This window comes from Balaenoptera musculus, chromosome 6 (genome assembly GCF_009873245.2).
Source record: "Balaenoptera musculus isolate JJ_BM4_2016_0621 chromosome 6, mBalMus1.pri.v3, whole genome shotgun sequence".
Classification (NCBI taxonomy): Eukaryota; Metazoa; Chordata; class Mammalia; order Artiodactyla; family Balaenopteridae; genus Balaenoptera; species Balaenoptera musculus.
Window position 1 is genome coordinate 33,208,751 of NC_045790.1, and position 144,179 is coordinate 33,352,929.

The 144,179-nt window shown below is 41.9% G+C and overlaps 1 protein-coding gene across 2 annotated transcripts; it reads left to right on the forward strand.

The window, feature by feature from the left end:
* The first annotated feature begins 49,402 nt into the window (after positions 1-49,402).
* Positions 49,403-107,405, forward strand: SLC28A3 (solute carrier family 28 member 3). 2 transcript variants are annotated; one of them, XM_036854100.1, is made up of 19 exons: positions 49,403-49,461; positions 49,624-49,757; positions 76,806-76,904; positions 80,456-80,538; positions 83,527-83,618; positions 85,036-85,225; positions 86,287-86,431; positions 87,686-87,799; positions 88,411-88,488; positions 91,358-91,438; positions 92,822-92,902; positions 95,064-95,189; positions 96,795-96,925; positions 98,498-98,666; positions 99,076-99,273; positions 105,168-105,249; positions 105,903-106,001; positions 106,212-106,329; positions 107,178-107,405. In XM_036854100.1, exons 2-19 carry the CDS (start codon positions 49,680-49,682, stop codon positions 107,296-107,298), a joined length of 2,085 nt encoding a protein of 694 aa, XP_036709995.1. In that variant the 5' UTR covers positions 49,403-49,461; positions 49,624-49,679; the 3' UTR covers positions 107,299-107,405. The 2 variants fall into 2 exon arrangements, with proteins under 2 accessions (XP_036709995.1, XP_036709993.1); XM_036854098.1 differs by lacking the exon at positions 49,403-49,461 and having other exon boundaries at positions 49,560-49,757.
* Positions 107,406-144,179: the final 36,774 nt, after the last annotated feature.

The window sequence follows — 144,179 nt, forward strand, 5'->3', positions numbered from 1 at the left end:
AACAATAGCAAAGATCAATAAAACTAAAAGCTGGTCCTTTGAGAAGATAAACAAAATTGATAAACCCTTAGCCAGACTCATCAAGAAAAAAAGGGAGAGGACGCAAATCAATAAAATTAGAAATGAAAAGGAGAAATCACAACTGACACCACAGAAATACAAAGGAATATAAGAGACTGCTACAAACAACTATATGCCAATAAATGCACAACCATGAAGAAATGGACAAATTCTTGGAAAAGTACTATTTTCCAGGACTGAATCAGAAAGAATTATAAAATAGAAGCAGACCTATCATAAGTAATAAAATTGAAACTAATTAAAAATCTTCCAACAAACAAAAGTCCAGGACCAGATGGCTTCACAGGTGAATTCTATCAAACATTTAGAGAAGAGCTAACACCAATCCTTCTCAAACTCTTCCAAAAAATTGCAGAGGGAGGAACACTCCCAAATTCATTCTATGAAGCCACAATCGCCCTGATACCAAAACCAGAAAAAGATGTTACAAAAAAAGAAAATTATAGACCAATATCACTGATGAACATATATGCAAAAATCCTGAACAAAATACTAGCAAACAGAATCCAACAACACATTAAAAAGATTATACACCATGATCAAGTGGGATTTATCCAAGTGATGCAAGGATTCTTCAATATACACAAATCAATCAATGTGATACACCATATTAACAAATTGAAGAATAAAAACCATATGATCATCTCAATAGATGCAGAGAAAGCTTTTGACAAAATTCAACACCCATTTATCATAAAAACTCTCCAGAAAATGGGCACAGGAGGAACCTACCTCAACATAATAAAGGCCGTATATGACAAACCCACAGCAAGCATCATACTCAATGGTGAAAAAATTCCTGCACTGTTGGTGGGAATGTAAATTGATACAACCACTACGGAGAACACTATGGAGGTTCCTTAAAAAACTAAAACTAGAGCTACCATATGACCCAGCAATCCCACTACTGGGCATATACCCTGAGAAAACCATAATTCAAAAAAAGTCATGTACCACAATGTTCATTGCAGCACTATTTACAATAGCCAGGACATGGAAGCAACCTAAGTGTCCATCAACAGATGAATGGATAAAGAAGATGTGGCACATATACACAATGGAATCTTACTCAGCCATAAAAAGAAATGAAATTGAGTTATTTGTAGTGAGGTGGATGGACCTAGAGTCTGTCATACAGAGTGAAGTAAGTCAGAAAGAGAAAAACAAATACCGCATGCTAACACATATATACAGAATCTAAAAAGGAAAAAAAAAAAAAGGTCATGAAGAACCTAGGGGTAAGGCGGGAATAAAGACACAGACCTACTAGAGAATGGACTTGAGGATATGGGGAGGGGGAAGGGTAAGCTGTGACAAAGTGAGATAGTGGCATGGACATATATACATTACCAAACGTAAAATAGATAGCTAGTGGGAAGCAGCTGCATAGCACAGGGAGATCAGCTTGGTGGTTTGTGACCACCTAGAGGGGTGGGATAGGGAGGGTGGGAGGGAGGGAGACGTAAGAGGGAAGGGATATGGGAACATATGTATATGTATAACTGATTCACTTTGTTATAAAGCAGAAACTAGCACACCATTGTAAAGCAATTATACTCCAATAAAGATGTTAAAAAAAAAAAAGATGTGGCACATTGATACAATGGAATATTACTCAGCCATAGAAAGAAACGAAACTGAGTTATTTAGAGTGAGGTGGATGGACCTAGAGTCTTCATACAGAGTGAAGTAAGTCAGAAAGAGAAAAACAAATACCGTACGCTAACGCATATATATGGAATCTAAAAAAAAAAAAAGTACTGATGAACTTAGCGGCAGGGCAGGAATAAAGATGTAGACATAGAGAATGGACTTGAGGATGGGGGGTGGGGGGGCAGTGGAAACTGGGGCGAAGTGAGAGTAGCATCAACACATATACACTACAGAATGTAAAATAGCTAGTGGGAAGCAGCAGCATAGCACAGGGAGATCGACTCGGGACTATGCGATGACCTGGAGGGGTGAGATGGGGCGGTGGGATAGGGGCGGTGGGATAGGGGCGGTGGGATAGGGAGGGTGGGAGGGAGGCGATATGGGGACATGTGTATGCATATGGCTGATTCACTTTGATGTACAACAGGAACTAACACAGTATTGTGAAGTAATTATACTCCAATAAAGATCTACTAATAAAAAAGGGAAAAAATACCAAGGATTTGTTGAGCTGCAATATTAACAAATGCAACACAAATTTTAAAAAAGAAACCTGCAGCTGTCTCCCAACTAGTCCATACGTGCACGTGGGTCTCCTCCAGTTCCTTCCACACACAGCAGCCAGAACCAGATTTTCTAAGGCACAAATCTGATTATGTCCAACCTTGATGTTCAAAAGAAGTGGATTCACTACAGTACAAACGCCACCCGCCTCCCACCTACCCCTGCTGCCTGAACCAGCTAAGGGTCCAGTAGCCCCTTCTCTTTAGGAATGGTATCTGAGGCTTGTTCCATAAATGGTCCTATATCCACCCATTGAGAGGATTCTATTTGCATGATGCATGTAAAGTTAGCCGAATCCAACCTCCTCACTATTATTGCATCTGTGCCCCTAAACCTAAGCTCAGAGAGCCGGGGCTTCATTGAGCTCATGATTATGTTGTATGAACAGATTTGACCCTGCTTGCCAATCAGTGTGTGTTTAATACATGTCTATGTGGGGCAAAATTTGATCTGAGTCCATCTAATATTATCCACCTCTACCTACTGGTGGCTACCGTGATCTACCAAAAAAGAATCTAATCCCTGTGCATGACCACACAAAAGGTCATGTTTCAATATAAGAAGAAAGATATGGGTGGGAAGAGGGGGAGGGGGAGGGTCCCCAAGAAAACCCTGCTGTTCACAAACCTACAGTTCCTGGAGAGAAGTTCTACCTGGCAAGAAGTATCCAATATTTGAAGTTTCCAAGACTCCAGGAAAAATCAATAGAATCTTACCTATGCTTTTCAAACTCTTAAAAACTCTCCTAGGAGTGTAGCATGTGAAAATGATGCTGCCTCCTGCTCTGCCCGTCTCTCTCATTCATTCGTCCAACATACACATTTGGAGTCCCTACAATGTGCCAGGCACGTGTCTAAGAACTGAGGATTCAACAGTGAACAAAACAGACCAACTTCTGCCCTCAGGGAGCTTACAGTCTGATGAGTTCTGCAGGGTTGGTCCCAGTTATACTCTCCTAATCGCACAGCTGGACAATTCTGATTAGAGCACAGGGTGGACAGAGCAACAGTGGACAATGTTGGTGCCCCACCTGGACCCCTTAGGGCTCTGTGTGAATAAACCCGGCACAATGACACGGTGCAGAACCTACCCTCCTCCCACCCTCAACCCCTCATGCCTTCTACTCTCTCCCAATGAAATACTCTAACCTCCTTATCTGTGTCCTTTCCAGCCCATCCATCCTCCTTGACCCTTCTCCCCTCTGTCTATCCTTGATAAAATTCATCCCAGAGGACCAAATCCCTGTTTCTGAACTATACTCAGCATCCTGACCCATTTCCAGGAAGGATATACTTGTTCCAAAGACGGGGGAAGCAAGAAGCCTTCGTGTAGGAAGACACATCTGTGTTGGACCTTGAGGATGGGTGGGATTTCCATATAGGCCCACAGGGAAAAGGCCATCCCAGTGAGGAGAAGCCGGAAGCAGGAAAGGAAAGGGGAGCAAAGGCAGTGGCTTCAGCTCAGAGGACACAGGGGGTGAAAGGAGGAGTGAGGAAGACTGAGAGCAGGAGGTGGGGCCACAGTGTGCAAGGCCTGGAGCACCAGGCTCAGAAAAGTGGTTCCAGCCAGTGGGTAGAACTCAGGTGGTGATGAGGGGATGGAAAGAATGATGGGTGTTTGGTGAGAGGCATTTTGCAAGAAAGGCTATTAGCTTTGGAGGCTGATTCAACCTGAGAAGGGGGAGCGTCTCAAAGCCCTCAAAACTGGGAGGATTTGAGCACATAGGAGAATTGTAGTGTCACTTTAGAGACTGACACGGGAGTGGTTAAGAGCACCGCCCTGCTGGCTGTGTGACCTTGGGCTTGTTGCTTCCCTACTCTGAGCCTCCATTTACTCCACAGAAAAATTGAAATTACAGTCATCCATACTGTGATGGCGAATTTTATATGTCAACTTGACTGGGCCACAGGGTGCCCAAACATTTGGTCAAACATTATTCGGGGTGTTTCTGCTACAGTGTTTGTGGTTGAGACTTACATTTTAACAGGAAGAGTAAAGCAGATTGCTCTCCCTAATGTGGGTGGGCCTCAGCCAATCAGTTGAAGGCCTGAATAGAACAAAAAGACCAACCCTCACCTGAGTAAAAAAGAATTCTCCAGCAGACTGCCTTTGGACCTCATCTACACCATAAGCTCTCTTGGGTGTCAAGCCCACTGGCCCACACTGCAGATTTGGACTTGCCAGCCTCCATAATCACATGAACCGATCCCTTATAATAAATCTCTTTATATATATATATATATATATATATATAAACACACATTCTATTGGTTCTGTTTCTCTGCAAAACCCTAACATACATTATACCTGCAAAGCACTTAGAACAATGCCTAGCACATACTAAGTCTGAAGGGGTATAGATATGTGTGTAAAGATTATTCTTCATCTAGGAAGGTTGGTCATCATATAAAGACCCATAATCAGAAATCCACCCTCCAGAAGTGTTCAATTAGCAATAATCAGAAGAACAGTGATCATAAATCCATACTCCTATTAAAGAAAACCGTGCACCAAGCTTATGAAAAGTTGAGGCGTAATTGCTTCATGTCCTATGTCATGCTGGAGCATCTCCCAATAAGTCTGCCTGACCCTCACCTGACACCCCCAGGGACTATAAGGTTAGAAGTTAGCCTGCATAAATTGATAAGTCATTTTGACTATATGACCTGGTAGAAATGTGAACCCCAAAGCTGTCGTAGTTTCTCTGCACTGTAGAAAGTTACAGTCATGCATCCAACCTGGCCTCTGATTGGGCGCCCATTTCCCTAAGGACTCCCCGAACCCCTTTCCTTCAAATGCCCTGAAGCAGCACTTTGGTCTACCTGCTGATTCCCTCATTAAAGAATTAAATCAAACCTTGCTTCCTGGTTACTACCTATTTGTAAGGGAATTATGTTTATAACACCACAGAGGGTGCCACATCTGCACCCAAGTGTTCATGATTTCTTATGAGATGTTTGAAATAATGTTTTCATGAAAGAAAAACTGCTGCCCATGAAATGTGATTGACACAGTGCTTCTCAACCTTTTTTTGTATTAATGTCCCCCTTAAGGAACCTTTTGAGACATTTTTCCCCTGATCACCCCCCACCTGTGAAACTTTAGTGTAACAGATCTACTGTATATTTGTTGATATAATGTGGTCCTTTGCAGGACCACAAGCCATTGTAATAGCTAATATTTTTTCACACCCCCTCCAAGAGCTCATGTGTTCTCAATATGGTAATATGGCTCCGAAAGGGGAACTTTAAGCTCTGGCCTACTACCCATTTGATCTTGGGGAGGCGACTTCCTTTCTCACAGAACAATTGTGGGATGCAGGGGTTGGGGAGGGGGCAGGATCACTCTTCCTAAATCTATCTGTTTGGGCAGAGTAGTTTGACTGTAATCCCCTTCCCCACATCATCACCCCACCCCTCTACGCATAGACACACCCATCCTGCTTTAGGGCTTGGGGGTTTTTTGGTTTGCGGTTTTTGTTTGTTTGTTTGGCTGGTTGGTTGGTTGGTTGGTTGGTTGGTTGGTTGGTTGGTTGGTTGGTTGGTTTTTTGAGCCTTCAGGTCACACTGCCTTGAAGCTCTCGGGGCAATTTTTTTTCTATTAAACATATTGCTATTTTTTTCTATTAAAAGTATTGCTAAGTATACATTGTCTGTTGTTCATTTCAACTTACTTCTATGCTGCTCGCAAACGTGCAGCACGGACAGCTGACCCGAGCAGGCCTCTCTGGTCACCAGGCTTCTGTGTGCTCCTCCCTTTAACTGGCTGTGAGCGATAACTTCTGTGAGGGACACCATTTCTATCCCACAAAGGAGCACACTAGAAAGACTAGAAGACCTACTAAAACAATACTTTTACTAAATCCTTCAACTAAAATGATAACGGTAGTGATGTGGTCATAGCTTCAAAGATAATCCTCATAGAACTTAGTCAAATTTATTTAAAAGCTCTGTGATTTTGTCCTTGAAATTTAAAATGTTTTGTCACTTCAGATTCAGAGAGGGTCAGGCTTCACATGGCAGCAAAGAACAGGATGCCCTGCTAGACTCAGGCCCACCGCTAGGTGGAGACCCTCTTAGGGATGAGACTTGACTTGAAGGCAATACCATCTCAGGGAAGGCCCTTTGCTAGGAAATGGGTGGGGCAAGACTGGGAAACTCCTTTCTTATCCCCACATCATGAAAGAATTGCCCTTTCCCTTACTAGAGACCAAACCTCAGAAGTTTGGTCAAGAACAGAGGGCACAAGTTTCAAACAGACCATGAATCAATCAATTATTCAACCAGAAAGGAGCAAGAGCGTGACTAGTGCAGCCAGCAGGGCGGATTGAATGACACTGAGGCACTTGGGAAAGGGTTTTTGCTTGAAGTTACAAGCTAACTCAAGGAATAAAATACCAAGAAGGCAATCCCAGTTTCCTCAGACCAGCCCATTTGCTTTCTTACTACTTCTTTAGTCCTTCACACCCAGGCGTCTTCCAAATGCTTTGTGTGTCCTCTACGAGATTCAATTTGAATCAGATCACTTGAATACACGGCATATGCTTGAGCATCTACTAAGCCCACCAGTTATGCATTTCCAGCACAAAATGGGAATTGAAACTGGATTTCCTACAATCAGTAGAAATGTTCTACAAGCAAAAGAAAATAGACAAGGGAAAAATTACAACTACTGCCTGGGGTCAAATGAAATAAAACCTTCCTGACGTCCTAGAAAGGAACATTTTCTAAGCTATCTAATGTAAAAAAGTAAAGTTATTCCTGCATATTTATTATACTCACAACGATGCACCAAATTTGTCAGCACATTTTGTAAGCCTCCACCTACTGCCACTGAAAATGTATATTTTTCAGTTTAAGGCTCAGTACAGTCAATTCTTTTTATTTGGGATAGCTGTGTTCTATAAATTCATGGCAAAAACTGAATTAGCAAATACTGAACCACTGTTCCTAGGGGAGACCCGCAGGTCAGCTCCTGAGAAACTCTGATCACATTTTCATCAACCAACAATACACAACTTTGTTTTATATGTGTTTCTGCTTAAAGACCCCTTATTTAATATATACTGTTGATTCGTTAATGCTGAATTTACAGCCAAAAGCACTATAACTCATTCCTGAAAGCAGCTTATCTAAGGCAGCACATCTTTTCTCTGTAAGACATGTCACAGCCTTCTTTGCCCTTGGGAACGCTAGACAGCATTTCAGCACTATGCTTGAGGCCTATATTAAATAGCAAAGTCACCAACAAAGGTGGGGGAAAAAATGATTTTTGCATAAGTATGCAAAAAAAGTGGCACTAAAAAGATTGGGAAAAGAACCCTTGCTCACGGTATGAGAGCTGTGTCATCTTATCTGACACAAGAAGTGTCCTCTTGTCTGATCTCAGCTGGGAACATGCAGTTGAAATTCTTCTCCAATTCACACACATCCACAAATGACTGCAAAAGCACAAAGAGTACTGATTTGGGGATTACAAGTAATTTTTTGTGAGTAGGTGAACTCGCAAATACAGAATCTGAGTAATGAGAATCAACTGTATTTCTGTCTTTAGCCCCTATTGCATAGATTATCAGAGCTGAGTTTGGGGAGTCCTCCAAATATATACAAACAGAACTTACACCAAATATGAGAACCCCTTCAATTCCATTCTGACTTTCTGCTTGCAGGAATCCAGTCCTCCTCTTGGCAATCAGTCTTACCTACAATAAAAATCTTCCTCCCGGGACTTCCTTGGTGATGCAGTGGTTAAGAATCCACCTGCCGATGCAGGGGACACAGATTCGATCCCTGACCTGGGATGATCCCAATGCCACGGAGCAACTAAGCCCGTGTGCCACAACTACTGAGCCTGCACTCTAGAGCCCACGGGCTGCAACTACTGAGCCCGCATGATGGAACTACTGAAGCCCACTCACCTGGAGCCCGTGCTCCGCAACAAGAGAAGCCACCGCAATGAGAAGCCCACGCACCGCAACGAAGAGTAGCCCTTGCTCGCCACAACTAGAGAAAGCCCACACAGCAACAAAGACCCAATGCAGCTAAAAATAAATTTAAAAAAAAAAAAAATCTCCCTCCCCTGGTAGGCCACTGAGCCTAGTGGTTAAAAAAAGTGGACTCTCAAGCCTGCCATCTGATTTTGTACCCCAGGCCCATCATTTATAAGGCATGGCCTTTGGCAACTCAACCTCACTAATCCCTAATTTCCTTATCTTTAAAATGGGGATGGTAGGAGTATCTACCTATTGGGTTGCTGCAACACTTAAATGATACACTAGGTTTAAAGCGCTTAGCTCCATGCCTGGCATGTTCGATAGTCCTCAATGATCAGTGACTATTATATTGAGTTGAACAGAACACATTTCCCATCATAGTCACACAGAAGGCCATGAATGAAACACTACTTTCTTATAGTTTTCAAAGCTGTGAGCTTCATTGCCAACACCATGAGCGATAAAATAAAAGTGTCCTTAAAAGAAGGATTCCCGGGCTTCCCTGGTGGCGCAGTGGTTGAGAATCTGCCTGCCAATGCAGGGGACACGGGTTCGAGCCCTGGTCTGGGAAGATCCCACATGCCACGGAGCAACTGGGCCCGTGAGCCACAACTACTGAGCCTGCGCGTCTGGAGCTTGTGCTCCGCAACAAGAGAGGCCGCGATGGTGAGAGGCCCACGCACCGCGATGAAGAGTGGTCCCCACTTGCCACAACTAGAGAAAGCCCTCGCACAGAAACGAAGACCCAATACAGCCATAAATAAATAAATAAATAAATAAAAAAAGAACGTGAATTTCTTTAAAAAAAAAAAAAAAAAAAGAAGGATTCCCTCTTTAACTCTTTAGTGGATTTAATCTCAGAAAAGGGAAAAAGCAAAAGTTCCATGGGGGATCTCCAGTGTTTTTCCAGATCACAAGCTTTGCCTTGACAAATGATCTGCCTCCCTGTAAAGTGATGTTTCCTCAGTTTCCTCATCTGTAAAGTGGAGGTTTAACCAGTGATCTCCAAGGACCAATCCAGAACAATAATGTTGCAGCCCAGCCTGACTTAGGACAACTTTTTTCCTTCTCTTACTCCAGTCTCTCTAAGATGCTCCAGCTAAAACAGTCTTCCCAATAACAAAATTAAAAACAAAATTTCATAAGATGATATTGTACCCTGAATTGCCCCTGATTTTCAGCCAGGAGAAATTCTGCCTCTGAGGAGACATACAGTAATGTCTGGAGACACTTCTGATTGTCACAAGGTGGGACAGGGGAGGTACAACTGGCATCTAGAAAGGAGAGGCCAGGGCTGCTGCCAACATTCTACAAGGCTCAGGACAGCCCTCACACCACAGAATTACCCAGCCCGAAACTCACTAGTGCTAAGGTTGAGAAAGTCTGGTTTCTCTTAAAGCACAATTCCCACGGATGATTTAATTGCCCTTGGCATTGAGATCCAGGGATGTGGGTGTAAAGGGATTACCTGCTTTGCATGGTGTTCTGGTCATGGCCTGTGATTTCCTGCCAACACTGAGACCATATGATCTGCAGCATTACTGGCTACTTGAAACCCCACACACTGTTTAATCCTGCCCTAAATCTATGTCTCAATGGCCTGACTTTTTCCTAATGTATTGATAAGATATGATTAAGCTATTTTTAAAACTTAACACTAGAAACACTTTGTGGATTTGGTTAAATTACAGACCTTCGACCTCAGTGGAACTTTTCACATGGGATGACTTTTTCCTGATAAAGAATTAGCAGCTGCTGGGGGGGTGGGAATGTTGATGACTGGAGAGGCTTTAAACTATGATTAACAGATTCTCACTCCATCGCACTTACTCTTTCTGACTTTGGAGAAAGCAGAACATACACACCTAATGATGCTTTCAGAATTCTTTTCAGCTGATTGCCTTTTTTCTACTCCCTAGGCCTGCTATTCTTCAGGACCTTACCAGAATCACGATGTGCTCTAAAACTATTTCCTGGACTGTTTTTGACCAACTTCCAGGGAACACAGTCCCTTAACGCACCACACGGAGCAACAACAAAAGACAGAGTTTGCTCTCAGACATCACTCACGGCTTCAGCAAAGCACTTAAACCCATCAGGAAATCCCTCAAGGGGAAGAGACTTGACACCAAGGGATGTGTGAAATAGTCTTGCCGTCAGGTGAGCTCTTTCCAGTCCAGGCAGAGAGAATCTCGTGCAATTAGAAAAAAGGAGAGGTGATTCCAGTGTCCCTCCAGGTGGAATAACTCCATCAATTTCCCAGGAGGGTGTGACAACAGAGCACCTTAACTCCCTTCCTTAGACCTCGGCTCACAGCCCTGGTATCACAATTTTGGATCACGCTTTCCATTTTTTCATTTTGTACTGATCATCTCATCAGTAGCAGCTGCAGAGATTATTGCCCTTATCGCACAGAAAAGGAAAATTGAAGTAAAAAGTTCAGTACCTTGTCCCAAGAGGTCACGTGATTAGTGGGGCACTAGAGCAAGGTCCCCTTCTCCTGGTTTGGAGATGTAAACTGAGAGGATCTCACAAACTTCCAAGAAAGAATTGTACCTCCTTTTCACTAACAAAAACATTTCTGATGGTATCTAATGGTAATGTCCTGTCTTCAGTGATAATATGGGCAAAGAAGAACTAATTCTTTTACAAGTTATTGAATTCTTAATCTTAAGATTTGCTAAACCTTACATGTAACCATGAGGGTAGAAGCTATAATACCCATTTTACAAGTGAGAAAACTGAGGTCTGGAGACAGGGTAGTGACCTGTCCAAGTCACATACCTGGGGATTCAGACCCAGATCTACCTGAGCCCAGAGCCCGGTCTCTTAACCTGTACACTGTACTGCCCGCCTCCCATTATTTTTGTAATTGAGACATAACATCCATACAGTACACAAATTTTTACAGGTCACCACCACCCAGATCAAGGGACTGAACATTCCCATGACCCCAAAGCCCCCTTGGGCTTCCTCCCTGGATAGGTGCTCTCTTGACACTCTACTGTATTTCTTATCACACTTCAGGAGAGCTGGAAGGTGCCTGAGCAGACACAAAGTCTGCTTTAAGACCACATACTCCTTCAAGAAACCTCTACAGAAATGCCATGGCTGATCTTTTTGTCACAGCTATAGATGTGCCTGACTGTGGTCAAAACAACAAAAAATATACCCAGCATATGGTGCTTGAACACCTGAACATCCACATACAAAAAAAAAGGAATATAGTCTTCACAAAAATTAACTCAAAATAGATCACAGACCTAAATGTAAAACACAATATTATAAAACTCCTGCAAGATAACATAGGAGAAAATCTAGATGACCTTGGGTTTGGTAATGACTTTTTAGATACAACACCAAAGGCATGATCTATGAAAGAAAGAATTGATAAGTTGGACTTCATTAAAATTACATTTTTCTGCACTGTGACAGACTCTGTGAAAAGAATGAAAAGATAAGCCACAGACTGGAAGATAATATTTGCAAAAGACACATCTGATAAAGGATTATTATCTAAAATATTCAAAGAACTCAACAATAAGAAAACAACTGATTAAAAAATGGGCCAAAGACCTTAACAGACAACTCACCAAAGAGGACATATAGATGGCAAATAAGCATATGAAAAGATGCTCCACATCATAGGTCATCAGAGAAATGCATGTTAAAACAATGAGATACCACTAGACACCTATTAAAATGGTAAAAATTCAGAACACTGAAAACATCAAATATTGGTCAGACGTGGAGCAAGAGGAAATGCAAAATGATACAGCCACTTTGGCGATTTCTTACAAAACTAAACATATTCTTACCAAATGATCAAGTAATCACGCTCCTTGGTATTGATTCAATGGGGCTGCAAACTTATGTTGACATAAAAACCTGTACATGGATGTTTATAGCAGCTTTATTCTTTTTTTTTTTTCTTTTCTTTTGTTGGTTGCACCAGGTCTTGGTTGCGGCAGGCGGGCTCCTTAGTTGCAGCATGAGAACTCTTAGTTGCGGCATGCCTGTGGGATCTAGTTCCCTGACCAGGGATCGAACCAGGCCCCCTGCATTGGGAGGGCAGAGTCTTATCCACTGCACCACCAGGGAAGTCCCTATAGCAACTTTATTGTTAACTTCCAAAACTTGGATACAGCCAAGATGTACTTTACTAGGTGAATGAACAAATAAATTTTAGTACATTCAGAAAATGGAATATTATTCAGCACTGAGAAGAAATGAGATATCAAGCCATGAAAAGACATTAAGGAACCTTAAATGCATATTACTAAGTGACAGAAGCCAATCTGAGAAGACTACATACTGCATGAATACAATTATATGAACTCTAGAAGAGGCAAACTATGGAGCAGAAAAAGATCAGTGGTTGCCAGGGGCGAGTGGGGAGGAAGGAATGAACAGACAGAGCACAGAGGAATTTGAGGGCAGTGAAACTACTCTGTATGATACTATAATGATGGATGCATGTCAATATACATTTGTCCAAGCCCATAGAATGTACATCACCAAGAGTGAACCCTAATGTAAACTGTGGACTCTCGGTGATAATACTGTGTCAGTGTGGGTTCATCAACTGTAATAAATGCACCACTCTATTGGGGGATGTTGATAATGGGAGAGGCTGTGCATATGTCAAGGCAGGGGGTGTATGGGACATCTCTGTTATTTTCCACTCAATTTTGCTATGAATGTAAAACCGCTCTAAAAAATAAAATCTATTTTTTTAAAAAAAGTCACCTCCTCCCCAGGATATTCAGAAATTGTTGCCCTAGGGGTTCCCCCACCTCTCAACAAGGGCCCCTGTTACAGCCATGTTTGGAAACCACTGGCTTCTTGTGAACCAGCACCTGCCATTTAATGGCTCTGTGACCCTGTAATCTCAGGCAGATTCTTTCAACTCTGGTTTTAATGTATTACTCATAAATCACTACCTTATGGAATCCTGGGAGGGATTAAATGAGGATTCAATGTAAAAAAAGTACTTAACCTATAATTCCTTTCCCTTTCCCTAAGGAGTTTGGGCTTTGGTCTCAGGACAATTTTAAGAATTTTAAGAAGGGGAGTGATGTGATTAGCTTGGTTTAGAAGTATCACTGATTTAAAAAAATCATTTAGTAGGCAATGTGGATATGGATGGATGGAGGAGGAGAGGGCAGGCTTGAGGCCCCGGGAAGTGAGCTGACAGTGTCTGATAGCTGCTCAGGATGAGAGAAAGGATCTGAGAAAGCGGGGGACCGCTAGCCTTGACTCTTATCTTCCCTTCACAGCCAACATCTGCTCCAGCAGCAGGTCTTACCTTCTCCACCACAGAGTAACCAGACCCTCCAGCCTCTCTAACCTCTGCTGCTCCTACTGCCATCCTACACTGCTCAGTCCCTAGTCCTGGACTTGTTATAATAGGCTCCCAGCATTTTTCCTGCTTCCAACTCCAATCCATTCTCTATAAAGCAGTCATCAATGTAAATCAAATCTCATCCACTCGCCACCTTAAAATCCTCTAGTAGGTTCCCATCGCGCTGAATACAATAAAATTCTTTACCCTGGCTTTAGGATCTGGCCGACTTCCCCTCCTCGGCTGTGCTCCAGCCTTTCTGTCTTCCACCAAGAGGGTCCGCACCTAGCTGTTTCCTCTTCCTACAAGGCTCTCCCTGCCCTGGCTAACCTCCACCTCATTCCTTCCCCCACCAGCCCACCCCACCCCCTCCACATTTGCCTGAGGACTCAATTCTGATCTGAGCCGCAATGTCACCTACTCAGAGAAGACGTCCCTTCCTATTTTAATTTTATACCTAAAAAGATCACCACCTGCTATTTTTCTTACTCATTTATTAGTTGATCATCGCATTTGCTGTCTCTTCCTATTAAAATGTTGCCTCTCCAAGACCAGGAACTGCCTGTCTTATTCCTTACAGTACCTGGCCCGTAATAGGTGTGAATGAATAAAAGATCGTTGAATGAATAAAATAAAATTATGTGAGGGTGGAGGAGGTGTTTGCAAAAATGTCTCTGATGATCCCACTCCAACAACTATTACTTTCATTGCACTGTTAACCATTGTTGTAGCATATAGTGTACTCTATTGGGTATCTCTTTTGTGTATCAGTCTTTCCCATTCTTTTTCGGCAAAGGAACCATTTTCTTATTTATCTTTGCATGCCCAACATCTTGCTCAGTATCTGACAGCCAGTAAGTGTTCAACAAGCATTTGTATAATGAATGAATACGTCTCAGCTGAGGTTTTACTTCTTATTGAGCCAACTTTTCATTCTCACAAAGTCACTTCCTGAATGATGCCTCCTGGCATTGATTTACATCCTCTCCCTTCTCAAACTTGTAATCAAGACATGCTCACGTTCGACATTCAACTGTCCTCATATTGGACGGGAAAGGAGATGCCCTCTAACCTCAGCTCCCCAAACTTCTCTCTTTTTCACTGCCTAATTTCTCTGAAGTGGCTCACTTCCTCTCTCCTCCACTCTTGTCCAGTTTTACCTCCCCAGTTCTCCCCTATACGCCCTCTGAGACAATACTAGGAATAGCCAGACCCAAGCTGATCAATTGTTAGAAATACACATTGCTGTGTCCACCTCAGATCTAATAGATTAGACTCTCTGGAGTTGAGGTCTGGAAATATGCATTTTTAACGTTCCAGATAATTCTGAAGGAAACCAGAATATGTCACCCTAAAATATCCCTCTTTGACATAAAAATTATTTTGAGCTGATAGCAATTAAGAAATAGTAAATGCAGAAAGGCTTCCCCTTTTCTGCCTAAAGGCAAGAAATAAATTCTCCTTTGACTGGAGACAAACACTTATCAGCCCAGAGACCAACCAGAAGGATCTGCAAACAAATCCTGTTAAACTAACTTTTACCTTCCTAGTTAAGCAAGAGAAGGACTAACTTACCCTAGCTGGACTACTCTCTTGCCCAAACCCCATTGTCTTGTCAATTCTTCACAAATTTATTGTTTCCTGTCTAAAATGTATAAAAGCTTCCTGCTCTGATCACTTCTGTATGTCTTCATTCTTTTATGAACTTGTAAAAATTCAATAAAATTTGTATGCTTTTCTCCTGTTAATCTGTCTCTGTCGGTTTAATTTTCAGACCCAGCCAGGGACCCTAAGAGGCTTGAGGAAAACCTTTTCCTCCCCCACAATTCTCAAGCACACCAACATTTAAGACTGCTAGTAAGCTATTTTTGATTTTTTTTAATAGTTAATATTCTTGCAATGCACAAAATTCCAAAAATGCAATAGGATTTTGGCAGCTTGTTACAACTAACTGTAGAATTCCTACTAATTAATAAAATGACTAACAACCCAACAGAAAAAGGGGCAAGAGTCATGAACAGGCGTTTTTCAGAATTGCCAACAAGCATATGAAAAGATGCACTATCTTGACAAATTGAACACATATCAATCTCTTTCCTAAATATATATACCCTAACAGTTCATGAATCAGGCAGCACCTCATCTAGCAGATAGAACGGAGCTTCAAAAAGCTCACAAAATGAAAGAGTTTTATAGGCAGAAGGGGGCAGGACAAGGAAGCTACTAGCCAAGAGTAGATTGTCTCAGGCAAGGTCACCTTCGTAGAAGGTCATGTGTTTTTCCAGCACTGTGCACTAAATAAACAAAATTTTCCCCACTGATTTGATATGCCACCTTTTTGTGTAATAAATTCCTCTTTGTATCCGGGTCTGATGAATCCATTCATTCTCATCTGTGGTCAAAGGCAACCTGTAGCTTTGGAACACAAAGTAAAAAAAATCTGCCCACTTTATTCTTTGTTAGCTCCTTCATGGCTTTGCTAAGACAACTAGTTACAACTAGCTAAGACAGCTAGTTTAGAAGTGTTTGTAACATACATGTCCACCTAAAGATGGTCCATGAAGATCAGAAAGCCCTTTTCAGTTTGGGTTTCAATAATGTCCAGCACAGTGTTGGGGCTCAGGGTAGGCCACCCCAAAATATGTCTCAATGACATATTGATTATTTTGAATTAAAGTTACTTAAAAGATTGGTATAAATATACAATGGAATACTACTCAATCATAAAAAAGAATGGAATTTTGCCATTTGCAGCAACATGGGTGGACTTGGGGGGCATTATGCTAAGTGAAGTAAGTCAGACAAAGACAAATACTGTATGATATCACTTGTATGTGGAATCTAAAAATTACAACAAACTAGTGGATATAACAAAAAAGAAGCAGACTCACAGATACAGAGAACAAACTAGTGGTTACCAGTGGGGAGGGGGAGAGAGGCAATCCTGGGGTGGGTTGGGGGGTAGTGGGAGGTACAAACTATTGGGACAGGCTCAAGGATGTATTGTACAACACGGGGAATACAGCCAATATTTTGTAATAACTGTAAAAAAAATAAAATAACAAAAATAAAGTTACTTAAGAAACAGCTGATGCAAGAGAGACACTTTGACTCTCCTCTCTGCCCCCCTGAAAGCAGGAAATAAATCTCCATGTGAAAGGTGTCCTCCCTGCATCTGGAGGTAGAGGACACCCTTATCCCCAGAGATGGGAAATTCAGACTGGGAAGCTGTATAAACAAACCTGGCTACCTCTTTAATTTACTACCCCAAGCCCAAACTCTGTTTAGATTTTTCACTAATTAAGCACCCAAAGCCAAAGTGTCTTTGTCCTGTCACTTCCTCACAAATTTATTGCTTCTTTGTCTAAAAAGTACAAAAGCTGCCTGCTTTGGCCACTTCTTAGGTCCCATCTCCATGATACCTCCATGCAAATGAGTTAAAATTTGTTTTCCTCCTGTTAATCTGTCTTGTGCCAATTTTATGATTAGTCCAGCCAGGAGATGACCAGAAGGGGGTAGAAGGGGAAATTTCCCCCTCCCCAACAGCAGCCTGATGTTGGATTAACAAAGCACATCATCTTCAGGCAGCCAATTTGCTGCAGTTTGCCAGCACCAGCAACATTTTCATCTGTAAATGGGGATTTTGATCTCAACTCCACGAGAACAGGACTTCAGGCAGCAAAGAACTTGGCTTTGAAGCCAATGTAAGAGGACCCTTTCCTAAGGCACCTCCACCCACGGCAGCATTTCCTTCTTCCCTAGCCTCAGAGCCAATCTGAAAACAATTTTCAGATTTTCTTGGCAAATTTTGCTTTCAGTTCACTTCTCCCACAATTCTAATTAAAATGTTCTTCTTCTCTCTCAGAGGATGTGAATAGCCTTGAGAATTCTAAGTGCGAAGGTTAGGCATTCTGAGTATCACTCCATCACCCAGTTAGTGCACCCCTGCTGTGTAAAAGGAGTTGAGCCAGGAATTATAAAGAATATAAAGACAAATGTGACCCTGTCCCATTCCTAAAGGAGACTATAGCCCACTGGGTAAACAAATAGCAATAGTACAAGTCATAACATGATCAGAACAATTCTTGCAAGGGTGAGGAGCTTGGCTGGTGAGTCTTTCTATATCAACTTGAGCGTGTGACTTAGTCTTTCTGGGTCTCCCTTTTCTCATCAGAAAAACAGACTAAAACTCATATCGATCTCATATAAGTATGAGAGCATTTCTCTCAATGACAGAAATAAATGAAACATTCATGTAGAGAGTACGCTACAATGCCTGGTGCACGGTGGACACTCGATACATGAACTGTTCTTATTTCCAAGAGCTACAGGAGTCCACTGAAGGGACCATTCATTACATCTTTGGCCTTTGAGAACAAATAGGTTTCACAAAATTGGAGGCTTAGAATTCAGGTAAAGGCTACAATCTGGGGACAGTACTGAGGCCAGTTAGGGGAATTCCAAGGTATCTAAACGGTGTGCACTGCTTTCTGAGATCAGTCTGCAAAGGCAGCAGAGGACAAGAGAAGACCAAGCAGAATGAAGTTAGTATTGAAAAAAAATGTTACTTGCCATTCCAGTTCTACAAGGATCAAGCCATTAGCCACCGCAGTCACCCAGAACACTGCGTTCTGAGGGGAATTCAGAATGGAAAAAAAAAAAAAAAAAAAAAACAGGAAGAATTCTGTGCTTTAAATATACTGGTACCTAGATAGTTAAGATACACATCTAGGGCTTCCCCGGTGGCGCAGTGGTTGAGAATCTGCCTGCTAATGCAGGGGACACGGGTTCGAGCCCTGGTCTGGGAAGATCCCACATGCCGCGGAGCAACTGGGCCCGTGAGCCACAACTACTGAGCCTGCGCGTCTGGAGCCTGTGCTCCGCAACAAGAGAGGCCGCGATAATGAGAGGCCCGCTCACCGCGATGAAGAGTGGCCCCCGCTTGCCACAACTAGAGAAAGCCCTCGCACAGAAACTAAGACCCAACACAGCCAAAAATTAATTAATTAATTAATTTATTAATTAATTAATTAATTTAAAAAAAAAAAGAATTGAGGCACTATCCACACTGACTAAATCAGATTCTGCATTTAAAAAAAAAAAAAGATACACATCTAAGGGAAAATTTCAAATGACTCCAGTTTCTTGCATCTTCCCATACATAGAAAAGCACTAAAATGACTAACTTGAGATGTCTGGTTTTTGTAATAAGCAGTAATCGTTTGGTGCTTGACCACATGCTTTTCCTACACAGTAGCCTCTAGCCACCTGTGCCTTACTGACCCTTAAAATGTGGTTAACTTGCCCGAGGCAGTGAGTTTTTAATTGTATTTCACTTTCATTAATTTAAGTGTTTTTTAAAATGTTTATCTATTATTTATTTATTTATTTGTCTATGCCGGGTCTTAGCTGTGGCACGCGGGATCTTTAGCTGTGACATGTGGGATCTAGTTCCCTAACCAGGGATCGAACCCAGGCCCCCAGCATTGGTAGCGTGGAGTCTTAACCACTGGACCACCAGGGAAGTCCCATCATTAATTTAAGTTTAAATCTAAATTGCCACATGTGACTAAAGGCTACCACATTGGACAGCACAGCTCTGGATTATTATCATACCTGCCTTGAGCACACCCTTCATGGAAGATGGTGGTCAGATCACCTAAAAGGAGAGAGCTGGGACTTCATCAAGATGCCAAAACAGTTTGTACGAACTGTGCTTATGGCAGCTTGCTAACAACTGCTCATTTTATAGACTGAGAGGAAGGGAGAAAAAACAAAAACAAAAAAACTTCAAATGGATCTGTTCAGAGCAGTTTTCTTTCACCTTTTTTAGAAATGGGCTTACTATTTTTTTTTCTTTTTTTTAATGGTTGTCTTTTTTTTTTTTAATTTATTCGGCTGCTCCAGCTCTTAGTTGCAGCACGTGGGATTTTCGTTGCCGGGTGCAGGATCTTTAGTTGCGGCATGGGAACTCTTAGCTGTGGAATGTGGGATGTGGGATCTAGTTCCCCGACCAGGAGTCGAACCTGGGCCCCCGGCATTGGGAGCACAGAGTCTTAGCCACTGAACCATCAGGGAAGTCCAGAAATGGGCTTACTATTTTAGCACTTGTTCGTGCAGTCACTCCCCACACCATAATCAGAATCCTGCAGATTGTTTCTTACACACACACGCACACAAAATGGAACAAAAGATGAACATAGATTTTTTTGAGATTTGTCAGACCTTTTACTTAGAGATGGACCTAAATCTTGTTTTATCTAGTCTTGCAAAAAGTCTGTGCTCCAAAGCAATGAAACTATGATCTAGCCTCTCACCTTTTATCAAAATAATCTTTCAGTAATATATTCAAATAATTGTGCCAGACAAACATAGGTATCAAAACAGTGTCCTCGATAAAGATTCTGACTCCTCCAGAGATAGGAACTGATGAATGGGTACATTTCCAGCAGTTGTCCTAGAACTTTGAAACAACAAATGGTTCTCAGGCAGAGAGGGAAGCAGGCCAATAGAACAATGAATCATGTCTAGACAGGGATTATGACAATCCTCATAATGTAGATGAGACAAAATAAGGTCTAAAAAGGTTACACGACTTGTCCAGAACTGGAAAATCACATCTGTAAAATGGACTTGAACTGGGTCTTCTGACCCCAGACCCAGGGTTGTGGCTGCTTCTATTTTCAGGCATAGGATGGAAATAAGGGAATTTGTCTTTATGATTGGTTTTTTGGAATGTGTACTTTCCTGCATCCATGATAACTCAACTGAAATCACAGAAATCTAAGATGAGACATAACATCCAATTATGACATTTTATAAATGGGATTATGGTGACATACAAAGTATGAAAGGAGTACTGTGTTGATTCTACTATAATTAAACCATGAAAAAGTAATTTTTTAAAATCCTGGATGGTGCTAGTTTTCAAACTTTGATCTGTGCCAATCACTTGTGCCATTTACTTATTTATTTATTTATTTTTGCCCAAGCCACGCAGCTTGCGGGATCTTAGTTCCCTGACCCATGCCCTCAGCAGTGAAAACGTGGAGTCCTAACTACTGGACCACCAGGGAATTCCCACTTGTGCCATTTATTTAAAACACGGTGGGGCATGGGTACCCTGACCACCCATTCTGACTCAGAATGTCTGGGGCGGGGCCCAGTCATCTTTTTTTTTTCTTCTTAACAAAACACACAATTCTAATGTAGCCCACAGTTTGAGAATTATTATTCACACACGGCATAGGGGACTGAGAAAGACTAGGAAGGTAGGAGGGAATCCAGGAGACTGATGAGTCATCGAAGCCAGAAGAAAGTGCTTCAGAAAGTGGATTGGAGGTTGGGAGGTGAAGAAGAGATACAGAGAAGTAGCCGCTGGCAACGTTCAGGCTGTGGGCATGCTGACAAGAGCAGCTTCAGATAAGTGAGGGCGTCAGAATGTGTTTGGCATGGGATGAGGAAGGAGAATGAGGGGAGATGGAGGAAGCGGAGTGACAACAGACAAATTTGGGGGGAAAGTTGAGCTGTGAAAGGGGCAGAGAAATAGGACTGAAATAGAGATATCTGTACACAACCCCCATCCATGTTCATTTCAGCATTATGCACAATAGCCAAGGCATGGAAACAACCTAAGTGTCATCTCTTCCTTTTGATAAGTTATTTAACCTCTCCTGCCTTGATGTCATCTACTGAGTAATAACTTTTAAAAAGTTGTTGTGAGAATTAAATCCGTGATACTGAAAGCCTGTCATAGAGTAAGTGGTCATTATTTCTGTATTCCCATACTTAGAAACCTTGCTTAGTATCTTGTTGGCGATGAAAAAAATGAATGAATGAATGAACAAATGAACAGCGGGAATGGTCCAGTACAGTAGAGAGGAATCTAAACGTTGTACATAGCAAGTCCCTGGAGAGATGATAAGTAATGCAGATCCATGGGTCCTCCCCCAAAGACTTTTTCTTCTCTTGGTTTCTTGACTCCGCCCTCTCCGGGCTCCTCTCCTACCTCACTGCCTGCTCCTTCTCAGTCTCTTGAGCAATGGAGGCTTTGCTCAACCTCTTAAGCTCAGAATATCTCAGCAATTTGTCCTAGGAACATTTTCTTCTTCGTCTTTATACTAGCTGATTTCACTGTGTTCTGTGGCTTTAAATACCATTCAAAGGATCCATGAACTTGGATGGGGGAAAATATCTTATTTTCACTAATCGCTAACTGAAATTGAGTATTTCATTCATGAATAAAGGGGTCTGAGTACAATAGTACTGCAGTACCTGTGGCTTTGTCACCAACAGAAATCAGAAACATTTTCATATTACATTACAATTTTTCCACATATCTAAAGATATCAATTCCTTTTTTATTACTTTGAGATGATGGTTGTTAATTTCTCAGATCTCAGATAATTAATTTCACAGATTTACCTTCTAGATCGGTTATTTAATGTATTAATACAGGAGCATATTATATTATGCTAGTGGTTTTACCAGACTGTCAAAGGGATGCACGGCATAAAAAGTTAATCACACCCGATTTAAATGAAGATAAGTCCTAAATTTCTACCTTCAACTTTGACTTTGTTCTAGCTCCAGCCTCATAAATTCAGTTCCACATGGGCGTCAAGTAGGCCTCTCAATATGAACAATACAGAAACAGCTCTGTGGCTTCACACTTGCTCCTCTCCCAGTCTCCTCAGATCTCCTCCCACTTGTTAAAGCCCCAGTTTTCTTTCTTTCTTTTTTTTCAGCCTTGCGGGATCTCTGTTCCCCGACCAGGGATGGAACCCAGGCCCCCGGCAATGAAAGCACCGAGTCCTAACCACTAGACAGCCAGGGAATTCCCCTAAAGCCCAAATTCTAACACCAAGTTACTGTACTCTACTTTCACTCGCCTTCAGAACAGCATCTGAAATTCTCTAGTCAATAAGCTTTAGTAACACAAAAAACAGTAATAATCTGGATCTCCCCCAGAAAAAGGCAAATGGACTCTTTTTTTTTTTTTCAAATGGACTCTTATAATTGAAGAAAGGGGCATAATAGGATTGGAATGGCTAGCAAGAGCCTCTTCAGCAAATTTCCAAACCAGAAATTTCCCTTAGTAATTACAAGAGAGATTAATTTTTATTTTTCCCCGGAGCTGAAAATTTAGATGCTCCTATTGTCTATCCTTTTGAGGTCTACCCTAGGACCTAGGGTGGGACAGATCAGGGTGGGGCAGAGTGGAAGACAGAAACAGATCCTTTAAAATGGGTTTATCCACGCCCAGCCAGCAGGACTCACAAGGCATTCTCCTTGGCGAGCTGGGGAGTGAAGCTGGCGTCTGGCCCTCCATCCGACACACCAGGGAAGAGGCACCGGAGATCATTTGTGGTTCCCATGGTGGGTACAGAGAACAGAATTTCCTTTCCTGAAATGCTTTTATTTGTGTAACTCCAAAAGTGTGCAATGGCTAGTAATCTGAATTAGCCCTGTGACCCTACTTGCAGGTTTATTCTTTTTTGTTTGTTTGTTTTTTTGGCCCATGCCTCGCGGCATGCGGGATCTTATTTCCTCAATCGGGGATCGAACACGAGTCCCCTGCAGTGGAAGCGCAGAGTCCTAACCACTGGACTGCCAGGGAATTCCCTGCAGGTTTATTCTTTTTGTTTTTTTTTTTAAATAAATTTACTTATTTATTTATTTATTTTTGGCTGTGTTGGGTCCTCGTTTCTGTGCGAGGGCTTTCTCCAGTTGCGGCTAGCGGGGGCCACTCTTCATCGCGGTGCGCGTGCCTCTCACTGTCGCGGCCTCTCCTGTTGCGGAGCACAGGCTCCGGACGCGCAGGCTCAGCAGTTGTGGCTCACGGGCCTAGTTGCTCCGTGGCATGTGGGATCTTCCCAGACCAGGGCTCGAACCCGTGTCCCCTGCATTAGCAGGCAGATTCTCAACCACTGCGCCACCAGGGAAGCCCCGAGAAGCCCCCCTGCAGGTTTATTCTTAAAGGTCAGTCTTGTTTGGGATTAGTTGTTGACAATCAGCTCATTTAACAAGTGTTTCTTGAGGGGAAGGAAACTAACATTTACTGAGTGTCTACTCTGTTCCAGGCACTGTGTCGGGGGTTTTAAGTGTGTCTTCCATTTAATCCTCATAATGATATGTCAGAGCTCTTGAGATTAACCTTGGACCATTTTCATCCTGTTCACTCTACATGTCTATACGTAGTCAACTCACATTTCTATCTCCAGCTTGACTTCTGAGGGCCACGATCTGAACTCACTCAAACTTCCTTCACCACTTCTCCACATCCACATGCTTAGATGCCCCATGAAAAATCTCAAATATTTCCAAGACTCTCCTGCCCATCCCAGCCCCCCCAAACCATTAAACTCTATGATTGTCTATCCCAGTAAATGACAGTGAAATCATCTTTAAGGCTCTATATTTTTTTCGAATTGCCACTACCCATACCTTCTCCTTTACTGAAAATCTCCCAGTGGCTTCCATAGCTCTTAGAATAGAATGCAGAGGCCTAAAGAGGACACCTCCAAGACTTTTGCTTTGTTTTCTGCCACTCTAGCCTCAAAGACCTTGCAGTTCTAGATTCCTTCCCAATCTAGGAACTTTATCTCCTCCTCCCCTAGAGATTTAACATGAGATTAGTCTAAGTTTTTTGCAATTTAATACATTAAAATTGGGCCTTTTTATTTATTCCTAGGCTCTATTATATGTTGTAGCTTTCAGCTTAGTCCCAAAGACATTTTAATTCAGGTACCCTGGTTTAAACCTTGAATACATGGTTTAAAACATGTATTCATATACATGCTTCCTCCCAAACACACCCCCAAATGGGATAATAGTACAAATATTGTTCTGCAACTCACTTTTTTTTTTTTTTTTTTACATACTTTGCAGAATCTTTTATGTCAGTTCTTACAGACGTGGCTTATTCTAACTTCTATTTATTCTCTCACGGTATGAACGTACCATAATTCACTGTTTAAGCTGTTCTAATGTTTTTCTTTTATTAAGCCACCATGAATATCTTTGACCATATGTCCCTGAGGATTTGTGTATTTCTGTTAGATTCTTACAAGTGGAATGTTGGATCATATGAAATGTGCCTTTTTAAATGTTTATCTGTTCTATCTGCCTGCCCCAAACCAAAGTCTAGAGCTGGAAGAAGTATTAGAGGGCATGTGGTCCATCATGCTTTGTAACAGGGAAGGAATCTTGAAACCAAAAGGTGACAAATGGAGATCAGAACAGGGTTAGGATGAGAGCACAGGGCTAGGGATACTGATCTGGAAAGTGGCTCAAAAGGTGACGCGGGAGGTGGGGAGAGGTGGGGAGTGGGCTGGGAATCCGGAGAGAAAGGTGACATCTAGAGAAGCAGCCACCTCCACCCCGGGCGTGGGAGTGGGACAGGAGCACTTGGAATGAAGACAATCAGGCTAGAGAGAGGGTCAAGGAAAGAGCGGCGTCATTAGCAGAGCCAGGGCCCAGAGAAATTAAGGAGAATGAGACCTAAGGATTTGGCCAGGAGGGTTTTTGGTAGAGGAGTCTGATCTGAATACTTATCAATGATGTGTTTGAGATTTTCAACATAGAAACAAGTACCGTTTATTGCCTGTGTACTCATAAAGCCCCCTAAACCACCTGAGACAGAGGATGAGCCCCGCGGGTCACACAGCCGGAGAGGGCTTGAAGCCTGTTTCTACCCCGCAGGGCTCCCCTTGCCTCCTGCAACGCAGGAAACTGCATGTCTCTTCTGAACCAGTCCCGATGATCTTAAGTCCAAACGGGCTGAGTCGGCAAGTCTTCCGCCCCCCCCCCCCCCCCCCGCTTTGAGCCCCCAAAGCACTATGGGGTGGCCTCACTTAACACCCAAGCCCCACCCACCCGGCCAGACCACGCCCAGCGGGACACGCCCACTCTGAACCACACCCGCTCTGGACCACACCCACAGCCTCCAACAGACCTGCAAGTCAGGCTCACCTAGAGCCCCTAACTGCTTCACTCGCTTGTGTCTAGTGCCTGGTAGGCACTCTGCTTACTCAAAGGCGTGATGAATGACCTCTATAAGAATTATTAGAAAATGTCTTCTTTCTGGTTCATTATTTTACACATTCATTCAAAAAACTCACTGAATTCTTAACAGCAAGAGACAGTACCACCTCCCACTGATGGAGAACTTACGGAGGTCTCTGCCTACTGCTAGGATCTGAGGAGAAACATTTGAAAAGACACAGCCTATGCGTCTAAGGATTTCAGAGACCGGCAGAAGAAATAAGGAAAGTAGATAATCACTACAAAGTGCATTTAGCTCTGGGTAAAATACCACTTTGCTAATCTTGTTTAATCCTCACAGCCACAAATAAATCTCAACATATAACAGAGGAATCCATGATACAAATGAAATTAAGTGGAGTGAACTCCACATGTGAGTTTTAAAATTCTCTATATAGCCCCTTCACTCCCTTTTAGCTTAGAATGATTTGGTTGCCCAGATCTCTGTGTCAAAACTTTCTTTTGCTCCTTCCATTGATCTTGCTTTGGTTCTTTATGCATGGAGCGAGTATGCTGCCTTGTGCAAATCATTTAAGGATGCAGAAACTCAATGCAGTATAAAATGAAAATGCAGTATAAAATGATAATGCAGTATAAGAGGGGTGTGAAAGTTGGAGGTGTGTACCTAGGTAGGTGTACCTGGGAGGTAGGTGCCAGGAGCCTGGTCCATGTCACCTGGGGAAGCCAGGAAGGCATCACCAAGGAGGAGGCCCTTGAGGCGAGAGGCTTAAAGGGTGGGGTGAGCTTTGCTTGGTGGATTGCAAGTGGACAATAAAGGGGGAGGTGAGGCTCTGGGGGTGATGTTCTATACAGAGAAATCACATGTGCAAAGCACTGTGGGAAAGTGTAGCCTGATCTCAAGGGATCTTTAGCGTGACCTCAAGGAGTTCAGCATGGCTGATCATATTGTTGTTGGGGGATGAAAGATAATGCCATCTGGTGAGTGAGGACCAAGACTTTACCTACCTGGCTTAGGTTTTTTTTTTTTTTCCATGAGCAATGGGGAACCACTGAAGAATAGTGAGCAGGGGAGTGACATGATGAAATGTCCACATGTGAAATACTTCTTGGGCAGTCACGTGAAGATAAACTAGAATAAGAACTATAGGTAAGAAGTTGGCAAGAAAACTATGGCTATGGTTTAAGTGAGAGGAGGTGAGTGTCTGAAGTGGGCAGGTATTGAAGGTGATTGAGTGTAAGACGTGAAAATAAATTAACAACCTAAACTCTCCCCCAAGTTTCCGACATGGGAAGCAGGGTGAATGGCAATGCCACATACAGATGAAAGAAAACAGGAATGGGAACCTGTTTGGGGGTTGATTTCAGGTTGGTCACACTGAGTTGGAAGTACCTGTGAGACAGCCAAGTGGAGATGTTTCCAAATATGGGTATGGAGCATCTGCCTTCTGCAAACTTGGACTTCATTGGCGTCTTTTCCTCATATCCTCCTACTCTCTCTCCACTGGTTCTTATGGGGTCATGGATCTTTAAGAATAATGATGAAAGCTCAAGACGCTTTCTCCAGAAAAGTACATGTGCATAAGAAAAATCCTTCTGTGTTTCTCCTTGATTTTCACACTAGTACCACACTCATAAGAGTTCTGACACCAGATGTCAGATACCAGCTGTGTGTCCTACAATTTAACTCAATTCTGACACTATCTACCTGGAGACAGCATCAAATCCCACAGGTTAAGGGCTCAGTCCCACAAGACCTCCCCCCCTCCCAGTTCAGATGCCAATCACAAGTCCAGGTTGTCACCTGTGCTTCTGACCAGCACAGGTTCCCACAGCACTTTCATCAGGTTGGATTAATTTGAAAATCCCAAGATTCTCCATGGCTTGGTCTTTCTTGTGACCAGCCTCCATCCAGAAGCCATCAAGGAGCCCACCCAAAGTTGCCTCAATAGAAGAAAAGACTCTCTTCTTAGGAATTTACAAGAGTTTCAGGAGCTCTGTGCCAGGAAAGGGGAAAGAAGACCAAATACATATGTCTTATTATAAATCATGATATCACAACATGCATGCAAAATGATTGGATGCCTTCGGGAGATTCCATTCATAGACCTTATCTGAGAAACTCTGTAAATCACATCCCTGTGTTAGAGTAGGAGGAAGCCCTAGGGACACTAACACCCCACGGATGGGTGGAGGAAGAGGAGTGACAAAGGCAACTAAGAGGGAGTGACCGAGGGAAGAGGGGCACCGGAAAGGGCAGCGGAAGTCCAGGGTAACTGCAACCAAGGAGGGCCGAGATTCAGCATCAGAATAAGGACTGCCCAGGGTTTAGGGATTTGCAGCAAGAAGGAGTCGCTGGTGACCTCAATGCATGAGGATCCTGTAGTGTGATCAGGCACAAGATGTGGAGAAGTGACCTGCAGAAGAAGTGGATTTAGTGAATGTAGCCCCTTCCCTCATTAAGGGTCTGTTCAGATCTGAGGTCATTATCCACAGATTGGCATTGAGTGCCCTGCACACCTGAAATGCTTTCACCCGTGACAAATAACCAATATTTATTTAGGCAGTTCGAGTCTCTTGAGAAATGAAAGTCAGGTTTAAGAATAGAACACTTTGGAGCCTCAACCACCAGAGGGCAGACAACAGAAGCAAGAAAAACTATAATCCTGCAGCCTGTGGACCAAAAACCACAGTTACAGAAAGATAGAGAAGATGAAAAGGCAGAGGGCTATGTACCAGATGAAGGAACAAGAAAAAACCCCAGAAAAACAACTAAATGAAGTGGAGATAGGCAACCTTCCAGAAAAAGAATTCAGAATAATGATAGTGAAGATGATCCAGGACCTCGGAATAAGAATGGAGGCAAAGATTGAGAAGATGCAAGAAATGATTAACAAAGACCTAGAAGAATTAAAGAACAAACAAACAGAGATGGCCAATACAATAACTGAAATGAAAACTACACTAGAAGGAATCAATAGCAGAATAACTGAGGCAGAAGAACGGATAAGTGACCTGGAAGACAGAATGGTGGAATTCACTGCTGCGGAACAGACTAAAGAAAAAAGAATGAAAAGAAATGAAGACAGCCTAAGAGACCTCTGGGACAACATTAAACGCAACAACATTCGCATTATAGGGGTCCCAGAAGGAGAAGAGAGAGAGAAAGGACCAGAGAAAATATTTGAAGAGATTATAGTCGAAAACTTCCCTAACATGGGAAAGGAAATAGCCACCCAAGTCCAGGAAGCGCAGAGAGTCCCATACAGAATAAACCCAAGGAGAAACACGCCGAGACACATAGTAATCAAAGTGGCAAAAATTAAAGACAAAGAAAAATTATTGAAAGCAGCAAGGGAAAAACGACAAATAACATACAAGGGAACTCCCATAAGGTTAACAGCTGATTTCTCAGCAGAAACTCTGCAAGCCAGAAGGGAGTGGCATGATATACTTAAAGTGATGAAAGGGAAGAACCTACAACCAAGATTACTCTACCCGGCAAGGATCTCATTTAGATTTGATGGAGAAATCAAAAGCTTTGCAGACAAGCAAAAGCTAAGAGAATTCAGCACCACCAAACCAGCTCTACAACAAATGCTAAAGGAACTTCTCTAAGTGGGAAACACAAGAGAAGAAAAGGACCTACAAAAACAAACCCAAAACAATTAAGAACATGGTCATAGGAACATACATATCGATAATTACCTTAAACGTGAATGGATTAAATGCCCCAACCAAAAGACATAGACTGGCTGAATGGATACAAAAACAAGACCCATATATATGCTGTCTACAAGAGACCCACTTTAGACCTAGGGACACATACAGACTGAAAGTGAGGGGATGGAAAAAGATATTCCATGCAAATGGAAATCAAAAGAAAGCTGGAGTAGCTATACTCATATCAGATAAAATAGACTTTAAAATAAAGAATGTTACAAGAGACAAGGAAGGACACTACATAATGATCCAGGGATCAATCCAAGAAGAAGATATAACAATTATAAATATATATGCACCCAACATAGGAGCACCTCAATACATAAGGCAACTGCTAACAGCTATAAAAGAGGAAATCGACAGTAACACAATAATAGTGGGGGACTTTAACACCTCACTTACACCAATGGACAGATCATCCAAAATGAAAATAAATAAGGAAACAGAAGCTTTAAATGACACAATAGACCAGATAGATTTAATTGATATATATAGGACATTCCATCCAAAAACAGCAGATTACACGTTCTTCTCAAGTGCGCACGGAACATTCTCCAGGATAGATCACATCTTGGGTCACAAATCAAGCCTCAGTAAATTTAAGAAAATTGAAATCATATCAAGCATCTTTTCTGACCACAACGCTATGAGATTAGAAATCAATTACAGGGAAAAAAACGTAAAAAGTACAAACACATGGAGGCTAAACAATACGTTACTAAATAACCAAGAGATCACTGAAGAAATCAAAGAGGAAATAGAAAAATACCTAGAGACAAATGACAATGAAATCACGACGACCCAAAACCTATGGGATGCAGCAAAAGCGGTTCTAAGAGGGAAGTTTATAGCTATACAAGCCTACCTCAAGAAACAAGAAAAATCTCAAGTAAACAATCTAACCTTACACCTAAAGAAACTAGAGAAAGAAGAAGAAACAAAACCCAAAGTTAGCAGAAGGAAAGAAATCATAAAGATCAGAGCAGAAATAAATGAAATAGAAACAAAGAAAACAATAGCAAAGATCAATAAAACTAAAAGTTGGTTCTTTGAGAAGATAAACAAAATTGATAAGCCATTAGCCAGACTCATCAAGAAAAAGAGGGAGAGGACTCAAATCAATAAAATCAGAAATGAAAAAGGAGAAGTTACAACAGACACCGCAGAAATACAAAGCATCCTAAGAGACTACTACAAGCAACTTTATGCCAATAAAATGGACAACCTGGAAGAAATGGACAAATTCTTAGAAAGGTATAACGTTCCCAGACTGAATCAGGAAGAAACAGAAAATATGAACAGACCAATCACAAGTAATGAAATTGAAACTGTGATTAAAAATCTTCCAACAAACAAAAGTCCAGGACCAGATGGCTTCACAGGTGAATTCTATCAAACATTTAGAGAAGAGCTAACACCCATCCTTCTCAAACTCTTCCAAAAAATTGCAGAGGAAGGAACACTCCCAAACTCATTCTATGAGGCCACCATCACCCTGATACCAAAACCAGACAAAGACACTACAAAAAAAGAAAATTACAGACCAATATCACTGATGAATATAGATGCAAAAATCCTCAACAAAATACTAGCAAACAGAATCCAGCAACACATTAAAAGGATCATACACCACGATCAAGTGGGATTTATCCCAGGGATGCAAGGATTCTTCAATATACGCAAATCAATCAATGTGATACACCATATTAACAAATTGAAGAATAAAAACCATATGATCATCTCAATAGATGCAGGAAAAGCTTTTGACAAAATTCAACACCCATTTCTGATAAAAACTCTCCAGAAAGTGGGCATAGAGGGAACCTACCTCAAAAAAAAAAAAAAAGAATAGAACACTTTGAAGAAAGAGTGAAGAGATCTGAGAAGGCAGTGAGTGGAGAAGAAAAATAAAATGTACGAAGAGACGTGAGTTACAAAGAGAATTGGTTGAGTTGGTCTATGTGGATTGTTGGAGGATGGAGGAATGAAAAGTGCCCACCCAACTGGGAAGGTATCTTGAGATCATTTAATCAACAGATCAGTTTATTACAGTTTAACTTATTCCCAGGGTGGGATCGGGCAGACAATGATCCAGAAGCATTCACAGATGCACTCCACACCCCCAAGGGGCCGCTGGGACAATTTTATAGTTAACCCCAGGTATGGGGGTACGTGCTTGGAAACAGGATATGCATTCCTGAGTCAAGATGACTGATTGGGTAACTAGTCTCGTGGGCACTGGGAATACGTCCGAGAAGGTCTTCATCATTGTTTGGGGACTAATAGAGCATAGAAGCCACCTGGTCCTGATAATTAGTAAACAATATCTATTATCTACCAAGCCACTGACGACAGAGAAGTGATTTACTGCACAGTACAGGCCTGGGTAGGGTCAGCAGAAGGACAGGAAGATCTGTATGGGCCCAAGATGGCGTCAGTTATGTTAACAGCCATACATGGGTTCACAAATTTTTTTCCTCTAAAGACTAAATTTTGAGTTATTTTTCTATTCTACATGCGAAGTCAGAAATTAATAAACTTGGGAAAAGTCATTTCACTTACAGGCAATATACAAATAAGATATAATTTTCTCTCAGCAAAGATAGCAGAAATGTGTTTGGTTTATAAACTAAAGGAGAAAAAACATCATTGCTCAACTTTAAAAATATACATGCATTTAAATACCCACATCTGCAGTGAGGCTAATCCACTGCACATGTAGGTTATACCTGGAAAATGAATGAAAAGAACAGCAGGAAACAATTTTTTTAAAAAAAGAAAAAACCTTATTGTATAGAAGGGTGTGAAAACAGCCTTGTGCCTTGCTTCTTGGAATTAATGCTTCCTGTAGATAAATTACTAATTCTTCTTGGAACAACATGGAAGGGTCCTTTTTTGCTGGATGTCACTGAGTGGACTCAAGCAAGTGCCCTAAGCATCCATACTTCAGAGCGTCTCTCCTCTTCTCGCTCATGATCTGGGTCCCCTGATGCACTCCACACATGAGCCCCACTTCGCGGAAGTCTTCGGGCCTTAGCAGAACTTCCTGGATCAAGATTGCAAAGTTCCTCTGCATTTAGAAAATCCTATCCATCTTTTTTGTTGATTAATTGACAATTATTTATAACTACATTCTCAGTTATAATAACAGTAACAGCTAATGCTTCGATCGTCCCATGTGCCAACCATTAGCGGAAATGCTTTCCATACCAACTTACTCAATCTTATGAACATATGAAAAAAGAGAGGGTGGCTGAGTCGTTGCCCAGGATCGCACAGTTAATAACTGACAGAGCTGGAAATGAGCCCAGGTAATCTGCTCTTAACCACTGCCACCTTGTGCTAATCAATATAGTCACCGCACAGGAAGCACAAGAGTAGAATAATAAACTACCATGTTCCCACCAGCCAGAATTGACAACTAACTTTCAATCCAATTTGCTCTACGACACTTCTTTGTTAAAGAATCCAACTAGTGCACACAGATAAACAATTCTGTCACCAAGGCCCCCGTTGGCCACTGAACCAGGCTTCCTTGTCTTGCTCTGAAGAGGGAATCACTGTCACAAATTTAATTCCTCTTCTTCCAATCTGATCTGTAGTGATGCCACAGGCACTTTCAGGCAAACCAGTTCCCTCTATTATTACCTGATTGCTACCCATCTCCCGTTTAAGGAACTCTAGGCTGCAAAACCTCCCACCAAAAACATCCTGCACTTGTTTACTTTTGCTTGAATTACCATTCTTGAACCAGGGATTGAGATAAAGACTACACAGAACTACAAGGACCGATAAGGCTCCATCTGGAGAAGTTTTAATGCTGAGGCTGGGCTGTGTGCAGAATATTCAGATAGGACAGGAGAGAAGCAAAGGGTGCCTTTACAGAAATTTAAAGAGCTGGCCTTCTGTCTCTGCCCCCAAGGCAAAATTCTTGGCTTGGTCTCCAGGTCTTTCTCTTGCCTTCCAAGTCCCATAGAGCAAGACATGGATCTTTGTTTTGTTCACTGATGACTCCCAAGTGCCTAGAATAGTGCCTGGTTCATGACAGGCTCTCAGTAAATATTCGTTTGGGAGCTGAAGATGCCAAAAGCAGAAGGAGAACGGTGGGGAAAGCTCAAGTCTTCAAGGCAGACAGCCTAGATTGGGTTGTCTGGCTCCAGCAGGTTCCAGCTGTGTGACCCAGGGCACGGTGTTTAACTTCTGAGGCTCATCTGCTTTCATGGGTCTGGACAGGGAGGGCGCTCCATCGTGGTTCACTGGGGGGACAAAGCCTTTTACCAGGCAATTCTGCCTGGGGCACCCCTTGCCCTGTCTCTGCTGTCTGCCAAGGCTGTGCTAAGTCTCCACTCCCTGATCTCCTCCTCACCCCACTCCGGAAGACCAAGACCTCAGCGTTGACAGGCTCCTTTGTGATCAGCTGCCCTCTTTTAGGAGGAACAAACAGAGGCAGGGCTTGGAATCTGAATTCTTACTCACTTCCCGTGACTACACAGCACAGGGAGAGTTATGGGGAAAACCCAGACTGCGACAGAGAGTGACACACACTGCATGTACTTACGAAGCTCTTACTCAGCCTTGACGTTTCCCTGACTCAAAACAGTCTTGGATGGAGACAAATGAATATAGCCATTTTACAGAACCTGAGCCCCATGTTTTACAAAAACAATCACTATACCAAGCTGATAACTTTGTAAGGATTCTTGAACAATTAAATCACTATTTGCCAAACATTGACAATGTGTGAGGCACTGTTGTAGGTGCTGGGAATGCATCAATGAACAAAACAAAGGTCTCTGCTGTCATGGAGCTTATGGTCTAACAGGCAAGCAGGCAATCAGTGTAGTCAATAAGTACATTGTACTGTTTTATTAGGGGACAGGGCTATGGAATTTTTATTCTGGACTAAGAATTATGATCATAGCAAATTTAAAGGACTTAGTGAACAAGTATTTGGAAGGAGTAGAATCAGGGCAGCCCTCAGTTTTACTTTGGAAGATGTTAAGAAAAATAGGCCAGTGTCCTGCCCACTGACTGGGGGAAACATCACATTTTATCTTACATGCATTGTGTCCCAGGTTTTAGAACAGAGTCATGCTGAATGACACCTTAATACCCTCTTTTGTATCATCTTTCTTCCCCATATGGCACACATTTAAGGTCCCCTCCACCATGCCCACCTCTCTTCCAGGCTCATGGTGTGGAAACTGGAGGTCAGAGCCCTTGAGTGACTGACTCACTCAGGTCCTGCAGGTGGCTTAACAATGGGAGAGTCTGGAACCTGGTTCCTGACACCTTCATGGGTTCTCATACTTAGCCTGCTGGAAGTCTAGAATCTCATGGGCCGGACTGGGATGAGGACAGGAGAGGGGAGATTATATACAGCAATTACAGCTATAGTATTTACTACTACAACAACAATAACAACAACAATAGCTAATTTATTGAGTCTTGAAAGTGCCAGGCCCTGGTCCAACAATTTCACAGATATTCTTATTTGGTCCTCACAAAACCCTAAGAGCTCTAGGAAACTGAGGCTCTGAGAGATTGCATACCCTGCTCAAGAGCCCAACCTTGAAGAGGGGAAATATGGGTTAGAACAGGCAGTCTAACTTCAGAGCTCTTGAGAGAAAAGTCACCAAGACTTCCATATGCAAAAACAGAAGTGATGTGTACTTCACATTGTCCCACGTCAGACGCTCATAATATCTGGTGGACCCACTGAAAACAAATTGCCCTTATGCATTGAAACTGGCCTGATCTCTTTATTCTGCTATTTCACTGTCCCCCATGCCAGTATGTCACCTGTGTGCCGTGACCTTGGTTCCATACGATATCCAGCACCCCACCAACTGTCCACTCAGTTATTTAAGACCAGCTGATCATCTTTGCTCAAGAGCTCTCCAAATCATGCTTTTCAAATCCCGTCATTCCTTTTATATTTGCTGTTGGCATTATATAAAGCATAGCTTCTTATCAGCTGGAGCTATTTGGTTACCTTGAAATGCAGTTCCTGCTGGATGATGTAAATGCTTACTTTTCTCCTTAACTTTCACAGTAAGGGATTAAACCTGCTTAAGTGGTGATAAATATGAGGGGGTTTTTCTAGAGTTTTCTATTTTAAGAATGGTTATGGACGTATGAATTTTCATAGACTCAGTGTATTTCCGCTCTAAACATTGTTCTTTTTGATGTTAAAATCATCTTGACTTTGACTACTTTTGAAGCCCTTTTCAGATTATTCTTTTAGATACAACCTCCGGTTTAAAAATTTCCTTTTTGGAAGCAGTCATAGGTGCACCTATCTGGTTCCTTTTAGGGGGACGGTATTTAGAAGCCGAGAACCAGGCTTTTAGAGCCCCTGTATAGCTGGGCTGTCTCTGTGCTGCCTCCAGGCCAGGCCCTGTGCTGGCACAGGGGATTCTGTGGCACACAAGTCAGTCAGTGTCCTCAACTAGAGGAGGTCTGGCAAGAAGATCGGGTGGTCTGGGGCAGCAACCCTGAGAAGCTGAGAGCTGAACCATGAGAATGAACCAGTCCGGGGGCTACTCCAAGTTCAAGTGAAAATGCTCCGAGGCCAGAACAGAGTCCCGAGGTCCTGGAAGATTTGTGAGCAAGAAAGAGAGTAGAACAAAATGAGGGGAAGCCCAGGAGCTCTGCCTGGGTCCTCCTGTAACAGGACAATGACGAACAATATCTCAGTACGTGCAATCCTCACAAGAGGACGCTGGGAATAGGATTTCTTTTTTTTTGCTTTTAGTAACTAAAATTTGTACTGAGTGAATGAATGGAAGTTACCCAGAATGATTGGCTTTGATGAGTGTGAAATAATGCTAATGAACGCTAACAAAGCCAATGATAAGTAACAAACCACATTGAACAGAAAAACTCAGAAACCAAGCTTTTCTTGCTTACTTTTACATAGTTTTGTGTGTTTGTGATTGTGATTGTTACATTGCATAAGTAGGACATAGTCCTTTCCTGCTCAGGTTGTTTCCAGCGCAGTAGATTGAGTAGAATTCAGTATCAATATTTCCCAGCATTCACAAATAATACTGCAACTTCCAGGTGTTCTACCAACTGATGTAAGAGCCCTGACACTATCTCAAGTTTCTGCCAATACGTGAAATAACTGGATAGTGATGGGTGAGGCTGAAAATGAGAGCTCAAGATGTGGTTTAAACATTTACTTTTAGACTTAGAGCAACTTTTAAGGACAACTTACAACTTTGGGGGTACATCCTTAAGTTTTGGGGTTTTTTTTATAAATATTCTATAGTTTTTTTTTTTAATTTTTATTTATGGCTGTGTTGGGTCTTCGTTTCTGTGCGAGGGCTTTCTCCAGCTGCGGCAAGCGGGGGCCACTCTTCATCGCGGTGTGCGGGCCTCTCACTATCGCGGCCTCTCTTGTTGCGGAGCACAGGCTCCAGACGCGCAGGCTCAGCAATTGCGGCTCACCGGCCCAGCCGCTCCGCGGCATGTGGGATCCTCCCAGACCAGGGCTCGAACCCGTGTCCCCTGCACCGGCAGGCAGACCCCCAACCACTGCGCCACCAGGGAAGCCCACATCCTTAAGTTTTTAAAATTCAGTGTCACTGACAATTACTTGGCATCTCTGTAATTCTGAGTCACATAGCTTGACCTAGTAATGACAAATCTTACTGTTTTAGGGATGTGTTATATAAGAGGAAACCCCTATACCAAAAACCTTAACCTTTTTAGGTAGTAGAATCTTTGTTGTTGTTATTAATAAATCCATCCCAACTCTGAACATAAATAATAAAATGTGTATGGAATCTGTATTTAACAACATGGGGGGAAATATGTGGGATAATATATAGTTTCAGAGATGTAAAAGATATACGTTAGGGTTTTTGGGGAATTCCCTGGCAGTCCAGTGGTTAGGACTCCGTGCTTTCACTGCCGAGGGTGCAGGTTCAATCCTGGTCAAGGAAGTAAGATCCTGCAAGCCACGTGGCACAGCCAAATAAAGAAATAAATTAGGGTTTCTGGGGCAGTGAGTGGGCAGGCTGGGGTTGGGGGGTGGGTGCTGAGTGTTCTGATGACACCTGGCTCTGTCTGCTGGCCGCAGCCCCACAGCTCTACTTCCTCAAAGGGGGATATGAGACCTTCTAATTGGAATATCCTGAGTGTTGCATGGACATAAAACCCATCTCACAAGAGAAGGTTGAAACTAAGAGTGCCCTCATTAGACCAAATGAGAAACCAGTGCTCACCTCAGCTATAGACCAGCTTCTGAGCAGGGCAGCCCTGTTGCAATCCTTCTATTCCTCAACCTTGGTGGCAGGAGATGCCAGGAGGAAAATGGTAACTACTGTGTATTCTGGGTCAGTGGCATTGAAAACGGTCATTTCCCCAGCTTGCTCTCCTTATATGTGCCTGTCTCATCTCTGTGACACTTGTTTTCCTTCCCTGCCCCTGGGAGTAGTCTTCAAGATATTGACTTCTGAGGTTTGCAGATTTCACAATTTGATACTATTTTTTCTGTCTATAAGCCATTTCTCCTGGAGAAAAGGCAATTTCTTAAAATCCATATGGATGTGAAGAAAAGCAGTATGTTATTGTTTTTTTTTACAGTGCAAAATAAAAAGAGAATATATATATATATATATATATATATATATATATATATATATTAACAATTTCCCTGCCCACACACATAACTGACAAGGAGGTTAAGTTTATAATTTGCATATATGAATAATTCACAAAACATCTTTTTGTATCTTTCTACTTCCATATAATTCAAACTTATAGAAAACTTTCAAGAATAACAAAAACTCTCATCATTTAATCAGATTCACCATTAACATAATGCCTCATTTGCTTTATTTATTCTCCTCATCTCATATACATTTACATGCTGCTTTGTTTCTGAGCCATTTGGAAATAAATACAGACATCATACTCCTTTATTCCTACATACTCCAATGTCTATTTCGTGAGGAAATTCTCTTGCATAACAACAGTATCATTATCAAGATGAGGAAATTTAAGATAGATACATTACTATGACCAAAATTCAAATTTGGTCAATTGTCCCTACATTGTCCTATAAATTATAACAAACCTTTCCCTTGGTCCAGGACTCACTCCAGGATGATGTGTTGCATTTATCTGTCAAATATCTTTGGTATTCTGTAATCTGGAATGGTCCTCTGGCTTCTTCGTCTTTTATGAGCGTAACAATTTTGAGGAATACAGGCCAGTTATTTTGTAAAACATCCCTCAGTTGGCCCTTATGTCTTTCTGATTAGACCCAGGTTATACATTTGGGACAATAATACCACAGAAATGATGTTGTGTCCTGCTCAGTGCATCTTATCAAGAGGCACAGAATGTCACTTTTCCCCATTTTTGCTGACCGTTTGGGTAAGGTGGTGTCTTCCAGTTTTCACCGTTATAAAGTTCTTGTATTCTTTTTCTTTGATTAATATGTAATTTGTGGGAAGACACTAAGAGACATGTAAATGTCCTTCTCATCAAATTCTGCCAGCCACTAGCTTTAGCATCCATTCATGATTCTTGCCATCATGGTAGCAAAATGGTGAAGAAAACATATTTGAGTTTTCTCTTTCTCATATTTCTCTCTTTTCCAGAGATTGCAATATTCTTTTTCCAGTAGCAGCCTTATTTAGCTGACCATCCAAAACCACCCACCATTCCCTCACAAACTGTGTCTTGTTTTCTCATCTGTGAAAAGGGACAAAGAATGTTTCCCCTAGGTTGCCTTTTGGGGCAGCTGCTGGCTGGTTTGCCCTGGAATCTTGAGTGTATGCGTTCTTCCTACACAGCACCAGGCACTTACCATGTGGTACTGCATCAAACCCACCCAGCAGGCCTGTTATAAGGTAGGCACAACTATGAACCTCGTTTTGCAGGTAACAACAGACGTTTAGAGAGGATACCTGTGAGTAACTTGCCTGAGGTTCCAGCTAGTTAGCTTTAGTAAGAGGCAGAGCCTGGGTTGGCAGCTAGACTGAGTCCAGAGCCTACATGCTTAACTGCTACCTTATACTCATCCAAAACAGACTCATGGCTTGCTCGTGGCAGGGCCAGGAGTAGGATGAGCTGGGCAAGGTGCCTGGGGTGCAAAATTTAAGAAGGCTCTCACTCTCAGGTCCTGACCCTGTGCCCGCATGACACTGAGAGTGAGTGTCCCCTTAAAATGTGCACCTTAGGTTCACTTTGCCCTCCTCCCAGCCCTGGTTCTTGGGGAGGGCCGGCCAGTGGGAATTGGCCTCCCTCACAGTTCATTGTACAGCTCACACATATTCCTGGGATACCTGGGAAGGTAGGGATTTTCCAGTTTCTCCCTTTGGTCAATGGACAAGCTATTCAGCCTTGAGCCTGATCTGTTCTAAGCAATGCTAAGCACAGAGTCTACAATGAGTACCATCCCTGCCCTCCTATAGTTGCAGGTCCAAGCATTCACTTCCAGTGGAATCAATATGACAGGTCAACACTTGGGCCTTCTTAAGAATCACCTCAATGTGCATTGGCACATTTTTTGAGGATTTTGAAGTACACAAATGGATTAAACTCTGCTGTCTTGACCACCTCATTGTTTTTCCATTTTATTAACCTTTTTGCATTTATCTTGGTTATGGTTTGCTTTCCCCACTGACAGAATGAATACTTTGGGGTATTAACTCAGTTGTGCTTCCCTTGGGCTTTATTTCCTTTCAGAACTTAGCTCTTGACAGGACCAGGTTTCAGAGGCATGGGCTCAAATTACAACGTTGCCACTTAGTAGCTATGTTCTTGGAAGAGTCACTTTGTCCCCTGAGACTCAAGTGTTTCATTGGTCCACCAATGTGCCAAGATCATCTTTCCCAGGATTCTAAGTAAAGTGATACAGACACCAAGTAATCATAAATCACAGGTGCCATTACCCAGGCAGCAGATGCTGTGCCTGGCCTTTCCTAGTACCAACTGTATAGTGGGGGTGTTGAAAAGCAAAATCTAACTACAAAGGTGATTTTGTTGGAAAAACATCCCAAAGTATTTTCTATTTCAAATACACATTATTACTTTTTTTCTTTCTTGGATGATCTGAAAAATTCAAGTTGGTTAATCAGATTAAGCTTTGCAGCCATCCCAGGATTACATTTTTGGTTTATTAAACTACTTCAAGATGTATTTAAAAAATGTTATTCTGTAGTACGTGAAATGTCCTTCCAGGGAGGACAGTGGGAGCAGAGAAAAAAATCATGAAACATATAATACATTGTTCTCAACATGGGACAATTTTTTAAAATTCATTTTACTCTTTTTGGAAACACTGTCACCAAAAGGAAAAGAATGACCTCACTATACAACTACATGTATGAAGCAAGACCTACTGTCATGTATTTATAATTTTTTTTTTTTTTAAGAAATTCACGTTCTTTTATTTATTTATTTATGACTGTGTTGAGTCTTCGTTTCTGCGCGAGGGCTTTCCCCAGTTGCGGCAAGTGGGGACCACTCTTCATCGCGGTGCGCGGGCCTCTCACCGTCGCGGCCTCTCTTGTTGCGGAGCACAGGCTCCAGACGCGCAGGCTCAGTAATTGTGGCTCACGGGCCCAGTTGCTCCGTGGCATGTGGGATCTTCCCAGACCAGGGCTCGAACCCGTGTCCCCTGCATTGGCAGGCAGATTCTCAACCACTGCGACACCAGGGAAGCCCCTTTATAATTTTTTTACTTTCACACTTTTAATAAATTTGAAGGGGGTGGGGAGGTTTTTGTTTTTCATTAATGGGTTTGTATATATACAGCCCATGGGTTTTTGGTCTAAAAGCCAACTCTTAGAGAATGGAATAGGACATAGAAATCATTTGATTAAAAAGTCTAGTGAGGACTTCCCTGGTGGCACAGTGGTTAAGAATCTGCCTGCCAATGCAGCGGACACGGGTTCGAGCCCTGGTCCGGGAAGATCCCACATGCCACGGAGCAACTAAGCCCGTGCGCCACAACTACTGAGCCTGCACTCTAGAGCCCGCAAGCCACAACTACTGAGTCCACGTGCCACAACTACTGAAGCCCGCGTGCCTAGAGCCCGTGCTCCACAGCAAGAGAAGCCACTGCAATGAGAAGCCCACGCACCGCAACAAAGAGTAGCCCCCGCTCACCGCAACTAGAGAAAACCCGTGTGTAGCAACAAAGACCCAATGCAGCCAAAAATAAATAAATAAATAAAATTTTTTAAAAAAAATAGTCTAGTGATTTGGTTGCTACGCAATGGTTGCAAAGTTTAAAACTGAGTTTGAGAGACCCTGCAATGAAAATAGCTCAGACACACAGGAGTTAAGAGACAGTTTCTCAGGCCTTGGCTCAGTTATTCCTTACTAATAACAATTCTGCATGACTAGGGAATGATTTAATATGCAGTCTCGGAAAGTTGAAAGGTGATTTTCTGGTCACAATTTCTATTTCCAAATTGGGCAAAATGAGCCATCGCTTCTGCCAAGGTACCATCATTTCTAGTGATAGTCTCATGAACCAAGTTAGTTCCTGTGCTGCCAGGAAAGTCGGAATTTTCATTAGTTCTAAAAGCTCTTAACCATAGGTTTCAGATAGGTAGCATTTTAAGTTAAAACTTCTCTGGAAATGACCATCTTTTTTTGCATTTTAGCATCCAAGTTGTATGTGCAATTTGCTCTAATTAGGTCTCAATTTTTCCTGTTAGCTGTTATTGCTGGAGAATGAAATGGGCAGGTCACTGTGTCTTTTAATCAATGCTGTAGTGTGATCTTGCTTGCACCATGACCTGCTCTCAAACATGCTTGTATCTTTTCAAACATACTGTCTGTAGCCTAGGGGCAGAGAAAACATAGGATTGTTGCATTTTAAAAGGTTCATATAACAATATCTGCAAGAACGTCAGACATTTGAGTTACGTTTCTGCAATTACAACCATAAATACGAGAATGAAGGTTTTTCTTTTTCTCTGGAGAATAAGGATCCTCCCTAACCTTAAACTAGATGAGTCTTGAGCAGCCATAGACAATACATAAATGAATGGGCGTGTTTGTGTTCCCACAAAATTTCATTTATGGACACTGAAATTTGAATTTCATAGGGTTTACTTGTGTCATGAAATATTCATCCTTTTGATTTTTTTCAACCATTTTAAAAGCTAGAAACCATTCTTAGCTCTGGGGCTGCATAAAAACAGGCAGCAGGCTGGGTTTAGCTCTTGAGCTGAGCTGTAGTTTGCTGTAGTAAGTGGCAGAGTCAGGATATGAACCCAGGCAGTATGGGTCCAGTGAGCTCTTAACATATATATTATATATTATATTATATGTAATACATATATGTTAACATATATATATATTCAATATGATGATAATGATAGTAAATCACGTTCTTTATAGAAAATCTAGCAAAGGATGAAAGAGAAAATAGCAACCACCCATAAAACCACAACCCAGAAATAACCACTAGTAATATTTTATGTTTTCTTTCCATTCTTTTGTCTACTATATGCAGTATTCAGTTTATAAATTTTAGTTTTTCACTTATAAACATTTTTCACATTTCCACACAAGCCACACAATTATAATAATTAATGGATACGTGAGAGTTCTTTTTAAATGTACTAGGGGAAATTGCTATTTTGAAAAAAATCCTACAGCTAATAATTTCATAAAGCAAAGAATCTTTTGATTAAGTTGGTCACTTTTCATTTACCTGCCACATCTCTGCATTTCTAGGAGTTGGATTTTTTAAAAGCAACCTTGATTGCAGACAGTGGTAAAAAGGCTTTGGAGTGAGTTCCTGCCCACTGCGTCGGTGCAGTTAATTTTAGCCAGGGTTTGTTCTATGAGTTGTAAACCTGTTTACCCAAGTAGAAGTTAGCAAGCTGAAATGTGACTTCTCCGCCCCATGTGAGAGGCGTCTATTTTAGACTCAGGTTGTTGGTGATCCCCAGAGAGCAGTCTTTGAACAATTGCAGCCCCGATTTCCTTTGAAAGTACTTCTGTGTGGATGAAAGGCTCTTGGTGCTCCAGCCAGGCATCAGGGCTGTGCCTCTGAGGTGGGAGAGCCAACTTCAGGACACTGGTCCACAAGAGACCTCCCAGCTCCACGTAATACCAAATGGCGAAAATCTCTCAGAGATCTCCATCTCAACATCAAGACCCAGCTTCACTCAATGACCAGCAAGCTACAGTGCTGGACACCCTATGCCAAACAACTAGCAAGACAGGAACACAGCCCCATCCATTAGCAGAGAGGCTGCCTAAAATCATAATAAGGCCACAGACACCCCAAAACACACCACCAGACGTGGACGTGCCCACCAGAAAGACAAGATCCAACCTCATCCACCAGAATACAGGCACTAGTCCCCTCCACCAGGAAGCCTACACAACCCACTGAACCAACCTTAGCCACTGGGGACAGATACCAAAAACAACGGGAACTATGAACCTGCAGCCTGTGAAAAGGAGACCCCAAACACAGTAAGATAAGCAAAATGAGAAGACAAAAAAACACACAGCAGGTGAAGGAGCAGGGTCAAAACACACCAGACCTAACAAATGAAGAGGAAATAGGCAGTCTACCTGAAAAAGAATTCAGAATAATGATAGTAAAGATGATCCAAAATCTTGGAAATAGAACAGACAAAATGCAAGAAACGTTTAACAAGGATGTAGAAGAACTAAAGAGGAACCAAGCAATGATGAAAAACACAATAAATGAAATTAAAAATACTCTAGACGGGATCAATAGCAGAATAACAGAGGCAGAAGAACGGACAAGTGACCTGGAAGATAAAATAGTGGAAATAACTACTGCAGAGCAGAATAAAGAAAAAAGAATGAAAAGAACTGAGGACAGTCTCAGAGACCTCTGGGACAACATTAAACGCACCAACATTCGAACTATAGGGGTCCCAGAAGAAGAAGAGAAAAAGAAAGGGACTGAGAAAATATTTGAAGAGATTATAGTTGAAAACTTCCCTAATATGGGAAAGGAAATAGTTAATCAAGTCCTGGAAGCACAGAGAGTCCCATACAGGATAAATCCAAGGAGAAACACGCCAAGACACATATTAATCAAACTATCAAAAATTAAATATAAAGAAAACATATTAAAAGCAGCAAGGGAAAAACAACAAATAACACACAAGGGAACCCGCATAAGGTTAACAGCTGATCTTTCAGCAGAAACTCTGCAAGCCAGAAGGGAGTGGCAGGATATACTTAAAGTCATGAAGGAGAAAAACCTACAACCAAGGTTACTCTACCCAGCAAGGATCTCATTCAGATTTGATGGAGAAATTAAAACCTTTACAGACAAGCAAAAGCTGAGAGAGTTCAGCACCACCAAACCAGCTTTACAACAAATGCTAAAGGAACTTCTCTAGGCAAGAAACACAAGAGAAGGAAAACACCTACAATAACAAACCCAAAACATTTAAGAAAATGGGAATAGGAACATACATATCAATAATTACCTTAAATGTAAATGGATTAAATGCTCCCACCAAAAGACACAGACTGGCTGAATGGATACAAAAACAAGACCCATATATATGCTGTCTACAAGAGACCCACTTCAGACCTAGAGACACATACAGACTGAAAGTGAGGGGATGGAAAAAGATATTCCATGCAAATGGAAATCAAAAGAAAGCTGGAGTAGCAATTCTCATATCAGACAAAATAGACTTTAAAATAAAGACTATTACAAGAGACAAAGAAGGACACTATATAATGATCAAGGGATCGATCCAAGAGGAAGGCATAACAATTGTAAATATTTATGCACCCAACATAGGAGCACCTCAATACATAAGGCAAATACTAACAGCCATAAAAGGGGAAATCGACAGTAACACAATCATAGTAGGGGACTTTAACAGCCCACTTTCACCAATGGACAGATCATCCAAAATGAAAATAAATAAGGAAACACAAGCTTTAAATGATACATTAAACAAGACGGACTTAATTGATATTTATAGGACATTCCACCCAAAAACAACAGAATACACATTTTTCTCAAGTGCTCATGGAACATTCTCCAGGATAGATCATATCTTGGGTCACAAATCAAGCCTTGGTAAATTTAAGAAAATTGAAATCGTATCAAGTATCTTTTCCGACCACAACGCTATGAGACTAGATATCAATTACAGGAAAAGATGTGTAAAAAATACAAACACATGGAGGCAACACAATACACTACTTAATAACGAAGTGAACACTGAAGAAATCAAAGGGGAAATCAAAAAATACCTAGAAACAAATGATAATGGAGACACGACAACCCAAAACCTATGGGATGCAGCAAAAGCAGTTCTAAGAGGGAAGTTTATAGCAATACAAGCCTACATCAAGAAACAGGAAACATCTCGAATAAACAACCTAACCTTGCACCTAAAGCAATTAGAGAAAGAAGAGCAAAAAAACCCCAAAGCTAGCAGAAGGAAAGAAATCATAAAGATCAGATCAGAAATAAATGAAAAAGAAATGAAGGAAACAATAGCAAAAATCAATGAAACTAAAAGCTGGTTCTTCGAGAAGATAAACAAAATTGATAAACCATTAGCCAGACTCATCAAGAGAAAAAGGGAGAAGACTCAGATCAATAGAATTAGAAATGAAAAAGGAGAAGTAACCACTGACACTGCAGAAATACAAACGATCATGAGAGATTACTACAAGCAACTCTATGCCAATAAAATGGACAACTTGGAAGAAATGGACAGATTCTTAGAAATGTACAACCTACCGAGACTGAACCAGGAAGAAATAGAAAATATGAACAGACCAATCACAAGCACTGAAATTGAAACTGTGATTAAAAATCTTCCAACAAACAAAAGCCCAGGACCAGATGGCTTCACAGGCGAATTCTATCAAACATTTAGAGAAGAGCTAACACCTATCCTTCTCAAACTCTTCCAAAATATTGCAGAGGGAGGAACACTCCCCAACTCATTCTACAAGGCCACCATCACCCTGATACCAAAACCAGACAAAAATGTCACAAAGAAAGAAAACTACAGGCCAATATCACTGATGAACATAGATGCAAAAATCCTCAACAAAATACTAGCAAACAGAATCCAACAGCACATTAAAAGGATTATACACCATGATCAAGTGGGGTTTATTCCAGGAATGCAAGGATTCTTCAATATACGCAAATCAATCAATGTGATACACCATACTAACAAATTGAAGGAGAAAAACCTTATGATCATCTCAATAGATGCAGAGAAAGCTTTTGACAAAATTCAACACCCATTTACGATAAAAGCCCTGCAGAAAGTAGGCATAGAGGGAACTTTCCTCAACATAATAAAGGCCATATATGACAAACCCACAGCCAACATTGTCCTCAATGGTGAAAAACTGAAACCATTTCCACTAAGATCAGGAACAAGACAAGGTTGCCCACTCTCACCACTATTATTCAACATAGTTTTGGAAGTGTTAGCCACAGCAATCAGAGAAGAAAAAGAAATAAAAGGAATCCAAATCGGAAAAGAAGAAGTAAAGCTGTCACTGTTTGCAGATGACATGATACTATACATAGAGAATCCTAAAACTGCCACCAGAAAACTACTAGAGCTAATCAATGAATTTGGTAAAGTAGCAGGATACAAAATTAATGCACAGAAATCTCTTGCATTCCTATATACTAATGATGAAAAATCTGAAAGTGAAATTAAGAAAACACTCCCGTTTACCATTGCAACAAAAAGAATAAAATATCTAGGAATAAACCTACCTAAGGAGACAAAAGACCTGTATGCAGAAAATTATAGGACACTGATGAAAGAAATTAAAGATGATACAAATAGATGGAGAGATATACCATGTTCTTGGATTGGAAGAATCAACATTGTGAAAATGACTCTGCTACCCAAAGCAATCTACAGATTCAATGCAATCCCTATCAAACTACCACAGGCACTTTTCACAGAACTAGAACAAAAAATTTCACAATTTGTATGGAGACACAAAAGACCCCGAATAGCCAAAGCAATCTTGAGAATGAAAAACGGAGCTGGAGGAATCAGGCTCCCTGACTTCAGACTATATTACAAAGCTACAGTAATCAAGACAGTTTGGTACTGGCACAAAAACAGAAATATAGATCCATGGAACAGGATAGAAAGCCCAGAGATAAACCCACACACATATGGTCACCTTATCTTTGATAAAGGAGGCAAGCATATACAGTGGAGAAAAGACAGTCTCTTCAATAAGTGGTGCTGGGAAAATTGGACAGGTACATGTAAAAGCATGAAATTAGAACACTCCCTGACACCATACACAAAATAAACTCAAAATGGATTAAAGACCTAAGTGTAAAGCCAGACACTATCAAACTCTTAGAGGAAAACATAGGCAGAACACTCTATGACATAAATTGCAGCAAGATCCTTTTTGACCCAGCTCCTAGAGAAATGGAAATAAAAACACAAATAAACAAATGGGACCTAATGAAACTTCAAAGCTTTTGCACAGCAAGGGAAACCATAAACAAGACCAAAAGACAACCCTCAGAATGGGAGAAAATATTTGCAAATGAAGCAACTGACAAAGGATTAATCTCCAAGATTTACAAGCAACTCATGCAGCTCAATAACAAAAAAACAAACAACCCAATCCAAAAATGGGCAGAAGACCTAAATAGACATTTCTCCAAAGAAGATATACAGATGGCCAACAGACAAATGAAAGAATGCTCAACATCCTTAATCATTAGAGAAATGCAAATCAAAACCACAATGAGGTATCATCTCACACCGGTCAGAATGGCCATCATCAAAAAATCTACAAACAATAAATGCTGGAGAGGGTGTGGAGAAAAGGGAACACTCTTGCACTGTTGGTGGGAATGTAAATTGATACAGCCACTATGGAGAACAGTATGGAGGTTCCTTAAAAAACTAAAAATAGAACTACCATACGACCCAGCAATCCCACTACTGGGCATATACCCTGAGAAAACCATAATTCAAAAAGAGTCATGTACCAAAATGTTCATTGCAGCTCTATTTACAATAGCCAGGACATGGAAGCAACCAAAGTGTCCATCATCGGATGAATGGATAAAGAAGATGTGGCACATATATACAATGGAATATTACTCAGTCATAAAAAGAAATGAAATTGAGTTATTTGTAGTGAGGTGGATGGACCTAGAGAGTGTCATACAGAGTGAAGTAAGTCAGAAAGGGAAAAACAAATACCGTATGCTAACACATATATACGGAATCTAAAAAGAAAAAAAAAAAGGTCATGAAGAACCTAGGGGTAAGGCGGGAATAAAGACACAGACCTACTAGAGAATGGACTTGAGGATATGGGGAGGGGGAGGGGTGAGATGTGACAGGGTGAGAGAGTGTCATGGACATATATACACTACCAAATGTAAAATAGATAGCTAGTGGGAAGCAGCCGCATAGCACAGGGAGATCAGCTCGGTGGTTTGTGACCACCTAGAGGGGTGGGATAGGGAGGGTGGGAGGGAGGGAGATGCAAGAGGGAAGAGATATGGGAACATATGTATATGTATAACTGATTCACTTTGTTTTAAAGCAGAAACTAACACACCATTGTAAAGCAATTATACTTCAATAAAGATGTTAAAAAAAAAAAAAAGAAAAGAAAAAAAATACAAATAAAGTTGACCCTTGGACAACAACAACAACAAAAAAAAAGGCTTTGGAATCCACCAGACCTGAATTTGACTTCTCACTGACCCTTTACTGGCCAAATGGCCCTGGGCAAACGGCCCTGGGCAAACCGTCAGTTTCTGTTACTCTGAGGTGTTAACCAAGGTGATGTTCAGGGACACCTCAGTTTTCCCGTGTTCCGAAGAGAAACCGAGACCACTATATGTAATGTCACAAGCAGGGACCTAGCACAGAATCCTGGTCACTTGGTAGCAGCCAGTCCTTATGTTCTCTGCCACCAACCACTCCCAGTGCCCAGCACCAGCACAGGAAACAGATTCTTTCCCTCAAGACTGTAGAGAAAATGTCCTTTTCTGTTTTGAGCAGCACAGGAGTCTTCTTCCCGGAGTGAAAATGGGTCCTCAGGAATGAGGATAATGAGAAGGATTAATGAAGTAGGTGGACCTGATCTGGAAGTGCCCACCCCGCCCCTTGCCACTCCTGCCTCACCCCAACCAGGAGACTTTGATCGAAGTTTCCAAACTGAAGCAGTGGCCAGGTTCCTACAATAGCAGGTGGCATCCTGACCTCAGCAGAGGCGGTGTTCTATTTCACAGGTACAGGGGACCTCCAGCCCAAACGTCTGAAAAGAATTCGGAGCCCAGCCAAATCCATGAGCAGCAAAAACTCTCTGGAGCTGCAGAGGACGGCAGTCCTCACAGCCGAGGGCTGCAGCAACACTGGCTTTCAGGTGAGCAGACCTTTCATCTTGTTTAAGACCAAGTAAATGGAAGTAATGCTCTTTCCTTGCCTTTCTGGCAAGTTCCTTAACTACAGCAGAGGGATTATTGGAACGCAATAAGATTTTTAATGGCACTCTTTAAGCCTTTTATTTTTCCTTCTTGGGTTCTTCTCAGGTTGACAAACCTGAAAAGTCTCTTAACCGAAACTGTTTTTGTCCCTGCCACATAAAGACAAGATTATCCTCTCCTACTTGTGTTTAGGGCTCATACGGCACAGATATAGTTTTGGTTTTTTTTTTTTTTAATGTATTTATTTATTTATTTTTGGCTGCGTTGGGTCTTCATTGCGGTGCGCAGGCTTCTCCTTACGTTGGCTTCTCTTGTTGCAGAGCACGGGCTCTAGAGTGCAGGTTCAGTAGTTGTGGCGCACGGGTTTAGTTGCTCCATGGCATGTGGGATCTTCCCGGACCAGGGCTCGAACTCGTGTCCCCTGCATTGGCAAGCGGATTCTTAACCACTGCGCCACCAGAGAAGTCCACAGATATAGTATTTACCTACAGACATTTTCCCAAAGAACTGGTGGGAGGGGAAGAATGGGGAAGAATCCAGATCCTGGATGTAGTTAGCACCTCAGGGTCCCTTTCTCTTAAACCAGGTCTCAGAGCCCCTGTCAGATGGTGGCCTGGGTACCTGCCCTGCTGCGGGGGGCAGGTACCCAAATCATCTCATGTCATCATCCAAAACTCACTGAGTGACTAACATTGCTTAGCCCAGGGCTAGGTGCCACAGAAGTCCTGTCACCATAAATCAGCAGGCTTTTTTCTGACTGGGTCTGGGATGGGGATTTTTCAGGGCTGTACCCAAGTATACTTCTTTTCCTAACCTGACACTTAACATGGGAAGCTCACATGAGCAGGTGTCAGCAATCCCTTGGGCTTCAGCTTCAATAAACAGGCAAAACAAATGTTTAGGCACTAACAAAGGAAGGAACAAGGCAGGTAAAAAGGCTTTGACTCAAGTCCTGAGTCTTCTACTCACAAGTTATTGTAACTTCCTTGATCTTCGGTTTAGTTGTCTGTGCATGTGTCACAGTCATGCTCATCTCATAGGTTATAAGTGTAGGGGAGGAAAAATCTTTCCCTCTACCCGCTAATGTTCAGTTCCTGAGGTCTGTGAATTAAACTGACAAATGGCAGATAAACAGGAGCAAAGGCATATAAATAAAAATATTAATTAATATTTTTAATTTTTTGTACACATAAAAGTCACAGAAAAGAAGGCTTCACAGAAAAGAAGGGAACATCCCAAAGAAGCAGTACGACTCAGAGGCTTATATACTATTTTAAAAAGGAGATAGATCGTGGAGAAGTGAGTAGACAAAGGAAAGAGTGGTTGGTCTCTTAGGGCCAATAAATTGTGGGAAAGTGATGAGGAAATATATGGAGGTAACTACTGGAAGATAAGGTTTGACCATGAGGTATCTCCTCGCCATCTCTGTCTCCAGTGACAATGGCTGTTCTCTGTCTGTTATGGGAGAGGGCAACACTCGCACGAGGGAAAGTTATGCCCTGTTTTTAAGCAGACAGAGGAAGAGCAGAGATATCTTCTAAGAATTATTTTGAACTGAAGGCAAATGAGAAAAGGCAGACACAGAAAGAGCTCTCGGCTCTTCCTCTATCCGCTTAAGTATGGCATATTTAAGCCAAAGTGGCATATTTGGGGTGGCATATCCTGATCGCCATCATAAGTGAGAAAAAAGCATAAAGCAGGGAGCCTTTTCTGATTCAAAAGAATGGAAGGGATGGAATGGGATAAAGGGTCAAAGTGAATATGGCAGCAAGAGAAAGGCATCTGCAATGGAGAAGGGTGCCTGTTGCCAGCAGCTGGCTGCCCGCGGTCAGTGAGCAAGACACAGAGCCCCCGAAAGCCACCCTGTTTTCTATCCCTCACACTCTCCTCCCACAGCAGAGCATCTCCAGGCCTCAGGGTGCAGAGCCGTGCCTCTCAAACCCAGCAGAGTACCACACACCAGCACCAACAACCGCTGACCAGGTTATTCGTCCAGTGCTCCTCCTTCAACAAGAATTTCCAGAGACACGTATCTACTCAGCAAGACTGTTAACTGCCCCCTGGATGTGGCCACTGCTAGAGAGGGAGACGAGTTCAAGAAGGAATAATATGCTAATCTTGCATCACAGATGTTCGGAGAACATCAGTTAGGGCTTAAGGGTGGGCAGGGATTTCCCAGTTGAACAGGGAGGGGCGTCAGCAGAGCATCACAAATAAAGAGAACTGTCTGTACCCAGGCCCAGGGGCCTGAAAGAGCCTGTGTGCTTGGGGTAGAGAAGATGCAGAGCTGGGGCTGGGGAGTAGGGAAAGGGGGCAGGCTGGCGTCAGATCACGTGGCCTAGGCATTTGAGAAGGAAGCAATCAAAATCTACACTCTCGGGAATTCCCTGGCGGTCCAGTGGTTAGGACTCCACACTTTCACTGCTGGGGGCCCAGCTTCAATCCCCGGTCAGGGAACTAAGATCCCGCAAGCCATGCAGTGCAGCCAAAAAAAAAATCTACACTATCAAATCATTAAAGTACTCTACTAGCCCTGTTAAAGATGGACAAAAAATAGAAAGAGATTTGTGTGTGGTTGGGACACCAGTTAGGAGGTTAGCGTGATGATCAGAAGTAGGTTAGAGGCGGTGGAAACTGACGCTGGGGGAAAATACTTGTGCTCATAAGAGGCCGCTGCAGTGGAACTGGGCAGAAGTCAGGGCGAGGAGTCAGAGCTGCTCTGCCTGCAAATACTTCCACGTCCTCCTCTGTAATATATGCGAAAAATATATGTAATATATGTTTTTTAAAATGCTGTCTTAGTTCACTCAGGCTGCTGTAACAAAATATCTCAGACTGGGTGGCTTATAAACAGAAACATATTTCTCACAGTTCTGGAGGCTGGGAGGTCCAAGATCACGGCATCAGCAAATTCTATGTCTGGTGAGGGCCCGTCCTCACATGGCCAAAAATGCAAGGGAGCTCTCTGGGCTTCTGTTTGTTTGGTCGCACTGCACAGCTCTGGATCTTAGTTCCCCGACCAGGAATTAAACCCGTGCCCTCAGCAGTGAAAGCATGGAGTCCTAACCACTGGACCACCAGGGAAGTCCCTCTGGGGTCTTTTTTATAAAGGCACTAAACCCATTCATGAAGGCCCTTCCCCCATGACCTAATCACCTCCCAAAGGCCCCACCTCCTAATACACCATGTGGGGCATGACATTTTCAAAACAGGAATTTGGCGGGGGGGGGTGGGGGGGGCGTGGGGTGGGGGGGGCGTGGTGTGGGGGGGGCGGGCGTGGTGTGTGGACACAAACATTCAGACCGTAGCAAGTGCCTAGCACAGTGTGAACATAGTAACAGTAGCTCTTGGTGCCAGGACAGGTTAAAGTCCACATTCCTAGCTTGAGATATCCACTTGGAAGTGATTCCCTTTACGTAGATAGGAAATCTAGGAATCGGGTTGGAGCAAGGAAAAGAATGACTTCATTTTGAGGCTGCTGGTTGAAATTAAGATGATGTCGAACATCCAGATACAGATGGAGATGGAGCAGGAAGCTTTAGGCGCACCTGCACCTGGAGCCTGGAAGGGGACATTATACGTTTGGGGGCTGTTAGCACACAGGTGGCCAGGGTGTGGACAAGACCACGGGGAGGGAAACCTGGGAAGCACCAGTGTTTCAGGAGCAGCAAAGTCAGAGAAGTCAGAGGATGAAACAGAGAAGCCAGAGGGAGAGAGAGGACAGAACCAGAGGAGGGAAGGTCTGGGGAAGCAGAGGGGAAAGAGAACCACAAGGTGAACAGCAAAGCCCCCCCCCCCCCACCGCCTCCACAGAATGGAGGAGACACATTCATCTGATTCGCTAATTAGGATATTACTGGTGACCGGGGCTGAGGGCCCGGACAGTCTGTGTGATAAGTGGGAGTTAAGAGACTGGAGAAAATGAGGACAGAAAGGACATTCCTGTGGCAGAGAGGAGAGGAGAGAAGAGGGACCGGCTCGGGAGAGGCAAGATGGAAATTGTAGGCAGGGTTTTTCTTATCATTGTAAATTATCACATGCAGAAAAACACATAAAACCAAATAGACAACATATTATAAAGTGCCACCCAGGTCAAGAAATAGGACATTGCCATCCCTCAGCTCGGACACCCCTGCCCTGCACATTCTGTTCAACTGCCCCCCTCCCTCAGGGATAACGAGGTTCCCATCTTTGTGGTAATTACTTCCCTGTTTTGCCTTATGCCTTAACTTCTAATTATGAATCCTTAAACACTGCCTTTGCCTGTTTTTGAACTTTATATAAAGAGAAAATTTCAAGAAAAATTATTTGCTTCTTTTAAAACATTTATATGGAATTAGGTAAGATGAATCATTTTGTATCTGGCTTCTTTTGCTCAGTTTTATATTTCTAAGATTCAGCCATAGTATTGTGTGTAACCAGAGTTCATCCAATTTCCTTGATACACAGTATTCTCCGCCAACACTACACAATTTATCTATTTTACTGTCAGTGGACTTTGCCTCGTTAAGTTTGGAGCTTCGGGGAACTTCAAAATAACAAAGGCAGCTATGAATATTCTTGTACGTGTCTCCTGGTGAATAACACTTTTATTTTGGGGTTATACTTAGGAGTGGAATCACTAGGTCATTGGGAATACATATACACTTTCAACTTTGATAATAATGCCAGACTGGTTTCCTAAGTGGTTTTACTAGTTTATACTCCCGTCCACAGAGTGTGAGTTCCTATTACTCCATAACCTCACCAACATTTATCGGGTTTGTTAATTTCAGTGATTCTGGTAGGTGTATAGTCATATATTAGGGAGGTTTGATTTTAATTATCCTGTGTTATTGGCCATTAGATGCCTACTTTATGAAATACTTGCTCAAGTCTCTTGTCTGTTTTCTTTACTGGATTTTGTCTTTTCCCTATTGATTTGAAAGAGTTCTCTTTCAAAATGAAAGTCTTCTATCACTCTGAAGCTGTCTTTCGCTCTTTAACATTTTGATAAACAAAAGTTAATTATATTGCGGCCCCATTTATCAGGTGTTTGTTTGTTTTATATATTCTGTTTAAGAAATCACTTTCTACCCTGCAAGGTCATGAAGATACTCTCTCATATTTTCTAAAAGTTTGTTCTTGCTTTCTACATTGAGGCCTCTAGTCCCTCTGAAACTGATTTTTATGTATAGTGTAAGATGAGAGTCAAGTTTTCTGTGTTTCTACATGGACATTCAATTATTTCACCATCACTTTAAAAAAAAAATCTTTTCTTCACTTGACAAATACCACAAATTCCAAGAGTCTATCTTTGGGGTAAGTTTTTTTAGAATAGGGCAACTGAAAGATTTTTTCTTCACACTCAAAGAAGGGGAAAGGATCCAGAGAAAAGGAAGAGATGAAAATTGACAGCAGGAGAGGTGGGATAAAACTCAGAACTTCTAAGGGTGAAAATCCAGGCAAGTTTTTGAACGAACCCCTTTCCTGAAGGGTGTCCCTTAGAATCCCAGCACAAGTGTCCTCCTGCCCACGAGTAAACATTGATCTTGCCATGAGTGGCCATTAGAGGTACACGGCCCATCCTTGCTCTGACATCAGTTGGGTAGGACCCACTTATGAACATCCTGAGACAGCCCTAGACTGGAATTGTGCCTCTACTCTACACATACACCGAGGAAGGCCGGCTCACTCCATGATTCACCTGGTGAGCCAGTCAGGTTTGGAGAGATTGTTAAATGGAGCTCAACATTTGGGAGGTCATATAAGTGTTGGAATGTTGGCATAGACTTTGAACCCAGATTCTTTGAATATATAAGTTCTGAGGTTGGAAGAGTACTGTTTCTTCAACACATTATCAGGGAGGTCAGCATGAATCACACTCAGATAACTGAGTATGTTTTCACATAGCTCAGGACAAGCTTGGCTAGAGCTATCTAGATGCTTTTTTTTCCCCACAAGTAAATTAAGACACAGAAAATACATGACAATAGAGTTGCCATATGATCCTGCAATCCCACTCCTGGGTGTATATCTGGACATAAGTATAATTCAAAAAGATACATGTACCTCTATGTTCATAGCAGCACTATTTACAATAGCAAGACAGGGAAGCAGTCTAAATGTCCATCACCAGATGAATAGTAAAAAAGATGTGGTACATGTATACAATGGAATATTACTCAGCCATAAAAAAGAAGGAAATAATGCCATTTGTAGCAACATAGATGGACCTAGAGATTATCATCCTAAGTGAAGTAAATCAGACAGAGAAAGACAAATATATGATATCACTTATATGTGGAATCTAAAACAAATGATACAAATGAACTTATTTACAAAACAGGAATAGATTCAGACATAAAAAACAAACTAATGGAGAAATGAAACTGAGTTATTTGTAGTGAGGTGGATGGACCTAGAGTCTGTCATACAGGGTGAAGTAAGTCAGAAAGAGAAAAACAAATACCGTATGCTAACACATATATATGGAATCTAAAAAAAAAAAACAAAGATTATGAAGAACCTAGGGGCAGGACAGGAATAAAAAGGCAGACGTAGAGAATGGACTTGAGGACATGGGGAGGGGGAAGGGTAAGCTGGGACAAAGTGAGAGAGTGTCATGGACATATATACACTACCAAATGTAAAACAGATAGCTATTGGGAAGCAGCTGCATAGCACAGGGAGATCAGCTCGGTGCTTTGTGACCACCTAGAGGGGTGGGATAGGGAGGGTGGGAGGGAGACGCAAGAGGGAGGAGATATGGGGATATATGTATATGCATAGCTGATTCACTTTGTTATAAAGCAGAAACTAACAAACACACCATTGTAAAGCAATTATACTCCAATAAAGATGTTAAAAAAAAAACAAAAAAACTTATGTTTACCAAAGGGGAAAAGGGCGGAGAGGGAGGGATAAATTACGAGTTTGGGATTAACAGATACAGACTACTATATATAAAATAGATAAACGATAAGGACCTACTGTATAGCATGGGGAATTATATTCAATATCTTTTAATTACGTATAACAAAATAATCTGAAAAAGAATATATATACAGAACTGAATCACTTTGCTGTACACCTGAAACTAACAAAACGTTGTAAATCAACTATACTTTAATAAAAAAAACGAAAAGTAATGTGGCAATTCTGGAAAACAGATACATCCCCGTTTCTCCAGGGTTTATTGTTGTTGCTGTTTGTTGCTGTTGTCATTATTGTTACTATTTGTTTCTTTAGTGAATTAACTGAAATGATTTTATGTAGTCTGCATTTATTGTCATGTGTGGCCACTAAAGCCTCTGCTCAGTTAGTTTAATGATTAGTTAAGGATCCGATATAAATTCCCAAGTGGCTGGAACCAATAAATCTCCCAGGCTTTGCTGAGGTCTCTGTGTGCCTGCTGGGGAGATTGCCTTCAGTGCTCAGGCAAGCTGGCTACAATTCTATGTTTACTTTACTCCCTGCTTCTGTTGAGTTTCAACACCAGCCAGAGATGAGACCTTTGATTTTTCTCAGGTCTTTCTCAAGCATGAACATGACTCCGGGCATGTCCCTGGGCTTCTAATTTCCCAGGAATATCAGAGCGTTTCAAAGTCCCTTATGGATATCTCATTCCCCAGCTTTTCCTTTACATTTTTGTTTATCTTGCTGTTTTCTCCAACTGTTATCACCACCTCAGGCAGCCACCTGCCTTAAACGATTGCCCTCAGGGAAATAGCATCAGGTGAGCTCTAACTCAGATTAAATAAAGACACCCCTTGTGAGTGGTATCTTCTGAGGAACTGCAAGACAGGTCAAATAATGACAGTTATCCTGGAATTGGACTTTGGGAGAGTGACAACCCCACTTTGCCTCATTATTTACCCATTAATATGAGACAAGGCTCTCTGCACCATGAAAAACTGTCACAGTCCAAAAGGGGCCAAGACAGGCATAACAGCTCCCCTTCTGGACCACCCAGTTACCTTATTTTGCTGACCTGCTCAGCTTTGGAAATGTACCAATCATTTTACCCTGTCAGTCATATCACTTTATAACTTTGTTAGCTTTTAAAGAGTTTTTGAAAGTATTTATTTATTTGGTTGCATCAGGTCTTAGTTGCGGCAGGCGGGCTCCTTAGTTGCGGCTCAAGGGCTCCTTAGTTGCAGTGCACCAGCTCCTTAGTAGCTGCTCGCCAGCTCCTTAGTTGTGGCATGTGAAATCTTAGTTGCGGCATGCATGCAGGATCTAGTTCCCGGACCAGGGATCAAACCCTGGCCCCCTGCATTGGGAGCGCAGAGTCTTAACAACTGCACAACCAGGGAAGCCCCAAGAATGTTTATTTTTCTAATTCTCATTACTGCATTCTGAGTTTCTCATCCACTCAAGTCCATTGGTTCCGGAACACTTACAAGGAGGAAGTTGGTTAGAGAGCACTGGTCTGACTTGTGCAGCCAGGGAGGTTTGAAACAAAGTAATTGCTTAATTACTTAATTGCTTAATTGAGGACTGGTCAGACCCAGACAGATGAAGCAGCTGGGGAGCAAAGGTCTAGGCACAGGGTATGTTGGAGCCAGCAAGGCAGGGCATAAAGTCAAGAAAAGATATTTCTAGGAGCCAGCAAATGTGAGGCTTTCTGTTGACCCACACAGCCGCTTCCTTTTTCCCCTGCAGAGCATGAGGTCTTGAGGTCAGGGAAGAGGGAAGAAAGAAGTGGGAAAGGAAGAATTCAGAAAAGCACAGGTGGGAGGAAGAAGTAGTCTGCTGTGCTCCAAGCACTGACCACAGCGTATGTGGTTCTGACCTTGGCTGCAGATGGCAAGGGGCCTCTTGTTAAGGAGGAAGTGGGAGAGGGAGGAAAGGGGTGAGCTCCTGAAAAAAGCCAGACGGTTGGTGGGCGGGTGGGAAAGTGAGGGTGACAGCAGGGCACAGACACTGAGACTGAAAGCTACATACTAAGTCATTACGAGGAGGGCAAAACCCCTTGGGTTGAGGCTTCAGAGCCAGGCTGCCAGGTCCATCGTTTAGGCAAGTGACCTAACTTCTATACCTATTTCTTCATCCCAAAATAGGTACTAATACCCTGCATCATAAGACTTTTGGGAGGTTAATGTAAAGCACTAGTACCTAGCAAGTGCTCAAGTATCAGCAACTATTATTTAAACCATTTACATGGGGAGGCTATTTTGGTGCCCGCCAAACCAAATTTTGAACTCCAGGTGTGAAGTCTGTCTCTTCTCATAGCAAATATTGGACTCCACTGATAGAAAAACTGTGAGAGATGCCAACATGCAGATCTGAATTGTTACCATGTCAATTGAACATAAAACCTCATGTCCCTGAGGTCTCCAGCACACTGGAGAGCTCGGCCCTCAACATCTGTGTCTCTTCAAAGCACTGTAGAAAGTAATTTACAGATATTCTGGTTCATTTTGATTCATGTTCTATTTAATCAAATGAATTTCTTTTAAAATTTTTATACACTGTTAAGTTTATTCGATGTGTTTCTAGCACTCAATTACTTAATCAGCACTCCCTGGAAAGAAGTGCTTGATGACCAAGGTGACTTTAGAAATCACCAAAAAGCAAATTTTTTCCAACTGTGAGCAAATTCAAATGCCTATGACATAATGATGTGCAACTGACTGGTATAAAATACTCCAGTTCTAAGTAAGGATAATACTTAGAAAGAAATGACCGTAACTCCCCACAATAACATAAGAATCAGGTAACTGACCCAGGCTTTATCCTGCAGGTGATTCAGGCTTTGGCATAAAACACACCTTTCTTCCCCACTCCCGCACCTCGTGGCTTGAGGGATCTTAGTTCCCAGACCAGGGATCGAACCTGGGCCCCCTGTAGTGGAAGCTCAGAGTCCTGGACCACCAGGGGATTCCCTAAAACACTCCTTTACATAAAGAGGGCTGGAGAGTGGCTGAAGCAGGAACCAAAAGTAGACTTGGAGTCGATTTCACTGAACTTGCAGGAAGGTCCCAAGTTGTAACACCCACTGTATAAACCAATGGTTGCAAACGCAAAGCAGGATTTTGAATAGCTTAGGGGCTATTCAAGATAATACAAGATGAAGTTACAAGATGAAGGTGTCATTAATGATATCTGATGTCTCTTGACACCACCTGTATCTCTCCTTCCCTATTTCCCTTTTCTTCCTTCTTATTCTGTCTTACTCCAATAATAGACTTTAATAAAAGCTGAAGCCATGTTTTCTGCTCTTAATTTTAGAAATAAAATTAAGAAATAAATTTAAATATTAGAAATAAGTCTTTCAGTGACTAACCTGACTAAATTGCTTCACAGACAAGTGTTATTACATCCTTCATAGCTTTTGTATATTATAAATATTAGAGTAAATTTCTTAATCTTTCGATCTTTGGCTGACAGTCAGGAGCCCTACAGAAAGAAGACCACCACCAGCCTTGTGGCCCATGGTGAAAGCATTTTTATAAACAAAACACAATCTACAGTCACCTCACCATCTGAATTTTGATCCCATCAGACAGACTGGAGATTTGCCTACTAAAACAAATCAGAGAAGGAAATGAGAGTAAGAAGAATCTTAATTTCAACTGAGAAATTCAAAGGGATTTTATCCTTGTTTATTAATTTTTTTCTCAACTGTAGGAAGATGTTTTGCTTATAAGAGCACCTCCGGTTCCCCTGTGACTAAATGGGTTGCATCTTTGGAATGTCAGACACAGCCAAGTTTACTCCAGTTAACCCGTAGAAGTGGTACCTTGAACTTTTTAATAGTCCTTATACTGACTACAATTAATGATCAATTAAATAATTTATGGTTGACAGCTTTTCCTCTAAACTCCCTGAGAACAGGGACTGTAATGCAATGCCCTGTAACTAATACAGTTTCTACGCCATAGTAGGTGCACAGTAAGTATTTATTAAAGGAATGAATGAGAATGCTTGGGATGGAGCCCCAAGGAACTATATGTAACATTAAGGGTTGAGTGAAAAGGCTTATACAGTACAGGAAAAGGAGAAGGAGACGTACAGATGGTAGGAAAGAACTAGCAAAATGTGATCACAGAAGTCAGGGACAAGAATATTTTAAGGAGTAAATGATCCACTATGTATGATGAAAACTGGACTTAGGGGAATGGAAACCATTGATTACTTTAGCAAGGGTGATTTCCATAGTGTGGTAAGAATGAAAGCCATTTTGGCATGGGTTCAAGAGTGAATATGAGGCAAAAATGGAAGCAGTGTCTTGTCTGATCAGGCTGCTATAACAAAACACCACAGACTCAGTAGCTTAAAGACAACAGAAATTTATTTCTGGAGGCCGGAAGTCTAAGATCAAGGTGTTAGCTCGGTCAGTGTTCTAGTGTGAGCCCTCTTCCTGGTTTAGAGCCAGCACCTTTGAAATCACCGTGTCCTCACATGGTAGAAGGGGCTAGGGATCTCTGTGGGCTCACTTTTATAAGGGCACTAATTATTCCCATTCATGAGTGCTTCACCCTCAAGACTTAAGCAACTCTCAAAGGCCCTACTTCCTAATACCATCATCTTTGGGGGTTAGAATTTCAACACAATGAATTTTGAGGGGACACAAACATTCAGACCATAGCAACCAGTAAGTGCAGATAGAAAACTGTTTTTTGGGTTTTTTGTTTTTTGTTTTTTGTTTTTTTTTTAAATAAATACATATACTCAAGGATGCTTGCTCATTGCTTTGTTTCCTTCTTGTTCTCAATTTTTGTTTATTTATTTATTTATTTTTGGCTGTGTTGGGTCTTCGTTTCTGTGCGAGGGCTTCCTCTAGCTGCGGCGAGCGGGGGCCACTCTTCATCGCGGTGCGCGGGCCTCTCACTATCGCGGCCTCTCTTGTTGCGGAGCACAGGCTCCAGACGCGCAGGCTCAGCAGTTGTGGCGCACGGGATTAGTTGCTCCGCGGCATGTGGGATCTTCCCAGACCAGGGCTCGAACCCGTGTCCCCTGCATTAGCAGGCAGATTCTCAACCACTGCGCCACCAGGGAAGCCCCTGTTTTGGGGGTTTTGTTTTAAATTTATTTTATTATTTTATTTTATTTATTTATTGTTTCTGGCTGTGTTGGGTCTTCGTTGCTGTGTGCGGGCTTTTCTCTGGTTGCGGTGAGTGGGGGCTACTCTTCATTGCGGTTCACCGGCTTCTTATTGCGGTGGCTTCTCTTGTTGCAGAGCATGGGCTCTAGGTGCACGGGCTTCAGTAGTTGTGGCTCGTGGGCTCAGTGGTTGTGGCTCGCGGGCTCTAGAGTGCAGGCTCTGTAGTTGTGGCACACGGGCTTAGCTGCTCCGCGGCATGCGAGATCTTCCCGGACCAGGGATCAAACCCGTATCCCCTGCACTGGCAGGCGGATTCTCAACCACTGTGCTACCAGGGAAGCCCAGAAAACTGGTTTTTAATGGGAGAAGAATTCTTGGCTTCACATATTAAAAAATTGATACAGATGCAACTATTAGAAAATCAAGGGAAAAGAGGGTTGAGTAAGGTAGTGCATGGGAAAGCACAGAGCACTGTGCCTGGCCCAGAGTAAGAAGTCCAGATGTTGTCATATTATTGCTCTTAGGATTAGCTCCTCCATGCGTGTCTTGAGACCTCTCCCTCTCAAATGTATGGTAGAAGTTCTTGTGGGAGGGTCTTCAACTATTCAAACAACAGCCTAAGTCAAAGAAAAGCAAAAGAAACAATAACAGGAAATTGGAACCAGGCTGAAATAATCACGCATTATCAAGTGCAAATATGAAAAACTAAGATAAGAGTGAAAGACAACCCAGCAGGAGAAGGGCAGTGATGTCTTGGAGTGTACAATTCTACATTTATACGACTTTCAGCTAGTTCCAGGATCTGGAAACCACATGTGAAAAAAGGAAAACATATACATATGTGTTTTTGGAGAAATTTAACTCCACTATTGGTGATGACTTGGTTAGGGTGGTGACAGGTCGACCATCCCATTATAAAGTTACATTTCTCTCTTCCTAATTAGTAAGTGATCTGAGCAGTGATTCTTCAGGCTGTGTGAATATCCGGTTCCCCAGCACATTTCACCGCATGGTTTTTGCATCCATTGATGACCCTTTCCTGGATCAATTATTACTTTGGGAGTTGCAAAATGGTAACCTTCATTTCTTCAGTATTCCTTACCCCACATTGTTTTGAACAGAATGAACTTCCCTTTTTTTGTCTTTCTCTCTTTTTGAGTATCGTTGTAGACTAACATTCCCTTTTATTCAATGTTTTATAATCAATTACCAACATTATTTGTTTCTTCCAAACTTTTTACGAAATTTTTCAAACATACAGAAAAGTTGAAAGAATTTCATAGTGAACACATCACCCACATTCTACAATTTACATTTTATATCCTTTATCACATATTTCTTCATTTATGCTGCCCTCTATCCATCCATCATTCCGTCATATTTTTTGACATAAGTTGCAGTCATTATTCACATTTTTTACTTTTTGGTACTCAGTTTGTCCCAGATTTGGCCAGTGATCAGAGTATATAAAAATGAGGTCATGTTAATGGTTTTTACCAGGTTCCTGCTTCCAGACTACCAGAATCAGAAGTGGGGCTGAGGGTTGGCCTTCATGGCACCTCTATCTTGCCGCATTAGTGGAATGGCCCAACCAAGTGGACATTGCATGCAGCAACCAATCTCCAGCCTACCTGAGCTTGTCTGGTCTGGCACCAGAATTACATTGGAAGCTAATCTGCATTTCATCTTTTAAATAAAACCCAGGACTCTGATCATTTCTGATAGAAAAAAACAACCTCTTTTAGAAAAATCGTATGACATCAGCCTCGGACAATTAAGCAGGAAGCTTAACCATCACTCATTTTCTCTTTATTTCAAGAATCTATATGAACCAGATGCTAAGTCCTTTATTCTTGGGCATTATTTGACTTATCTGACTAGTAGATTTACTGGATGATAATATGGACAGAACCAGAAGTAAAACCAGGACCTCCAACGACAAATAAGAAAAAAAAAAAAAAGGTCCATATTCTCCCAGATGTATCCATTTATGATGGCTTCATAAATAAGAGATACATCAGGTGGGGAGTGGGCAGGGAAACCTTTCCCATGGGCCTGAGGAGAAAGGGGCACATTCCACTCCACAGACCAAGAAGAGATTGAACTCCATGTTTGAAATGTATGTGACAGATGCAAAAGGACACTCACTACATTAAGCTACTAAATACAAGTAGAAAAAAGAATTCGTATCTATTGCATAATTTACATCCATGGCATTGAAATTAAAGTGGTTATTTGAACTTGCCACTGGACCTTGCTGGGGGTTTTTTTCCTTGTTTTTTAAAGTGTTAATAAAGATGCATATATGTTATTCTATCAAAAATTAATTTTAATATTTTTTTAAATAAATTTATTTATTTATTTATTTCTGGCTGTGTTGGGTCTTAGTTTCTGTGCGAGGGCTTTCTCCAGTTGCGGCAAGCGGGGGCCACTCTTCATTGCGGTGCGCAGGCCTCTCACTGTCGCGGCCTCTCTTGTTGTGGAGCACAGGCTCCAGACGCACAGGCTCAGTAGTTGTGGCTCAGGGGCCCAGTTGCTCCACGGCATGTGGGATCTTCCCCGACCAGGGCTCGAACCCGTGTCCCCTGCATTGGCAGGCAGATTCTCAACCACTGCGTCACCAGGGAAGCCCAATTTTAATATTTTAATAACTGTATTTCAATATAATTGGCTTCCTTTTAATCCTATATATTTAATTCTATGTATTTTAAAACACTCTGAAACAGGTGCATCAGCTCCACCAACTGCCCTGCTTCAGGACAGTTCCCAGAAGTTGCACATAGCTTCCATCACAGTGGCAGAACTCACTGGGAGTTTAGGAAATATGCCTTTTTCTGGGAAACCGAAGGCCCTGCTAAAATTGAGAGTTACATTTCTAAAGGAAATGGGGAAGAATAGATGTTGGGGACAACTAGCAGTCTTGGCCATAATATTATATTTTTTATTGGAGTCCAAGAGCTGTTAATTAGATTCCTATTTTTTGTTGTCATTTTGGTTTTCCTTTATCCTTACTTTCCCACTTGATTTGTCATAGACTGAAAGAGTTCTCTCAACCTCTTTCTAAATGTGTCCCTAGATTTTTCTCCCAGTTTCCCTTGTGAATCTATGCCACTTGTACATAGATAGCCATCCTTCAGAGAGTGAGATTGTACCCCGACCACTGGCTTATTTTTGGATATGGTAATGGAATTTTTTGTCCTCTCTTCAGCCTTGATTGATTAAGATGATGACCACTGCATGTTTTACCTTTCTGAGTCATTTTCAGTATATGGTTGTGTTCTTTTATTCCATCTGACTCAGTCAAATAGATTTGCTTGCCCTTAGCTTCTCTCATCATATTTGATGTGATTTTTTAAAAGAACTTTTCATTGGTTTGGTTTATTTTTGTTTGGTTTCTTCTGAAGACATATTTTGTTTGTTTGTTTGTTTGTTTTAATGGCTCCTTTTATAACCAACTTAAGATTGTGAGTAATCACAAAATTTCTATATTTTCTACTTTCCATTATTTTATTTCCTTCTGTTCCATCACTTAATTTTAACTGACCATATATCTTTTAGTGTTTACCTTTCTATCTTAAACACTGCTACTTATAATCTCTTCCAGCTCCCAGAAATTAAAAGTTGAGGAAACTGGCTTATTTATCCTACCATCAAAATTTTTTTTCCTTCTCCTTCAAGTGGTGCTCTGATAATCTTTTCTACATTATCAGGGGTTGTAATGTTTATAATTTGTTCTGGAAACTTACTCCCTGGAGTTGTTTTGGATTTCGATTCATTAAAAAGATTCAAAACATGCTATCACTTCTTTTGCCAAAATTTCTCCATTTATCATTTGTTTGGCTGGTTCTTCCTCAAGGTGTTTCTTCAAGAAAGCTCACAGAAGTCATATTCCATGAGTACTTGCATGTTTAAATGTATTTTTTTCTAAATCCAACAAATAGAAACCTTCGTCTAATTTTTCTCCTTCAGGTACAGAACTCTTGACTCTTTCCACTTCTCTTTATGTCTCTATCCTTAGAGGTTCCTTTTGCCTCTGGCTCACGAAGATCACGAAGGGAGAATGTCATCAGTGTTCTGTAGCCCTGACTCCTTGCAGCCAACTCAAAGCTCTGTTCAGAGCATTCAGAGGTGACAGAGAATTGTGCCAGGGCAGTGTGACCATGAGTCCCAGGCTGGTCAGGTGGTTTCCTTGGCACCCAGTCTGTGAACCCACACAGGCTGGCAAGAAAAACAGGCACATTTCACGGAGGAGCAGTCTAGCCAGTGCCCATCACCCCACATTACGGATTACGTAAACCCAAGACTTGAGCCAGAGGTTACCTGCACCAAGAGGGTCAGAAGCAATAGGTAAAGATCGGAGGTTTCTGGAATACTGCCTTTGAAAATGCAACCGTTCCAAGGTAATGCTCATGCAACTTGAAAGAAAATTTTAGAAAGAAACGGCCTTAAAATATTTGACATTTGTAGAGTTTTAAAATAGATAGATAGATAGATAGGTAGGTAGATAGATAGATAGATAGATAGATAGATAGATAGATAGATAGATAGATAGATGATAGTTAAGAGGGGGGAGGAATGATTGCAATTTGAAGAGATTAGATTCACAAAACAGATGTTGACTTTTACATGCCAACTTTCAACAAGAGGACGAAGTGGCAAAGAGGCGCCACCACCTTTGAGTGGCTGGGCCCCTGCCACGGTAGGTGGGCCGCGTCACGCCACCTCCGGCTCATAGCTTTGCCTCCCTCTCCTGTTCTGCCGCGGGCCCACGATGCCGCAGTACCAGACACAGGAGGAATTCAGTCACGCAGCGGAGAAACTCTACCTCGCAGACCCTATGAAGGCACGTGTGGTTCTCAAATATAGGCATTCTGATGGGAGTTTGTGTATTAAAGTAACAGATGATTTAGTTTGTTTGGTGTATAGAACAGACCAAGCTCAAGATGTAAGGAAGATTGAGAAATTTCACAGTCAACTAATGCAACTTATGGTGGCCAAGGAATCCCATCAGTGTTGCCATGGAAACGGACTGAATGGTTTGAAATGAAGACTGTTTGTCATGTTCTTAGGAAGTAAATATCTTTTGAGTTTGAGAAAGTGTTGCGACAGAAAATACTTTATGTAACTAAGTGGGCTATTCAGAAGCCAAGAGATCATTTTTTGTACTTTGTTCTTTAATGTTTACTTTAGAGGGCTAGGAATGTAAATGCTTTCAGTTAGAAAGCCTTTGTTTAGTTTTGGAAATGGAACAAGGAATGTCTCTATCTTGGAAACTTTTTGCAGATTGTTTGATGTTAGGCAAAATAAAAAATTACTCTCTGGTAAGTTTGTATCAGTAATTTGAAAATGAGATATCAAGAAAAGCCAATTCTTCCTTAAATTTAGTTAATCTGTCTTTAAAAGAAAATTAAATGTAACCGTTTTGCTGGATTGATATATTTCTTTTGGAGCATTAATTTTGTGCTGTTGATTACCAGCAAATACAAAATATGGTAACTGGAATTAACCGTGCACTGCACAGCAGTATAGCTGATTATATATGGTAGTGTAGTCTCAATTATATCTAAAAATAACTATGAAGACGAGTATGCTTAACTTAAACTTTACAAATTTAAACTATATGTTTTGTTTTGTTTTGTTTTGTTTTTATAAATTTATTTATTTATTTTTGGCTGTGTTGGGTCTTTGTTGCTGCATGCGGGCTTTCTCTAGTTGCAGCGAGCAGGGGCTATTCTTCGTTGCCGTGCGAGGGCTTCTCATTGCAGGGGCTTCTCATTGAGGTTGCTTCTCTTGTAGCGGAGCATGGTTTCTAGGCATGCGGGCTTCAGTAGCTGTGGCACGCAGGCTCAGTAGTTATGGTGCGCGGGCTTAGTTGGTCCACGGCATGTGGGATCTTCCAGGACCAGGGCTCAAACCTGTGTCCCCTGCATTGGCAGGAGGATTCTAAACCACTGCGCCACCAGGGAAGTCCCTGGTTTTTTTTTTAACATCTTTATTGGAGTATAATAGCTTTACAATGTTGTGTTAGTTTCTGCTGTATAAAAAAGTCAATTAGCTATACATAAACATATATCCTCATATCTCCTCCCTCTTGCATCTCCCTCCCATCCTCCCTATCCCACCCCTCTAGGTGGACACGAAGCACCCAGCTGATCTCCCTGTGCTATGCGGCTGCTTCCCACTAGCTATCTATTTTACATTTGGTAGTGTATATATATCCATGCCACTACATCTGCGTCTTTATTCCTGTCCTGCCCCTAGGTTCTTCAGAACCGTTCTTTTTTTTTTTTTTAGAGTCCATAAACTCTATTTTTAAATATAAGGGATTCATCGTATCATTAACTTGTTGAGCAAAGACTTACTTTGAATCTAATTTTCAGTGCTCAGAAACATCTGCCAATACTTTAAATGCATGAACAGAATGTTCACTAATGGATTGAAACAACCATATTACAGAAATATTTGCCACATATTTGCCATCTGTATTTTCTCAGAAGGGCTAAGGATTATTTGAACTGCTAAATTTTTGCATACCTCTACGACACCCCAACACATTTCTCTCATTACTTAATCAAGGTGTTAAGCATGACTGACACAACTGTTCTCCATTAAACCAGAAATATGATATTATTTGATATTTATCTTATATTTATAACTTGAATTTTACCACCTAAATATAATGTTCACATGTTGATTCCTACATTAAAATATTTTTTGTTAGGAATTTGTGTGTTAACCAACGTTTTAACGTGGAAAGTTCCGTTAGCCATATGAATTTTGGCATGTTTCAGAGAGATCAGTAAATAAAATATTACATGAATAAAAAAAAAAAAGAGGACAAATTGACTAAATGCCCCAGAGCAAGCAAGCAAGTAGCAAGCTAAACCATAAAATTAACATAAAAGTTAATGAGTACTTACTGTGTGTGGCACCAGACTGATCACACAGCCCCGCTAGGCAGGTAAAGAAAGCTGTGTTCCCATGTAATAGGGTATGAGGCCTCAAGAAAGTAAGGCTGGATTTGAACCCAGGTATGACCATGGAACCCAAGATTTTTATCATAATACAGCACCAATTCATACAGATAATTTACCAATATTCCAAGAAGCAGTCATCTAAGATTTATGTTAAGTCACTGCCTGTGATCTCTTTATATCGCATTTTGGAATTTTAAGTTATTATTTGAGGCTGTTGTTCTAGTCTAGTCCCAGTCCATGTTCAGAGAAATGGATACAGAAAGGTTAGATCACTTGAAGAAGCTCAGAAAAGCAACAGAAACTGGAGATGTATTACCAACACCTCCACTTAGACATTTAAGGCTTAGAATATTAAAACATAAGGTAAACTTCTTAAAGAAATAGAGAAAGTAGTTCCGTGCTAGTCCTGTACCACTTGTAGAGACACAGTTTTATCTGTTATTTTAAGTTTGAGAGCCCCTTTTCCATTCATTCAAAAACAGTCATTGAGCACTTGTATGCCTGACACTGTGCTGAGCACATAGTATTCAGCAGAGAACAGAGGACAAAGTATCTGCCCTCTCAGCTTAGAGTCCAGGGGGTAAAATACAGATTTACACAGTCCCAAGTCCAAATGACATCACATTCCCATTTTTGTTGCTGGTCTTGGGACTTTGACATCCATGGCAACATTTAAGGCATGCCTTGGTCTCAGAACGCACCACACTGATTGCTTCTGTTACTGAATTAAACACAAGGCCTCCGTCTTGGGGTAGCCAAACCAAAGCCCCCTTGGCTCAGTCAGGGAGTTCTTTCCCACCTGGGCTCATGCTGCCAATAATGAAACTGAGTTTGGTGCAAGCCAGACGGGCTTTTATTCTATAGCCAGAGAATGGAGAAGGGGAACTCATGCTCTAAAGGCACCTTCTCCATGGAGGGAGGGAGTAAGGGAATTCCAAGGGTTAGGAGGCAGACAGGTCATCAGGCTCTAGGAAAGGGTGGAGATGTCCAAGGGCAGCTGGGGCATGTGCAGTCTTCCACACTGCTTTGCACACGGCATGAATTGTGCCTTGCAGAGTACAAATCCCTGCTTCGGGCGGAGATCTTAGCACGGTAATGGAGCAAAGGTAACTCTTGATACCTCCAGGTTTCATCTGTGCAGGCGCCTTCCTGTGGTCAAGTCAGAGCCAGCTCTGGGGGGTTGACCACTGCATATCTCTCAAAGCATGTATCTCTCACAGGACAGCTGCAAAGCCTCTCTGCCAAACACCAGGTACTTTTGAAACAAACACAGAGATAGATCAGGCAAGTGTCCTTCAGCTCTCAGGAGATGGTATAGAAACACAGAGATAAATCAAGGCAAGAAAAGTGGTGACCTTTAGTCTACTTTGTCCACTATCTGGTTTTACTGTGGGCCTTTGTGGCAACCCTGTTGATAAAACACAACTAGCCTGCATGGCTAAAAACCAGTTTCTACGCCTGGGGCCTGGGCTGCATAGCACGGATGACACTTCCAGGATGTTTGCATTAAAAGTGTACAAAGATGTGAAAATAGATACACACACACATACACATGTAGAAAATTAAATAAACAACTTTTATCACCAATCTAATCTGTGCTGGCAGTATAAAGCCCTCCACCCAAGGTATATTATCCCCCTAGAACTCGCCATGTAATGCCAAGCCCTAGAACGAATTAAAGAACTTCACAGCGACTTCTCGGGATCCTTGTCAACATCACTTTGCCACTGGGAAATGCCCATCTTTCATAAACCTATATGCTCCACATCCAACCAAAGGTTAGGATCAAAGTCTACTTGGGTGAATGTTTCCGTTCTTGCCCCAGGTCTCAAAGCCCAGCTGTGCCCCCTCAGCAAAGTCAGTCACCCAGTCAGAACACACGGGGCCAGAGCAGCTTCTATAAGGAAGGTGGAAAGAAAGGCCCCCCTGGCACAGTGATGCTGAGTCTCAGCAGAGAAACCGTGGCCGAGAAATGGAAGCCACATTGTTCAATCAGGGCCACAATGAGAGGGAGAGACCAAGTGAGTGGAGCAGGCACAGTTAGAAGAAGAAAGAATGTCAAACTCATCACGGAGACGTGACCTGCCCACAAATGCAGGAGTGCCCATTCGTGTTATTTAAAGGGCACAGTTGACTTAGAACCAGTCTATGGGGTCAGAAGGCCACCGTGCTGGCATGAGAAATGACCACCAGAACCTAAATAGAGTTTAAAAGTGGTCATAAGCCTTTCTGGAATCTTCAACACCTCTGTCATTTCTACTCTTGTCTAGAGCCCAAATCAGACTTTCTTAATTGAAAGGGAATTCAGTCTGCAGGTACACTACTATGTCTTTAGACATTCCCAAGGCCAAAGGGTCTTGGCCCAAGGGCCAAACTCTATGAGTACAATATGGCCTGCAGTTGGAAAGTCTGAGTTCAGATTCCATCTCATCTACTTCTGGTTGTGCAACCTGAGTCAAGTAATCTTCTCTTTGCCTTAGTTTCCTCATCTATAAAAAGAGGGACCCTGGTACCCACCTCACAGGACTCTTAGGATCAGATTTCTTTTTTTCTTTTTTTTTTTTTTTGGCTGTGAGGGGTCTTCGTTGCTGCACGCGGGCTTTCTCTAGTTGCAGCGAGCAGGGGCTACTCTTCGTTGTGGTGCGCGGGCTTCTCATTGCGGTGGCTTCTCTTGTTGCGGAGCACGGGCTCTAGGCTCGCGGGCTTCAGTAGTTGCAGCACTCAGGCCCTAGAGCACGTGGGCTTCAGTAGTTGTGGCATGTGGACTCAGTAGCTGCAGTGCACGGACTCTAGGGTGGGTGGGCTCAGTAGTTGTGGCGCACAGGCTTAGTTGCTCCACGGCATGTGGGATCTTCCCAGACCAGGGATCGAACCTGTGTCCCCTGCATTGGCAGGTGGATTCTTAACCACTGCGCCACCAGGGAAGTCCGGGATCAAATACTGATACAAAACATTGTAAAGGGTTTCATGACATGTCTTGTACCTACTAAATATTATGTAAGTTTAGGTGCACATAAAAGCAAAAACCAAAAGTAATAAGGGAGAAGTTTGTTTCCTGCAGGTAAGTCAGGAGGTGGTAGTACAGAGCCAGAGTGGGAGCACAGCTCAAGGTTTTCAGGGGCCCAAACCCCCCGCCCCCTGGTTCACCATTTTGACATCACCAAGATGGGGCCCGTGTGTTCATGTCCCAGCTGGAACCATCCACACACCAGGCAGCAGGACAGAGGAGAAGATAGAAGGGACAAAGAGGACCTGCCAGCCATCTCTTAAGGAGCGACCCCAAGCTGCCCCACTCAGGGCTCCACTTCTATTTACATTTCATTGGCAGGAACCTAGTTAAAAGGGAACCCTGGAATCATAGCCTTCATTCTGGGTGGCAATGTGTTCAGCTAGAATTCTATAGAAGGGGACCCCCTCCACAAATAGATGGCAGGGGAGGGTGATTTCAGTTTTCAGAACTTCTATTTTCTAGAAGTTATATGGTTTAGAAACTGAATGAAAGGAAGAAATTAATTTAAAAGGCCTCTGTCCACCTGTACCCCCTGGAACAGCCACTGTAGATCTATAGTTGCTCGAACAGCATGGAAATGCAAGATCAGAAAGACAGGTAGGGGGCTTCCCTGGTGGCGCAGTGGTTAAGAATCCGCCTGCCAGTGCAGGGGCCACGGGTTCAAGCCCTGGTCCGGGAAGACCCCACATGTCGCTGAACAACTAAGCCCGTGCACCACAACTACTGAGCCTGCGCTCTAGAGCCCGCAGTCCACAACTACTGAAACCCACGCACTTAGAGCCCCTGCTCCACAACAAGGGAAGCCACCGCAATGAGAAGCCCGCACACCCCAACGAAGAGTAGCCCCCGCTCGCCGCAACCAGAGAAAGCCCGCACCCAGCAACGAAGACCCAACACAGCCAAAAATAAATACATAAATAAATAAATTTATTTAAAAAAAAAAAAGACAGGTAGGGAAAAAAACCCAGGCACCGTGTACTCCTGGCTCAAGGATCTGCCTCCAGAGGGATCCCAGTCCAAGATCATCCCCTTAGGACACTCAGCCACTAACACTAAGTAGAGAAATTAAAAGTGGTGTGCTGTAAATTGCTTAGAAATACTCATACACGACACCCACAATGTTGTTACCCATTCAGTGGACAGGTGTGCCCTCAGAATACAGTCATGGTTATAGGAGTCCAGTGTACTAAGGTATCTATTAATCTGAATTGCTTAATAGATGGAAAGAAACAATGGGCTAAGAAGTAATTATGGGCCACCTGTTATATAGCTCCCACGACTCTAGTTTAAAAAGAAGCAGAGATATAGGTGTTTTAAGGGTCATTTTTCAGGCACCAATTAACACCCACAAACACCCCAATTGTTTCTGTTGGAAATCCTCAGCCGGGAGATATAGTTCTTCTGAAAACACTAAAAAGCCCAAGCATGGGGGCTTCCCTGGTGGCGCAGTGGTTAAGAACCCGCCTGCCAATGCAGGGGACACGGGTTCAAGCCCTGGTCCGGGAAGATCCCACATGCCGCAGAGCAACTAAGCCCGTGCGCCACAACTACTGAGCCTGCGCTCTAGAGCCCCCGAGCCAGAACTACTGAGCCCACGAGCCACAACTACTGAAGCCCACGCGCCTAGAACCCGTGCTCCGCAACAAGAGAAGCCACCGCAGTGAGAAGCCCGCGCACAGCAACGAAGACCCAACGCAGCCAAAAATAAAAATAAATAAAATAAATAAATCAAAAAAAAAAAAAAAAGCCAAGGCATGTAATCTAGCAGGGGTAAAACAATCCCATTATTGTTACAAATACATCCAGAGGTGCTCTTGTTGCCGCTTATGCCCACTTTAACCCCAGCCCCACACCAACCCCCCCCTCCCCTCCCCCTTCCTCTTTCATTAACTTTAAAAAGGACAGCTCCACCCTCTTGTTCCACAAGGAAGTCTCAGATTCTGCCACCAGGTGGCAGGAATAATCAGCACCAAGAAGCTGAAGCTCTTGGAACCAGAAAATGTTAGGATTCTGGAAGGGACCATGAGAACACCAAGTCAAAACTATGTTGTCTCGATGGGTGGATGGAGGGGTAGGAAGATATGACCTGCCCAGGGTCACATGTGTAATTAGGGACCTAAATGACCAAGCCCCCTCCGTTACCTGTGTCCTGTTTTTCCACCAGCTCTTGCTGGGTTTTATTTTTAACTTTTTATTAAGCAAATTTTCAGCACCCATGAAAGTAGGAATAGTAAAAGGAGTCCCTAAGTGCCCATCAGTCAGCTTCAGCAATTAGCAACACTGTCATCTTTCCACACTATATATATTGTCCTCCACATACCGCTATATTTTGTTTTTTGTTTTTTTTTTAATTTATATATTTACTTATTTCTTTTTGGCTGCACTGGGTCTTTGTTGCTGTGCACGGGCTTCCTCTAGTTGTGGCGAGCGGGGGCTACTCTTCTTTTCCGTGCACGGCCTTCTCATTGCGGTGGCTTCTCTTGTTCCAGAGCACAGGCTCTAGGCGCACGGGCTTCAGTAGTTATGGCTCGTGGGCTTCAGTAGTTGTGGCTCACGGGCTTTAGAGCGCAGGCTCAGTAGTTGTGGTGCACGGGCTTAGCTGCTCCGTGGCATGTGGGATCTTCCCTGGACCAGGGCTCGAACCCATACCCCTTGCATTGGCTGGCAGATTCTTAACCACTGCACCACCAGGGAAACCCCATACCACTATATTTTTTTTTTTTTTTTTTTTTTTTTTATTGATTGATTGCTTGATTACTATGTTGGGTCTTCGTTTCTGTGCTAGGGCTTTCTCCAGTTGCGGCAAGCGACGGCCACTCTTCATCGCGGTGCGCGGGCCTCTCACTATCGTGGCCTCTCTTGTTGCGGAGCACAGGCTCCAGACGCACAGGCTCAGTAGTTGTGGCTCACGGGTCCAGCCGCTCCGCGGCATGTGGGATCCTCCCAGACCAGGGCGCGAACCCGTGTCCCCTGCATTAGCAGGCAGACTCCCAACCACTGCACCACCAGGGAAGCCCCCATACCACTATATTTTGATACCAAGTATCCAGAGGTACTACACTGCACTAGATAATGCAACATTAAAGTCACCTTGGTTCACTAATTCAACAAACAATCGTTAGTATCTGTTATATGCAAGGAACTGGGCTAAAGTAAGGTATGAGCACCTGTAACACAATAAAGCAGTTTGGCCACAAAACTTTTATGCATAAATCATATGTGTGCAGGAAGTTAGACTTTATTCATGTTTATACACTCTTGTGTTTCAGTAAATGGAACATGTAATACAATTTGGAATTACATTTTTTTCCCTAGATCTGTGGGGCCAGCCAGAGATCTAAATTTAAAATCAAACTCATACACTTGTTCTTTTTTCAAAGACATGGTCGCAGCCGACAGGGCTAGCAGGGAACATATCCTGAAAAGATATAGGCACCTACCTGACACTGTTTATCTATCTGTTGCCTTACTTGGAATGAAGTACCATATAAAATGTCTAGTTGGGCTGAGATGGGAGAAAGATTGGACCCACCCAAAATAGGTAAAAGATAAATGAACCAGGTATTTGTCACATTTGGAAAAAGCAGAAGGGTGTCAGGATACCCGTCCAAGAGCAAACCCTACTCAGTTTGTTAAAGTAAAATCAAAAAAAGTAAAAATAAAATTGGTCTCACAAAAGAAGCCATTTTTTTCTTATGCTCATTACTACCAGAGAATGCTTTCAACCGAACAAAACACATTTTAACATCTCATAGATCCAACATCTAAGAATAAAATTATCCGGCCCATGGTTTACTATATTTTGTTTTGTTTTATAATTTGAAAGTCTGTGTGATGTGTTGGAAAGGAGGTTGGAAACCAACATGCTTATCTCAGCTCTGCTTATTAGAAAGTTACATGGCCTAGACCCAGCAACTTTGTTCCCTTCTGTCTTCCTCAAGTTGGACCACACCAATCTTATCTATCATAACAACACAAACCAAAATCATCCATGTTTCAAATATAAACAATGACCTTCGGTACAACACATGCATTTTTCAGGTCATCACGGTACTGGCTGAACCATGCTTTATCTTTAAATCTTGTCATATAAGGAACTGCTACTATTTTGTAATTTTGCAGGACAGCAGGGAGAACATGGCAAGCTCAGGGCAGGAGAACTTAGCCTGGGCTTGGAGAAAGTCATGTAGTTCTGTTTGGCTGGGTGTTCCTTCATGGTGCCTGCAAGGGGAGCAGAGTGAGGTAAATAAGCAGGATCGTGCAGCCCTGAACCATGCCAAGGAGTGTGCAACTGACTCCACAGGCCAGGAGACTCATTTTATTATGGAGGAAGAGTAGCGAAGAAGGAATACAGACAGATCTGGACGAAAGAAAGATCAGAAGCAGAAAACTGATCAAGAACATGTTTAATCAAAGAAGTGAAATAACGCAGAACATTTAGGCATTTGTTAGTCTTGTACTTAAAGCATTCATATCTTTAAGGAAAAAAATATAAGTGAAATATGTGATCCAAATTTTCAACTAAAACTTATTTTTGGTATCAGCCACCATATGTACTATAAGATCATATTAGAAAACAGAAAGATTTAGGGATTTCCCTGGTGGTCTAGTGGTTAGGACTCCGTGTTTCTGTTACAAGGGGCACAGGTTAAATCCCTGGTCAGGGAACTAAGATCTCACAAGCCGCGCGGCCAAAAAAAAGAAAACAAAAGGATTTACATTTCTAGATTGAGATAATTTTCTTCTTCCTTATGTGGCTTCTACAGACAGTAAATTGTCAAAATTTTTAAAAATCATTTGTGTTTCTTTATGTGCCAAGCTTCCCTGCTTCTTTCTTTAATCAGCTGACTCATCTAAACACCTCACCTTTGCCATCCCGTCCCTCAAAAGTCTTTGGGTATCATTCATTGAAAGAACATTTGTTTTGTGGCTCTGAAATGTTATTTTTGCGATCTGTATTTTTTCCTAGTGTGATGACGACTGCTTTGAAAACCAGAACACATCAGGAAATGACAACTCACTAAGGAGTAGAGTTGTGCAAAAGAGAGAGCAAGAAAATGGCAAACAGGTACGGCTGGAAAGCAGTGAGTGAATCTATCACCGTGTTAACTACTGTGCAACAGCTATGGGGACAGAAAGCATGGCACTCAGCTGGCACTCAGAGGAATGAGTTAAATGGTAATTTGAGTGTGTAAGGCAGAGTCATGAGGAAAACACACATGCCCAAACAAAGATTTTGTGTTTATACAACTGTGCTCAGAGTTCTCTGATGGGGAGAGTACCCAGGCTTGCTCTGACACTTCACTATTACTATTACTATTAGATTCCAAACTCCATCCCAAGGCAGAAAGCACTGGCTTCAGCAGATAGCATCTCAGTTTTAAAGTAAAAGAGGCAGAAAAGAGTAAGGTTCTAAGACATGGTTCTAAAACTGTGTGCATCGCACCCTATGGTTCCTCAGCGACATCTAAGTGTACACAGCAAGCCGAGGTGTTCTGTGACAATGCCACCTCTTATTTCTTTTATATATTGAATTCTGGGTAGGATCTCATTTTTTTGTTTGTTTGCCTGAAAATATCTTTATTATGTGTTCCCTTTTGATGGATATTTTCACTGAGTATAGATTTATTTATTTTTTTTTTTAATTAATTAATTTATTTATTTTTGGCTGTGTTGGGTCTTCGTTTCTGTGCGAGGGCTTTCTCTAGTTGTGGCAAGCGGGGGCCACTCTTCATCGCGATGCGCGGGCCTCTCACTATCGCGGCCTCTCTTGTTGCGGAGCACAGGCTCCAGACGCGCAGGCTCAGTAGTTGTGGCTCACGGGCCTAGTTGCTCCGCGGCATGTGGGATCTTCCCAGACCAGGGCTCGAACCCGTGTCCCCTGCATTGGCAGGCAGATTCTCAACCACTGCGCCACCAGGGAAGCCCTAGATTTATTTTTAATTAGAAAAATTTTAATGAAGTAAAGTTGGTGTACAATATTACATAAGTTACAGGTGTAAGGATCTCATTTGAAGACAGCCTTCTGCTAAAAAGAGAGCAAATTGCCCATCTATATCACCCTTAAAAAAGTAATTTTGGGTGCATATTCTGGGGGGAGTTTGCTCATGATAAAAGAATAACTTATTTGAAGTAGAAAATTTGAAATATTATTGCAGCAAAATTTGGAAGACAAAAAATGACCTAATGACCTGTAGTTCCAGCAAAAAACAAAACAAAACAAAGAATCAGTGCCTAACATATTAGAATATAGCTCACTTTAATACAAGTACATATACATCAATAGGCATATGTCACATACATTAGGTTCATGCTTTCATATTATTGGGTCATTGTTTCTTTCATTTAATATATTATAAAAAGTGTTCATATCACTAAGTAGTCTTCAACCAAAAAAAGAGAAAACCATACTTCTTTTCACACAAAAACCTGCACATGGGTGCTTATAGCAGCTTGATTCATAATTGCCAAAACCTGGAAGCAACCAAGATGTCCTTCAGTAGGTGAATGGATAAATAAACTGTGGTCCATCCAGGCAATGAAATATTATTCAGTACTAAAAACAAATGAGCTATCAAGACATGAAGAGACATGGGGGAGCATTACATGTGTATTACTAAGTCACAGAAGCAACCTGAAAAGGCTGCATACTGTATGGTCCCAGCTATATGTCGTTCTGGAAAAGGCAAACTATGGAGACAGTAAAAAGATCCCTGGCTGCCAAGATGGGAGAGAGGGGTGAATAGGCACAGAGGAGTTTTAGGGTAGTGAAAACACTCTGTATGATACTATGACAGTTGATACATGTTATTAAATACTTATCCAAACCCACAGAATATAGGACACCAAGAGTGAGCCCTAATGTAAACTACAGACTTTGTCGGTTCATCATTTGTAACAAACGTACCACTCTGGTGGGGAAGTCTATAATGGGGAAGGCTGCATGGGGTTGGGGGTGGGCGGAAAAGTATGGGAGATCTCTGTACCTTCCTCTCAATTTTGCTATGAACCTAAATAAAACTGCTCTTAAAAGTCTTTTTTTTTAATTGTTTCACTAAAAAATGTCAGAAACAAAAAATTAGGTATTATTGTAAACAGAAATATGAAGACTGAGGAGTAGCTACTAGATTTGGCAACAATGGTCCTTAGGTTACCTTGGCAGGTGACCTTAGCAGAAGCCATCTCAGTAGACACCTGGTCACAGTGGCTTGAAAAGTGAGCAGGATGTGAAGGAATGTCACCAAAAGTAAGGGCAATTCTTTCAAGTGGTTTGGCTGCGAAGGGAAGGAGGGAGGGTAGATGTCCCATGGTTGTAGGGTCAAGAAGGTTTTGTTGTTGTTTTGTTTTGTTTTAAAGATGAGAAAGGGTTGGAAAAACCAAAAAAGAAAACAAAAGGAATGCTAGACATTCCATATAGTAGGTAACTTGGGACAATTTCACTCTAAGAAAATAATAATTATGATCATTTAAATCAAAAATGTACCAAACTTTGACTATTGGCCAAGCTTGGTGTTAGGTGGGAAAAAATGAGAAAGGCTTCTCTGGACTCCTGACCTTTGCAGCTACAGCTTGGACTCAGCTGGTCTCTATTACAATCATCCCATCACCTTCCTTGTACCTGAGGCCCAGCCCACAACAGGAAGGCAGCCTAAGTCAGGAGTACAATGGGAGTTTGGTATCAAAGGACTATACGATCTTTGAGGATCCTTTCAGCTCAGAGACATGCTAATAACTAATTTCTTTTTTTGGGGGGGTGGGGGGGGGGTTAAAGTAAAGAGAATTGAAGGTCTCATGGGATCTGACAAAAAGCTAGAGCTGAGATTTGGCATTATACCTCTTAGAGCATGTTCAAAACTGCTCCACATCTGCCAGCTTCCTCCCAACCTTCCCTTGCCTTTGCTTACAATAGCTGGACCAGTTTGAGACATTATTGCAAAATGATGAGACGCAGGAAATCCTCTCCACCATCACAAGAATAGGATGGGTCATGGATATTTCAAAGCTAAACAGTACGTGGAAAGATTGTCCATAAAAGATAGCCCAGGTATATACTTCACTCAGTCAGTTAGAGCAAGTGCTAGCTGAGTAAGGGAAATATTTCCCTTTAACCCAACTGATAGAAGAACCCTAGTTCCCAAGGGTAGTTTAACAGCTCTTGAAGATGCTGAGCTACTGTTCACATCTGCAGACCAAGCCTTGGGCTGCCAGGAAAATAAAACCAGCCTTGGTCTCAGTCCTTTGGAAAGTGGGGCTGGCAGAGTCTTACGGAAGATTTGTGCAGCCTCTGGTATTAACTTCATTTAGCACTTGCCTGAAAACAGAGCAGGAGTTGAATGTAGAGACAGGAACTAAACGCAGAGATATTAGCCCTCTCCCTGAAGAAATGGAGAAAATACCAATGGCTCCTTTTGAAGTAAAGGGAGAAATGTATGAACCTGGATTTTTTGTGACAAGGGGGAAAATGTCTGTGCATAGATAATTGGAGCCATCATCTTGCATAATAATTTAAAAGGACCTTTTGGGAAATTTTCCTTGCCAAAATTCTGAGCAAAAGAGATCAGAGTCCATTGTGCTCAGGATTCTCATCATTCCATCTCTGTTCCAATGTTTGATTTCGAGGGTGAAGAGCAAGTCACCATTGAGCAGGATTCTCCAAGAAATGATGAAGACGAGGAGGATGACCAAGAGACGCATCAAAAAGGGTACAGATTTAAACCATAGAAATAACCACACTTACCTCCTAAACACAGTGGTTTTGCCACTTTTTAAATTCTCATCTAATTTTTAACATTAATTATGATTTATCAGAGATGGTCACCACCAATCTCCCCTCCCTACTACCCACCCAACACCATTTTCAGAAAAATTAATGGAGCTCTAGAATAATCAACGTGGTAAATTCAAACTGCTAATGTCCTGGGAACCCAATATCCAGGACAATCTTCTAATTAAAGCTGTGAATTGCCAACTAATTGCTCCAGTCTATACAAAAGTAGTTAATTCATCTTTACAATGTTCAATCAATAAGCAATTGATTTCTCAAAAATCCAATTCACTTTAAATCCCAACAAACTTGCTCTTACCTTGTCATATCATAATGTTCCGAGTCCTTATCACCCATTAGCGGGTGAGACAAATTATTATTATTTTTTTTTTGGATCAGAAAAATGAAGCTCAGAGAAGTAACTTAGCCAAGGTTAGTGGAACAAAGCTAATTTAAATTTCAGCTTCTGATTCCCAGTCCAAAATTGTCTGGTACTCTATCATAACACGAAAGTATTTGTAAATTTTCTAAATTCCTATTTAAATTTGGTGTAAATTCCTAAGTCTCTGAGGGACTTTATTTTTACGTATCAGAAGACAGAGTCAGTCAGAATTAGGATCAAAAACTCTTGTCACATATACATCATCAAGAATATTTGCCACCTTGGAAACCTGAACTTAGTTTCATCCCTTGTTTTACTTTATGAATCTCTGATCCTGGGGGTTGAGAGCTTCTCTTGGGTGGTCAGAGGTACTCAAGTTTCATCCATGTTAATGGATGGAAAACAACCACCAGGAGATTGGGAGCTGTTCAGCCTAGATAACCAAATGGCCAAAGCGACTATTTCTAGCTACAGTACTTCCTTTTATGAAGTGTCAAATTGCACTATACACATTCCTTGCAATTAAAAAATCTGATAAATTCAACTTAAAGTAGATGGATGTGCCCTATTACATGCTGCCCTGCAACGCTGCTGCTTTATAACACTATATCCACAGCTGAGGATGATGCATCAGCAGTCTTTCCTAAATTAGACCATGAAAAATTTAGTCTTTACTATACTTATATTCCCTCAATATGTTCTAGAACAGTGTTTCTAATTCTCAGTACACATATTCACACACATATGTAAGACAAAATTTTCATGAAATAATGCCTGTCGTCACTATGTATGATACCCTCTGAGATGTCCTATTCTTTTGTTTAAGGATGATCATCATGCACTGTGTGACTGACTTCGCAACCCACTAATGGGTCCCAACCCACAGCTATAAACTATTGTTCCAGAAAAGCAATACGCACTACCACTTCATTTAGCTAAGAATTTGACAATGGCCTGTCAATCACAATGTCCAAGGTGCTGGTGTTGGGCTCACAGACACCTATTCTCCACGAAGTTACAGTCAGTTAAGGCTTCATAACAAAATACAATCAAAGGAGACAGTAGGAATAAGTCGCAGAGGAATGCCTCTGTTTGACGAAATGCAAGAAGGCTTTGTAGAAGCAAAGGGCTTGAGCTGTGCCCTGAAACGTGAAGGGGGTTGAGATTTGGACACAGGGGCATGACTGCTGGAGGGAAGGGAACTGGAGGTGTTCACCAAGGGGATGGGAGCTCCCAGCGGGGGGCTGAGTCCTTTGAGATCCTGGGGATTGAGAATCTTCTATATAGGAGAAGGGGTTGTTTTAGAAATCCTGCCCAGTAGCCTGGAAGTGGTCATGATTAAATGTGTGAGTAAATTCCTTCCATTTGGTCTCAAGTGGGAGAATGAAGACACATTGAGCAAAGAGACATGTGCAGGGAAGCCAGGTTTCAGAGCAAGTGGAGGGCCTGGGGGGGGGGCAACCGGGAGCACCCAGGAGAAGGAAGGACAGTTGCTATGGATACAGGCCTGGGGCCTCTCCAGACTCCCTCACTGGTGGACACCATCCTCCCCAGAAGAAGTGATCAGATGCACACATGGCTCACACACCACACACTGCCCTGTAACAAAGCTCTGGGCAGAAACAAAGACACCAACCATTCCAGAACGTTCTGAAAAAGCTATATGACAACCCATTGGTTAACAGCCCTCAAATCTCCGAAATTCTACTTTACATGTAAGCATCCTGTGAAGTCCGTCAGCCTCCCGCTAAACAGGGTGGTGACTGAGGACAGGGAATCTCCAGCTTGCTCACACTTTGGGAACCAGAAGGGAGAACCAGAAGGGATGAGAGTTCATTGGATTTTTTTGGGGGGGCTGCGTTGGGTCTTCAATGCTGTGCGTGGGCTTTCTCTAGTTGCAGCAAGCGGGGGCTACTCTTCGTTGAGGTGGCTTCTCTTGTTGCGGAGCATGGGCTCTACGCGCGAAGGCTTCAGTAGTTGTGGCATGCGGGCTCAGTAGTTGTGGCTCATGGGCTCTAGAGCGCAGGCTCAGTAGTTATGGCGCATGGACTTAGTTGCTCCAAAGCATGTGGGATCTTCCCAGACTAGGGCTCGAACTCATGTCCCCTGCATTGGCAGGTGGATTCTTAACCACTGCGCCACCAAGGAAGTCCCTATTGGATTTTTTTTTTTAAGTCAACATTTACATGACAGCTTACAAGCTAGTGGAGGCCCTCCTAGCACAGTGAGAAACACTCTCGTCCTATGGTTTATTCTTAGCTTCTGGTTAGTTATCCTGTCCCCTGCTTTATTTCCAGGAGCATGTTTTCTGCATCTCTGTAATTCCTCAGGGCTTTGGCACATCCATTCAGCAAAGGTTAGCAAGCCACGGCTGATTTTAGTCTAAAATGAAATGAGTTTCTTATTTCTATTTTGTAGGACACATACCTCATGAATGCGTTTGCCTGCTTGATTTACAAAGCCTTATCTAGCTTTAGCGTGCCAGGTTATGTAGTGTATGTGGTGTTTACCTCTGTCTGCCTTCTTGCTTTTGTGTTGTTACAGGTGCCTGGAAAGGAAGTGTGGTACAGTTTATGATTTTTGTAGGGAACACCAAAGAACCCTTAAGTCCGTGACCTGGGGCATTTTAATAGCAGGTAAATAACAAAAGGGGATGGAATACCAATGTCTCTTTTCGAGGATCCCTCAAATATTAGTTTTCTGTAGAAAACAAATAAATATTTCCCTTCCCCTTGACTTCCCTGAATCATCCAGAGAGGAGAGAATTTAACCAGGATGCCCTGAGTGGTGGGTCTCAGCTTGAGAAGCCTATGTAGATAGCTTCCCTGTCCTGTTTATGCAGCCAGCAGCTAATTTTTTAGGTCACCTACTCTCACTTTGTTATTGTGGTATGGATTTGAGGGTTGGGTATTGCAAATTCAGGTAACTGGAAAACATGGTGATAATCACAAGGCAGAAACCTAATTGAAGGGGTGATATAAGTAATCAATCAATGCTTTATATAAACACAACACGAGAAGGAGCCTAGGGTCCTGTAGCCCACTCTTCTTACCTGAAAGCAGGACCAGACTGTCTTCACAAATGAGCAGGTGTCCTGTTTTGACTCCCTCCAAACAAAGGGCTCCAGGGCCCATTTCAAAGAACACTCCTGTCTATAAAATGTGAACCCTCCACCCAAGTCCACAGACATTTATGCAAGACTGCTGCCCCCCCCCCGCCGGAGGTCCGTAGTTTCCCGGTGCTCACACAGCTAGAACAGGGAGTAAGCAGGATTGAAAGCTTTCTTTGTACTGGCTCAGAGAGTATTTTGCAGACCATACTCAAAACCACACAGCTATGCCATTGTAGTACAAAGTAAGCAGATGGTGTGGCTGTGTGCCAGGGCGACTTTATTTGTAGAATAAAAATACAAATATACAAATACAACTGTCCTTGCCACCTACAAAAACAAGTGGTAGGCCAAACTTAACTTGGAAACAAAGACTTGTTTGCTGACCTTTAATGGAAAACCGTGCTGTTCTTATCCTAGAATATCATCTTCAAAAGCCATCACCTTGGTCATCGCCCCACCTCTTTCCTTTAGAGATTCTGTGGCACTTAGGGATTGTTGTTGTGACACTCAGAGATTTTCCTACTCAAGCTTAGGCAAATCTGGGCTACAAACTAGAAGACTCAATACCTTTTTGCCAGTAGTTGCTTTAGTGTCTGGCCTTTCTCTGACGGAAGCTCACCTGCTGAGTCTGAATATCAGAAAAAGTAGTACTAAGCAAGAGCCCCAATGATCAAGCAACAAGATTCAAGAATTCAGAAGGTTGTTTGAGAAAAAAAGACCTAGTACCCTGTCCTCCTAGCATTCTTGGTGAGACTGTTTAAAATTTTTTTAAAAACCCAAAATATAGTCCTTATAATCAGAGGCACCTATAGCTATATCAAGAGCACCCCTGCGTTCAATGGTTTCCTGATTGAACCTGCCCTTTGCTGAGCCAGATAAATGCTGGAGGCTGGTCTCCCGCTGATTTGGTGATGTTCACTGTCTGTATTTGCTTCCGACAGGTTACCTGGCTCTAGTGATTGCGGCCTGTGTGCTGAACTTTAACAGAGCCCTTCCTCTTTTCGTGATCACGGTGGTTGCCATCTTCTTTGTGATCTGGGATCACTTCATGGCCAAATATGAATCTCAGATCACTCAGTTCCTCTCTCCTGGCCAAAGGCTTCTGGACAGCCACTGGTTCTGGCTGAAGTGGTAAATGCACTTAGTTCTCTTACTGAGGTTGAGAGTGACATTAGTCTTTTCCAGCACTGTTCCATAGATTTGTTCTGAAATTGCTTCCTCATTTATGGGATATTGAAGCTAGAAACAACCTAGGGAAAAATCTGTTAAAAAAAATGCCTTCATTTTACAAGCAGGACATCAAGGCCTAGATAAGGCAAGATGTGCTCAAATGTCCCTACAAACTGTCTTAATTTCAAGTGCCACTAAATGATAAAATGTTGTCCAAAAGTTGGGACGGTTCTGACTTGGAGAGGTGGCTTTCTGCTCTGGGCACGAATCTGGACTCTTTGGGAGGAAAGGTCTGTGAATTAGTAAAGCCAACTCTCTCTTATAGGACCCCCTGTCCTGCAAGTGACCATTCAGGGCTTTTCTTTCAGCCTCTCTCTGTGGGACCTCCTCTCTCTCCAGGTGGACCTACAGGGTAGGACCCAGAACCCATTCTCCTCAGTGTGGCCCACATGGAATCTACCAGGAAAGTTCACACATTCTTGGCCTAATAAACCAGGGTTGTACAATCCCAACAGAGCAACCCCCTCTGGCTCTGCCATCCACTGATTCAGTGCTATCGTATGCCCACTAGATTCCCCAAGGAGTCAGAACCCAGGCTAAAGCCTGACTTAGCTCTCTGAGGCTTGGGTGAGGTCTCCAATGCAGAGGACACATTTCAAGCTCTCCCTTGAAGGGAAGAAGGTAACGCTTCCCCCATCTCCCAAAATGAAGACGCCCAGCAGCTCTCGCAAAGAAATCACGGGACTTCCTCTCCAAGCATCGTTTCTCCTCTCTGACCCCTTTATATATCCTTGAACTGGCAAAGGGCCCAAGTGTGTGGAGTAAAGGGACACATTGCTTCATTTTTTGACTATGTGCCTTTTTAGCTACACCCAAAAAGAGTCTCTTGCAATTTCTAGAAGCATAATTTCCTGGTACCAGGGTGTGTTACTCAATATCTTTTGTTTGTTAGTTGAAGCCTGTTTAAGATTTTAAAGTTAGCACAGCAAATGATGCCAAAGCCTCTTTCTTTGTTCTCTTAGGGTGATTTGGGGCTGCCTGATCCTGGGAGTTATTTTCTGGCTGGTCTTTGACACCGCCAAATTGGGCCAACAGCAGCTGGTGTCCTTCGGTGGACTCATAATGTACATTATCCTGACATTTCTATTTTCCAAGCACCCAACCAAAGTAAGCATGAAATCGATCATTTCTTGGTATTTTTCCCTCTTTTTTTTCCTCATGTGTAAATTGCTCAAAATAATGAGTATGAGAGAGTTGAACTGTTATTCAATATTTTTCTTACCTTGCTATGATATTTAAGTGGCTAAGGTGCCCTTTTCCTGAACGTTAATAGTACTGTTACTCTCTCATTTTTCATTCTCAGTAATTTTCCAGTTGCTCAACCAGTGAGATACTCTCTCCTGTCAAGTCCGATTTCTACTCATGTACCCCCTTCCCCCCCATCAAACACACATACAAAGAAAACGCATCCATTTTGATTCAGATTTCCCCAGACCAACAAATAATCTAATATTCTACCATTGGATTCTGCAGTTTATCAAATTTGTATTTGCCATTGAGGCTATTTTACTCCAAAAATTTGTCCTTAAGTTTTGTTCACACAGAATTCAATTCTCACCCTTGTTCTGTCAGCCTGTAACCCAATAAATGGGCAAGAATTCTGAGATATCAAAACTTTCACATATGATTCATAATGGCAAACTCTGGAAGACTTTACTGGCTGAAAGGTTGATCCAAGAAAAGAGCATTAATCAAAACCAAAGCCACCTGATACAATCCAAATTCTTTGCCCTGTGCAGGTGACCATCTCTGCTATTTTCTGTGCCTCCAATCCCATAGTTCTTTGCAGGCCACTCATCTCTACTCCAAAAATGAAAGCACTTGATTGTCCATTACCACTGCACTCCCTGGGTCTGCATTAGAGTTAATTGGTTCCTTTTACTGTGAAATGAGAGCCCCTCAACAGGGTGGAATTTCACTTAATTCACTTACAAATTGTCAAATCAACAAACCTTGGACACACAGAGAAGTCATGTTCGACCTTTCCATTTTCCAGATGGGGAAATAATTATATGTATCTAACATTTACAGCATGACCGGGAAGACCAGATTCTTCCTCCTTTAATGGCCCTTCTAAGACTACTCTTTGTGTCTAAGTGATTTTATCGTGACAAAATGGTTACATACGCTCCTGGGACCGAAGGCTTAATCTCAGGTTTATGAAGAGGGAACACAACCCTGAGATTTTTAGGTATGATTCTATGGAGGGATTCTCTGCTCACAACTGCTTTGGCCTCCGAAAGAAGGTGGATCACGGGCCACATCTGAGAAGCTTCCAAGGAAATAGTGATCCTCTGGGCATTTATGCTGAGTTCAGCATTCATTTTCTAATAACCTATATCTCTTCCTATTTCTGTATAGGTTTACTGGAGGCCTGTCTTTTGGGGTATTGGGTTACAGTTTCTTCTTGGGCTTTTGATACTAAGGACAGAACCTGGATTTATGGCTTTTGATTGGCTGGGGAAACAAGTTCAGGTAAGTTTGGTTCAAAAGAATGCCTTGCTTTTATAGTGCTTTTAACATTTGAATATAACCCTCAAGACATGTCAGAAATAGCTTTATTTGTCTGCATTAGTTGACCCAAATTTTAATTCCATAGCATGAATTAGACAAATAACTTTGTTTATGTTAATCCGTGCAGTTTATTAATATTCTGGTTGTCTCTTACCCATACCATCCACTACATCACTCCTCAATCCCATTTGACCCCTTCATCCTGACTGAGGGGTGTCACTCTTCTAAGGTGTTTCCCCCAACAGAGAAACAGGCTTCTCTGCATCTAATGGTAACCAGTACCGCCCATGTACCATCTGTGGCTTCTGGAGCAAGTTACCACACCCAGCTTATTCTTTAGCACCCTAGAGTCAGAGTGAATGTCAGAAACGCCAGGAAACCTGTATGAAGTTATAGTTCTAAGATATACTTCCAGGCCATCCACTGGAGGGGGAAAGTTGACAAAATCAACTCTCCAAGTCTATCCCACAAGTTTTCTGAGTCCCCACCCTCTGCAGAGCCGTAGGTCCTGTGGATGGTAACTACGTCTTTAGTGCTTGTAATGATCTGCTCTTTTCCTTTCTTTAACTCAGACGTTCCTGGAGTACACTAATGCTGGCGCCTCATTTGTCTTTGGTGAGAAATATGAAGACCACTTTTTTGCATTTAAGGTAAAGCCAAACACTTTTTTTCTATGTAGACACTTCCTTTTCAGTAACTTCTCAGTCTTTGTAGATGTTCAGATAGAACCTAACTGATCAGAACCCAGGCATATACCTTCCAGGCATGTCATAGGGGCACAGCCCATCACTGGGCTTTCTCCTTTACCTGAAATCAGTGGACTGAAAACATTTTATTTTTTTTACAGTAACATTAAGGGAAACATCTAGAGGAAGTCAGGAATACTGAAACACAGGCATACCTCAGAGATATTGTCGGTTTGGTTCCAGACCACCGCAATAAAATTAATACCGCAGTAAAGCCAGTCAAAAATTTTTTGGTTTCCCAGGTCATATAAGTTATGTTTATACTCTACTGTAGTCTAGTAAGTGTGCAATAGCAGTATGTCTAAAAAAAGTACCTAGGTTAATTAAAAAATACTTTACTGCTAAAAAAAATGCCAAAACAATTACAATAGTAACATCAAAGATCACTGATCACCATAACAAATATAATAATAATGAAGAAGTTTGAAATATTGTGAGAATTACCAAAATGTGACCCAGAGACACAAAGTGAGCAAACGCTGTTGGAAAAATGGCGCCTACAGACTTGCTCAACGAAGGTTTACCAAAATCCTTCAGTTTGTAAAAAACACAACCTCCAAGAAGCGCAATAAAGCAAAGCACAATAAAACAAGGTATGCCTGTACTTTTGGATGTCTTGTAGCATTTGCTGAGATAGTTATGAAAGATCATATGGGGGGGGGGGCTTCCCTGGTGGCGCAGTGCTTAAGAATCCGCCTGCCAATGCAGGGGACACGGGTTCAAGCCCTGGTCCAGGAAGATCCCACATGCCATGGAGCAACTAAGCCTGTGCGCCACAACTACTGAGCCTGCGTGTCACAACTACTGAAGCCCGCACACCTGGAGACCGTGCTCTGCAACAAGAGAAGCCACCGCAATGAGAAGCCCACACACCGCAACGAAGAGTAGCCCCCTCTCCCTGCAACTAGAGAAAGCCCGCGCACAGCAACAAGGACCCAATGCAGCCAAAAATTAATTAATTAATTATTTTTAAAAAGATCATACAGGGTAATAGTATCTGAGATTTCAGGGTAAAGAACATTAGGTCCCTGGCAATGAATAGACATATGGCTGCTAATGCCTCCCCAGTCCAAGCTCAGTGACAGCCCTGCAGTCAGGAAACTCCTTAATCCCAGACAAACAGGGACAGCTGGTCACCCACATCAAGCTCTGTTCGTCCAGAGCCATCCCCTTGCTTAACCTTTCCCCTCTCTCCTTCAGCACAGCCTTCACCTCGGCAGGCTTGCAAGCTGGACCTCCTCCCAACCAAAGGAGGGATGTTATTTTACAGGCGAAAGGCAACTTGGCAACTTGGCCCCATGCTCAGGCCTAATCGATTCTCTCCCAGGCCTCCCCCAGCCCCAGGAAGCTCACCTTCCTCTGGGAAGTCCCTGCAAATCCTTGTCGATGAGTCAGAAAGATGCATTTGGCTTTTCCTTCAGATTTCTTTTTTGTGGTGTGCTATTGTTCCTACACTTCTCCATTGTTTTCTCACTCGGGGACTCCAAATTTACCTCCAAATTACCTCGGCATCGGTTAGGCCAACTGCTATGCTGAATCTTTTTTTAAAACTGCTGATTTGATACTTTGGTGCTGAGATAACTAAGCCATCTCTGAAAGGTCAAATGTTTACAAATTGAGATAGAAATATGCTCCTATCATGAACTGAATCCAGAATTACAAAAAATAATGTCACGGAGAAGGAGGAACTTGCTGCCCAGACTGCACCAGTGTCTTCAGACCTCCCCCCACCCTCTGCCCCCAGGGCAGTAGCCTCCATCCTTTCTACCAAAGCAGATTCCTGTGGGAACATTGGGGGGATGAGCCCCTCTAACTCCCTGAAGCTTTCAGGAAGGCTCTGCCTGCCCATTAAAGCCAATAAAATCACATAAGTGAGCGAGCTCTGAATAATGGCACAAAAAGTCTTTTAATATATATTATTAATAGATTTTTCTAAATTAGATCCTGTACAAATTGTCCTTGGCCATTCTGTGTCTCTAGTGGCAGCTTGTCCCTGGCCATTTAGCTGGGAACAGAGGGGAAGGGGAACAATGGAGTAGGGGTGCGGAGGGACCCAGACCACAGCCCTGTGTGGTCTATGCAGGGTAGAAACTCTTCCCTGTAGACACACAGGCTGCATTGAGGGCATCCAAAGAGCATCAGGAAAATCGGATCTAGAAAAAGACCTTTGCTAACACAGAAGTAAACTAGTTTCCAGAGTTTAATCTTTGTATAGTGATTCAAAGATCTATAGGTAAAATAGTTATTATTCTAAAAGCTAAATCCATGAATGCTTGCTTTATACAAGGCATTGTTTAAGCACCTACTGTGTCACTACTGTGAATAAGGATCTGAGGTAGCTCACACTTAATCGTGACCCAGGTTACTTTGCTAATAAGTAGTGAAGCCCATGTCTGTTTAATATCAGAACAACAAGAATATCTGCCAGTGGCTTTCAGTTTCTTGATCTAATTATTACAAATTCCCCCCAAAATGTCATTCCTTCTCTTAGAAACTAAAGTAAGAAAAGCTCATCATAGCAGGATTTTTTTTTTTTTAAGTCAAGTTTCCTATGAAATAGACTCAAGCTTATCCAGAACAAATTAGAGTAAGAGACTGTAGATGGGGAAGTTGCCTGTTAAAAACGTTGTTTAGTTCAAGAGGAGTTTCCAGTATTTTGATGACATTTCAGAGGGGGAAAAGGAGGCAGAAAGAAGGAGACTGATCTGAAAGCTACTAATACTGCTGGGGCCAATGTTAACCTGTGACCACTCTTACCCACCACCACCCCCAGGTCCTGCCCATCGTGGTTTTCTTCAGCACTGTGATGTCCATGTTGTACTACCTTGGATTGATGCAGTGGATCATTAAAAAGGTACCAGGACTAGAAGGCCGTGGGTGACCGGTGTAGAGCTGATTATCGCAGGGACAAAGTCTTGAATGCCTTTTATCTGTGTTTTTCCAAAGTACCTTTCCCTTCGTACCAAGATCCACGCCCACCCCAAGTTATTAGATTTAAACCCAAAAATCCTACATGGGTCCACAGAGCGAATTTTATCTCCAGGACTTCTAATAGGGCTGTGACTTGCAACACACTGAGCATCTTCATAAAGCGGTTATTCCGTTAGCCAAAGAATTGACTCCAAGAGATGGGGACCTGATTGTCCCTTCATCTTGGCTATCTACTCAAGGCTTACACAGAGTCACTGCTTATCCTCAGGTGATAACGAAAAGTGGACCCTCCTGGTCTAGGAGTTGCTAGAGAATCAAAGCAAGTAGGGGAAGCTGATCTTTTCTCCTGAGGGATTTTTGTAAGCACACAATTTTTTTTTTTTAGGTCTGCAAAGTTAACCTCAGTTCTGCTGCCCCAGCAGCTGTCAGTCCTACATCATGTTAGATCACAAAACTCAGAAATTTGTATGCTAGTTTGAATGCACATGAGAGCGAGGCAGTGTATACAGGGCTTGGGCACAGACACAGCCCTCTTTTGATCCCTGTAAATAAATAAAATGGAAAAAGAGAGAGAGAGCCAGAATACCAGCAGAATTAAAAGTTTCAGCAAGAGCACCAGGGCGCATAGTTTTCTGATTGTCAGTTTAAACATTCAGCATCCCTGTGTCCACATCGAAGCAGGAAGGAAGGAGAGAGGATGCAACAGGAAGTCCCCATTCTGAGGTGGGCACCACAGTCTCTGGTTGGAAGGACCACTACAGATTGGGACCATCAACCATGTTTGTTTGAGAGTTAAGTAGAAAAGGCCAAACCTCAACTACATCCCATTACTTATTAGCTGGGCAAACTTTGACAGAACAACTAAACTGTTCTGTGCCTTGGTTTCCTCTTCTGTAAAATGGGCCTAATTATAGCACCTCCCTCAAAGGCTTATTGTGAGGATTAAATGCATTACTCAGAACAATGGCTTAAAACAGTGCCTAGAATGCTGTGAAGACTGCCATGACTGTTAGCAATTATTACAACTTATTACCTGTATACAATAGATATTCAAAAAACTTTACTTGTATGAAATAGACATTTCAATAGACATTGTATAGTGTTCAAAGTATATACAATGACTCAGACTTACCACTCAAATAGGATTTGATCAGCCTGCACTATGGACTATATAAGGTATACTCAAGTTTAGTACAATTGTTGAAGGCCTCAGTATTTTCCTCCAGTTTAAAGACTTTTATCCCTACTTTGAAGTTCTGTGTATACAAATAGTTCTTTACTGACTTTATCCTTTTTTGCCTTTTAGGTTGGATGGGTAATGCTAGTGACTATGGGAACATCTCCTGTTGAATCTGTAGTTGCTTCTGGCAATATATTTGTTGGACAGGTAAGTTGTAATATCAAAAAACAAAACACTTGCTAAAATGGATACTCTTTCCAGAAAGAGAAATAAAAAAATATGACGGTGTTATTTCTTTTAGTGTAGGGGAAAGGGTGTCAAGATAATGAATGCTCAATATTGACAATGTCCAGATTCCAAGGAGAGAGAAAGAGAGAGAGAGCGAGAGAGCGCCCTTCTAAGAGTGTCAATGCACTAGTGCGGAATTTGGGTCCTTGAAAATTTATGGAGAGGAAGAAAGATTGAATCATTTTATCAAAGCATAGGGCTTCTCATGTATAGATGCTCAGTAAGTCCTTTCTGAATTAACTGAATTGTTGAGGTTTCTGGCCCACCCGTCAGAGGCTAGCAGCTCATCCACTCAAATGGAGTTCACCCTTTATCTTGAAGCTGCAAACATGTAACAGGCAGCCTCACACTCTGTAGTATAATGCTTGTGGCAACGAAAGAGACCAAAAAGTGTTTTCCACCAACACCATGCAGCCATATAAATACTTAAGCTCATTCTCAACTTATCTGAACAGTCTCTTTGCTGAGCCTGAAGAAAAATGCTGTTGAACAAAAGTATTTTCACCTTCCTTATCCATCACGTGGATAAATGCTCTTTTTTAAAAAAATATTTATTTATTTACTTATTTATTTGGTTGCACTGGGTCTTAGTTGCTGCAGGAGGGCTCCTTAGTTGTGACACGCGGGCTCCTTAGTTGTGGCATGCGAACTCTTAGTTGCGGCATGCATGTGGGATCTAGTTCCCTGACCAGGGATCGAACCTGGGCACCCTGCATTGAGAGTGTGGAGTCTTATCCACTGTGCCACCAGGGAAGTCCCAACAGATGCTCTTTTGCCCAAAGTCCATTTAAGCAAAGAAATATGTTGCCAAGTTCTGTCCCTCAAAATGGCAGCATTCCTAAGGGGTAGATCAGTAAGAAATGGTAATAATCATCCTCATCGTTCAGGATATATGGCTTCAGGCAGAATGGAATCACACACCAAGGAAACCAAGTGTGAATACTTGCTAGCACGGCTGTGCAAAGAAATTGAACTCGAAGCAAAAATCAAGTCACCCAGAAAAACACATGGCTCCAGATCAGTAGGCTTATACAACTGCTCCAGGCAGGCTGAGCCTTCTGATTGGTAAACCCAGCTTACTAGCCTGGAGCAAAGTCTTTAGAGTTGGGCCCATACTTCTTTCCCCAGGAGTTGAAATTGTTATAATTATAGCCATAAAATCTCTCAGGACTAATTAGGTCACCATCTTGAGTTGATTACTCCTACCTGCAGGGTAAGAGGGCTCATGTACTGAGTTTCTATTTGGTCCATAAATTGAAGCTCAACACACTCAATCTCATAGCACAATTAGAAATAATGAGGGGAAAATTGTAAAATTGCACACATGCTTCTGTGGTGCTCAATTTGATACTTAATATGCTAAAAGTGCAGCTATTATTTATGGAGAGCCCATGCTGCAGGCCACCTGCCCTCCTTAATGGGACTCAAGCCTTTACAACTACACTCTAATTGATTCCTTTCCGTGCAAGGGGAAGAGGGGGGGTCTCTGATTCTCAATTAGGAATGGGCCTGTGGGCACCGGTATATGTTATTGCTGGTATTTTTTCATACTTGTGTCTTGTTTCCCTATAGTATCAGCAAAGAGGTTTAGGGTCTGTTGAGATGAAGCTGGAAGATAGGAAGTCACAGAGATTTGGGAATCACAGTTCCTAAGGCCAGACCACTGGGCAGTTACTTGGCCCATGGTGCTCCAACCTTAGAAAACAGTACTAAGCCATCACAGTCCAATCCTAGGCTAGGTGAGAGCCTTATGTGAATTGGCTTTGCGAACTTCACACGTGACTCTGTATGCACACTGCCCTGGAGTCCAAAAGACCCAGACAATGATGGTGTGGGTTCTCAAACATGAGCACGCATCGGAACCACCAGGAAGCCTTGTTAAAGCACTACTGCTGGACCTAGCCCCAGAGTTTCTGATTCAATAAATTTGAGAATTTGCATGTCAAACGAGTTCCTGAGTCAAGCTGATAGAGTTGGTCTGAAGTCCACTCTTAGAAATACTGCTGTAGAGAATGGAATTTTGAGTAAATTAGCATGTCCTTGTGAGGGAACGTTTAATCTGATCACTTTCTGTTTCCAGACAGAGTCTCCACTGCTGATCCGACCGTATTTACCATACGTCACCAAGTCTGAACTCCACGCAGTCATGGCTGCCGGGTTCTCTACCATTGCTGGAAGTGTCTTAGGCGCATACATTTCTTTTGGGGTAAGAATGTTTGGGGATTAATTTACGGAAAAATTCAACCTCTTCTTCCTTTGCTATTGTTATTTCTGCTTTTTCCTTTACTATTGCTGCCAGATAAGAAGGGCAAAAGAGTGTTCTTTTTGCTGTCTAGTTGGTCACAGTTTCTTTGGCATTTGAATGGAGTGACCCCAAGGAGCCTTGGTGTTTCACTCTCATATCTCTGCCACCTAAATGTGAACTATATCCAACCATAGCAGAATGAAATCATATTATGATTTGGCTGAAAATTTGAATAAGTAAAAAAAAAAAAAAAAAAACAAACTATTACTGACACTAGTTAAAGGCCATCTAGGTCAGTGGTCAGCAAACTATGGCCCATGGGCCAAATTTAGATCACTTCCTTTTTTTTGTAACTAAAGTTTGATTGGAAACCAGCTATCCTGTTCATTATCTAAGCAGCTTTTATGATACAGACTTGAGTAGTTGTGGCCCTAAAAGCCAAAACTATTCACCCTCTACAGAAAACATTTTCTGACTCCTGGCTTACAGCACTGATTCTCAAAACTTACTTCACATTAGAATCACCTGGGAGCTTTTAAAAGCCCTAATACCCAGGCCCATACCCCAGAGTAATTCAACAGAATCTCTTGGGACGAGACCCAGGCATCAGTATTTCTTTTCAATCCTCAGGTTTCAATGTATAGCCCAGTTTGAGAGCAGGTGGTCTATGGGATGGCACTGAAGAACGTTATGGTAACTGGTGCACATGCCCTGAGCACAGGGCTTATTTACAACCCCCAGTGGAGAAATGGAATAACATAGCAGCTGTGTGGTCCAGGTGATGAGGAATTCTTACAAGATAGGCAAGTTTCATTCCAGGACTTCATCTGAGCCTCACAGAACGAATCAGTAGGAAGAGGGAAGAAAAAAAGGGTGAAGGAGGCCTCAGGAATACCAGTTTGACTGACTCCATAGATGGGTTGCTGTAGGAATTCTACCTACAAAACTGTGCTGTGTGGAATGGGAGTGAGGAGGGAGGTGCAGATTCTATAATTCTGAAAATACAGGGAAGAGAATCCAGAAACAAGATAAGGATGTGGGAAGGGAAAGGGGAAGAGTTTAAGTAGACCTGCAAAGAGGAAAACAGAAATCGCTTACAGATTAAAGGGACTCTGGATAAACACATATTATGTAGGGGCACAAAGGACATCAGGAAAGCAAAAGGAAAATGGAGAGGGGTGTACCCATGCCTGCACCCCAGATACCCACCATCTAAACTGATGATGTAATGAAATAGCTTTAGAGACTATATGAACATTCAGAGGAACAACAGAGAGGTAGAGTTATCTTCTTTGAAAGTTTCTACAACACAGGATTAATTCTCTTCTGAAATGCTCAGATTGTGGTTTTGTGCTTCTCCCCGAGGATGTGGTTAACTGGTATAACTTCCTCCCTCCTCTCAAGGTGATACCCAGTGTGTGGCTCTTTGAGCTCTTCCAAGCCTCCAAAGAAACATTGATTTCTGGCATGTAATCAATGCCTGCCTTGTAAGGCATTTGAGCCATTCATTCGGAACACAACAGAAAAGCTAAATCTAAGTTGGTCTTCTTTCTCCTGAAATCACAGGTTTCGTCCTCTCACTTGTTAACTGCTTCAGTTATGTCTGCACCTGCGGCATTGGCTATTTCTAAACTTTTTTGGCCTGAGACAGAAACACCTAAAATAACCCTCAAGAAAGCCATGAAAATGGAAAATGGGTAAGTGGGACACGTTCACCTAGTTATTAGTTATTGACTATACAAGCAGGAGGTTGGCGGGAGGGGAGGTTTTCTCCAGTCCAGATTCAAAGTACAGCAAGAATTTGATTATCAGAGAACACAGTGAATTAAAGTGAATTTAATTTCCCATGACTATGTAGACTTCACCCAAAATATCTTGTTTCAGTACTCGAGGAGATCTTTTCTAAATATCAATACCTAAATGTCAATACATTTCCTTGACTGTTCAGTGTAGATATTTCATTTAATTAATTTTTTTAGACTGAAGTAGAGTTGATTTTCAATATTATATTAGTTTTAGGTGAAGAGATATTTAATTTTAAATATAGCATAGGGTTCATTGGGCCACGATTTAAGACTGTTAGAAAGCCATAGGATCACCGTTTCTGGAAGTTTCTTATATAATAGGGAAGATAAGTGTGATATCAGTATTCCTTTTTATTAAAAATTATTTATTTATTTATTAAAATATTTCTTTCTTTATTTATTTGGCTGCATTAAGTCTTAGTTGCGGTGCGAGAGCTCTTCGTTACAGCAGGCGGGCTTCTCTCTAGTTGTGGTGTGTGGGGTCAGTAGTTGAGGCACACAGGCTCTCTAGTTGTGGCACACAGTCTCTCTAGTTGTGATGCGTGGGCTCTAGAGCCTGCACGCTTAGTTGTTCCACGGCATGTGGGATCTTAGTTCCCCGACCAGAGATTGAACCCACGTCCCCTACATTGGAAGGCGGATTCTTAACCATTGGACCACCAGGGAAGTCCCGATATAGGTATTTCTAACCCCTCTTAGGTTCATTTACTTTTTGCCCTGTTCAAAAGAAAGAGAAGAGGGTGGAAAAAACTAAGGGATATAGGGTATTCAAAAGTATGTCATTAAGTAACAGAATTCATCAACCAATATGTTTCTGAGATTCATCCCTTGTTTGTATGTAGAGAGAGTCATAACCATGAGTGAAAAAGCAAGTTGCCAAAGAACATATATGTAATATGTGGATTTCACTTATATAGTTAGCAAGTATGTAAACTGACACAATGTACTATGTAGGGATAAAGAAAATTGAAAAGAAAGGGAATCATAAGCAAATTCTAGTGGGCCAAGTACCTCTGAGATTAGAGAGAAGAAGACGAGATGAAGTAGGGGGTGCTCAAAGCTGATGTGACTCTCCATTTCTTAAATGAGGTGGTGGATACACAGGCCTTCCTTGAATTGCTAGTTCTTTTACTGTGAATATTTTATAAATATTCTCTGGAAGCTACTTTTAATTAAATATCATTGTTAAAACCTGTAATATTTTTATCCCAATTTTTTATTATAAACGCCTCCAAATTAAAAGAGTAGTATAACATTTAGACACTCATATGCCCATCACCTACACTCAACAATTATAAATCCCATCATGATTTCACAGAATTCAGGTGAGTATTTCAGCCAGGACATGGGTCTGAGAGTTTGTCTCTCCATTTGAATGCGCTCTGATTATGCCATTTCTACACCTGTGATGTCCATCCACTGATAATCCCTTCGTAATTCTGGAATTGCTATTTTTTGATAAAGTGATTCAAAGAATCTCCTAGAAGCCGCATCACAGGGAGCATCCTCATCCATTTCCCTGGTGGCAAACATCGCTGTGAATTTGATTGCCTTCCTGGCCCTGTTGTCTTTTGTGAATTCAGCCCTGTCCTGGTTTGGAAACATGTTTGACTACCCACAACTGAGTTTCGAGGTATGATTCTATCATGTTTTTCCTCCTTTTTGTTTCTGCCAATCTTTGTTTAAAAATAAAATAGGTTTGTGAACAGCCTTTCCTAACGTGTATAGTGCACTCTTATACAATGTACAAACTTATCATGAATCCCCCTATTGCCACCCCCCTTTTGCTGTCTCCTATCACCCTCCTTACCCCAACACAGAACCATTCTGTCCTGACCCCGTTCCCCAAAATCCAGGTTACTTCAAATGACCCAGTTTCAACCTTGACTCCTAATGGATATAGACAGGCTAGAGAATGCACAGGGATCTCTGTGCCTAAAGGACACACAGAGGGGGCGGGAACAATCTGGTCATGAGAGTGAGGCCGAAGAACCAGAAGCAAATCACTACTCTAATAAAGTATCCATTTTTGGTTTTTGTAGGTAATATGCTCCTACATCTTCATGCCCTTTGCCTTCATGATGGGAGTGGACTGGCAAGACAGCTTTATGGTTGCCAAACTCATAGGTTATAAGACATTCTTCAATGAATTTGTGGCTTATGAGAAACTCTCAAAATTGATCCATTTAAGGCAAGAGGGTGGACCCAAATTTGTGGATGGTGTGCAGCAATATATGTCGGTGAGTAAATTTTTTCCCCCAATATACTTCTTCATCACACACATACATTCATCAAATAGCTGCTGGTGCCTCTGTGTGTCAGGCACCATGCCAGGCATTTGGGGTACATCAGAAGGAAACAGGCCAAAAATCTCTGACATCATAATGTACATAGTGACTCATAATTGTCAGTTGTGTTGAGTTAATCACAGTGTCTGTGTGCACGCACGTGCGCGCGCACGTGTGTGTGTGTGTGTACAGAAAGAAACGCAGCTAATCCTTACCACTGTGATCATTTACCTTTGAGCACTATCAATACAAACCCAGAGTCATATGAGCTGGGATTGGAATCAATCAACAGATATTTATGGAATGTCTTCTGTGAGCACTGTGCTATGTACGGAGGCCACGGTGTTGAATGAGTGATAATGCCTCTGCCCTCATGGGGCTCATAGTCTAATGACCATGAAGGACTCTTCCTTCCTATTTAAGAAATTTTTTGAACTCTGAGAAACTGCCTAAGTGCCGCAAAGCGCCTGGACATCCGAAAGAAACAGTGAGACACAGTAACTACTCTCCAAGTGAATGAGGGAAGAGAAAAAGCTCAGGGCCTTTCAGACAACCACCCTATAATTATGTCAGGATTTCGGGTCCATAGCCTGCAAGGAGATGCGCATGTCTGCTTGGCCTTGAATGGGATGAGGGAACTTGGAAGAGGCCATTATTTAAGCCATATTTGCAGCTGAGTCTCTTACTTCTACTTTCCAGAAGAACAGAATTGTCACACGTCGAAACTCTTAGGGAAATGGTGAACATTTCCGACCACCACCATGACTCATTAAAACAATGCATTTGGAATTAATGTCCTGGGCAGATATTTGGCTTTAAAAGGAACGGGGAGGGAAAGCATGCTGCCCAAGGTTCTAACTGAGACTGCCCGCCTCTGACCACCACCACCATCTCACCCAGCCTCCCAAACACCAAACATGCAAATTTTCCTCCCACATGTCACACAAATATCACAGCAAACTCCAGGAGAGTACTGATTTGTATTTTATGGTCAGCGGCATTTTGACCCACACATCTGATATGAACAAGAGCTCTAGGACAGTAGGTCTCCTGCGTCTCAAATGTTCATTCTTCAACTGACCACGCAATGGAGCTTGGCCAAATGTCCTTATTGTTTGGATGCCACCACAAACTAGCTTGCTTCCCTGCCGAAAGTAAAGAATAGGCTAAATTAAGTGAAATGTTTTCCATCCCCAACTGGCAGTTGCCTGGAGAACATAGTTTTGCTAAAAGGAAGCTCTCAGTTCTGGTTGTGCTAAGCAGGTTTGTGAACAGGTTATTAAGAGGACAGAAATAGAACAGTAGAGCTGATTTAGGTTGGGAGTGAGCCCAACCAGAGGCAGACCCACAGAAGATATTTGGAGATATGAGCTCAATGGCTTCCACTATTGTTGAGTCACAAAGGGGAAAACATTTTGTTTTTCCCAATTTGTTATTTCCAGTCAACCAAATGGGGATGAGTTCCTACAATTTCTGTTCACCAACCAACAAGTGGTGGGAGTGTCCCACCATCTACTGGAAAAAGTACCACGTGACTAAAACATTTGATCTGGGTCCATGAGGCAAAAACCCAGTGTAATCCATTGCATTATGCCCACTGACGACCTCCATCTAAGCGGTCAGAATGTGTAGGTACAGATGGCCAACAGGCACATGGAAAGATGCTCAACATCACTAATTATTAGAGAAATGCAAATCAAAACTGCAAGGTACCACCTCACACCAGTCAGAATGGCCATCATTAAAAAGTCTACAAATAATAAATGCTGGAGAGGGTGTGTAGAAAAGGTAACCCTCCTACACTCTTGGTGGGAATGTACTTTAGTGCAGCCACTATGGAAAACAGTATGGAGGTTCCTCAAAAAACTAAAAATAGAGTTTCCACATGATCCAGCAATCCCACTCCTGGGCATATATCTGGACAAAACTATAATATGAAAAGATACATGCACCCCAGTGTTCATAGCAGCACTATTTACAATAGCCAAGACATGGATGCAACCTAAATATCCATCAACAGATGAATGGATAAAGAAGATATGGTCTGTATACATAATGGAATACTACTCAGCCATAAAAAAGAATGAAATGATGCCATTTGCAGTGACATGGGTGGACCTAGATATTATCATACTAAGTGAAGTAAGTCAGAAAGAGAAAGACAAATACCATATGATATCACTTATATCTAAGTGGAATCTAAAATATGACACAGATGAACTTATTTACGAAACAGAAACAGACTCACAGACATAGAATACAAACTTATGGTTACCAACGGGGAAAGGAGGAGGGGGAAGGGATAAATTAGGAGTTTGGAATTAGCAGATACAAACTACTATATATAAAATTGATAAACAACAAGGTCCTACTGTATAGCACAGGGAACTATATTTAATACCCTGTAATAAACCATAATGGAAAAGAGTATATATATATGTGTGTATATATATATTTATATATATATATATATATAACTGAATCACTTTGCTGTACAGCAGAAACTAACACAACGTTGTAAATCAACTATACTTCAATTAAAAGAATAAGAGAAAGGCGTATGTAGCATGTTGTCCCCAGAATGAGCTCTTTATCACTCCATCCTTTTCATCATTTTCTCCTTCTTAAAGATAATACTTTGCATGTTTGTTTGTTTACACATAAAACATACCATGGTACAGAATTCAAAAGGTACAAGAGGTGAGGAGGGAAAAGGAAGTCATCCTCCCTATTTCTCTGCCATTCACCTCCTCTCCCCGTTCCACATTATGCTCACTGTTGTCGGTGTTGCTCTTTGCTCCTGGTAACATATCTTGGAGGCCATGCCATATCAATGCCTGTGACACAGTATGAGCACATCATAACTTATTTTAACCAGTCCCTTGTTGATGAACACTGTTACCAATTTTTTACTATTAGAAGTAATGCTACAATGACTGTCCTTGTGGCACCTTTGCTCCTGTGCAAGGAGAGCTGGAAGATGTATTATGGATGGATTAGATTCCACTTAGATATAAGTGATATCATATGGTATTTGTCTTTCCATCACATAATCCTGCACATTTATGGGCAAGGGCAAAGTGGAGTCATCCCAGCCTCCTTTTCCTCTTATCATAAAACCCTACATGGCCACATTTGTGTATCCCTTTCCCACAGATCCCCAGAAGGAGAAAGAGGAATCTCAAGCACTTTATGCCATCTCCCTCCTCACGGTCTCTTAATAAGCTTGCCTATTTTTGAAACCAACTGAACTAAATGAAAAGCACTAGACAGAGCAGGGGACAAAGATGATGAGCTTTTCCAGAAACAGCAGACTGCTCAAATACTTGGAATATTTTTTTCCTGCCCACTGTATGCACGCTGATGGAGAATATCAACAAAGGAGTTCTCAGAAATTATGAAAGAAAAGAGGAGACTTATAATCAACAAAAAACTTACCATGAAAAAAAAAAAAACTTAGGGCTTCCCTGGTGGCGCAGTGGTTGAGAATCTGCCTGCTAATGCAGGGGACATGGGTTCGAGCCCTGGTCTGGGAAGATCCCACATGCCACGGAGCAACTAGGCCCGTGAGCCACAACTACTGAGCCTGCGCGTCTGGAGCCTGTGCTCCACAACAGGAGAGGCCGCGACAGTGAGAGGCCCGCGCACCGCGATGAAGAGTGGCCCCCGCTTGCCACAACTAGAGAAAGCCCTCGCACAGAAACGAAGACCCAACACAGCCAAAAATTAATTAATTAATTAATTAATTAAAAAGGGAAAAAAAAAACAATTACTAAAAAAAAAATATATATATATACTAAATATTTTTTAAAAAAAACAAAAAACTTACCATGAGCACTTGAGTCTTGAATGTGAGCTTTTAAAAATCCAGTTAGTGAAAGAAAAAAGAAAAGGTTTGTTCTTTGAACCAAATCATAGATTTTTCTCAGGATTTTGGCAAAGAAAATTATTGCCTCGGTTGTGTGGGTGCCTTTGCCAGATTGGCTGTGCCTCTGGTGAACAACCGAGCCTATTGAATCTTCCAAGCCTCCCATAATCAGCCCCTCAACCTGAGGAAGATTGTCTGGCCTGAGCAGCACCTCTTGCCTATTGGAATAGAGAAGGAGGGTCATGCTCACGCTTCCAAGAATTCACCTGCCATCTTCTTACTGCCCTGTGAAAGGACTATTCTCTCTCCCACTACCTAACATTCCTATGGTCTGGTCAGAGCTGAGGAACAAAGAAAGGCAAGCACACACCACAGTCAGCTGAAGGGAGCCCCTCTGGTATCTGTGAGCTTCGTTTTTACTAAGATAATTCCTTTTCACTGAAGTATAATTTGCATACAAAAAAGGCCTATTTTTGGTGTACGTATGTTTTGATAAATCTGTCACCTGTGTAACCACGACCACAAACAATCAAGATATCACACATTTCCACTACACCTAGAAAACTTCCCTCATGGCCAGTTGTCAACACCACCCCATCCCACCCCAACCCAGTCCCAGGAAACCAGTGATCTTTCTCTTACTATAGATCACTTTTGCATGTTCTAGAATTTCGTATAAATGGACTCACTTAGGATTCATGTTGTTGCATGTATTAGTTTTTTCCTTTCTACTGCAGAGTAGTATTCTTTTTTAATGCATATCCACACTTTATTTATCCATTCGCCAATTGAACGGCATTTGAGTTGTTTCCAGCTTGGGGCTATTGTGAATAAAGCTGTTATAAATATTCACATACAGTCTTCTTGAAGACACATGTTTTTATTTCTCCTGGGAACATTCCTAGGAGTGGCATTACTGGGTCGTACAGGCTGTTATGTTAATTTGATAAGAAACTGCCAAGTATGTTTGTATTTTACAAACAGGCTGTGTCAGTTTACATTCCCACCAACAATGTACAAGAGTTCCAATTGCTCAACATCCTTGCCAACACTGGGTGTTGTCCATCTTTTTTAGCCATTTTAGTGGATGTGTAGTAAGCTCATTGTTTTAATTTAATTTGCATTTTCCTGGTGACTAATGATGTCAAACATCTTCTCATGTGCTTATTTTGGCCATTTGCGTATCTTTCATGAAATCTCTTTATGTTTTTTATTGGGTGCTTGTCCTCTTAATGAGTTATAACTGTTCTTTATACATTCTGAATAAGTCCTTTGTCAAATAAATGTAATGTGAGTATTTTCTGGGACCAATTTTGTATTGTCAGCAGCTAGTACTGTGCCTGACACAATATAGCAAGTGGCCAGGTCATACTGAATATTAGAAGTTATCATCGAGCAGAAAATAGCATTTGTAGAGGCCAACACTACCAACTCCAAGAACTTCATGGAGAGTCTCTGAATCCACACAGCCCCTTTCCCTCCCTGAAAATTCAAGGGCAGGACTTCCCTGGTGGTGCAGTGGTTAAGAATCTGCCTGCCAATGCAGGGAACACGGGTTCAATCCCTGGTCCAGGAAGATCCCACATGCCACAGAACAACTAAGCCCGTGCGCCACAACTACTGAGCCTGCATGCCGCAACTACTGAAGCCCATGCGCCTAGAGCCCATGCTCCACAACAAGAGAAACCACCACAATGAGAAGCCCACGCACCGCAACGAAGAGTAGCCCCCGCTTGCTACAACTAGAGAAAGCCCACAGGCAGCAACGAAGACCCCTCACAGCCAAAAAAAAAGAAAAATAAATTCAAGGGGAGATGGAAAAAAGAGACCAGGAAGCAACAGGTGTTTGACACCATACACTGTACATTTATTTGTCAATATTGATTCCATAGTCGGAATAGGAAGCCCAGTTAGGATATCAGATATACTCAGCTGGGTCACATCACGTATACATCTGTGTGTTTATGCTTATTCCTAGATTCGTGCTGAGACAATTGCCACTTATGCTCTCTGTGGCTTTGCCAATTTCGGTTCCTTAGGAATAGTGATCGGCGGACTCAGTAAGTGAAAAGAATATTCTCCAACAACAGATATGATATAAACATGCTTCCAATCTCCATGTTGCTCTGTAACATTACTTGTGTCTGAAAAAAAGAGCCCTGCAACAGCAGTAAGTTCTTTCGGGTCTATTTTTTACCCCTGCTCTGCAATGTAGTTTTCCCCATGTCTATTCAAGCTAATGTCGGGAAAAATTTGCTCAAATGTACAGGTGTTACTCCACTCAAAGATGACAAATAGATTACACTTTGTATGCCAATTCCAGTAGATTTATAATGACCAGCTGGAGAAGGATTCTGAGGGCCAGTGGAAATTCAATGGGAAAATGCCGTGATTAATTAATTCTATGCCACCATGGGCAAAGAAGGAGATGGTGACAGATGAGTTGCAGATATTTGGAATCCTTCCTTGAAACCCATTTGCCTTGTCATGCCCTCATGAACATACTGTGAGTTCTCCTACACCAGAGAAACTTCTCTGGACGTGGAGCTCATCACTAAGCTCTTGAATCTTGAATTCTCCAGCTCAGTTTAAAAAAAGAAAAGTCAACGGACCTGAGACTCCAGCCCCAGAACAATTCTCAAAGGCTGGGAATTTGGAATTCTAATCAATAGGCTCAACATTAATCTGCCATGCTTGCTTCCACATTTCCCAGCATCCATAGCTCCTTCCAGAAAGCGTGACATCGCCGCAGGAGCAATGAGAGCTCTGATTGCGGGGACCATCGCCTGCTTCATGACAGCCTGCATCGCAGGTACTACATTGCGTCCTCTGTGTCCGGTCTCCCTGTGCTCAGAGGATGGCAGCTTTGGGGGGACGGTGCCTCTGCAGAGAGCTGAGAGGCAGAGCTGCCGTTAAGCAGATTGTGAAGTGAAATGTGTGGAGCATGGTGGAGAAGCCAAGAATAGAAGCAGAGTTCAGTGACTTCATTAATTAAATAAGCAGCACTCTGTTCCACTTCCAGGCATACTTAGCAGCACTCCTGTGGACAGCTGTCATCACATTTTGGAGAATGCCTTCAACTCCAGCTTGGTTAGAAACACAACCGATGTAGTATCTTGTTGCCAGAGTCTATTGAACAGGTATTGTATTCTTGATGATAACTTCTTTATATCCATCATTAATAATAAAAATAGACCAAAAGACCCCAACCACTTATTTTTGTAACTTCATAACTCTTAATATAAGAACTTGTCTGGCAGTTCTAACCACCTTTCATCTTGACTAACTAAGACTAGAAACCATAGCACTAACCAGTGCTGCTCCAACATTTTAATATGCCCCCAGCTGTGTATTAGGTGCTTTGTATGAATTAGCTCACTTAAACCTTGCAGCCGCTGTATAAGTTAGGCACTACTGCTTTTTTAAGCATTAGATAAAATCTGGGCTTGGGGAGGCAACGTCACTTACCCAAGCAAAATGAGTGCAAGCAAGATCAAGATAGAAAGACCCAAGAAAATTTGGGTCTTTCTGCCCATAGAGCCCATGCCCTAGTAGTTACTAGGTACTGCCTCCCTTTCAAGGGTATCAAGCAATGCAGGCCTCCCTGACAACATGATGATGGTGATGCTACAGTGGATGAGGGGCCATCAGTGACCCACGCCAGCCACCCCCACTCCGTACAGTCTCTATCTTCAAAAGCAGTATCACCACTCCATCTGCCCTTCTTAATGTGCACGTGTTTTTATAAGGATTGCTTCTATCCTTTATTCTTTTACTCTAGAGGAAATAAGGTGAGCCTTTCAGGCCAAATAGGATTTAAGAGTCAAAACTACTTCTCTGGTGCCTCTGTCCTTAACCCACCCTAACTGGAATGTGAGGCAGGATATCAGCTTCTCGCCCTATGCAATCTCTAATGTGTCATCTTCTGCTCATCTACTGTTTCTGTTTTCTAAGGCTCAACTAACTGTTTTATTCTACTTTTCACCAGCACTGTTGCCAACGGTCCCGGTGAGGTCATCCCAGCAGGAAACCATAGCCTGTATTCTTTGAAACACTGCTGCAATTTGTTGAATCCACCAACACTAAACTGCAGTTGGATTCCTTTTTGAGTTCAGCCACTTCTCCAACAGAAAAAATGTGAAAAAGGTTTTGGAATACCTTGAGTAATTTATTTGTGATTTCATTTTTGTTCATGCACAAGAGTAATTTTTTTTAATCCGTGTGTAAATAGTTGACTTGTGTTTGTGTGTGTGTGTGTGTGTGGTGATGGTGGTGATGATGAAGTAGGGACCTAAATGCCCAAAGGACTCTTTATCTCCAAAGTACAATATACTAGGATATTTCTAATTATTGATCATTTGTATCATATTTTTCTTGGAACTTACTGTGCCCTTTCAGTATTTAGACTTTATTTTAGAAAAAATATATTTACGTGTCTTTTCCCTCTGTTCTCTATGTTCTGGTGTCAGCCTTAATAAAAGCCTGTGGAATAGTGTGTCAGGCATGCCAATTATTCATATGCTGGTTCTCCTTTGTTTGCTATGGTTATTATTTTTCTTTCTCACTCTTTTTTCTCTTTGTAACTGTTTGCACTTTTCTATTCTATTTTATTCCTGAGAGTTAATTAAGTTTCTTCCTTTTCAAATTCAAAAATTAATATTCACTTCTAATAAAAGTGGCAATTTTACACTCACACACACACACACAATTTTTCCTCCACCCTGTTCACCCCAGCTCTCTTTCCAGTACCACACCCTGAGATTATTGTTAATGGTCTAGTACATGCATCTTTCTCTAAACACATAAAAATGCGGCAGATTTGTTGTTTCTACACAAGTAGAATGAATCTATTTACATATCACCTTCATCTTCTTTTCACTTGGAGTGTGTGTGATTTTACATAAAAGAGATAATATACACTCTGGGGGAGGGAGGGAGTTAGAGGTTTTATTTTCTTTCTACTTGTTTCCTTCTTCCTCTCCCCTGCCCCATCACATCCAGGTAACCCAAGTTAAATAACCCGATGCATCATTTTCTGTGCCTTTTTTATGTTCTGGTCATATTTTACAAACATATCCATCTATTGAGGATTGGAATGGTAGTTTTACAATACTGGTATTACTCACATTTTTATGTGGTTTACTTTTCTTCTATAACAATACATTGTAGATATTCTAGTCCACTGGCAAACTTTAACTATTCTTTTCAAAGGCTTCATAATAGCCCATGACATATTACATATATGTATACTAGTCATTACTCTATGGACAAGCATTCACTTTGTTTTCAGTTTTTTGTTTTTGTTTTTGTTTGGTGTTTTTTGGTTTGGTTTTTTTGTTTTGTTTTGTTTTTGTTTGTTTGGCTACTTTGAACTGTGCTTGTCAGTTTATATATCAGTGCTTTCATTTTCTATAGCAGTGTTATCTGATCAAAATATAATGCAAGTTGCATATAATTTGACATTTTTTAGTAACCACATTGAAAAAGTAAAAAGAAACTGGTAAAATTAACTTTAACAATATATTATTATTATTATTATTATATATTAGTAATACATTTTTTCAATGAGATATTTTATATTCTTTTTATTGTATTAAATCTTTAAAAAATCTAGTGTATATTTTATACTTAGAGCTTATCTTGAGAAACTAAATTTTCATTGGCAAGACAATCTGTAATTAGATCTCATAAAATTTACAATTGAAAAATAAATTTGCATACCCAGGTTGTTCCAGATAATACCTAAAAGTTTTCCAATAAATGAAATTAGTATCAGTTTTTAAATTTTAGTTCCTCAGTTCCATATATGAAATAGCTCCATATTTCAAATATTCATGATGAACATAATGGACAATGAAATTTTATAGGATGATTTCCTACATGAATTGAAGTGTGTGTATATATTTGGTATTAATATATGTTGCCAGACTGCTTCTTAGAGAAATACGTTGTCTTAATTTTCATCTGCTTTGCAATATAAATTTTCTGATGTGTTTTATTCATCTACTTCCGTGAGTATGTGTGATATTTCCTTTTAAATACTATATGTTCAGATAAGTTGCACGCTGATTTCTTTTTTAATGTTGTTTCTTTTTTAATGTTTGAGGGACGGAGATATTATTCCTGAGCCATATTATGGGAAAGGATAGTAAGGGTAGGATCAGGCAAATCAGCTGGTGAGCACTTGAGGCTCGTTGCCTCCAGAAACCTTATCAATCCCCTGTGAACATTGTGAGTGGCTCTGGGCTGGCTGGAAGTTTCCCTTTTCCCAGTGAAGCCAGTCGATGGAGGGTCTTGGTGGACGGTGATGTCTTCACTCTTCTTTGGCAGATGTAGAAGCTGGAGGGCTCTTTGTTCCTCACAGTTTATCCTTCACCCAGCCATAGTCTTCTAAGATGTCAAAGATGGAGTGTCTGTGTGTTTCCTGTGTGTTTCCTCGGTTGTCACCTGAGGTCACTTAGTGCTGACAGCATGTTGCTCTCAGTCTGTGCACCCTGACCTTGTTTCAAGCCAAGGCTGTGAAATCTACTTTGAAGAATTCTGCACTGTCTTGTCTGTCTATGAAATCCGAAGTCCCTAGCCATCTTTCTGAGTCTATCTTTCACACTGACACAGTTTTCACTAATCTGAAAGCCCTTTTTTATTTTATTTTATTTTTTAAACATCTTTATTGCAGTATAATTGCTGTACAATGGTGTGTTAATTTCTGCTTTATAACAAAGTGAATCAGCTATACATATACATATATCCCCATATCCCCTCCCTCTTGTGTCTCCCTCCCACTCTCCCTATCCCACCCCTCTAGGTGGTCACAAAGCACCGAGCTGATCTCCCTGTGCTATGCAGCTGCTTCCCACTAGCTATCTATTTTACATTTGGTAGTATGTATTAGTCCATGCCACTCTCTCACTTCGTCCCAGCTTACCCTTCCCCCTCCCCGTGTCCTCAAGTCCATTCTCTACATCTGCATCTTTATTCCTGTCCTGCCCCTACGTTCTTCAGAACCATTTTTTGAAAGCCCTTTTTTAAATACAGTTATGAGTCCAGTTATGAATGTTTCCTAATTTCAATAAAGATGGAAGTTTGCTTTCCAACTTTTTATTCTCCTTGTTATTTTCCATTGGTTTGCAAAAGGGGAGGGGGTCAGAAATGGCATTTCTCTCTCCAATCCAGAAGCTATAGTTATAAACAAATTCTCTGACCTTACAGAAGACTTAGGGTCTCAGCCAAAAATAGTTGGAGTCATGGAATATGGAAATTTTTCTTTGATTTTTCTTTCTACTGGTAAAATAGAGCATCCAAGCAATTAGGTCTGAGTGAGAAGGTCTCTGTAACTACACAGATTACTAACATGCATCATTTTGAAAATGCTCCCACCTAATTGCTTTCATGTTTCTGTGGTTTAGTTAGGCTGGTAGGCCATCGTGAAGAGCTTAAGATGTGCACCTGCCCAGTGAGGCTGACTTCCAATTACAGAACGATTCCAAAATTGGGCATGCTTATAAAGAAGGTATTGAAGGACACAGTGTGCCAGGAAGGATTAAACTACTCTGAATGTACTGGAGCAGGGGAAGCGGAGGCGATCATTCACATTTTAAACAGGCAGGAGCACAGGATTAAAGAAATCCTTGGTACATGTGCACCATATGAGGCTAATGAACCACATGGTCCTAAGAAAAGCTACCTTTTTACAGCCTGTTACTTAATAAAAGCAACTTTGTTTTAAGCTGAAGCAGGAAGAAAAGTGTACACGCTTGTCCATTCTTTTTCTGGATCACAAGCTTATGATGATGAGTGTATTTTCCTTTTTATTACAAAGGCAATGTGATTGCCCCTGGATGTAGAGGGAGTTCTTTCTACTCTGGTCTTTAGTAGACTACTTGGCATTTCTATTTCAAGAGACTTTAGAAAGTAAATGATGGATCTGCACAAAGCCAGTCCCTCTACTCACTATGCCTTTTGCAAAATAGGAAGACAGTGACTGATACAAGGGGTACAGCCTATAGCCATGGAATAGAGAAAAGCACTCAAATGACAATCTTGAAATTTAGTCCTCTGGTGACTGAAAACCAACCACTTCATTTTTTCTTTCTTTCTTTCTTTTTTTTTTTTGGCCGCTCTGGAGTCCTAACCACTGGACCGCCAAGGAATTCCCCAATCACTTTAGTATGAGAAACCAAGATTAGGAAAAAAACTGATGTCTTACAAGTCATGTTTACATGAAGAATCAGACCCGTATCTTCCATGTACTGGGTATGCTTCCAGTAACACTCATAAAATAAGAGGACTGTAGAATCCTAAGTCACTCAGAAATGCCTCATCTCCTTCCACTCTCCCCCCAACCCACTTTAAGTCATGTAAAGCCACCAAATCTATAGATTACTATAGCTAAAAGGAGAATTAGGGCAATATTCCCTGGTCTAATCTGAGTTCCTTCAACTGCAGAGTACCTACCTCATTTCATAATTGTTAACCCATATGTCTGTCTGACCCACTAGACAGACTACTAATTCCTATGTATCTCCAGTACTAGTGCCTGACATCTAGCAGACATTCAGTAAATGTTTATTCAATGAATGAATGAATGAATATTGCAAAATGACTAACCTTCACATAAGCAAGAATAGTTAACTGGATCACTGTTAAAAACTTTTTAAAAATATCATCCAAAAATGCACACTCAGAATAAAAATTGCAAATGATATGCCAGTGTGTATAATGGAGAAATTGGAAATCTTCCTCCCACCTCAATCTCATTCCCCATAGTTAGCCACAGTGAACACTGGTATCACTGTTAATTTTTCTCAGTATATAATAAACTATACAGTAATTATAACTATCAAACTGGAGTGAATGAATCTTCTTTCAAGCCCAATGCCAGAATTACTTTCACCTTCTATTTCTTGGCAACATCATGCACATGATTTTGCTTGTCTTACAGCATTAACTGTCCTGAACAATGATTAGCAAATGAAGTTCAAGCAACTGGTCTTCCTGATAATCTCTGCAAGGCCAGTTGGCAATTCAGTAGTGTTATCTACCTTGAAGCTAAATGGAATCATTAAAAGCATCTCAATACCCAAAATAAATAGGTGTACTTAAGTAACCAGATTCTTTCTGCTTGTATGAGCAATTGTTCTGCTATCATATTTGGAAAGGCTCTTATAGGAAACGGGAAACCACAAGCTGGTTGCCACTGCTGGCAGGTATGAAATATGATTCAGCAGCTAAGCGTCCATCTCTGGACCTGAACTGTCAGTGTTCAAATCCTGGCCCCAGCCACTAGCTCCATTACCTTAGATATTTATGTAACTGCTCTGTGCCTCAGTTTCCCCATCTGTAAAGTGCAAACAAACACATCTCCTCCCTCATATTTTTGTGAGAATTAAGTAAGTTAAATCATGTAAAGCACTTAGAAAAATGCCTCACAGAGAAAGGCTATAAAAGACACTTTTTCTTCATTGAGGTATCATTTATATACAATAAATGTACGATTTTAAGTGTACATTTTGATGAATTTTGACAAATACATACATCCATGTGACCATCGCCCCAATCAAAATGGAGCACACTTCCATCATTTCAGAAAGCTCCCCGGTACCCCTCCCCAGTCAATCTCACCCCCACGCTCCCATACTCCCAGGCAAGCCTGATTGATTTTCTTTCCCCTAGAGATTAGTTCAAATAAACGATTCGGCTAGAACGTCATGTAAATGGATTCAGACAGCACATGCTTTTTTGTCTCTTGCTCTTCTCATTCAGCATAATGAATTTAAGTTTTATCCAGTAGGTCATTCTGTTTTTATTGCCGAGTGTTATTCCATTGTATGACTACACCACCATTTATATATCACTTCTACTCTTGATTGACATTTAGGTTGTCTTTAGTTTTTGTGGAATATTTGCTTTTGAGAGAGATTTCTATTTGCCACACACTCTTTAGGAGTTTCGGAATATCTTAAGCTTCAGAAATATAAATTGGAATGTGGAGAAGGCATCGTTTACCACATGGGGGTTTGCTCCTTATCACCCTTCCTCTCCCTCATAATCTTGCTGAATCTTTTTACTATATGTTGTTCTTCACAGGGATTTTCCAGATGGTGGGCTTCAGGCCACAGACTGGAAGACCAGTGATGACTGAGCCTCAGTGAGGGATAACTGAGAGACTAGAGCACCATGAGGTCACTCTTGGTTGAATAGAATGTTGATTAGCCTGCTGCTACATACCGCATGATGGCACTTTCACTGTACCGCATTCTGAGAAAAATCACGGGGCTTTTCCAAGTCTCCAGTAAAAGTAAATTACCTTAACATTAACTGTAGTACAAGAACATGAGTTAAAAATAGACAAGAAATGTAAAAAACATTTTGTAGTTTGCAAGTATTGTACGAAAGCCCAACACATATTTGAGATGAGTTTTGATCATACCATGACAGATTTTGGCTCCAATAGCTTGCAAGGTACAGAAGCATCCATCAACTAAAAATTTTGTCACTTAGGAGCCATGATAAACTTAATCCCATTTGTGGGAAAGATTGGCCAGTTCTTAAAAGCACTTGTGCAAAACAAAGACTCAAATTCTCATTGAATTCACCCATCAAAATTCAACGTGCCCTTTCTGAGATGGACATCTCAAACAGTTGAGAATTATTTGCTCTCTTTGACCATCCATTCATCAATGTCTGGCCATGTAAAACAGGTTATCCAGAAAGTGAGGGTTTCTGTGTATACTTAAACCAAAAAGAACCAAACAGAAGGAAGCAATATGTTCTTGGGGACTCACGAGAGGTCCTCCTGTTGCAGTCTGACTTGAGTACTGTTTCCATAGCAACAGACTCCAGCGTTCTCAAACAAGGGTCAGGTGCTCACAGGAGGCTGCAGCTGGACACTGAAGAAAGTTTTTTTTCTCAAAAGTTACAGAAGTATTCCCAAAAAATTCAATCAAAATTCCATCTAAAATTGGCAGGAGGGTAGTCTTCTAGATGACCTGAAAATAAAATTAATTTCTTAAATACTCTCTCTTCCCTCTTCCCATTAATACCAGGAAAATGTTTGGGGAGAATTTTATTCAGGTTACAGTTTTTTACAAGTGCCTCTGGTCAGATAGGACAGACACTGTCCAGACATCAATAGCGAGGAACAGGTCAGAGATCCAGAGAATTTCCCCAGCAGCTGGCCAGAGCCTGGGGGGGTCCTGAGAGGATAAGGCAGAGATTTGGGGCTCCAGAGGTAGCTCCCTATGTTGGCCTCCTACAACGGTATAGGAAGAGGTGCTCAGAGGTGTTTTTGTCTCTACCCCTTCTCATAATTCCTTTTATAAGATGCTTTATTGCAAAAGTAATCAGCCTTATTTTTTTTTTAATTTAATTTAATTTAATTTAATTTAATTTATTTATGGCTGTGTTGGGTCTTCGTTTCCACGTGAGGGCTTTTTTCTCTAGTTGCAGCAAGTGGGGGCCACTCTTCATCGTGGTGCGCGGGCCTCTCACTATCACGGCCTCTCTTGTTGCGGAGCACAGGCTCCAGACGCACAGGCTCAGTAGTTGTGGCTCACGGGCCCAGTTGCTCCGTGGCATGTGGGATCTTCCCAGACCAGGGATCGAACCCGTGTCCCCTGCATTGGCAGGCGGATTCTTAACCACTGCACCACCAGGGAAGCCCTCAGCCTTATTTTTGTAGAAAAATATTCAAAATCTGAAGAAGAAAATAAAAACATTATCCATATCCCATCACAAAATATAACAAGTGCTAATAATCTGTGGTATATAGTCATTCAATGTGTGTGTTTGCTTAAGACTTTCAAAATGAGATCACTATTGTGATTTACTTTGAGGCCAGCTTTTCCCTCTTAATATATCATGAACACTTTTGCATGTTGTTAAATATTCTCCTACATCATCATTTGTAAATGGCTGTTGTGCATCCCACTGTATCACTGTACCAGAATTTACCCAATCTCTTATGGTTGGCTATTACAGATGCTTCCCATTTTTCATGATTATCAACACATCGACAATACATATTCTTGCAGTCAAATCTTTGCACAAATTCATGATTAGTTCCTTGTAAGACATACAAAAATGCTAGAGACACATAGAGATTTTATCTCCCAACATAACGTTTCTTATCTTATGCTAAGTCTCAGGGCAAAGCCAAATGATCAAACTTTGAATGGACAACATATTTACAGTATAAAGCCTGTCCACCTGCTAGATTCTGCTGGCAATCAAGAAGGTAAATGAAACATGACAGCGAGCTTGGGATTGTGTGGGATTTTATACACTAAACAGTGACATCAGCTTTGTAAAAACCCTGGGCAAATGACACACCAGGTTATCTTCATCTGATTAAAGATGAATTTTCTAGTTCCATACTTGAAACTGAAAGTGATTTCTCTATGTCTTGAGTGGACTTTTGTACTGCCAACACAGATTAACTGGGTACGAATAAAACAAAAGTAAGTTTGAATGCCAACTCCCAACCCCACTTAGACCCAGTCCAGCAAGAAAAAAGTCCTAGTCCATGGAGAATCAAAAAGTATGGTTCCTGCCAGTTCCGCTGGATATAGGGCAAGCTGACGGCAGGGGATGGGAGAGCACTGCATCGGTCCTTGGGCCTGGGTCTGTTCACCCAGTTAGGGGAGGGCCAGAAATTTCCAGCAAAAGCAGGATCCGGAATTGTGTGTCCTATCTCCTCAGGTTGCCCAGGAGAGCAGCCATGGGTTCTCTTCTGCAGGGAGACGGAGTAGAGTCAACTCCCTGTGCCTACCGATGGTTCACAAATAGCCGCATACTATACACCTGTTCTGTACCTAGCTCTTTGTCACTTAATGATATATCCTAGGACTCCTTCTAAATCACTATATAAAAACTTCATTCGTTTGTACATATCATATGGATCTACTATGATTTATTTAGTAGTTTTCTATTTATGTTATATCTTACATTTTGCACCCCCAAAATGCTGCAGTAAATAGCCTCCACGTATGTCGCTTCACTTATGTGTGAGTATACTTGTAGGAGAAATTTCTAGAAGTGGAATTGCTGAAACTTAGGTCATGTACATTTGTAATTTTCAAAGACATTGACAAATTACCTTCCATAAAGATTTGACTGATTGATATTCTCACAAGCCAATCATAGTGCAGTGTTTTAGTTAACTTATGAATTTTTGCAAAATGCAAAGAAAATGGTATCTCAGTGTTTTTTAATGTATATTTCTCTTGCTTAATGAAGCTGAGAATCTTTCTGTATGTTTAGGAGCCATTTGCATTTCTTCTGTGAATACTTTATTCCTACCCTTTATTAGTTTCTCTATTGGGTAAGTTGTCTCTTCCTCAGACATTTGTAGGTGCTATTTATCTATGAGGGAGAATAAGCCTTTATCTGCAATAAGAACTGTAAATATTTTCCCCATATTGTCATTTATATTTTTACTTTTTTATGGGTTTTTTTGCCATGCATACATTTTTCCCCTCCATGTTTAAATGTATTGATTTCTTTAATTATGGCTTCTAGGTTTTGTGTCATAAAAAAATCTATCTTCATTTCAAAGTCAAAAAATAATTTCCTGGGAATTCCCTGGTAGTCCAGTGGTTAGGACTCAGCGCTTTCACTGCTGAGGACCTGGGTTCAATCCCTGGTTGGAGAACTAAGATCCCACAAGCCACGCTGTGTGGTCAAAAAAAAAAAAAAAAAAGTAATTTCCTTGTAAAATTTTTATGGTTTCACTTTGCATATTTAAATCTTTGATCCATTTGAATTTTGTCCTGGTAAGTGGTGTGATATATGGCTCTAACTTCACTTTTGCTAGATGGTTGTCTCAACTTCATTTACTGAATACTGTTAGTTTCTATTTTCGCCATTTATTTAAGATATCACTTTTAACACATAATAACATTCCATGTACTGGGGTTTATATAGACTCCGTTCTATTCCCTTGATCTATCTCCAGTAAGGATCAATTGTTTGATTTTGAAGGGGATCAAGGTATGCTACCCTAAAAGATGCCACTTTTGTGTAAGGATTGTTTTGAGCTGAAAGCAATTAGCTCTCTGCCCTCCCCTTTTCTGTCTAAAAGCAAGGCATAAATTTCCATTTGTAAAAGTGTCTCCTCCTACACCAGGAAGATGATGACAACTCTTAATCACTGGAGACAACTCTTATCAATGGAGAAAACACCAACTTGAGTTTGCATAATAAATCTATAATTCTTCTCTTCCACTAGTTTCCCCTATATATTTACCTTCCCACAATTAACTGCCCCGGGAAGCACAATTTATTGCTAATTTACTTCTTACAATTTACTCCACTTCCTTTGTCTAGTAACTTCACAATTTATCACTCTTTGTTAAGATGGTATACATGCCCCCGGGTCTAACCACTTCTTTGGGTTTCTTCTTCTTCCTTTTGAAGCCCCCATATATATGCAAAGTAAATTTCTTCTTCTGTTAACCTGTCTTTTATGTGTTTAATTCATGGCCCCCAGGCACAGAACCCAAGAGGGTAGAAGAAAGGATCCTTTCCTTCCCCTACCATCTCTAAAATGGAGGTTATAATATCTACTCCAAAGAATTAGATTAGAGAATCAAATGAATGTGGGGTGTTTGACCCATAGAGGAATTCAATAAATTTCAGCAATGATGATGAAGAGAAGGAAAATATTGCCTACCTCACTCCTGTGCAAAGAAATGCAGATACCCAGAGGGTTCACAGATAATCCTGGTTCCCAGATTAGCCTTTTCATTACACTCTGAACTAAAGACTTCTCTACATGCAAAAAGTGACATTAGCAATGATCTTGATAGTAATTTTAGTGAATTTCTCACTAACCCAGTTTGAAAGGGAATCTCTAGGACCGTTATTCTCCTGAAACTGGACTGCCAAGGCAAAAATGGCAGGTAAGACCAGGTTCGAATTCTAGTTTAGCCACTTATCTCTGAGAATCTGTTTCCTTATCATTAGAAGAGAGATAACTATACCTCCTTCTCATTCTGACAAATGAGATAGTAAGATAAGAAAAGTGGCTAGCACTGTGTTTGTCATTTAGCATATGTTCAATCCCATGGTGGCTATTTTTGTTTTATCATCATCATGTTCTTTGTCATAATCATTAAAGATTATGGCTTTCGGTCAATGAGGACAAAAAAAAGGAGGGTAATAAACACCAGAATTGGAAGGAAAGAAAGGACATAATAATCAGAATATTTTTTAAAAATTTAAGTAGGATGTATTGATGGAGAATAGAGGGATATGTGTGAATAATATGTGATTAAACTAGGTAAAATAAAATGTTAACAGTAGGGCTTCCCTGGTGGCGCAGTGGTTGAGAATCTGCCTGCCAATGCAGGGGCCACGGGTTCCAGCCCTGGTCTGGGAAGATCCCACATGCCGCGGAGCAGCTCGGCCCGTGAGCCACAATTACTGAGCCTGCGCGTCTGGAGCCTGTGCTCCGCAACATGAGAGGCCGCGATAATGAGAGGCCCGCGCACCACGATGAAGAGTGGCCCCCACTTGCCGCAACTGGAGAAAGCCCTCGCACAGAAACGAAGACCCAACATAGCCATAAATAAATAAATAAAATTTTTTTTAAAAAATGTTAATAGTAGAATCTAAGTAGTGCAAAATCATTTCAAGTTTGCTGTATGTTTGAAAAAAAAATTTATAGTAAAACGTTTGGAAAAATTCAAGGCTACCATCCCTCTCTCCTTCCCATCCTAATTTTACTGTAACCGCCCCCCCCAAACACTCAAAGGCAAGGATGATTGATTTTCCTTTTGTCTTGATATTTTACATAGAGTGAAGAGCTTGTAATTCACTTCCTGCCCTAAATTACAAGCTGTTGTTATGTATGTGATTCCCTCCCTTCCCCTATAATTCATACTTTTTATTTCCTGCCGGTTCAGCTGACAGCTCCAATTTGACAGCTGTCCAATTTTGACAGCTCCACATCAGCAACCAATATCACTCACATCCCAGAATCCCCCCTCCCACCCTGTTGCTCTCAGTCCCCCAAGTCCCGGAGTCAAACAGTTTCTCACCAGGAAACTACAAAGAGGAAGAAGCTGGGACCTGGGATTGAAATGCTGTATATCCAGAGCATTTGAAACGCCAAAGTTTCAAAGTCAGCTGCAGCTTTCTCCTGTTGCTATGGCACAGGTGACCCTGTAGAGTAGCCAGCCTGGAAACTGACAGACATAGATCAGTGTGCACTGGTTGCCATGGTGAGGAAGAACCTAAGGATGCTTTCTCCATGCCCATTGGTGCCCAGCAGGTGTCCAGAGCTGCAAGAGAGTGCTAAAAGCCCTCATCAAATCATTAACTTTTAGGCAGGAATTCAATTGTGCTCAATTGGTCTGAGGGTCAAGCTTCACAAAAGAGATTGTCACATGGAGGAGAAACGCTGGACCCTTCAGAAACCTGGAAAATAAAGTATTCAAAGCAAATTCTGTGGGTTTTTTTAGTGACTTGTTCATGTTCTTTTTCAAAGGAAAGTTTAATTAACTCCATTTAGAAATGTTTAACCTTGGGCAATTAACATCCTTTAGTCCAATATTTGTCAAAATGCTGTCCCCAAGGTAACAAATCAGAATCTCTGGGGTAGGGGCCCAGGTACCAGCAGTTTTAACGATGTCCCTAAGGTCCTAGGCACACTGAAGTTTTAAAAATAGTGCCCTATTGTACCTATATAACTTTAAAGTCTCATGACAAAAACAATTCCGGTCAGCAGCACCAAAACATTTCACCATTCTGGTTCCTTTTTGTCATGTTCTTACATCACCATGGCTCCCTAAGAGCCGCACTCTTTGAAAGATATTTGTCTACCAAACAAATTGCATGTACAGTCAGCCCTCCGTATCCTGGGATTCCGCATCCACGGATTCAACCAATGCCAGTCGCAGCCTGTTGAATCCGCGGACCCGGAACCCACGGATACGCTGGCGACAGTACTAGTGACCTTCTACAAGGGACTTGTGCATCCGCAGATGTGGGTATCCGCTGGGGGTCCTGGAACCAATCTCCGCGGATACCAAGGGATAACTATATTGAATAATGATTTTCCCCCTTTTAATCAAAGACGTATATAATCCCCCTCAGCTCAGGTGAAATATATATAGCTCATTAGGCTTTCAGAGATTAAAAACAATAGCTCAAGTTCCCCAGTCCTACCTTTGCCAACCCTTAGTGATCTGAGCATTCCAAATTGGGATTACAGAAACTGTTGAAGAACTCCAAGGCATCGAAGACCAGTTCTGAGATTGTGACTCATGTTAAACAGAAGCAATAACAAGATCCATCCTCCTTCTAAGGAATGTAAACTTATTTATTCCTTCATTACTTATAACTACCCCTGTCCCAGTATGGATAGAATTTAAGGTAATTCACAAAGATTCATAAAATAACGTAAATTAGCACAGCCTTCTACTTGTTTCCTAATAGCCCATCTCCCTTTCCTTTGCAGTATTAATAGTCCTCATTTTTAGCTAAAACACATGGCTACCCACACTTCCCAGCTGTCCTTATAGCTAGGTGTACCCATATGACTAAGGTCTGGTCAATGGGATGTACATGGAAGTTGTTTATGCAACTTCTAGGAAGTATCCTCAAAAGGGAGGATTGGTTGTGTCCCTTCCTGCTGACTGGCCACAGACGTAATGGGGAGAGTAGCCATCTTGGACCATGAGTTGGAAGCTGCGTGTTGAGAATGACAGAGCAACACATTAGAAGTCTGGGCTCCTGAGGATGGTGGAGCTGCCATTCCAAACTTGGACAACCTACCCAAACTTTTTCCTGGGAAAACTGAAGCTTCTTTCTTGTTTAAGTCACTGGTGTTTGGGGTTTTTCATTCCACACAGCCAAACCTAATCCTTACTACTAACATAAATGAGGGGAAAAAAGATAAAAACATACAATAAAGCCAGAAATAAACTTGGCACAGAAATAAATACCATATAGTCTTATATATTTGCTGTGAATAAGTTGCAACTTTAGCTTCACGCTTTCTAATGGTCAGTGTGACAATAAGTCTTTTAAAGGACACATCTCAGTGTCATAACATTTTTTTTTTAATTGCTCAGGAGAAACACAACTGTTCCTGATGCTAAGAACAAATTAATTCATCCTAAGAGTCTCCATAAAGAGGGCATCCATCATGTAATATAATAACAACAACTGCCACAACTTCCTTACGGTAGAAACAATTGTTTCATGATGTTCTTCAATACAGGCCAGGAGAATCCGAGTGTAGGTAATTTGAAATTGCCCTGTCTACTCATTTATGTAGTATGCTAGATTGAATGCTCTCTTTCCCATGCCTCACAAACACTCTCTAGATAGGACTTAGAGAGATAACAGGTGGGAGAATAAGAAGGTGGTTTAAAAAACCAAACTCTACCCATATCCAAGTTGTCTGCCACCAGCATCACGATCACCTATGAGAAATGGGCAGGACTGATATGTCCTCCCTTCCATGTACCCCAACCTTTCTTGTTATGATATTTTCTCCTTAAAACACCCTTGAAGTTATTTTAACTTAAATTTTATAGATTATTTCAAATCTGTTAAAATTTTTGTGTGTCTGTCTGTCTGTGTGTCTCTGTGCACTGGAGGAGGAACTCAGTATGTGATTTTTCCATCTCTAGTCCCTACATATCTCTGAATTGCATAATACAAGTAGATAATGAATAAAATACAACCAAGTAAAGCAGTCATTTACTAAAAAAAAAACACAAGGACAAAAAATGTAAATATTTAACTTATGGGTCATGTGTCCCAACTGTGAATACAAAGCGGCGAATGTCAGCAGTTTGTATCCCGTAAAGGAAACTAAAATGGTTTCCAACACAACATTCTTTTGCTAGGGGCAGCAGGGCAGACACCCCCAAAGTCACAGAGACACATTTTCAAAATTTCTAGCTTTCTGGCTCTATCCTGTTGAAGGAATGATTTGTGAGACAGTGTGGGAAATGAGTAGTGAACATGTGCTACCTGAACCAGATGGTTACATACTTCACATCCAATGTGGTACCTTTATACTTCCTGGCTAGGTTTTGTTAAGGTATGCTTTCCTGTTACCCAACATTGGATTTGAGAATAGAAGGATACGTTGTTTTTTGTTTGGTGGTTTTTACCCTGAGCATTACTTGTTTTCATGATGCAAATACTGCACTTAAATTGGTAAAGTAGAGATATGAGAGTATATCTGCGGTCATTGCAAGTAACCCAAGTCCCACAGCAACAGAACACAAAATGAATTCCTCTTGATCCCTCAGAGAGGATGATGGAACTTCTATTTTCCCCGGTTTAATGAACTGTCCAACTCCCCTAGGCAGCTACAGGCAAACATCTCAAAACTTTATCACACCAGTCTAGTTTTTATCCTCCAGCGGCCCAAAGCCACGTTTTCACTTATATATGGAATTCACAAACAAATTCATTTCCCACAAACGGAATCTCTAATTAGGATCAACTTCATTTGAAACTGTGCAGCAAACAGGAAAATGAGAGCATTACAGAACATCATTAATAGCAACTGCAAATAACTTTTTAATCGATCTAGGTATTCCTCTCCAAGAAGTCACTCTTCTCTTCCATTGAGGAAACAGACAATTTTTGCTTGCCATTAGCAACAATCTCAACATCATGCATAATAATAGTAAAAATGATCATTTTTTAAAATGCCAGCCAACAACTGGGTAGATCTTTCTCATTTAAAAAAGCTTCCAGGAGACTTCCCTGGTGGTCCAGTGGTTGAGACTCCACGCTCCCAATGCAGGGGGCACGGGTTCGGTCCCCGGTCAGGGAGCTAGGATCCCGCATGCCGCACGTCACGGCCAAAATAAATAAATAAATAAAAATAAAAAAGCTTTCATTTGCATTAGCATCTCACTTGATCTTACATCTGCTTTGCGTACACTAAAGTAGGTGTTTTTACTTCATTTCACAGGCATAAGGCTGAGGGGTTCACTGTGGGGACTCGTGTTACTGAGGTTTGTTTGATTGACCTTGGACAAGTTACTCAAGGTCTCTGAACCTCAGTAAATCTATAAAATGAGGATAAAACTAGTACCTACCACAGACTGCTGCTGTGATGTGCAGTAACAGACATGCGGTAACCCTGGTAAAGCCTTGTAACTGTTGGTTGAGCACGGAGGGGTGAGTTGGTCTTCCCAAGGATGAACGGTTTTTAATCTGCAGAACCAGGAAGAATCTGGCCTGTCAACTCCAGACTTGGGGCTTCCTTGAAGCAAGAATCTATTTAGGGGCGAAACTAAGATCAGATCAGACATTTCCAACACTTAAACCTCTCTTTATTTCTGCCATCCCATCAGCTATGTGAGCTGATGTAAGCTTAAAGACTGAAAGGATTACTGACTCTCCTTTGGGGCTGGGATGAAACACAAACATTTGATGATCAATAGAAGAGTCTGTAAATAATGAACAGAACTCACAGAATTGTGCTTGGAATCCTGAAGGCTAGAAACACCTGTCACATATTGCTTCTCTGCCCTGGCACACTTTGGGGACAATGCACAATGCTGAAGTCCACTGCTGGCCACAAGGTGGCAGAATGTCACCAGCAAGGACGCTCAAGCCCAAACTTCACGCTGGAGCAAATCAGGGCAGGTCGCTGATTGATGTCTGACACCCAAGACGACAAATGAAATAATCCAGTTAACATCAGCCCTAAACCTAAGTTAGTGACAAATATTCTGTAAATGCCATTCTTCTGCCTAAATGCTCAGCTCTTATTTCAGACAGTAAAATGGGCACCTCATCAATCTTCACCTACAAAAAGGAACCTCAAGGTGACCATGAACTTATTCCAACATATATGACTACTTCTATTTACATGAATCCCAATTTTCAAACATATAAAATAATTGAGAAACTTTAGGTGTTGGGAGCCATCCTCCAGAATCCTCAGAGCTCTCTTATATAATATTTTCTTATAAAGATGAAAATATCTTAAAAATTAAATTATTTCCATATTACGCAATTACCATAAACATTTTAAAACCTGGATTTTCCTACTAACCTACCTGTTTCTGAGCTATCTTCCCTTTTACTTTCTACAAAAGTGAATGTGTAAGGACTATGGAATAATTTAATAGCTTAACAATATACAAGGTTTTACACAGACTTGGATTGTTTTAGAGTTGGATGGTAACTGGGAGATTATTTACTTTAATGCCCCTATTCTCCCAGTGAAGAAAGTAGTACTGCCAGAAGTTAATTAACTTGCCTAAGATAACACAGAAAGTCAGTTCAGAACTGAGACCTGAACTTTTGTCATCTGACTTTCAGGATAGTTTGGACTAATTTAGGTCTTTCATTTAATTGTGTCAGGAAAGTCATGATTGTCCTTTACCCCATAGAATTGAAAAACTACTTGCAAGAGGAGAAAGTACCAGTCCAGTATCATGCTGTGTGATTCCAGCACTTCAGCTGGATCCGTATTAGAAATTCAGCAGCGGTTAAGACAAAAACTGAGAAGCTTCATGATCACAATGGTAATCCCCCCACCCTCCAAAATGTAAAACCCTAACAGATGATCCAGGGGTGAGTCTTTCTAGAACTTGAAAAAGAACCTGCCAGGTCACAGCCACTCCACTGGGATATGAGATTACATAAAATTCAGGCAGAAGGAGCAAAATGCCTCTCCGGGGACTCCGGAGACCCTGAGCCTGTCTCAGGAGGTGTGACTATAAAGTAATGGGTCTGATTTTAAAAGAAGCACAACCAGCGCTTACACATCTAAGTGAGCAGTCACTTTGGGAAGCTGCATATTTGTGCCAGAGATGCTGCAGCGGCTCCAACGTTAACTCTTCTTTGGGACTTGCCTTCAGAGCTTCACCATGTTCTGCCAGATATCTACCATGGGCGTAAATCTTGGTTGTGTGAGGGTGGACTTGTTTCTGGAAAACCTCCAGAGTCAGCTCTTGGGAGTAAGGTGGGTGGTCAAGGCAGATAGTAATATTTTGGGATAAAACTGAGTTGCAAATAGTCATTGGGTCGATTTCCCCTGTGGCTTATAAATTCGACCAGATGGCTCATCTAGGAAAAGATTCACCTATTGGAGGCAGTCAGGAAAAACTAAGGTATTACTAATGTGTACGTTATTGATTTCAAAATAAAGCCTTCTTAATTCCAGTTCTTAATCATTTTGCATCCACTGGTAAGTTACTCTTCTGTCTCCCAACTCATGTCTCAGCTCCTCTAAGGGAAAGGGTCAATTATTAGATTAAATTACATGAAATTACTGCCATTCAGACATATTTGACCTACAAAAATCATATAATTCAAGCTAATACATTTGAAGTCGTAATATTTAGCCCAGTGGCAAAAAGGAGTTCAACAGCATTAAGAGATGTCACCGTGCTGAGATGGGCGATCCTGAGTGTCAACACTGAATCGCCAGAAAACGATGCCGAACAACCCCACGAGAGGTAAACATCCGTTTTCTCCCTCCATAGTTCTACTTTTTATGCATTGAGGTTTCTTTTCATTCTCTAATTTAAACTGCACATCTTGAGGGTGAAAAAGCCAGCCACACATACCAGCAAACAGCCTTTCACGAACAGGGCTATTCTGTAAGAAACATCAGTCTCACCCTAAGTCATAGCCTACACATAATGGCCATATTCCACACATTTGGAAGCAAATTTGCCAGCTTGGTCCCTCTAGGTCCTGGGACTCCGCTAGATAGGCCAGATGATCCAATTTTAACTTAACTGATTTCACTAAGGAACGGAGTGTACACTTGGCCTTTCCACCTCCCTCCCTCAGGGCAGATGTGACCTTGCAAATTATGATTGAAGTCATTGTTCTGTGAGTTATCTTTCCCTTCTGGTTTGTTCTTTTTCTTTTTCTTTAAGGTACTTTATTGCAAGAGTAATTTTTTTTTTTTTTTTTTTTAGGTATTTGGCTTCATTTTAAGAGTAAATTTTTGCCCCAGTTTTACTGAGATATAACCCTCTGGTTCTTCTTCACTTCATTTTTAGTTTTGTTTTTCCTTGTCCTGTATTTACCATCAAAACAGGATTAGAGAAGCTGTTCCACCATCCCTTCATTTGAATATTCAGAAAGTGTCATTCAATATCACTAACCTGCCTGGGAGAAAAGACTCATTAGGTAAAGCAGAGAACTTCTGGATGTTATTTCAGCTAATATATCATTTACTGTTTGGGTGGAAAACTGTGTCATCCATCTACCTCCTACAGAATTCTCTCAGGAAAAGCTTTGACGAGGGAAAGTGTCACTGATAAAAGCTGGCCTTGAGGAATTAACCAGATGATATGCACAGCTATCAAGATTGCATGTTGAAGAGATGCTTCCCATCTAGATCAAGGCATGGCCGGAGCAGACACAGGCTGGCGTCACAGCCCAGCCCCTCCCATGAGGCTCCCGCCCTGCACCTCTATCCCAACAGTCCCCAGCCCTCAAAAATCATCGTCGGTGGGAAGTCACTCGGCACATTCAATTATATTGTGACAAATTTTAAATTGTTCACCTGCGCCTCAAAATGGGAAAAGTGGGGCTACGTGACTGTAGAGTTATGATCTCTGCTGGGGACTTCGTGATAAGCCCCAGGCTGGCCAGGACTTATTCGCACATCCTTTGTGTTAGCCCACAAGCAGTTTGGCTGACCCGGCTTCCCCGCCCCGACCCTTTTTATTATCGCTGCCCAGAAATGCAGTTCTTGGTTTGTTTTCTTTTTAACAACATTTTGTGATTACAAAAGCAATATCTTTTCACTATTAAAAAATTAGATCATTTTGCAACATATATATGTATGAGTCATCACATTGTACATCTTAAACTTACACAATATTATGTGTCAATTATACCTCAATAAAGCTGGAAAAAATGGAAAATGTCAATAAGGAAAAAAATGGGAAAATTAAAACATCATATTCTTATTCCCCAAGGTTACCACAATTAACACCTATATGTATATCGTGCCACACTTTCTTTCTATGCATATATATCACATATATATATAATAATTCATCTTTCCATGTTCATAAATTTCCTTCTAATCGAATACCTTTCAACCACCTCCCCCCACCACCACACTGTACCCAAAATGCATTCCTGCTAGTTTAGCTAACCAAGCATCCAATCCAGGACCATGCATTATATCAGATTATTACGCTCTTTAATTTTCTTTTAATCTAGGACACTCATCTCTTGTTACACATCACTGAGTCCTTGAAGACAGCAGGCCAGTTATCTAGCTGAAGTCCTATCCTTTGGATTTATTTGCCTTGTTGCTTCCTTAGGCCATCTGCCATGAAGCTTGTTCTCCCATCTCCATATTCCCTGTAAACTGGAAATTAGATCCAAAGGATTAGATACAAACACTTCCTGGCTAGAATCCATCAGAGGACCTGTGATGTATTGCGTATTGCACCACATCAGGGGACAGATAACACTTAGTTGCCTACCATTAGTGTTGCTGGGATTGCCCTCTGGATTAAGGGAGACAAGAGCTTAATTCATCCAACTGGGAAGTAATCTGTGGGGTGTTACACTGGCAAATTATTTTTGAGACTCTAAACCTTTGTAGCTAATAACCTGATCCCAAAACCATACCATAAGCAAATAGGGAAGAACAGACTGCACAAGTCTGAGACTAACAGCAGGGTTAGAATGAGTGCGGAAGGTAATGCCAAGACTTTTGATTAGTGATCGAAGCTGGAAGAAGTGAATATTAGGGCATTCATAGTGCCCTCCACTTGCCAAAGTAATTGATGGACATTAATGCAGCTTGCTGTAAACCCACGAGCCCCAGGGACTTGGGTGAGACTAAACAACTGATAAAGTCAGCAGTGGTATTGCGTAATTTTTTTTCCAGAAGAGCTCTTACAGGAGATCGAGGACTCTGATTTCTCTTTTAACACTCATTAGTCAAAGTTACAACGCCAGGCTCACACGTGCAAGTTCTTCAGAAACAAGAACTGGATTTAATCCTCCCCAGAGGAGCCTGATCTAAGTACCTGCTTCAGCTGCAATCCCGTGAGCTGGGTACCATCACAGCAACTAGGCAACGGCAGGATGGGATCCCATCTCCCCACCTACCCACTTTGGTCCCACTCTCCTTCGTGGGGGCCATAATTTTGTGACAATGACCCCGTGCAGTGAGGTTGTTTGTTGATCCATGGTTACTGAGTTCACTGCTAGACAGGGGACATCAAATGGGGCCCTCTCAGGTACAGGCAGCGTCAGGCACCCACCCCCACCAGGAACAGGGATGACCTGGTACTCTTGTTAGCCATGTACGGTACAGGTTGTACTGCTTTGCCGCTTGCTTTTTCAAGATGAGAGTGGCACAATATTTAAGACGGCAGGAAAAACCAGAATTTGTCAATCCTTTAAGCAAGTACAACTGGAAAGCCTCAGAAGGAAGATGCCTCTGAATATGTTTACCTCTGTGCCCCTGAGCAAAACATTCACGTGATAACTCAGAGCTGAGGTGGCTCTGTCTGACTGCCAGCATGGCCTATTTCCAGAATAATAACAAAGATGTGCAATTAACCTGGATAAGACAAATTAGCCCAGGATGTAAGAGGGAGAGAAAATAAATACCACATACCACAACCCCCGCCCCCGCAACACAGACTACCAGAATTTGGCCTCAAGCAAATATAATAGATTTAGACTAGTTCAAGTGAAACTCTTGGGGCAGCTCCAATAAGTCTTCCTGTCTCTCCTACTATGTAGAAAGAAAATCTGAAAGGGCTCCTGGGACCACTGCAGTGGTCTTCTGAGTGCTCAGAGTTAAAAGGGGGGTTCTTGCATGGCTGGTAGATACACAGCCTTTGGCCAAGTGGAAGCTCAATAACTTCTGACTAAATGATCCAACCAGGTAAATTTCCTCCTAATGGACATCAAGTTGAAAATTAAAAGGAAAAAGAAGAACACAGTATTTAGAAAAATGGGTCCTAGAGGCTGTTCTACCAGCTGCTTCAACTCCAAGAAGGCGTCTCTGGTCTCTGATTTTAGTACAAGAAGCTTGTACAACCAGTTCAGCTGGAAGCGTGCCATCCGCCCTGCCAGCAGCCCCTCGTTAGCTACCTCTGACCTGTTGAAAAGCTGAAAATAGAACCTTGAGCCATTCTCTCTGCAGCTCAACTCCTATAATTCTCTTTCTAAATATTAGCAGCTGCCCCGTTATGCCATAGTTTTAAAAGTACTTGTCCCTTTTTGCCTTCTTTGACCACGTCAACCACCACACTACTTTTCTTCAGGAAAAAGCTTTTTATGTAAAGAGTGAATTGCCTTTTTATTTGCTTTTCTCCCTATGTAGCTAGGCGTGCTACATTTTTTCTTGATGGCTTTTATACTTGGTTAAAATCACCTGGAAAAAATCAGTAGGGAAGAGTAGAGTATTTCCTTAGTTACCCATTGGCCATAGTAACTGAAGTCCACAGAAATCCATTTCCCATTTCCTATTAAAATTGTATAAGCATTTAAAGTATTCACTTGGGTGCATCGTGTTTTCTTTTGCATCCCAACTGAGTTTCTTTTCCAGCCTGAGGTCTAAAGTCTAGCTGATTTTCCTCAGTGGCTTTACTCACTTAAAATAATTTTTTTCCCAATAAGTAAACACCCAATTCTGTTCATTAAACCAGTGACCTTTGAGTTTTCTAACACAGTTCTCCAAAGCTGGAGCCAACTGTTGACAATGCTTTGGTTGACAGGCACACACAGATTAAACTGTCTGCCCCAAGATATATTTTTCTCCCCAACTTAGAAGGATTCTCTGCTTTAGATGCTGGGCTCCCTACAAATCATAACCAAAAGTCACTGCAGCTTGCCTTTCCCAGCTTTAAAGCCAATACAAATGCCCTCTCTGGCACATGAGTGGAATAGAACTTTACTAGCCCCCCAGTCCTCACTCTCTAGATCCTTATTTTAGGGAACCTAGACCCAACAGGCTGAACATACCTTGTAACTCCCTAGAGGCTCTCAAAGATCAGACTTCTCAAAGAACTTACTTAAAACTCAGATTCCCAGGCACCACCTCCCACAGACTCTGATTCAGTAGGTCTTAGTGGGGTCCATGAATCTGCATTTTTCAACAAACTCCTGTCCCCACCTCAGGTAAATGGCCCTTGGAACTCACTTTGACAAACACTGCTCCAAGAGAGCTCATCTCAATGGCTTTTGATCAATGCTGTGTTCACTCATTTACCCAGCAAACAGTGGCCTGCTATGTGTAGGCTGTCACTCAAGGGGCAGATAAATTTCACTTGGGCCCTAACCTCAAGAAACTTATGGTCTAGCAGGAAAAAAATGAGACATGAACATAAGTATCTACTCAAAGGGAGTGAGAGATTTGTCATGAAAAAGGAACAGAGTTCAGAAGAGGAAGAGTAACTCTGAGCTGGAGAGGGATGGGGGATGGCTTTATGGAGAGGTGACATAGGCATTAAGTCTGAAAGAATGTGTAGTATTTGGGCACATGGAGGTAAAAAAGAGGAGGCATTCTGAAACACAATAGGCGGAAGCAACGGCACTGTGTGGGGAAGAGGGAGTCATTTAACGGGCTTGGAGCACAGGGTGCAGGAAGGGGCACAGAAGCAATCCAGTCGAGCTTATAGAAGAGAGTTGTGGCCAATCCTGAAGGGCTCTGAATGCCAAGTACAATGACTTGGTTACAAGTAAGATCTTGAGGTATACCTGGCAAAGGAGTGAACTGCAAGCAGATTTGCAAGTAGTCCCAAGCTGCCCCAAGCGTGTAGTAACATGCTGGCCCTGGGCATTTGCCCAAGGAGGTGGGAAGAAAGTCTACTAAGCTCTTCTCTGCAAGGATCCCTCAGCCCTGCAGTCCAGCCAGGAGCCTCATACACTATACCTCAGAATACGACATCCAGTGTCAGCTCGGGAACCCACTAATGTTAGAAAAGGATTAGAGCTTTCAGCAGTGGATTTTACCACCATTGAACCTATAAATTCTCCTTGAGTTGGAAGGATGAGAAAAAATGTAGAGCTAGAGCGCTCCATGCTCTCACACTTTTATCCTTTTGAGAACACTGCTACATCTCTATCATCATGTTCCACCACACACACACACACACACGCACCCACACGCACACACGCACACACACACACACTTAAAACTGAAGGGAGATTGAGCTATAATCTGTTGGCAGGTTAAAAATAAGAACACAGTGCTATTAAGACTAGACTTTCCCTGGCAAAATTTCCCATATCCAGTTTAATGAATAATTTTTATTTGTGTGTATAGCACTCTGTAGGCATGCCAGGGGTTGCAACTTCCCTATCTAGACCATAACTATGAAATGAATCATTCTTTCTAGTCATAACAGTTCCATCCCCCACCACGCCACCACCCCCCTCAGATACAGGTTCCCCCAACTCAGGGGCTGACTGTCCATCCGCACATCACAGGATCCTGTGAAAATCCTTAATTAGAAGGCCAGTTCCTCTGCATGCACTTCAGAATCACCAACAGCATAGATTACATGAGCAAATTGTACCCATAAATTCAGCTCCCACCCTATTTTTCACCTTAGTCTAATCAGAAATACAAACAACATGTGCCAGAGAGAAATGAATTACAATCAGAAGCAGGGACACAGAAGAAGCAGAGGGATGTTAGGATTATTTGCCCAGGTAATGGGTCATTTCTCCAGGAAATCTAATCAGAGGCGATAATAACATGTACTTTTTCAGGGAAGGAGGGTTTTTTTCTGCTTGCTTTACGACAGCAGCACAACCTTTAGCAAGTGCAATATGTCCCTTGTGACCTTTTTGCACATCTACTATTATAAAGAGCCATTAGATGGGGAGTTAGGAATACAGCACCTACTGCTCTCTGCTGGTTTTACTGACAGGCTATGCCAACAAATTAAAGAGAGTAGCTGCCTAGTCCTGCAACCAGGCTGGCCCATTCCTTGTGTGACCTGCTCACGGTGGATCACGCTTTAGAAGAGGCCAGGAAGAACGATCTGAATGCTCGTGCTACCCTTTGCATGAATGTGCACTGACATATCTTCAATTAGAGCCTCCTGGCAACCATCTCTGTCTGCTCCAATGCAGGTGCATGTGAAAGCAGATCAAAATGGACTATGGGACTGGAGTTAACACTACTGTACTGTACGCTTGAAAAGTTGCTATGAGAGTAGAGCATTAATGTTCTCACCATAACAACAGCAACAACAATAAAAGGGTGAGATGAAACATGTGGTAAGTACCCTTATTGTGGTAAACATTTCACAACATATGAGTCTATCAGATCATTGTGCGCCTTAAACTTACACAGTGTTATACATCAATTATATCTCAACAAAACTAGAATAAAAAATTTTTGATTAAAAATTATGGAATGCGTATATGTATACGTATAGCTGATTCACTTTGTTATACAGCAGAAACTAACACGCCATTGTAAAGCAATTAGACTCCAACAAAGATGTTTAAAAAAAAAAAGTATGGAATGCGGACCTTCCGTGAGTCAACGCTGGCCTCTGTGGAGACCCGGCAGTAGCTGCTGGCCAAGGCTGGCAGGGCTGGGAGCAGTGATAAAGGATCTTTAGCAGGAGATCAGTTTGCAAGCTGGTTCCTGCTGGGAGGACAACTAGGACCTGCAAAACCTGACAGGGTGAGAGAGTGGCATGGACATATATACACTACCAAATGTAAAATAGATAGCTGGTGGGAAGCAGCCGCATAGCACCCGGAGATCAGCTCGGTGCTTTGTGACCACCTAGAGGGGTGGGATAGGGAGGGTGGGAGGGAGGGAGACGCAAGAGGGAGGAGATATGGGGATATATGTGTATATGCATAGCTGATTCACTTTGTTATAAAGCAGAAACTCACACACCATTGTAAAGCAATTATACTCCAATACAGATGTTAAAAAAAAAAAAAAAAAAAACCTGTCCCTTTTTTTCCCCCGGGGCATCTGGGATGTCTGCCAAGGTTGCTGGCCCTGCCCAGTTGCCCAAAGGCACAGCCTAAATGCTCACGGAGGTAACACACACACACACACACACACACACACACACACACACACACACTTGCAAACTGCCACCAGTTGGAAATGGGGCTACCCTAGAAGGATGCTCGGCAGATGCTTCAAGCTGGGATAAATCAATGCTGCGAAACTTAGATTTCAGAATCCTGGAGCTAAGGGTCTAGAACTGTGCTTTTCGGTATGGTAGCCACTAGTCATGTGTGGCCACTAGCGCTTGAAACGAGGAGAGCCTGAATTGAGATCTGAGCTGTGTTTTAAAGTATAAAATACACGTGAGACTTTGAAGACGTAGCATGAAATAAAGAATGCAAAATATCTTGTTACTTTCTATATGATCAAATTTTGAAATGAAAATAGGTTGGATTATACTAGATTCTTATTGCTAGTGTAACAAATTACTACCAAATTTCGTGGCTTAACACCGATTTTTTAGATTACAGTCATGGAGGTCAGAAATCCAAAATGGGTCTCACTGAACTAAAATGCAGGTGTGTTCCTCTGTAGGCTGTAGGAAAGAATCTGTTTCCTTGCTTTTTCCAGTTTCTGGAGGCTGCCCATAGTCCTTGACTCATGGCCCCCTTCCTCCATCTTCAAAGCTTGCACTATTCCATCTGTCTAACCGTTCTTCTCTGACCACGGCCAGAAAAGAATTTCAGCTTTTAACAATCCATATGATTAGAACAGGCCCAGATAATCCAGAATAATCCAGATTTATCTCCCCATCTCAAGGCCCTTAACTTAATCACATCTGTTAAATCCCTTGTGTCCTATAGGGTAACATACCACAGGTGGCAAAATTAGAATGTGGACATCTTTGGAGGCCATTACTCTGCCTACCACATGGATATGTTGGATGAAATACAATATATTATTAAGATTAATTTCGTCAGTTTCTTTTTTACTTTTTTAATGGGTCTACTAGAAAAAATTGTAATTGTGTATGTGGCTGTAGCATTACATTTCTATCAGACATTGCTAGTCTAGGGCTTTTTAATCACCAAGATTTACTACCTGGACCACTTTAGGGTGCCCAGACCCTCTCTAGGGCACAGGGGTACAGCCCTGAGGTGACCTCCACTCCTAGAACACAGCCACGTGGCATATACCCTATGCTCAGGGTGACCATATGCCCCTGTTTGCCAGGGGCAGTCCTGGTTTACACTGAGGTCCCAGCAGAATTAGTATCAGTGTTCCCACTCACTCTCAAAATGCCCTGGTTTGGACGATACATTAAATGTTTGTCCTGCTCATGTGTACTGTGTGATATGAAGCTGCTCACCCATCATCAACCAGAGCCTCCAATCGATTCGCTCGTGAAGGTAATGGGTTTGCACTGGTCTTCACGTCCCGCCCCGCTGGACTTTCCCAGTCTTCTTCATGAGCAACGGCTCCCAGAGCAAGTACAGCTGACACATCAAACTAGTTGGCTGTAAGCTAATCAACTTTTGAGTTTTTTAACTATACTTTGTTGTCATTTTATAATTATAAAAATAGCACTATAATTATAAAAATAAATCATTATAATAATCCATAATGTAGAAAACGTTATGTGTCCTGTAATTCTCCACACACATCCCCATAAATAACAAGTGTCAACAGTTTGCTGAATGTTCCTTCAGGTATTCTCTTCTATGTGCAACAAGTTTGGTTGAAGAGTCTCAGTTCAACGAAACAAGTGTGAAGCTGGTTTCACTGTTCTTTTACGGGCATCAGGAAGACTAAATCTAGCTCAATCTGTTAAACTCAATCATCCAGTAATGATTAAATCCAGTTTGAACTTAATCTCTTTCTCTAGTTAACACTCAGTGAAACTCAGGAAGTATAATTATTAGCGCTCAGTTCAAAGTCTCAGCCCAGAGGTTTGTTTGAAGATGCCTGAAGTAAAGAAGGGAATGCCAGACCCACCTTCTCACACCCTCTATTCTCTGTTCCAGCACAGCTTTTATTGGTGTGTGTGTGTGTGTGTGTGCATTTGAAGGGTACAGTCCCCTTTCCGCTGGCCATTGTCGGCTCTCTGTGCAGAGGTGGACGTGGAAAGGTGGTGCTGTCTATTGGATGATTGGTCCCACAGTGAAGACTTCTGCCCAGCATGTCCTTATTTAGGCAATAAGGGCTACCAGGCACTCATAGCCAGGACATGGCAGCATTGCTTTTCCTCTCCTTTCTGTACAACCCCAAGTGGTAGGTGCTGTACCCCTTGAAGTGTGTACATCTTCCACTTGACCAGGTGCGTGTCCTTCACCCAACATCCTCAGTCCCTAGCTTCCGCAATGGAATCTCCCACCTGCTCTGCTGTGCTCCCATGGGTACTGGGTGGGTGAGCTGAGGGTCTACCCAGCACCTCCAACTGCACAATTCTTCAAGGGCTTTTCCTTCTTGAGAAAACTCCACAAACCCCAGGAGCAATCTGGGCCTGCTGGCCAGGTTCCAGGGTTACACTCAAACCTCAGAAGCAATTTTTGCATGCCCTCTCAGAGGAGTTCAGGTCTTCTGAACATTAGCTGTCCATACTCTTTGCTTGGCCTTGCAGTAAACACTGCACTTTCCTTCACCACAACCCAGTGTCAGTAGATTGACTTTACTGCACAAGGCGAGCTGACCCAAGTTTGATTCAGTAACAGGAATATTACTATCCCAAGAATCCTGCTGCCCCTGTCTGCCTCCCTCTCCAGCCATCTTTGTAAATGGAAGGGGTGGTAATATTAAGTTCTTCTGGAACCCACTTCAAAAAGCCTGTGTAGTTGCTAGATGCTGAGCAGCCCTCATTGACAGCTGGGGCTGATCCCTCAGGTATCAGGTAAACCTAGAAGGAACAGAAAAGTTTCTCCACAGGTATTTACACCCTCCTACACATCCTAACAGATTTTGCTTCTAAGGTGTCCCTCAGGAGAAATTCTCCCAAGTCCTAGCATTGAAATGAATTCTACACAATTACTTCAACTGTTAAGTAAAACACACATATGATTTTCAATATTTATGTAATTGCAACTTAAAGGCAAAACAAAAGAATAGTGACAGAAGAAATGAAACTAGGCAAATCTTGCACAGATTATCCCCATCATAAACAAGCAAGTCATAAATAGTCTGAGGGGGAAGTGATGCCCCAGGCCACTCAATGGCTGCCTTTGCAGCACTCAGCTGCTGGCAAGACCAAAACATAAAATAAAACTCATCAGAAATGTTATAAGATCGAGTCACGAAAATTGACCACAAAGAACCAGAAAGAAAAACAAAAAGATGAACTATAAGAGGGGAAAGATAAGCGTTCCAGAGAATCAGTCCAGGAAGTCCAAAATCCAATGAAGAGAAGTTCTAAAAGAGAATGAAAAAAGCGGAGAAGCAGAAATTATGAATAATCATGACAATAATGGTAATACATTTCAGCTTGAAAATTCTCTGCATAATGAATGAATAAAGAATCATGAAAATTGAATTTCCAAATGAACTTTAAGAGAAAAACAATGACTTGTACAAAGAATTGGCCATCAAATTAACATCAGCTTGAAGATGGAAGAAGGCACAATACCTTCAAAATTCTAAATGAAAGTTATTCTCAACCTATAACTCTATCCAGTCAAATGATCCATCAAAGAAAATGGAGTAAATACTATTTTTATACAGGTTCCCAAAAATGTACTTCCCATGCACCCTTTTTAAGGAAGTTAATGGAGGAGATGTCCTAACAAAATAATAACTGATACATATCTGGCACTTTCTGTACCAGGTACTATTGGAGGTGCTTTACATATATTAATTGGTTTACTCCTCACCACACTCTTATGAGGTGTGTGCTATTATTATCTGCATTTTTTTCAAGGAGGAAATTAGGCTCAGAGAATTTAGGTAATTTGTTCAAAATCTCACAGCTCATAAGTACTAGAGAAAGAAGGAACTGAAATAAGAAAGAAGACAAGGGATCCAGGAAAAAGAAATTCAACCAGGAAAATGGCACAGAAAAACTCAGGATGATGCATAGTGTAGCCCCTAGATGCTCACTGGTCAGCAGATGTTGAGCATTGTCGTCCAGTTTGGAGCTGAAGGACGGAGGACTCTGGAAGCAACATCTTCAAGGGGGAGGAATCGATTGATGAATTATCTGATATTTTTGACTATCCGGAAAATGAAATTGATCAGTGGGGGACAGATCTGGTGGGACGTAATTATAGCACACTATTTGGCTCTATAGCTAAGACATAATAATGTAAACACTGCGTAGCGATTTTGTAAAAAAATGTTTTGATACAAAATAAAATAGGAAGAAGGGATAAACTGTGTGTGATGAGGAGCAGGGGAGTGAGATTGTGTAAGAAATTTAAATCCTCATTAGCCAAACAAAGAGACAATGTCTAAAATCAATAAATCCAGAAATGGCAGCACAAGCATATTCTTTAAATGGCAGCAAATACCGAAATAAATGGTTGAAAACATTTTTAAGTATTTGCCTTTGGGAAGTGGGACACAGGGTAAAAAGGGATGGAAAATTTTAGTACTACCTAATCTTTTAATTAATCTTTTAAAATATACATTAGTTACCAAATTCTATTATTTTTTTCAATTATATAAAAAAGAATAAGGTGACTAACAAGAAGTATGAAAAAAGCCTATTGACTCAAATATATGGGTCTGACCTGTTCCAGATTCCCAGTATTCAGATATGTTAATGTTTTTTGCATATGTGGTATAATATGGAATATTAAATATGAGAAGACATTTAGGAAGTTTAAAATATATACAGTCATTAAAACCCTTTTATTTGGGCTTCCCTGGTGGCGCAGTGGTTGGGAGTCCGCCTGCCGGTGCGGGGGACGCGGGTTCGGGCCCTGGTCCGGGGGGATCCCACGTGCCGTGGAGCGGCTGGGCCCGTGCGCCGCAGCTGCCGAGCCTGTGCTCTGGAGCCCATGGGCCACAGCTACTGAACCCGCGTGCCGCGGCTGCTGAGGCCTGTGCGCCTAGAGCCTGTGCTCCGCAGCGGGGGAGGCCGCCGCAGTGAGAGGCCTGTGCACCTCAGCGGGGAGTGGCCCCCGCTCGCCGCAACTAGAGGGGGCCCGCACACAGCAGCGAAGACCCAACGCAGCCAAAAATAAATAAATTTAAAAAAAAAAATCAAGCAATCTAATTTAAAAAAAAAAACCCTTTTATTTAATACAAATATATCATGCAAATCAATTGTTCAACTATAACCATGTAGCCTATGGCTTTGATGTTTCTTATGTTTAAAATTAGAGGTGAAGTTATCATTTGGATATTATAAGAAGCACGTTAGGTTTACATTTTTTCCTTTAGACCTTTTTGTATTTTTCTAAATTTTCTTCAATTAAAATACACTGCTTTTCTACAGAAAAAAAAGCTTAAAGGAGAGATTTTTTAAAAGACGATGTATTTGAATTTTAAAACTAGATTCATATGCTACTTTGATAAATCCAAAAATTTAATTAGAAAGAAAAGAATTTAAAAGAGGAAAACATTTTTTTTTTTAAAGAAAGAGAATGGAAAGGAAAAATGTCCCTGTATCATACAAGAACATTTGGTTTTTCTAAGTGACTCAAACCTAACACAACACATTCCAAAAGAATTTATTTCACATGTTTTGTTGTATGAGACTCTCAACAATGTTACTCAAAATCCCAGGTCATGGGCTGAGGATTGGAAACCCTCCATTACCTAGAGACTGCTCAGTGTGATGGTAAATGTTGTAACATAAAATGGAAAGAAACACTGGGCTGCCCCCCTCCCTGATGTAGAATCCCAAGCAGAAGGGAAAGAGAAGAGAGTGAAATGATGACAAAACTCCCTTCCCTCTGAAACTGTTGCCCGTGTATAGATGATAAATCTAAGAAAAGCTGCCAAGAGGCCCCACAAATGCACGGCTCTCCTTTGCTAAGCCTGAGGCATGGCTGTTCCACAGAGGACTGCTGGGAGTTTCATGTCAAAAGGTGACTTGATGGAACCCTTTTCCCTCACTCGTAATTTATTTAAATGCCAAGAATCTTAATGCAGACTGTCAACAGCTCCATGTAACGTTTAACACATGTGACCTCACTTGAGTCCCTAGCTCTCTTTAAGTACTTTAAAAACACATTATCATCTCATCTCAGTTTACAGCAGGATCTTAAAGAAATGCCATTTCTTGAAATGAAATGTTACATAAATCACAGCTGCAAAGGTCTGTGACAAAGCCAGCCTGATTGCCCAACATCCCACAGCACACACGAAGGCAGGAAATCTGCTCTGAAAACAAAGAGAAGACATGTTTGTCTGCTACAGAATTCCCAGCATCAAGGAATGCCCTCCAAGTGTTTCAAAAAATTCCTGTTCAAAAATAAAATGCAGATTTCTGGGGCATCCTGGTATGTTCTCTAAATCACCACACAACCACCTGGTCCAAGTATGGGGGAAACTTTGAGAATGGCTCTGGTATCTGGGGTGTCTTCAGGGCCTTGAGACTGCCTGGAATGGAGGGATGTGGCTTAACTGTCCCTAGAATGTCTGGTCCAATACCCAAGAGCACTGATGCCAGAGTACCTTGGATAAAGGTCTGAAAGATGGCTGAACTGAGCCTGAAGATCCTCTAGTACCTTCAGGCAAAACTTTTCCCAGGGGGTCTTCAGTGATGACCTGCAGGCTCCCAAGAAGAGTGTAGGCTCTGAGGAACCCCCAAAAGGCACTGAAAGTGCCAGAACAGAGCAGCATCAGCTCCCATGGCATAAAGCCACACGGGATGTTTTATGGCATAAATTATAATTACACACCCCTGAATAACCTGGTGCTTCCTGGAGGCCGTGCCCAGCTCCCTATTTATTTATCCCTAACCTGTTTTCCACAGCCTCCACATTCCCACAGGCATGAACCAGAACCTCTCCCTGAGTCCTGGACGAAACTCAAGTGTCTGTCCAAGGGCTTAACTTTCCCCCACCCCGCACTCTACCTCCATCCCTGTTGCCCATCATAGCCCCCAGGGGTGTCCGATGCTCCAACTCGCTACCAACCAGACTCCTCCACCACCTCTGAGATTGCTTTCCACGCTGTAGTTTGCCAAACTACAAGGCAGCTTCCAACTAGCCTCCCCTGATTAAGTAGGAAGTGGTCACCTGTCCCTCTATGCCCGTCCTCCACACAGGAGGGATGTGAATGGTGTCACAAGCCTTTGACTGCCTCTTTCAAATGCCATCTTTCTCAGGTATCCACTCTCCTGACCTGGTGGGAAGGCCAATGTCAGTCCCTTTTCCAATCCAGCTGCGCTTCCCTTCCCTCCCATCATCAGGGGCTTACAGGGTCCAGAGGCGGGCGGGGAATCTCTCAGCATCTGCTTCCCGGGCTGCCCTTCCTCCTTGCAGAGAGATAGTGGGTCTGCCGTGCGGCCACCCTCATTGTTCTTCCAGGGATGGGCTTCCCAAGCAGGCAGGCCTCGTGAAGCTTCCCGCAGGCTCCCCGGCCCAGCCCACTGCACGACACCGGCAGTGCCCCCAGATCCTGCCCCCTCAGGAGCCAGGCTTGGACTCTTTAGGCCTTGCCACTCAGGCTTGAGCTCTGGTCCTCTTTAGGCCCTGAAATCTAACCCCACCCTGGGGCCACCCTGCTTTTGCAAACCAGAACATACAAAGCCTTTATTCGCTTGCTTTTCCTTAATAAATGGGCTTAATTGCCAGTGAGGAGTCATTTGATGGTCCCAAGGGCCAGATCCCAGATCCTAGAATAGGAAAAAGTTGTTTATATTGAAGGGAAGGAGAATAGAAAATAAGGTTGGTGTAGATGGTTTTTAGATACCACTTATATAAAACGGGACGGTTTTTTAATATATGTGTTTATTCATCAAACATTTAGGGAGTGGCTACGGGCCCATTAAAATGCTAGACAACGGGAGCCATGGAACCTGCCCTCAGGTAGGTATCTGGAAGCATCCTGTGAACAGCCATCAAAGAGACTCCTCCTATCAACCACGAGGAAACACTATTTATTATCTCTTAAAACCACTCATTATTACTTGTCTGTAGGCGCAGAGCGTAAATTTCCATATCTTAAATTACCCATTGGTTACTTTGCTCTTTAGAGAGAGGGCTGTAGATTGGATTTCCTTAGGGTAGAGCCCTCTAGGACCTCAATACCAAAAATCACAGGAGTTTTTCCTGGATTTGGGGCTATGAAACGTAAAGCTCCTTCACTCACATCACTTGATCCCTCTTACAGAAGAATTACGAGTGGCAAGCCTGCAAGTCCTCTGATTACATTTATAAAGAAAGAAAGCAAAGCTCAGAGAAGTTAATTTCCAAAGAGGGGGCTAATCCACGGGGAAAGGGCCAGGTTCTAACCAATGACTCATCTACATACGTAAGCAACTCATGAACCCCAATTCACAAAACCTTGTGTTCCTAACTGGAAGCGGAAAGAAAGCTGGAAGCATTGAACTCCTGAGGGAGGGGGTTTGAGAGGTGGGGATGCTGTGGTCATCAGAGTGGGATTTACCACAAAGCTGATAAAGCTTAAGTTTCAGGGTCCTGCACTTACATAAGCTCCTTTGGAGGCTCATAATATGAAAAGGTAACCCTTCATACACATTTCAACCAGGAGACTAATTTCTCACTTGTTTCAAGTTTGTAATTTGTTGGATTCTGTTTTCTCTCTTTAAATAAATATTTGTTGTTCAAAAATAAAAATTCGCTGAAATTAAAAAAAAATTCTTTTCCTTAAATAGGCTCCCCCAAGATCGTATAAGTTCCCAGCAACCTGGTTCACCACTGTTCTACTTTTGTTTGGCAACACGAGGGTGGTCACAGGGTACTGAGGCATAGAGAAGGGAATTGCCAACCCCAACAGACACCATCCCTCACCTTACCAAACAGAGACACCCATATGTAAATAGCATGTAAAGTTAATTTTTAAAAAGCCTCCTTTTTTTTTTTTTTTTTTTTTTTTAAATTTATTTATTTATTTATTTATTTTTGGCTGTGTTGGGTCTTCGTTTCTGTGCGAGGGCTTTCTCTAGTTGCGGCAAGCGGGGGCCACTCTTCATCGCGGTGCGCAGGCCTCTCACTATCGCAGCCTCTCTTGTTGCGGAGCACAGGCTCCAGACGCGCAGGCTCAGTAGTTGTGGCTCACGGGCCTAGTTGCTCCGCGGCATGTGGGATCTTCCCAGACCAGGGCTCGAACCCGTGTCCCCTGCATTAGCAGGCAGATTCTCAACTGCTGCGCCACCAGGGAAGCCCTAAAAAGCCTCCTTTTAATTGACTTCCTACATATCAAAGGAGAAAACAAAGATAATCAGTGCCTGGGGGAACAGTTGCCAGGCAAGGAAATAACCACTAGCAAGTAAATTAACTGAGAACTCACAAAGGCGGAAAAGTCAGGAATTTTTAGGTGTAATGAAGGAGGTTTCATGGAGGTTATGCTAATTAAGGATTGAGAACTCTTCAAAGGAGGCCATAGGTCTGTACCGGGTTGGTTAAAACAGCCCCATCGTTTATTGGTCAGGAAAGTCTTCAGTTAGGCCCAGAGAGGGTCTGGTGTCCCCCAGGCCACTGAAGGCTCGTGGTCATTTATCAGCTTTCAGCAGGTCAGAAGCAGCTATGATGAAGCATGGACTTCCGTTTTGATATCTCCTGGGCAAGCACTGCTGGAAGTGGAAAATTTTCTTTGAGAGTACAATAAGCCACGAACAATAAGGTACTCAGCTTAGGGCTAATCAACCTGACAACCATGAATGATATATATTATTAAATGATTAAGTAAACTGAAAGTGCTCAGAACAGTGTCTGGCATATAGCAAGTGCTACGTCATTATTTGCTAATATTATTATAAGCATGTATATACCCTTTCTAGTCTGAGAAACTGGGATCCAAAGTGGTCAAGTAACCTTCTCGAGACCACCCAACTAGTGGTGATGGAGCTGGATTCCCAATCCAGTACTCTCTGACTTCTTTCTTTAGCCAAAACTGCCCCTTTGCACAGAAATCCCTGGATAAATGTCCCAGTTTCTTGGATTCCTTTGAAAATCATACTAGAAAGAGAACTCTGAGCATGCACTTATTCACCCTCATAGGGCTCAGGATGCAGTTGTGGTCTTTGGATGAGAATTTGGAAGCGAGAGGACCTCAATCCCATGGAACACAGCCCTTCTTCCTTCAGGTCTATGACTGGAGCAGGGTTGCGGGACAGGACAAATTCTGAGACTCTGTTCAGAGAATGGATGGCCTGGAACATAGAGGACCCCGGTGAGGAAGATTATGTTTTCCAAAAGTGGCCACGATATCTCCCACCCCGTTTACTCTTCTTACAATGCATGCGATATGATTTTTTTAATAGGCTTTTTTATTTTTTTATTTTTATTTTTTGGCTGCGCTGTGCAGCTTGTGGGATTTTAGTTCCCTGACCAGGGATTGAACCCGGGCCCTCGGCAGTGAGAGCGCGGAGTCCTAACCACTGGACCACCAGGGAATTCCCTAATAGACTTTATTTTTTTAGAGCAGTTTTAGGTTTACAGAAAAATCTCACAGAATTTTCTGGGGCCCTCACACCCTCGACCCTTCCAAGGACCTGGCAAGAGCTCCAACAATGTGTTCACATGGTCATGTGTTATGTAAAGTTTGCAAAAATAAGATTTTTAACCTTAATTGGTCTATTCCACTGCTCTTTCCACTCTCTTTTCCTCTATCACACTTCCCTTCATGTAGGGTGGTTTTGGAGTGGCCACAGGTATTTCAGGATACAATTGAAGGAGAGTTGGTGATACACGTAGCTTGAGTTTAGCTTGGGACGTGTTTACACATTTCACAGTCACATTTGTGTGTGGTTTAGCCATCCCTTTGTAGGGATGGCTTCCAGAAATACTCCTGCTGCCCACCGTGCCAACACCAAATATCATGGCATGAAGACCCCAGGCCAGAGACTGCATCAGGAAACAAAAGGGCCCCATGGCACTTGCTACTGCAAGGATGAGGATAATGGAGGAAAAACAAGGACTGAATTGTGTGCAGCCATAAGCCAGTCTA

Bases quoted from the DNA above. Each gene is read 5' to 3' on its own strand.
- SLC28A3 (XM_036854100.1), top strand. From the start codon at position 49,680: ATGAGCAGCAAAAACTCTCTGGAGCTGCAGAGGACGGCAGTCCTCACA. The intron at 86,432-87,685 runs GTAAGCATGAAA...ATTTCTGTATAG, and splicing joins TTTCCAAGCACCCAACCAAA to GTTTACTGGAGGCCTGTCTT. The intron at 106,002-106,211 runs GTACTACATTGC...TTCCACTTCCAG, and splicing joins CATGACAGCCTGCATCGCAG to GCATACTTAGCAGCACTCCT.